The sequence below is a fragment of the Mytilus galloprovincialis genome, chromosome 5 (genome assembly GCF_965363235.1).
Source record: "Mytilus galloprovincialis chromosome 5, xbMytGall1.hap1.1, whole genome shotgun sequence".
NCBI classification, from domain to species: domain Eukaryota; kingdom Metazoa; phylum Mollusca; class Bivalvia; order Mytilida; family Mytilidae; genus Mytilus; species Mytilus galloprovincialis.
Window position 1 is genome coordinate 14,766,064 of NC_134842.1, and position 130,929 is coordinate 14,896,992.

Here is a 130,929-nt window from a genome sequence, read left to right on the forward strand (position 1 = left end):
GTTATAACCCAAAAACTGCATTTTACCCCATGTTCTATTTTTAGCCATGGCGGCCATCTTGGTTGGTTGGCCGGGTCACGCCACACATTTTTGAAACTAGATACCCCAATGATGATTGTGGCCAAGTTTGGTTTAATTTGGCCCAGTAGTTTCAGAGGAGAAGATTTTTGTAAAAGTTAACGACGACGGACGACGACGACGGACGACGACGGACGACGGACGACGGACGCAAAGTGATGGGAAAAGCTCACTTGGCCCTTCGGGCCAGGTGAGCTAATAAAAACATGAAGCACATTTACGACTATATACAATCCGTTAGTGGATTTTCCCGAGGAGGTCAACTATATATAGTTATGGGTTTTACAAGTATCTTGAACCTATTTGATCAGATTTAGACCAGGCTCATTTAACCTGATTGAAAAAGTATGTCTTCATCATATGAAAATCAACCACGATTCCTCCTATTAGGGGTTTAGTATCAGACCATCAATATGGATATGTTTCTTAGATATAGAAAGATGTGGTGTGATTGCCAATGAGACAACTCTCCATCCAAATAACACTTTATAAACGTAAACCATTATAGGTCAATGTACGGCCTTCAACACGCAGCCTTGGCTCACACCGAACAACAAGCTATAAAGGGCCACAAAATTACTTTTGTAAAACCATTCAAACGGAAAAACAACGGTCTATAATCTGATGCTATTTAAAATGGAAAAAGAGATGACAATATAATTCAAAGCTATGCTGGAATGTGATAGTAGAATGATATTAAAAGAAATAGTTATTTTTTATTTTTAAATTTGCTTAAAAATTTATTTGGTACAGGTTTTCTGTCTTCCTCTTCATAATCGTCAGCATCGTCATCATATTCGTCATCTTCCGGTACAACATCATTGTCACGTGTGTAAAAATTACCATTCGTCGTTCTCCTACCTTGGAGTCCAGTAATCATAGAGGTTTGTCTGTTTCTGTCGTTAATGTATGCATTCCATTCTCCAAGTCCTTTCCGAAAGTTAGGCGTTATTTCGTATGTTTTCGTTTTCTTTGTTGCTATAATAGATAATCATTAATGAAATGTACAATTTATATTAATTAAAAGTCATATGAAACCCCAAATTAAAAAAAAAATATGCATATTTTTTTTTTTATAGCTAAATGGATAGTTTTCATTTTACAACTTATGTACAAATACTTTTTTCCTGAGGAAAATTCTTTAATTTGTCCACATGTAGAAGAAGTTTACTTAATTTTAATTGCTTGCTTCCAGGAAGCTATTCGCCGACATATTTTCCGTTAGCGTGACCTTCCGCGTAAAAATCCGGTGATCGCAATACACATGGATCTGTCATTAAAATAAAAAATTATCTGATTGAACATGTTAAACACGTGCTCAATACCCATGGTGTTTGTTGATTGTTTACTAAAAGGTGACAATCGGTAAACTTTGGCTTCAAAACACGGCGTTTAATGAACTGCCATTTTTTTTGTAATAAAATTAACGGTACTAATTTTCTTGCACCAGATGCGCATTTCGAAGTCACTCGTTTTATATGACTTTAAAGAATCGAAACAAACGGCGAAAGCTAAAAAAAATGAAAATAAAAAGCATGTGTAACTACATACAATGACACATAATTCGATACATAAAATCGGTTCATAAAAAGCATAGTGCTCTATACTGGCAGTAAAAGAATGAAAAATAGGACACGCTTACCCTTCCGGACTGCGCACAGCCGCACTCATGACATAAAACCTAGTTTCACTTGAATTCGTATTGCCATAGAAGATTTTTAGAATTATTTTTTGGTAAGTAGTAATTTAGAGGTACTTTATATCGTTTAAATTGCGGTTGTTTTCATCGTCCTGTGAGATTTTAATGTCAGACCAAGAGTATTTGCAAAAGTTCTCTTCGATTTTTTTGCCCACCTACATTCAAACAGAAATGATTTTGTATAAAAGTATTTTGTCACACAGTTATAATATCGAAATATATCCTTATTGTAAATGAGTATATGGTATAACGTAAAACTATTCTAAATTAGGAAAATGTTCATTCCAATTCTGTACCTATTGTTATATAAGGCCAAACCAATTTAATTTCTTGTTCTACGGATTTTTCGACTCCAAAATGTGGGGCGAGCGAGCGATTTGAAAATTTTAATAAAAAAATATTTAATTTGCAAATTTTTGAGGCGAAGCTTGAAAAGTAAAGGCGAGCGATTATAATTTTTTTTGTAAACATCAAATAGTAGGTTTTGACAATATTAAAGCTTGATTTATCACTTGTACTTTGACATTTCTCTAATTTCTGAAGTATTTTTTCCCTGTTCACCAAGAAATAATTAAATCTGGTCTATGTATGTGTGACTGACAATGAGACAATTCTCCATCCAAGTCATAATCAGTTTGGGGACAACCCCTTAATGTTATAAATATCCCTTTTACATGTTTTATGAGGGATAAATATAAGTTATAATATATTTGTTTGTACAAAAGGGCTCATATTTTCTCAAAGAACTATATATCTATCTGGTATTAAATGGTCAAAACATGTCCAAGAATTTTGTAATATTCCTGGACTTTAAACATGTTAACACATTTACTTTAACAGTTTAATATTATTCAAAATAAGTGGACCCCTCTTTTAGAAAAAGTTGTCTAAAATATGATGTAACTCTTCTCTTTTTGAGTACAAAATTCTAAGTTTTCAAAGGTTTTGTATAGAAGAACTATACAAATCCTTGGTATTTCTATTTTCTTTTCTACATTAGTAAAATGACTCCTTGTCTGAGGGAGGGTTGTTCTCAACCTGATAATAACAACACAGGTGGAAGCAGGACAAATCACCCCACTGGCAAAACGCCCCAACACCAAATCGCCCCACTTTTTCACCAACTCGCCCCACTTTAAAAAAAATCGCCCCAATCTGGTTTACCAACTCGCCCCACTTTTTAAAAATCGCCTCACTTGTGAAAAGGGTTAAATCCCGTTAACTTTTCCCCTGTCAACTCGCCCCACTTACTTAAAATCTACTTCAATATATAATTTTCAGTTCTACCAACTAGCCCCACTTAAATGAAAACTAATCTACACATGCAGAACACAGAAAAAAAAAACGAAATTCATTAAACCAATATTTTTTAAATCAAATGATGTTTAACATTTTTAATAGTTATCAAAAGTACCAGGATTATAATTTTATACGCAAGACGCGCGTTTCGTCTACATAAGACTCATCGGTGTCGCTCAGATCAAAATAGTTAAAAAGCCAAACAAATACAAAGTTGAAGAGCATTGAGGACCCAAAATGCCAAAAAGTTGTGCCAAATACGGCTAAGGTAATCTACTCCTGGGGTAAGAAAATCTTTAGTTTTTCGAAAAATTCAAAGTTTTGTAAACAGAAAATTTATAAAAATGACCATATAATTGATATTCATGTCAACACCGAAGTGCTGACTACTGGGCGGGTGATACCCTCGGGGACGAAACGTCCACCAGCAGTGGCATCGGCCCAGTGGTGTAAAATATAATTGAAAATACATTTTCGTATCATTATTGGAGAATAACTTTATACTTGTAAGCTTAGTTATTTGTATAACAATTGAAAAGAAACCTGTTAATTGTATCATAATCATACAATTTAAGATTTCAATTAACATTAATTTGATTTTATAGACCTTCGCTAAGGTTTTCATAGGTATTGAAGTGGGGCAGGGACATAGATATACAACGGGATTGCATCTTTTTTCATAAGTGGGGCAAGTTGGCACTAATAAATTCATCGTGGTTTATCTATTTGTCATGAGTGGGGCGAGTTGGCAGACCTTATTTCAGCAAAATTTTAACACTTTTCATAAGTTGGGCATGTTGTCCAACCTATTTGCAATGTGATTTTACACTTTTTAATAAGTGGGGCGATTTTTTAGAAAGTGGGGCGAGTTTGTGAAAAAGTGGGGCGATTAGGTGTGGGGCGATTTTTCATGGATTCGTGTCAAAGGAATCCATGACAAATCGCCCCACTGGCAAATCGCCTCACACCTAATTCTATAAGTATAGGTCAAAGTATGGCCTTTTACACAGGGCTTTGATACAGCCCAAACAGCAGGCTATAAAGGACCCCAAAATTATTAGCGTACACAATTCGAACAGGAAAACCAACGATCTAATTTATATATCATGTATATCCAAACCGGGAGAATACCAATGAACAACATCAACAAACGATAACTGCTGAACGACAGGCCCCTCAATCAATCAGGACAGGTGCATAAACATGCAGCGGCTATATAGATAGTTGTATTTCGCCAGCATACAATATAATTGCAGTTGAAGGCAAATCCTTCAGAAGTTCTTTGTACTAAAGTTTTTATTCTAATAACGAACATTTTTTGATAGGGAATATAAGTAAGGGGGAAAGTAACCAATTTTTTGTTTTTTACAGGTATTTCCGCTGTTATAAATTTAATTCGGAGCACTCCCGCTTTGGATAAATAGGTTTCATGCTGAAACAAATAGTCTCACAGATATTTACAAAGTGTGGTGGGGTGCTTTTATGTTTAAAATCGTTATATACAGGTTAGACTGTGATTTTTTAAAAACAAATGTTGATATCTGACAGTAGTATTCAACGGAACTCAAAAGTTATATTTAACGAACTTGGTAATAATATTCAACAGAACGACAGTATTATTCAAAAGAATTTACAGTAAAATCATCAGAACTGACAGTAATATATAGCAGGACTAACAGTGATATGCAACGGAACTGTTAGTAATGATCAATGGAGCTGGTAGTAATATTCAACGGAATTTACAATAATATTCAACAGAATTTACAATAATATTCAACGGAACTTACAATGATATTCAACAGAACTGACAGTAAAATTCAACAGTAATATTGAACAGAACTGACAGTTATATTGAACAGGACTAGTACTGACAGTAATATTTACAGTTACATTTAAAGAAACTGTTCGTAATATTCAACATAACTAATAGTAATTTTCAACATAACTGACAGTAATAATCAACCGTACTGGCAGTTATATTCAACATAACTGACAGTAATATTAAATGGGACTGACCATGATAAAATTAACAGAACTGACAGCAATATTTAACAGGACTGATAGTAATATACAAAAGGACTGACATAAATATTTAACAAGACTGACAAATACATTCAACTAAACTTGTAGTCATATTTAACGGAGCTTATAGCAGAATTAAACAGGACTGGCAGTAATATTCAACGGTATTTACAGTAATATTTAACAGAACTGAGAGGAATATTTAACGGAGCTGAAAGTAATATTTAATAGGACTGAAAGTCATATTTCACAGGTCTAAACAGTAATATAGCTTATAGCATTAACCAAGATAACTAAACAAAGACCAATGAACCATGAAAATGAGGTCAAGGTCAGATGAACCATGCCAGGCAGACATGTACAGCTAACAATGCTTCCATACAACAAATATAGTTGACCTATTACTTATAGTTTAAGAAAAATAGACCAAAACACAAAAACTTAACACTGAGCAATGAACCGTGAAAATGAGGTCGAGGTCAAATAAAACCTGCGGGACTGACATATAGATCATAAAATATTTCCATACATCAAATATAGTTGACCTATGGCATATAGTATTAGATAAAAAGACCAAAACTCAAAAACTTAACTTTGACCACTCAACCATGAAAATGAGGTCAAGGTCAGATGTCATCTGCCCGCTAGACAAATACATCTTACAATCATTCCATACAACAAATATAGTAGATCTATTGCATAAAGTATGAGAAAAACAGACCAGACACAAGTTGGTTCCTTTTTCCTTTTTCCTTTTTCGATATTCAAATTTTGAAAAATATTACAAGTCCAAACTAAATTTTTTTTTGCTTCAAAATTTTTTTTCCTCAAAATTTTTTTTCCTCAAAATTTTTTTTTCCTCAAAATTTTTTTCCTCAAATTTTTTTTTTTCTCAAATTTTTTTTTTTCCTCAAATTTTTTTTTTCCTCAAATTTTTTTTCCTCAAAATTTTTTTTTTCTCAAATTTTTTTTCCTCAAAATTTTTTTTCCTCAAATTTTTTTTCTCAAATTTTTTTTTTTCCTCATTTTTTTTCGTTTCCTTATTCAATTTCTTTTTCCTTATTCGATTTTTATTTCCTTTTTCATATTCATTTCCTTTTTCGATTTCTATTTCCTGAATCGGATTCTATTTCCTTATTGGGTTTCTATTTCCTTATTCGGTTTCAATTTCCTTATTCGGTTTCTAGTTCCTTATTCGATTTTCATTTCCTTATTCGGTTTCTTTTTCCTTTTTCAATATTCATTTCCTTTTTCGTTTCTATTTCTTTATTCGGTTTCTGTTTCCTTATTTGATTTCTATTTCCTTATTCAATTTTCATTTCCTTATTCGGTTTCTAGTTCCTTATTCGATTTTCATTTCCTTATTCGGTTTCTTTTTCCTTTTTCAATATTCATTTCCTTTTTCGGTTTCTATTTCCTTATTCAGTTTCTATTTCCTTATTCGGTTTCTATTTCCTTATTCGGTTTCTTTTTCCTCATTCGGTTTCTTTTTCCTTTTTCAATATTCATTTCCTTTTTCGGTTTCTATTTCCTTATTCAGTTTCTATTTCCTTATTGGGTTTCTATTTCCTTATTCGGTTTCGATTTCCTTATTCGGTTTCTAGTTCCTTATTCGATTTTCATTTCCTTATTCGGTTTCTTTTTCCTTTTTCAATATTCATTTCCTTTTTCGGTTTCTATTTCCTTATTCGGTTTCTATTTCCTTATTGGATTTTCATTTCCTTATTCGATTTCCATTTCCTTATTCGGTTTCTTTTTCCTTTTCCAATATTCATTTCCTTTTTCGGTTTCTATTTCCTTATTCGGTTTCTATTTCCTTATTCCATTTTCATTTCCTTATTCGATTGCTGTTTCCTTATTCGGTTTCTATTTCCTTATTCGGTTTCTATTTCTTATTCGGTTTCTATTTCCTTATTCGGTTTCTATTTCCTTATTCGGTTTCTATTTCCTTATTGGATTTTCATTTCCTTATTCGATTTCCATTTCCTTATTCGATTTTCATTTCCTTATTCGGTTTCTTTTTCCTTTTTCAATATTCATTTCCTTTTTCGGTTTCTATTTCCTTATTCAGTTTCTATTTCCTTATTCGGTTTCTATTTCCTTATTCGGTTTCTTTTTCCTTATTCGGTTTCTTTTTCCTTTTTCAATATTCATTTCCTTTTTCGGTTTCTATTTCCTTATTCAGTTTCTATTTCCTTATTCGGTTTCTATTTCCTTATTCGGTTTCTTTTTCCTTATTCGGTTTCTTTTTCCTTTTTCAATATTCATTTCCTTTTTCGGTTTCTATTTCCTTATTTAGTTTCTATTTCCTTATTGGGTTTCTATTTCCTTATTCGGTTTCGATTTCCTTATTCGATTTCTAGTTCCTTATTCGATTTTCATTTCCTTAATCGGTTTCTTTTTCCTTTTTCAATATTCATTTCCTTTTTCGGTTTCTATTTCCTTATTCGGTTTCTTTTTCCTTCTTGGATTTTCATTTCCTTATTCGATTTCCATTTCCTTATTCGATTTCCATTTCCTTATTCGGTTTCTTTTTCCTTTTTCAATATTCATTTCCTTTTTCGGTTTCTATTTCCTTATTCGGTTTCTATTTCCTTATTCGATTTTCATTTCCTTATTCGATTGCTGTTTCCTTATTCGGTTTCTATTTCCTTATTCGGTTTCTATTTCCTTATTCGGTTTCTATTTCCTTATTGGATTTTCATTTCCTTATTCGATTTCCATTTCCTTATTTGATTTCCATTTCCTTATTCGGTTCCTTTTTCCTATTTCGATATTCAATTTTGAAAAATATTACAAGTCCAAACTAAATTTTTTTTTTGCTTCAAATTTTTTTTTTCCTCAAAATTTTTTTTTCCTCAAAATTTTTTTTCCTCAAAATTTTTTTTTCCTCAAAATTTTTTTCCTCAAATTTTTTTTTTTCTCAAATTTTTTTTTTCCTCAAATTTTTTTTTCCTCAAATTTTTTTTCCTCAAAATTTTTTTTTTCTCAAATTTTTTTTCCTAAAATTTTTTTTCTCAAATTTTTTTTCCTAAAATTTTTTTTCTCAAATTTTTTTTTTTCGTTTCCTTATTCAATTTCTTTTTCCTTATTCGATTTTTATTTCCTTTTCATATTCATTTCCTTTTTCGGTTTCTATTCCCTGAATCGGATTCCATTTCCTTATTGGGTTTCTATTTCCTTATTCGGTTTCGATTTCCTTATTCGGTTTCTAGTTCCTTATTTGATTTTCATTTCCTTATTCGGTTTCTTTTTCCTTTTTCAATATTCATTTCCTTTTTCGTTTCTATTTCCTTATTCGGTTTCTGTTTCCTTATTTGATTTCTATTTCCTTATTCAATTTTCATTTCCTTATTCGGTTTCTAGTTCCTTATTCGATTTTCATTTCCTTATTCGGTTTCTTTTTCCTTTTTCAATATTTATTTCCTTTTTCGGTTTCTATTTCCTTATTCAGTTTCTATTTCCTTATTCGGTTTCTATTTCCTTATTCGGTTTTTTTTTCCTTATTCGGTTTCTTTTTCCTTTTTCAATATTCATTTCCTTTTTCGGTTTCTATTTCCTTATTCAGTTTCTATTTCCTTATTCGGTTTCTATTTCCTTATTCGGTTTCTTTTTCCTTATTCGGTTTCTTTTTCCTTTTTCAATATTCATTTCCTTTTTCGGTTTCTATTTCCTTATTTAGTTTCTATTTCCTTATTGGGTTTCTATTTCCTTATTCGGTTTCGATTTCCTTATTCGGTTTCTAGTTCCTTATTCGATTTTTATTTCCTTATTCGGTTTCTTTTTCCTTTTTCAATATTCATTTCCTTTTTCGGTTTCTATTTCCTTATTCGGTTTCTATTTCCTTATTGGATTTTCATTTCCTTATTCGATTACCATTTCCTTATTCGATTTCCATTTCCTTATTCGGTTTCTTTTTCCTTTTTCAATATTCATTTCCTTTTTCGGTTTCTATTTCCTTATTCGGTTTCTATTTCCTTATTCGATTTTCATTTCCTTATTCGATTGCTGTTTCCTTATTCGGTTTCTATTTCCTTATTCGGTTTCTATTTCCTTATTCGGTTTCTATTTCCTTATTCGGTTTTCATTTCCTTATTCGATTGCTATTTCCTTATTCGGTTTCTATTTCCTTATTGGATTTTCATTTCCTTATTCGATTTCCATTTCCTTATTCGATTTCCATTTCCTTATTCGGTTCCTTTTTCCTTTCGATATTCAATTTTGAAAAATATTACAAGTCCAAACAAAATTTTTTTTGCTTCAAAATTTTTTTTCCTCAAAAATTTTTTTTCCTCAAATTTTTTTTTCCTCAAAATTTTTTTTTCCTCAAATTTTTTATCCTCAAAATTTTTTTTCTCAAAAAGTTTTTCAAATTTTTTTTTCGTTTCCTTATTCGTTCTTTTTCATTTCCTTATACAGTTTCTATTTCCTTATTCGATTTCCATTTCCTTATTCGATTTTCATTTCCTTATTCGGTTTCTGTTTCCTTATTCGGTTTCTATTTCCTTATTCAGTTTCTTTTTCCTTATTCGGTTTCTGTTTCCTTATTTGATTTCTTTTTCCTTATTCAATTTTCATTTCCTTATTCGGTTATTATTTCCTTATATTTACAACTATCAAACATCAACACGCACCAAACTGGATGTAATTGAAAGATATCTAGAGGTCAATATACAGGCTCGAACAAAAGACAAAAAAGGAAAAGTATAGCGAGCTTTTTGGGATGAAGTAAAGACCGAACGTCAGTTTTAGTCGGATATACTTTAATGTTAGTCTTACATGTATAGATGTGTACATATATCATTGATTCAGTGGCGATGGCAAATAGACACTGATAAGTCTTAAATAAAATTTTATAGTTTTGAATGTTTCTTCATCAGTTGACTAAAACTAAGTGGAGGTATGTTCTTATTGCCGACAAGAGAGGCACTCAACCTATATTAATTTGTGCATAAAGCGATTGAAAGTTGCTAATTACTGAATGTTTTTGCCACAAATGCGAAAGTTTTAATCTGTGTATATATACTTAAAATACGATGATAAAATTCATTTCTTTTTCAGGATTTCTGTCAGATCCAACCATGTAGTAAGTCATGTTGGTGAGATATGGTTTTAGTCGATGATGTTCCTGAAGAACCTGTAGTACAAAGTATATCACTGGATTGAGCTCTCTGTCTAAGTGTATCATTAAAGTGCTTTGCTTTGAGCTGAGTTCATTGCTGTGCAATTCATTCTTTGTGAAATAAAGAATTGACATACAACTCTCATGTACAAGGATTTGTCAAAGTAGTATTCATTCTATGTACAATGTACTAGTATGTAATAGGGAGATAAAAAAAAAAGCATTTTATTTCGATTTGAACCAAACATTATGTGTCTATTGATCAAATTGAAGAAAAAAAACCGGACAATGCTACTCCCCCTTCACGCAATATTATGCTAGGTTGTTTTAATACATCTGTATTGCCTACTAAAGACTAGGACCTGAGTGTAAATGGTCATTCAATTATGTGAAGAAGAACAAATTTAGGCCTATCTGGCCTAATTGATTTCTAAAACTATTATATTTCATTGTACCTGTTCAACATTTTTTCATTTATTCGTTTATTTCTTAATTTGTGTGAATTAACATATGTTTGGATTGGGAAACAAGTTTTGCAACTTATATTAATCCCTTTCCACTTTGCGGGTGAGAGTGCTGCCTTGTAGCGGCATTAGCCTACTCTTTTTCGAAATCTACAAGGGTGTCTTTAACGTGCAAGAGATATGGCTCTCTCTTATCACGGGTCAGCCATTTATCGTCCCCTTGCGACGGACTATCATCGTTTCCTTAAGACCATACTCGCAAATGGTGTCAAGGGAGAGCAGAAAATTGAGTCCCTGAAATTGTCATCCCGAACGGGAATCGAACCAGGAACCTTTGTGTTAGTAGTTCGATGATCTAACCACTACACCACGGCTCTCACTAACATTGTTACAGTAAATGTTAATTACTACACTTTCATACCACAACAAATACTGTAATGGTATCACTTATATTTGTGTCCATATATTATAACCAAAAAAATAAAAAGAGAATAATTTTGCACTACCATTTTTGTATTGAATATTATAACTTTTTAGATATCTAGACACATTAACTAGATGCTCATAATATCCACCTTACATGCTTGAATTCTACCAGATTACTCTAAGAACAGTTATGAGTCTTTGAAGCATGCTGACAAAGGATCCTTTCACGATATCATTTTCACATTAGTAAAAACTCTTTTTTGCTTTGACAAGCTTTGGAGGAAATATTATCAAAGAATTGAAGAAAAAACCACAACACATAAGTTCTCTTTCTAGCTCATCTAGCCCCAAGCATCATGTCAGGCATTTTCATTACTAAAAAAAACAATTCGACATTTTGACAAAAAGTTTTACTAATGATACTGACGATCCACCATAAAGTAATATACATAGATCCATACAAATAGTAAGCAAATACATATGAAAAAGATGTGGTATGATTGCCAATGAGACCAAAATGACACAGAAATTAAAACAACTACAGTACGACTTTCAACAATGAGCAAAGCCCATACCGCATAGTCAGATATTAAAGGCCCCGAAATGACAATGTAGAACAATTCAAACGAGAAAACTGACGGCCTTATTTATGTACAAAAAATAAACGAAAAACAAATCCACACTCATCTGTGTCCACACTTGTTATCTAATAAAATATCATACAAACACTATATATATATATATATATATTATTAATTCGTATATTTTAACATATTTGATTCGTTTAGAGATAGTCACATGTTAAACTATAGTTTCGAAGGTAGAGAAAAAACGACGGATAGCAAAAAGCATATTGACCGGCAAAAAGCATATCGCACGGTTATTTTTAGAATATCTAAAAACCGATATACTTTGTGACGTCATGTACTGAATTTCATGGGCGGATTCTGGATTTTAGAAAAGGGGCGACATTTTTAAAGATGGCTGAGCGAAGCGAGTCGAAAAAAATTGTGACCTTTTTGGGGGCTAAAAAACATAAAATTTATGTAGAATGCATGTTTAAACGGTTCCTTATTTTGGGCATATATATTTTATAGTTGTTGTAAAGTGTAAGGGTTGAACATTTTTTTATGCTGTATATATAAAATAATAGTATGGATCCAAAGCTATTTCCTGCTTTATTGCATGTAGGACCTCGACATGGACAATTCTTGTTTGTTGTATGTTAAGTTAGAACAACCTCACAGATTTCTTGTTGTAAACCAGATATACGCCGGGCTCTTCAATGAAATTTACAATACGACCGACACGATTGAAGAAAGACAAACAAGCAATTTTTATCCAAATGCTCGGTTGATATGTTTCGCCAAATTTTTTTAATGGAAATGCGGGGTTCCAAATTAACAAAAGGATACGACATAATTCTAAAATGACAGCGAGTTTATGAATGACGGTTGACAAATGGATCACACACAGCAGCCGGTGGCATTTCGGTCTTGAAAAAAGTATTTAATATGCAGTATCAGTTCGCCGAAACAGACATTCCAGTCACACATGCAAACCCCCGCCCCCAAAAAATACGCCCGTTTTTTTGTTCATCATGTTTATATAATTCTAAATAATTTTGTTGGAAACTTTCGTTTCTTATAGCAAAAAAGTGGACAAGATTATTGTTTTCAATCCAGATACGGTCAAAATTTTAGTTTTTAATAGACAAAAACCCAAGTCAGTTTTTTTTCTTTCAAATATCTCAGACCGCCTTCTCTAACAAATGGTTCGTTCCTTACACTTTAAATCTATTTAGACTGGGGACCATCATTCAGCTGTGTTATTTCTAGTAAAAATAGGCTGGGGCGTTTGGGGTTACACAGGTTTCCGTAGGTAAGTAATAATGTTGTGGAACTTTTTTTCAAGAAAGTGTAATAGAGTATAACTTTCTGTCTCGTGGAATTGTGAAATAGAACTTCAAGTCAATACGTTCTTGTTCAATCCTGTTTCGTTTTGAAGATGTCATGATTGTTATCCTCAGTCTATGTGTTACTGAAATTTGATTTTCAAAATGACTGAGTGACGTTTTACGGCGAACTGGTCAACTCCGCCATAGCGAATCACATGAGTTTGTTATAATCAGTAAATACCAGCAAAACATATCATTATAAGTAAATAATTGTCGCATAAAAAATAAATACACCGGAAATGGGAAAGTTCTCGAAGACTTGTCTGATTAATCAGTTTCCCCAAAAACGTCCAAGCAACGCCTTATTTGACCCATCTAGATCCGCCACTGCCAGTCAAACTACGTCTTCCAATGTAAATACAGAAACAAAATCATCAATTGTATATGAAAAATGAAATATATATTATCACTAAGTTTAAAACAATATTTTGGTCGAGAGAAAAATTACAATAAAAAGATTCATTCATACTGCTAGATTTGAACTTGGCACTGTTACATTGTGTACGATGCCAACGACTAGGAGATCACGGCTATGAACAGCCCGCATTTGATGCTGAAAAATTTACATTATTATATATTGTACATCTGTATCAAAAGCAATTCTGCTTGAGATTCACAACACGTACCACAAATCATACTAGTTTATTGATTGATTGACGATGGATGTTAGATGTCATATAAACGTTCAAAACAATCTAAACATAATGTAAATGAAGGATTCAAGGATAGTTTCACTACATACATAGAAAGTATAAACACAATATAATAAAAGTACATAATATAAAAAATTTAGAATGCATGTGTCATTCTTAAAAGAACTATGAGAGACTGTTACATTTTTGTATTTACACAGAACATAAAAGTGCAATGTCACCATGCACATTCAAGGATGATGGATTAATCAGTTTACACAAATATTTATGTATACTTATTCAAATTCAATTAGTTTAATTACCAAATTTTAGAAACTATTTATATTCACATATATTATTTAAATATTTCTTTTACATTATAGTATATATTTTTTAGTTTGAAAAGGATGAAAGTGTCTCATATGTCTTAAAGGCAGGGATCTAATATTGTTTTAAAGAATTTTTTTATATTGTATATGATGATGTATATTGGATCGTGACACTATAATAAACTATTTACTTACTTACTATATACAGTAATTTGCAATCAGCATACAACAAATGGAAGTTTTTAACGACCTTGACTGGCTATCTAGCATACGTGTACAAGGTTGCTAATTACTATATATAAATTACAAATTTACTCCGATATATATACTAATATATAAAAACTGTTGTTTCTAATTTGTGTTTGTAGCTATGTATACTGTATTGTTTAGTACTATATTTGTATTTTTATACTATTAAACGAGAAGACCTCCTTTTGTGTGTCGCTTCTCTTCCTTCCATGATAAATTAATCATCATGCCTCTGGGTTTTAAAGATGACATGCATAGTCGCATTTGTCGTCCATTCTTATGGTTCATTTTTGGAGAAAAACAACAAAAAAAGGAGTCCGAATATCAATTCCGTCATCAGACTGACTTTTAGTCATAGATAAGACTTCCGGTTTGAAACATGCACACAAGTACAACCACTCGTATGATAGATAACAAAAATGAGAAATAAATTAGCCAATCAGAGCGTTGTCCATATTATGGTGTTTAGATCCACAACTATCTTACCACCTTAGAAAAGACAATTATTTTTCGCGTTTATCTGTATATATAAACTACGATTATACTACTTTAATATTTAAAGACTCGCTGTATAATGTCTACTGTTTTCTTTGAAATGACAATTTAAGGGATCATACCAGTTGCATATATATATGTTGTGTACAAGATGTAATGTTGTACAAATTATAATTTTTACAGATATTTTGTACAAGTTGTCATTGTTTTATGAACATCTTATTTTGCATATTTCTGTAATATTTCCATAACTACTTGATACCAGGGTTTTCCCTTGATCAATTATTTCTTCGCCACCTCTTTCGCCAAAACAATATATTTTTCGCCACTTTATTATTTTTTTCGCCAAATAACAAGAAATATATTTTTTCGTTTAAAATTTACCTTTTTTTAACCCCTCCCTCTTCCCTTAAATAAGATGATTTTGCTCCATTGTGTCAATGATTATTCTCTCAAACTTATTTAAGAGTGTACATTTTAATGAATAGACTTTAAAACAACGATTTTTTTTATAACTTAAAAGGGAAATATCTTATTGTATTTTAAACAACTTTCCTAATTAGGGGCCCACTATACTTTAATGATAAAGAAGATATAAGTCCTGGAATATAACAAAATTAATGAACATGTTTTGGTCACATAATACCAGTATAGTTCGTAATGAAAGTTTCTTTAAAAGAAAAATACTAAAACTCAAACGACTTTAAAGTAGTCGTCCTAATCAATTACCTAAATCAAATTTAAAGGATAATTAAAGTTTTAAATCGGAGATTGTTCTTGCTTTTGAACATTTTCCTCACATCAGCATCTTTCTTTTCTAATCTACCTTTAATGGTAGTAGATGGGACGTCAAAAGAGTTTGCTTCAAATACGCGCGTCACAAAGTGGTAGATAAACTCTGTATGTAACATTTAGTAGCAGCCATTTAACAATTATTGTATTCTACTTCTTCTTATAAATATTAAAGGTTTTTAAATTTTGGTAATTAAATTTTTGTTACTTTCCAAATTTTTTTTTAATAATTTCCGTATATTAATTATATGTTTTTTTTAAATCATTTATAAATACCAAAATCTATTTAATTTATAGAATTTGTAATGATTAAACATTAAATAAAACATTCATATACAAATAAAACATCTGCTATCAAAAAGGGGAAATTACAACCCATTTAAGTTAAATTAAACTTTAACATTAGTACTTGTAAAATATTGTATACAAAGGTATCAATTGAACTAGAGGACTTGGAAATTTTGAACCATGCAGGAATCAAATATCTTATTAATCCCTCTAAAATAGTATGTTTCTTTGCTTACACATTTAAATCATTATCTTATTCAATGTATTGACTGCACAAAAAGGACTTGTAAAGATCAAACACATTTTTTTTAATAGTAGCTTGGACAAGAAATGACGTTTTTATTGAAAACGCCCAATTCTAAAGCCGATGGACAAACATGAACCATCAGTAATAATTGAAACAACAGATCATTCATATTATCTTATATTATTTTACCGCTCTATAATAGTATCCCAATACAGATACATATAAATGGGGTGGGGTGGGTGCATATATACGTTACTATCATTTTTAAATCACATTGATAGCGTTTGAAAAATTTTAATAAGAGAGAATTAGTTAAATAATGTATCTTAAAATATTTGAGATAATACTTTCAAATAAAATTATGGGTTAGAACCACAAATTCCTGACTTCTCAGTTACATGTCAGTTGTATTACTATAAAATTTTTTTTACTTTAAACTCATCAATTTTAAATTAGAAGAAGGCAAGGAAAGGAGAATTGTGAATTTAATGCAACAATAAAAAATAAAATAAAAAATGTTTAGCAAAGCAAACGACATGGTCCTGTGCTATTCGTTTGATGCATGGATGAAATCTACAATCAACGACAGTGTAGTAACTTCAAACACGAAATTAGTCAAAGAATCTTTGATGGTACCTATTGAACTTCTTTGAAGTCAAATTTTCCCATGGTTGATACTACAGATCAAAGCCTTTTTTTACCCTTTTATGTTCAACATTCCCATGAAAAAAAGTATTGGTCACGTGACGGGGAATTGGCAGCATCCTTTTTCTGTAGACTTTTGTTCTGTTCGGTAAACCTTTCATTGCACAAGTTACTTTGCAGCACAATGGACGAAGTATCAGCACGAGGGTAGGTAAATTATTTCATTGATTCTTTTTGTCTTATGTAAAGGAGTTTTTAAAGAAATTCATTTTAACAATAAATAAAGGATAAAGCTCATCATAAATTACATGTAAGCATTTGGCAAAGAGTCGAAGTATGAATAAATGAACGAGGAATTGAAAGTAAAAGCAGCTTTACAGTATTTGTTGTCAATGCGAACAGATTTTAACCACAGCTATATGTGTTTTTTTTCAAAATATAAGTCATTCTTGAATATATTGATGTAATAACTGGTACACAGACAATTTGAATTGTGTTGTCATGTATGGGACAATAAAACAAATCAAATGATGTATTCAGGGAGTACGTGGGTCATTATTTCCATCCTGTTTGAGAATTTGTAAACGGTCGAGTCCCCCACACCTTAACCACATATATGGGACAATAAACAAATCAAATGAGATATATGGGGATTCCCTGTGGTCACCCCACCCACTCCTGTTTTAGAACATGTAATTGGTCGAGATCCCAATCCTTAACTATATATATTTATGTATGAGAAAATAAAACAAATCAAATGAAATATAGGGTGAGTCCCTTGGGTCACCCACCCATACCTGTTAGAGAACTTGGAAATGATCGAGATCCCAACCCCAAACCATATATATTCATCCTGCCACATTTTTTATGTATGTGCATGTCCCAAGGCAGGAGCCTGTAATTCAGTGGTTGTCGTTTGTTTATGTGTTACATATTTGTTTTTCGTTCATTTTTTTAAACCAGAAAACATAATGCCCCTCTACTATCGTAGGTGGGGGCATACAAAAATTAATAAATAACACTCATAATGCTTAGAATGGTTGTCCTCGTGCAACACAGTTAATAACACCATATAGGAAAAACAGAACTCATTTTGTCATAAGACACTGTCAAACATCCATACATACTATCCACACTCATCTGTGTCCACACTTGTTTTTTTTACATAAATAAGGCCGTTAGTTTTCTCGTTTGAATTGTTTTACATTGTCTTATCGGGGCCTTTTATAGCTGACTATATGCGGTATGAGATTTGCTCATTGTTGAAGGCCGTACGGTGACCTATAATTTTTAATGTGTGTGTCATTTTGATCTTTTATGGATATTTGTCTCATTGGCAATCATACCACAACTTCTTTTTTATATCATGTATAACAAATATAATAAGGTTTATGGCGAGTCCGTGGAGGTCACCTCACCCTTCCTGTTTGAGAACTTGTAAACGGTCAAGATCCCCACTCCTAAACCGTATTTATTCCTGTTCGTCATTTCAAAAAGATTTGAATGTCATACAAGATCATTCTCCTATGCGTCGCATATGTATATCACTTTACTACTCTTAACCAATGTGTACTGGACTTTGTCCAATGTCAGGCTTCAACGTGAATGACGAATTGTTGGAGCTTTATTTGGGAGACTTCGTAACGGAATCCCGTTACAAATAGTATGTTTATTATAAAATTTTATTGGTGCATAAAATGAGACTAGGTTAATTGAATTTACTTTAATTATTTTAGGAATTATTTCTGGGCCTATCACAATTTTTAACCGGATTTTTGTGACAAAAATGTCGGTTATTGATTTGGGGATGTACGGCGGGCGGCGAAGCGGGCGACCACCAAATGTTGTCCGTGCATTTACTTATGAACCATTCAACCGAAGCTTTTCAAATTTTAATATGTTGTTACAGACAACAAAATGAAGGTCAAGTTCAATAATGACGATTTTGACTTTTACCGTTCAGGAGTTATGGTTCTTGAAAGATAGAAAAATGGCATTTTCAGTCGCGTCCTTGCATTTACGCACTAACTGTTCAACCAAAGCTTCCCAAATTTTAATATGTTGTTACTGATGACAAAATGGAAGTCAAGTTCAATAATGACGATTTTGACTTTTACCGTTCAGGAGTTATGGTTCTTGAAAGATTGAAAAATGGCATTTCCAGTCGTGTCCGTGCATTTATGCATGAACTGTTCAACCAAAGCTTCTCCAATTTCAATATGTTGATACTGATGACAAAATTGAGGTCAAGTTCAATAATGACGATTTTGACTTTAACCGTTCAGAAGTTATGGTTCTTGAAAGATTGAAAATTTGCTTTTTTAAGTCGTGTCCGTGCATTTACTCGTGAACCATTCAACTTAAGCTTTTCAAACTTTAATATGTTGATACTGATGACACAATGGAGGTAAAATTTGATATTGACGATTTTTACTTTCACCTTTCATCAGTTATGGTTCTTGTAATATTGGCAGGACACAAATAAATGTTAATAACTCCGGTTTGCTGTCGTTGTGACAGCCTCTTGTTATTTATGGATCATTGTTAATTAATTTGCCATTAAATAAACATAAATTTACAATAAACGAATGTCTAATGTTTGAAATAAATTGAAGCAACACTGCCACAGTTTCCCTAATTACGTTTGCCTTGCTTTTTGGTTAACTGCCTACATCGCTTATAGTGCTTTGATTACTTTCTTTGGATACTTACACCGATAGTAGAAAGGTTAATTTTGTATAATTCCGTATTTGATTTTGAAATTTAAAAATCAAATGAGGCGTCATTTTGCATTTGCGCCGATTTTTTCTTTCATTTGCGCCGATATTTTCTTTCATTTGCGCCGATTGTTTTACAGGTAAATTACAGGTGAATAATTCAGTTCAGTTCAGTTCAGTTCAGTTTCTTGTATATTCCTCCATTAAATGTGGAGCACTACCCAAAGGGTATAGTTTGAGGAACTATTTACACCTTAAAACATAGGGAAACAATTAATTATATTATATACAGATGACTGAATTTGGTTATAATGATCACTAAATAATAGATATCATAATTAATTCATAGGATTGTCATCATAAAGTTTTGTGTTTTTTTTTGTGTTTTTTTTTAATATATAATAATTTATATGTGCTAGGGTGTAGGAAAATGCCGATTAAAAAAAAAAACTGCATATACATGTATTTACAGGAATTAAAATGGTCAAAAGTTTTAAATTACTTATAATCATTAGCTGAGAGTGCTATACATATAATAATTACATTAGATGTATGTTTCATTGTAATACGTTATTCTAATTGGCTAACAGTACATCACATGTTATTCCGTAAACAATTGCATGAGACAATAACATTTATCATGCATGATGACACAAGGTCCCACAATAAAGTGCACAGGTGAATTAAATAAAACTGGATAACAATCGTGTTTTCATGATCCTAGCTAAAAAATGTAATTATAAGTATTGAATGCTTCTTTTTGTAACTTTATAGTGTTGTAAAAGCGTTGACCGTGCGTACATTTTAAGAATGAAGCGCGGAAGCGCTTCATACAAAATGTACTTCGGTCAACGCTTTTACACCCCAATAAATTTACAAAAAGAAGCATTCAATTCTTTAAAAGATATAAGAAGATGTGATATGAGTGCCAATGAGAGAACTCTCCATCCAAGTCATGTTATTTTTCATTTTACATTATAGACCTCTTCCATTAGCCACTTGTACAAATTTATGAATTGTCAATCATAACATGTATATAACTGTTGTCCCCTGCTCACAGTGGGGAGGTGGAAGAAAGCCTACAAGATACATCTCCAGACATTTTCCATGAACGTAACCGTAGTTCTTCACCCTCTGTCTTTCGGACATCTGCCACATATTTATGCTCGATCTGTGTTTTGACAATAAAATCCGTGGTGACTCTGGCTTTACACAGTTTTATAGTACATTAGTAAGATATGTTGTTATATTTCAGGACACTTATCTTCCGATATGTATGGCCCTTGATGATTAAAGAATTGTCTCCGCGGCTAGTTTCAGTGTGCAATATGTCTATCATGTTACAATGAAGTTGCAGAAACATATGAATCAAAATTATCTTAAAAACATAAATGAAAAACATTTAGAACCAAATTTTACCACTGGTATAGTCGAGGGTATAGTACATGTACAAGTATTAACTTACCTGTAAATCTAATTAGGAGCAAATAAAAAAAATCGGCGCAAATGAAAAAATGAAATCGGCGCAATGAAAGAACGAAAATGTTCAAAATCGGCGCAAATGTCATACGCCCAAATGAGGATGAGAGTCGAGAACTGACATTTGATCTCGAGTGTTCGAATTGATATATCAATCAATCTAACTTTTCTCTTATCATAAAAACATGTTCTTTAGTAGAATAAACAATGCAAAATTTAAAGACAATAATGAATTCAGCGTTGAAAAAACGATTTGATATGTCTACATCGCTCAATATATAACGTCGACTGCTCGTGCCACGCAAGGTCAAGTAATCGACATTTTTAAGCTAGTGTCCGAGATAGCAAGTCGAACACTTCCGATATTTAGTTAGTAACTTGATTGTTTTTATAATTAAGTCGAACGCTACAGGTATTATGTTGGGCGCCCAAGATATTGTAATTGAGGCTCGAGATATAATGTCTAGCGCTTCAGATGATATCAGTGATATTGTTGACTTTTTTCAAAACTCAAATGATGAAATCATAATCTTTCAGTCAGTTTAATTGAAGTCTGGAGCTGGCATGTCAGTTAACTGCTAGTAGTCTGTTGTTATTTATGTATTATTGTCATTTTGTTTATTTTCTTTGGTTACATCTTCTGACATCAGACTCGGACTTCTCTTGAACTGAATTTTAATGTGCGCATTGTTATGCGTTTACTTTTCTACATTGGTTAGAGGTATAGGGGGAGGGTTGAGATCTCACAAACATGTTTAACCCCGCCGCATTTTTGCGCCTGTCCCAAGTCAGGAGCCTCTGGCATTTGTTAGTCTTGTATTATTTTAATTTTAGTTTCTTGTGTACAATTTGGAAATTAGTATGGCGTTCATTATCACTCAACTAGTATAAATTTGTTTAGGGGCCAGCTGAAGTACGCCTCCGGGTGCGGGAATTTCTCGCTACATTGAAGACCTGTTGGTGACCTTCTGCTGTTGTTTTTTTTTTATTTAGTCGGGTTGTTGTCTCTTTGACACATTCCCCATTTCCATTCTCAATTTTACGTATGGTTTGGGTTATAGGTTGAGATCTAGACATTATAAGCATAGTGCTCATTAGTTTAGCCTTGGTATAAAACACATAGTGCTCAGGACGATGAGCCGAGGATGAAGAATCCAAACCCTCCCCTAACCTGGGACAGTAGTAACTGTACAACATAAGAACGAACTATAACAGTCAGTTGGAAAAGGCTTAACTCACCAGAAGGATACAAAAAGATAAAGATATAAACAAAAACAGAGTGACCGTGTCTGGGCACTTATACATCGCAACAACAAAAAGACCATAAGTACAGATCTGATAGCACTCGCAGTTGCTGACAGCTAATTCAAAGCCAATAACAAATAATAAAAAATAATGCACTTAATACTATCAATCATTGCACATCTAACATCCAATGCATTCAGTGTAAAGACGTCATAAACATGACCTTATGTAATGCAAAGATACAGGTATCGACATAATGTAATTCCATGATTGTGCATTATGCATATGTTCCAGACCGTATGAATATTTGGACCGTATGCGTACTTTTTCAAAATACGCATACGGTCGGACCGTACGCGTATGGTCTGACTAAGGTCTGACTATATATATATATAGAAGCTGGTCAAGTTTATTAGATACAAATGTATAGAATAGATCAACATAACTCATATATCAAATAAATAAAATAAGTTCAATAGTTATTGAAATATAAAATTAATATATTAACTATTTAAAACAATCACGCTCATTTGATCTGTAAATCTCCGGTATTTAGCATGTCAGTAATTCAGTAATTGCAGCCCAGTACGCTCATTAAAAATACTGCTCAGACCGTACGCGTACTACGATCAAAATACTCATATGGTCTGGAACATATATAACAATTTTATTTAGTTTGCTTTCAATTTACTGATTACAAACTCAATATTGATAACAATAAAAACAATATTCAATGATGTATATACAGTGTTGAATTTCTTAAAACCTCGGTCACACCTTACCGGATAGCTCGAACGGACGCCTAACGGATAACTTTTATTCAATCCGTTCATGTCCGTTAGACGTCCGTTCTTATCCGTTAGACGTCCGTCCATATCCGTTGCATGTCCGTTAAGGTGGTTTGGGTGTCTTCCTCCATCTTGGATTGTAAAAAACAGTGAACCAAAGGTCCATATTTTCTATCAAGTTAGCAAAATTTGATGCAGGAATGCAGAAATTTAATATGAATTTTCATTTAAAAAAACCAATTTATAAGAATATAACTTATAAATATTGATAATTTTGCAAAAATTGATTATTTTTTTTTGTTTTAAAAAAAAATTAAATTGCCATTTTAAGGGGAGGTAACTCTAAAATAGTTCATTTTCTGAAGGATTCTTCATGGAATTTTCCTATTATGTATTTTAGTCGGAAAAAACTCACGGTGACCCTATCTTTTCTTTCGAAATTCTCAAAGCATTGTCTGGAAGTAATCTTTTCCTTAAGTATTGAACAATTCTATCATTTTGTTTAGTTTCTATCCACAAATTGGTGTTTTTTCCTGTATAATCCTTACAAAATGTGTCATTTTGTCGCGTCCTGTAGTGTGAGAAAATGCACGGTGACCTATCATTTTTATAATATATTTCAACATATATCAATAGATACTACGTTTTGGCAAAGTATGAACAAATTCTATCATTTTTATTTTAGACTCTCATACCACCTTAAGCGTACGTTTTATCCGTCGACGTCCGTTCTGTCCGGTGAAAATTTTTGAGCATGTTCAAAACTTTGAACGGACGTCCAACGGATTAAATGTCCGTTGAACGTCCGTTAGGCGTCCGTTTTGTACGGAACTCCTCCGTTTCGTCTCTGTTTTGTATCCGTTACGTGTCCGTTATACATCTGTTGGAGGTCTGGAAGATAAATTCACCAACGGATGTATAACGGGCGTTAAACGGATAAAACGGATGTTGAACGGATGAGAAACGGACTTCTGCCGGACGTATAACGGATAAAACGGACGATGAACGGATCTGAAACGGATAAATGCCAATTGAAAATTTTGCGTTAGGAATGCAAATTATTGGTATGTCAGATTAAGCTTCATGAATTCTTATTATTCATAATCGATTTTAGAGTATAGGCACGTCTTCATAATAAAGCAGTTCTTATTCAAGCCAGACACTGTCGTTTGGCGGAATTTTGAAGAACACACCAAAACCAGTTATACAGAAACATTTTTAATATTTATGCGATTTACATGTATTATTATTGTCGCCTTTGGTTTTTTCGTATATCTACTTCATCCCTTTTATCCGGTACGCTTCCGTTAGGTATCTGTTTTATGCTTTACTTGTCCGTTGGGTGTACGTTCGACATCCGTTCTGTCCGGTACGTGTCCGTTTTGTCCGGTACGTGTCCGTTTCTCGTACGTTGTTTATCCGGTCTGTGTCCGTTTTGCATCCGCTACACGTCGGTTTAATTCGGTCAGTACATCAACGGACTCCCAACGGATAACAATTTTGTCAACGGACAGCTTTTATTTTTATCCGTTAGTCGTCCGTTCGTGCTATCCGGTTAGGTGCGACCGAGTTAAGGATAGACAAGTTTTCAAGGATCATTTATAAATTTGCGGGTGCGGTAAATTACATCTCCGTGAAAATGAGGATTTGTATATCAATTTTGTTACATCGGTTGTCTGATTATTTGTCAATCGAGCGAACATTCATTTCAATTTTTATTTTTAGGTAAAAAAAAAAATAACAACCAAATAGTGCATACTGATTTCTAAAAAATGGACGACAAACAAAAACGACGAAGAAAAAGAAATAAAAATTTGTCCTCTCAGGAGTTTCAGATTCCGGAAAAAGTGAAAAAAAACTCTTCCTCCTACAGTTAATGTTGAGTTGGAAGTCGAATATATAATGAAAAATATGTTCGGCGCAGAATTGGGGAACATATTGCTTCCTGAGCAAGTAATTGAGGAAGCAGAAAACACTAAAACAGAAGACGAAACTATAAACGAAGACAATGTATATAATTTACAACACAACATGTACAAATCACTTCAAGACTCAAGTGACGAGGAAGATAAAAGTTTTTTTAAGTATAACACACTGCATGAGACCACACACAATTCCCCCAGGAACAGTGAACATGAGAATGATTCACTCGACATAAAACTGACAAAACCAAAAAGACCGATAAACAAGCCAGATGATTTAGGAGAAAGAATTCAGAAGAAGGTTTATCATGAGGATGATGAGTTTGAAAGAGGGGGACCAGTGCTGCCACTAAACAGTGATTCTGAAGAATATAGTCCTGCAGTCTATGGTTTACAGGACATTAACAAAGACTTTTCAGAACAAACACCACGAGAGAAAGATAGAAATAATGCCCCCAGTAATACTGAACATGCCAATGATTCACCCGACATGAATTTGACAAAATCAAAACGACCGATAAACAAGCCAAATGATTTAGGAGAAAGAATTCAGAAGAAGGTTTATCATGAGGATGATGAGTTTAAAAGAGGGGGATCAGTGCTGCCACTAAACAGTGATTCTGAAGAATATAGTAATGAGGATGATGAGTTTGAAAGAGGTGGACCAGTACTGCCACTAAACATGTACAAATCACTTCAAGACTCAAGTGATGAGGAAGATAAAAGTTTTTTTAAGTATAACACACTGCATGAGACCACACACAATTCCCCCAGGAACATTGAACATGAAAATGATTCACTCGACATAAAACTGACAAAACCAAAAAGACCGATAAACAAGCCAGATGATTTAGGAGAAAGAATTCAGAAGAAGGTTTATCACGAGGATGATGAGTTTAAAAAAGGTGGACCAGTACAGCCACTAAACAGTGATTCTGAAGAATATAGTCCTGCAGTCTATGTTTTACAGGACATTAACGAAGACTTTTCAGAACAAACAACACAAGAGAAAGATAGAAATAATGCCCCCAGTAATACTGAACATGACAATGATTCACTTGACATGAATTTGACCAAACCAAAAAGACCGATAAACAGGCCAGATGATTTAGGAGAAAGAATTCAGAAGAAGGTTTATCATGAGGATGATGAGTTTGAAAGAGGGGGACCAGTGCTGCCACTAAACAGTGATTCTGAAGAATATATTCCTGCAGTCTATGGTTTACAGGACATTAACGAAGACTTTTCAGAACAAACAACACAAGAGAAAGATAGGAACACAGAAGCTAAGTACAGGAAAGATGATCACATACCAGCTTTTTCAGATAACAATAATCCGTCAGATTCCAGCGAAGAACATTGTGAAATAGAATGCCCTTCGAAATTTGCTATAAAAATTAGCAAGCAAACATGGGAGACAATAAAGCCTAAAGAAAAACAGTATGCCCTCTCTGGAAAGTGGACCGATGTTTTGAGCAAAGAGTTTTATAAGATTAACTCATCTTGTGTTTTAGCTTTTAAATATAACCGGGTGAAAAAAATGGGATCAAGAAAGAAAACAACACCATATTTTAAGGGAAAGGCGTATTGTGGGCATGCAAAAGGCACAATGTATGAATTTACCATAAGAAAAAAACCTAAAGACAGCAAGGAATTTATCAAGATAAAAGTCCAAACCCACGGAAACTGTGTTCATAAAGAACAAGTGGTAAAAAAAAGAAAGTTAACTGGAAAACAAAGAACTGAAATAGGAAAACGGTTAGAAACAGAAGGTGCCAGTAATGTGCACTATACTCTTATGGCAGATATGCCAAATGAAGCTATTGAACATGGAAATTTTACAGAATGCCTAACTAAAAAAGTCCTTCAAGAAGTGCTGTATGAAATACGACAAAAGGAAAAATTTGCTAAAGAAGATATAGCCGACGTCTTGCTTACAAAAAATGCAATGTCTGATCTTGACGAGACAAGCAAAAAAATAAAAGGGTATATTCAATCTGTTGGAGCAGATCCGTTTAGCATTATTTGCTACACAGAAGAACAAATACGATTGATGAAAAGATTAAAAAAAAATGGAACTTTGGTAATATATTTAGATGCTACTGGGAAAGTTGTTAGAAAAATTCAGAACCAAACAAAAAAACCATTCTATTATGCAGCTTGTGTTAAAAGCCCCGTTAAAGGAGAGCCGTCAATGCCTGTAGCAGAAATGGTGACAAATGACCATACATCTGTATCCATAGCGTCATTTGCCTTGAAGCTAAGGCATGCCACTTCTATTGTATTTGGTAGGCCTATTGTTCCAGATCGTGTGGAAAGCGATTTTTCGTGGCCAATAATTAATGCCTCGCTTGCTGCATTTTGTGGCCAAAATATCAAGCAGTACTTAAATTCAATGTGGGGTTTATTAAGACGAGAAAACACAAACGAAGAAAGGAGAGACACATGTATAATACATTTATGCTGCAGCCATATTATAAAAAAAATTCGAGATAAAATGTCTGATTTAACGAAGGACAAGCAGCTGGGCAAATTTATTCTTTACTGTTTTGCTTTGCTGCAAAACGCAACAAAATTGGAAAAGGCAAAATTAACATTTAAGCATATCAAGAATGTCCTGACAAGTCCTACACTGACAAAAAAAGTAGAAGGAGGAATTTCGTATCTGAATCTAAATATTGAGAGTTCAATTGAAAGTCAAGTTGAAAAGGATACAGAAGGAGAAGGGGGAGATTTTGTCATAGACTTTGACGAAGATGACCAACTGGTTTCATTATCAACCATAAGAAAGTCATCACCTTTTAGTGACTATTTTTTCAAGCAGGAAGGCGAAATTGAACTAGACGAAACAAATGAGCAGCCAAATCCGTATTATCTACCTCCAGCTCTACTTTACATAGAGACATACATGCCAATATTTCCTTTATGGAGTGGAGTTGTCGTCAGTATAACAGAAGGGATAACAAGGGACTCAAATTGCCATGTCGAAAACTGGTTCAAAATAATGAAGAAAGACACTTTACAAGGCAAAAAACGTCTTGCTCCTGGGAATTTTATAAGAAGAATTTATCAGGTGCTGAAAGGTCGAATCAAGGGATTTTCCAAAACCGTTGGCAGCGGTAAGATTAAAACTACGAAGAAGGCAGTTGGACATAATATTGAACTGCAGGAAGAAATATGGAAAAAACGAGAAGAAAGTAATATCCGGTCTTACTACATAAGTCCAAGTAAGGCACCGGAACCAAAAAAGGCAAAACAAGTGTGCAAAAGAAATAATGGTTTAAAGAATGTAAAGAACAACTGCTGGCTAAATTCTTCTCTACAAGCTCTCAAGATGTGTACCAAGATTTCCTCATGTAGTTATGGTAAGAACATGTATACATATGATAGATGTTATAAGATCCTTGATAAAATAACTTGAATTTGTTTGTCCACTCCCAAAAACACTGAAATTGTACAGAATTAGTAATATTGTTTGAAAATTGATATGTATTACCATAGAAAGCATGAGAAACTTTAAACAACTAAAAGTGTTCAGCAAAGAGCAAAGAAAGATCTACAAAACGTTGGCATGACTAAAACCATGAATTGACACCTTATGACATTAAGCGCGTTACTGCCAAACTTAGCTAGATAATTGAATCAAGGGATTTGAAAACGTAATGGACAAATTAGAACTGGCCTGCTGTTGAAAAAATAGAATAATCGATAGAATAATTATTGTTTGGCTTTAATCTCAAAAAGGATGATGACAAATTTAAATTACAAGTATATTTATCAACTCGAGAAACATCTGCCATAGAATATGTTCCCCGTTTATATTTGATTATATACTACTAGTAATTTTGTTGGTCCCCCGTACCAGGTTTTGCGTGGAACGTACAACCAACTGTTAGACCTCTTACGGGAACAATTTATAAAATCGGCGTCGCTCGACTTTTAAATAAAGAGTTACCCTTGGAAATATTAAGTATTTGGAAAATGGCCTCGTCGGCGCTCTTACGTGTCCAATTCTTGCAAGAATGTTATGAAACTTATGTCATAGGTTAATATTTATATCAGTAATGACTCGGACCGGCTTACTTTATATGAATATGCTTTATCAAACTGTGGAGTATATAAACGTATTATGAAAATAATTTTTTTTTCAATTCGTTTATGCACCAGTTTGTCTTCATTTCGTATTTTTTTTAAATACCAAATGCACCATATTTAAAAAAAAATGCTAATTTCGTTTTACATGTTTTATAATCGTCAGCTTCTGACTTTCTAAGAGAACCTAAATTATTTTAATGCTTTGTCATATGGGTGTGTTTTTCTGGATAATTTGATATGGAAACGTGATAGATTGGTACAGTTAAACGAAGACATTCTCAATTTTTATATGTATTTATATCGGTTCGAAGATCGGGGTAATGAACTCTGAAGTTGTGGTAAAATCAATAAGACAAAGACATACTATCATTTATGTTCATAATTTTTATATAGATTAGACCGTTGGTTTTCCCGTTTGAATGACTTTACACTAGGAATTTTGGGTCTCCGAAGTTTATAGCTTGTTGTTCGGTATGAGCCAAGGCTCCGTGTTGAAGGCCGTACATTGGCCTAAAATGGTTTATTTTTTTAAAATTGTTATTTGAAGGGAGAGTTGTCTCATTGTCACTCACACTACATCTTTAGACATATATCTATATAATAATGCGTATTTCCAACAATAAATGCACATTTAAAATCATATTAAATGCTGACACCACTAGATTATATTGTAGATGATAGCAAGGATGTTCTAAGAAATGTGGTTTTGAAGAAGATAGCATTGCTGAATACTAAAACTACACAGCCTACAGTTTATTCTATCACTGATATACTGGTAATGTATAACATTATGACACTTAAGGGGGTAGGACTTGGTAACACTAAAATGTTCCTCTCGTTAATTTTTTCTTTTATTTACATCCTTGAAAATGTAGGGATCCATTCATCATCTGCCACTGAAGTGTTAATGAAATTAAATGGTCGTGATCTTTCATTTTATGTTTAGGGTATATTCAATATGACCAATGTTGGTGTACTCTTAAATTCGGCCGAAAACACCAGTAGGCAAAAATCATTTTGTGTTCTGGCACATGTTGTCATTCGAAATAGACTATTAAAATGCACAGAAGAAATATATTTCTAAGTAAATCTGAAACATCGTGGTAATACAAATAGCCTAAATGTAAAAAAAAGAAGTTTTTAATTATTGATACACTGGCATTCTCAGAACGAAAAAAATAGAGTTCATAGACAACAGTAAAGTCCACCTGACTGTCTTTGCATTCTTTTAATGTGTTATAATCGACGGTGTTCTGTCCCAATAATAATTGTAATGAATTTTATAAGATAAAAACAGTAATATTCAGTATGGGACGAGTATCCTTTGGGTGAGATAACATATTTTTAAACACAACTATATATTGGTTTCTCTCCCAGGCAACAAAATGTCCCTGCCATCAATAGTCAATAGCAAGAAGCCTTCAGAATTTATTGTTTTGATTGACAGTCTGTCACTATCCAACTAAGTACTGTGTAGATTATTTATTAGCATAAGCTTGTACTGGGATTGTGGTAAAGTCCAATACCAAGGTGCTCCGATTAGGAGGAACAATAACTTCCCAATGCGCAAGACCGGAAACCCCACTTCGATGCTAGAGATAACCCAACAAGACGTGCTACGAAGTCAAGTGACTGATTCAGTGACTATTCAGTGACTATAACAGATAGTTAAAGGTTTGTAGCCATGAGTATAAACGCCCATAACAGAAACACAACATTGGTATCAGATGTGAACGCTGTCGTGGCTATAAATTTAGTTTTTGTGTGTCTATTTTGACGCGGTCAAATTCATATTTGGCGGGATTCTGAAAATATATTTTCGTGATTTCGCACGTGGGTCTGTAATAAACCATTGCATACACACCTACATTTATTCCCCTGAATGAACATATAATTATTGTTTATTACTTATGCGTTTTGTAATTACAGGGAGCAGAAATTGTAACTTGTAAAAAGTAATAATATTGAAATAAAGTGTTCATTTCAATTTTGCGCAGTCACACTTGAATTTTTACAAGTCAATATTTGTTTTTTTATAGCATACACTAAGTTTAACTGACAGTACATCAGTATAAATCAATTTTCCAGTTGTTCAGATGATATCTTCAAGAATCATGGGAATAGTGCCTTTCATATTTAAAAAACCCAAACACAATCAGTTAGTACAAACTCTGTATCAATGACTCAGCACTTAAAAACCATTAACTTTATTTTTCAATCCATTTGTTCAAATTGAATTTCCCAAATTTCTTTCTAAATGATTCCACAAACTTTAGTAAACCAGTGATCTGGAAGGATTTTTTCTAAATGGGCCCAGGGCCCCCCGAAAATAAATTCAATGAGCCATTTAAAAAAATAATGGGCCAGGGGTTTATCTGGGTATTTTGGGAAAAAGGACCCTGGCCAGTTTAGGAAATTTTTTAACGCGGTTTTCAATGAAATTGGGAAAAACAACCAATATACCAGATGCTAGTTTTAGTGTGATTAGTTCATAAAATTATTTTTTGTTGGTGAAAATAAAGTAAGGACTACACCTTCTTTGTTTTTTTAAATATAACAACATGGCATTTCAGTTTATTTGAGTATCAAAATAATGAGTTCCAACTTCTTAAAGGATTGTTACATTTTTTTGATTTTGACATGAAAATTTGTGAAATAAAATATTTTAAGTTCTGTATAAAATATATCCTGTTTCTATTTTCTTTTTTATATATCTTTTAGTTTTCAATTTTAGTGTTGCTATGATAGCTGTCACATGTTTGGTTCTTTTCATTTTTTATTTACTGTATTTGATTGACAAACCCGGATTTATATACTTGTCCGTTTCCGGATTTGACCTGGTTTTAGTTTATTCCCACACTTCCTGTTTATTTATTTATGGCAGCCATTGTTTGTCAATGTTGTTTTCATTCAATATGTTTCAACTTGGATTTACACATTACTTGTTGGCGATTTTTTTTACATAAAGCTAGCGGTTGAATAAAATAAACATCTCTGTCATGAATAATAAAGATTAAAATGAATTTTGTGATCATTTGGGAATTTTGCTGCCAAAATTGGGAAAAATGTAGGGTTTTTGCCGTTGGGAATGGGTCCGAATACCGGACCCTGTGGAATGCTAGAAAAATCCATGTGGGCCATGTTGTCCAATGAGTGGGCCATTTGAATTGACTTAAGTAAAACAAAACTAAAAAAGTATATCAGCAAAGAGGTGGTGTTACTTACCTTTATGATTCTTACTAATATCATGGATAGTGTTCCTGTGATTTTATTAATTTCAATTTCAATGAATATACAATACTTCTTCCTAACCAGACAATATTTAAGATAACCTTTATTTACAATTTTAAAACTGGTACTGTTGTCTTGGTCTTGTTCATGTTCATTTTTTATTTTACATTTAATTTGGGTCTTCGTCAATACCATACTTATTCCAGACGTTCCGTATTAGAGGACGTTTCTGGCATTTCCTCTGCACTTCTTGTATTATTATAACTTCATCACGATGACAAGAATAACAGTAGAGAGTATTAATTAATTGAAAGAACAAAACAACAATTCGGTGAAGTCATGATTTCAAAGTGTCAAAACGAGCCAAAGACCAAAACATGACAAGGACAGTTTAGGGCCTTTTATGGAGACATAAACTATATTCATAAAAAGGCTTTGAGATTTTTCAATCGAAATAATAGTAAACTAAGCTAACTTAAAAGATTATATGATATGAGAAAAAATGTCGTCTGTACTAGCCAAATTTTACAAATTTAAAGTTGTTTATAAAAAATTATATCATGAACGATGGTTAACTACGTTTTTTTGGGTAATCAGTTAAACGCATGGTTCTATTATTACCATAGGAAAACACCCGAGACGTCCCAAAAATATATAAGTGCTCCTATCATTGGAAGAATATTACACAGTTGTGTACACACACATGGCGGCACGGAACACGATCGGAAATCCATAGGACGATTTTTAAACGTTTCGAAATGAAGTGAAAAAATCGTGCGCCACATGGGCGCTTATATTTGTCACTCTATGCGCCATTTCTCGTCGATAGGCGCAGGGCGCACGTCCTTCCCGATCACTGAGTAAACGAGTCTTTATCTGTTTAATAGTCATTATATATATATATATCTTTAATGGAATTAATGCTTTGTTGTGTAAAACATGTACAGTTAACTGGATCTGTTTGCTTAATATTTTCCCTGTCAAATGTAAACAACATAATGCTTGATCACTGTTTAATTAACTGCTATGTTTTTAATAAAATGCAGCAGCACAAATGATTTTCAATACATGTGTAAACGTTGTCTCCCATATATCAGGTCTATCCCCTTAAATGAATCCATATACAATTGTTTCTTAGATTCCATATAAACATGATAAATGTTTGTGTTATATTTATTTCATCAATTTAAAAGGTTTTCTAATTTCTGTAATCATGGTACGTAATGGTAATTTATTTTCCTTAATTCATAACATCCTTTTCATGTGGGTCTCTGCTCTCATTGGGGTCTAAGCGTGACACCTGAAAGTCAAATGATTGTGTTGTGAAAACAGGAAATGAAGTCTAGTGGGACACAGGAAATTAAATAAAAAAATGAGAATTGCTTGTAAAAACGTTCTGTTCATACATTTCGTAGTGTATTTAAAGCAGGATACGGGAAACCTGACAAAACAGTAAGCAGTATCTGGGATCAGAAACCCCCAATGAGACCCCTTTCATGGACTATTGCAAAACAGAAGATGAGGTTATATTGTATGTTATCTACAAAATCATAGATCATTTTATATAAAATCACACCAGATGCTTCAACAATGTTCAAATATGTACTTACTACTATAGATTAACATAGAATGCACACAACAGTAAGATGTAACAAAATTAAATCTACATATTACAATGTACCAAGGATTTGTAATTACTGATGAAAGATATTTGTTACACAATTAAATTTATATTTGTTCACGATTTTACTACTCTTTTGGTGGTGCTGTACCCTTTACGGTTCATCATAAGGAATTGAAAAATATGGCCGTGTTTACACCTCAAAAATTACTATGAGTACAGACAAACTGGTACATCCAGGAAAGTTTTAAGGCATGGCAGGAACTAGATATATAAAAGTTATATGAAGTCTACGTTTCAGAAAATTAAAAACTTACCTGCATTTTGATGTGCATTTTTTTCCAGTCTGCAAAAGATAGCAAAATAAACAAACACCCGAGTTTCATTTGATACGGTCCACTCAGCTACACAGTTTAAACCTGTTAAAACACCTATTGTTTACAGGTGACTATTGTCCATCTATTGTCCATTTAAATCAATACTACTCACAACATTGATTATATGAGGGGAGCTTCTCAATCGTTTTCACTACTTAGTTAATTTTTGCACCTTCTGCAGGAACGAAAAAAAAATGGATAGAAAAATCTAGAAAAGTTATAATTTTCTGAAACATAAAATGCATTTAAAATTTATATATCTAGTTCCTGCCATCCCTCAAAACTGTTGCAGGTGTATAGGTTAGTCTGTACTCGGAGTAAAATTTTGAGTGTAAATACGGCCATTTTAGCCAAAAGGTTATGATGAACCTTAAGATTTGCATATAGTGGATTATTTATTGATTTGTAAAGATAAATATAAGTCAACAGAACACTTCCTACATCAACTACATGTATATCAGCAGTCTTTGTATGCTTCAAAATAATATAAATATTTACAAAAGAATAAATTATCGATTTTCAAGTAACATATTTTTTTGTTTTTTGTTTGTTTTCAGAAATCATTTACCTTGAATGTGGAACTGAAAGATCTGGCAAATGGAAGACAACACGATCCATCGATTTTTCTGGCCTATTTCCTCGAGACACTTAAAGAATTTGTTCCATGTGTTCTTAGATATGACCATCACTGTTTGAGATGCAACCGTGTAAGTGTAAATGATTCCTATACTTCATTTAGTATGCTATTTTTCTATAGACTGTCCAATCCTACAAACATGTCCATTTTATGATTTATTTAATTTCTTTATGACCAGAGTTCGCGAAAATGGTCGGTCCTGACCGCCAAAATGAGGCTCAGACCAGTATTTTGAAACCTAGTGCCGGTCCTGATGACCGATGTAAAAACGGCCGTTGTAGTTCCCTTTTTATCGGTAATTAGTTGTATCGCAACTAATTCCAATACGTGTTTACATCGGTCTTCAGATGTACCTGCAGGTTATTTCCGGTACTGGATTCCTGTTATTATAGACAAGCTGCCGATCTACACGTGGCCTGCTAAATTTGTTCTTGGCAAACAATCGGCAATTGAAATCTTAGATGGAGATAACAAATACTGAGAAAATGATTCAGTTGATGAAATTGATAGTTAAGATGACTATAAGAACAATCAGAAGAACAGAACGTGTCCTTCATTTTTAATTTGTCCGTGGCTGTGAAAAATAAAACTAAAAATAACAATAAAGATATTTTTGGATAAAATATGTTATTATTTTATATTAGGATCAAATTGACAGATTTTTAGGACTGGCAAAAATTTTGTAGGACTGACAAATAATTTTGCTCTGTCGGTCCAATGTCCGACGGGTCAAACGAAGTTTTTGCGAACTCTGTATGACTATTTTCCCCTGATTCAAATGTCTATATGACGCTTTTCAATCCATAGCAAAGGTCTTTTTATTTTAATGATTCCAGATAACAATTTTGGTACAAAGTAATCACTTTCAAGGTCAAGATATATGACATGTCATTTGATTGTAAATAGGCCAACGGTCAATATCATTGTTAATTAAAGTATAAATATGTTTGAAAAATGGTTTATGATTCATAACTTCAGTTTCCTTTTATCGGTAAGAATAAGTTTATGCACAAGAAAAAATCATAAAAGGAATGTAAAAAATGCTTAGATAGCTTTTCTTAATCCTAAATTCATGAAACTCGCAGCAAAGCATTTACGTGAAGCATTTTTCGAAAATATAAATGGTGGTTCCTCAAACGGTTGCTATTCTATAAAAGATTGGTCAGTAAATGTCCATAATACATTTAATATCTTGTATATATAAAGCAAAATTTTAAAACTGTCTTCTGAAGATGTATACAGGTACATTGTTTCCAGATTTTATCAATATATTAAGTCTATTGAGTTAATGGCAGAAAAAAGGATATAGAGCAAATGTATATGTGACAAAATACATAGAAAAAATATAAATAATCAAGGATCCTGTTTTTAGCTCACCTGGGGCAAAAGGGCTGAGTGAGCTTTTATCATCACTTGGTGTCCCTCGTCTTTCATCTTCTGTCATCTATCATCAGGTGTTAACTTTTACAAAAATCTTTTCCTTAGACTACTGGGCCAAATTGATACAAACTTGGCCACAATCATTAGGGTATTTAGTATAAAAAAATGTGCCTGATGACCTGGCCAACCAACCAAGATGGCCACCATTGATTAAAATAGAACATAGGGGTAAAATGTAGGTTTTGGCTGAAACATGTATCTCAAACCAAAGCATTTAGAGGAAATCTGACATGGGATAACATTGTTTATCAGGTCAGGTCAAGGTCAAGGTCTATCTGCCCTGAAATTTTCAGATGAATCAGATAACCATTGTTAGGTTGCTGCCCCTGAATCTGTAATTTTAAGGAAATTTTGCTGTTTTTGGTTATTATCTTGAATATTATTATAGATAGAGATAAACTGTAAACAGCAATAATGTTCAGCAAAGTAAGATTTACAAATAAGTCAAGTAACCAAAATGGTCAGTTGACCCCTTTAGGAGTTATTGCCCTTTATTGTCAATTTTTTAAAAAATTTCCTAAAATTTGTAAATTTTTATTAACATTTTCCACTGTAACTACTGGGCCAAGTTCATTATAGGTAGAGATAATTGTAAGCAGCAAGAATGTTAAGTTAATTAAGTAAGATGTACAAACACATCACCATCACAAAAATATAATTTTGTCATGAATCCATCTGCTTCCTTTGTTTAATATTTACAATTACATAGACCAAGGTGAGCAACACAGGCTCTTTAGAGCCTCTAGTTTCTAATACTATATGCAATAGGTCAACTAGTGCAGGTTTTATTTGACCTTGACCTCATTTTCATGGTTCATTGCTAAGTGTTACATATTTGTATTTTGGTCTGTTTTTCTTAATTAATCAGCAATAGGTCAACTATATTTGTTGTATGGAAGAATTGTTAGCTGTATATGTCTGCCTGGCATGGTTCATCTGACCTTGACCTCATTTTTATTGTTCATTGATCAATGTTTAGTTTTCTGGGTTAATGTTGAGTTTATGTGACAGTTGTAATAAAGCTTTATATTTAGGACTATCAACATAAAATCAATGATTAGTAAAGAAGGTGAAACATTTCAGGGTGTGCACTCTTGTCATATTATTTTTGCTGTTTGTTTGTCCTGACTTACTCATTTTACAATGATAATTGTAAGGCCTTTTATACATATAGTTTCTTTATGATGTCAGGGCGAAGGCTTTATCGTGAAGGCTGTACTGTGACCTATGATAATTATATACATTTACTACCTTTACATGTAGGTCTTGGGTGAAAAGATGTCTCATTCATTTTTTGTCATTGGAAATCACACCAATTCAACTTATGTTTATATTGTAATAATTCTTATATGATTTGCATATCTATAAATACTTGAATTGGATTGGTCAATTAGAATTTTTCTCAAAGTTTACACTTCGATAAACCATGTTTCCGAAACTACTTTTGTAATCTATTAATGCGCAATACACAAGCTTGCAGTGATCCCGGGATTTTCAGCAAATTGAGATTTAAAAACAATTACATAACAGTTGTTACTATTCTAGTGCATATATAACAAAAAAAGAAATATATAGAAAGCACTAAAGCTTCGAAAATGTATAAAAATAAAATTTAATAAAATTCCGCGAAATTTCATGAAGGATTTGGCGAATTTACGTCATGGCAACGACGTCATTCGATTGGAAATTTGCAAGAGAAAGATTATTTTGTTACGTGTACGCTTCAAATTCGGATAACATTTAATTAAAATGAAGTTTTTGAGGTAGGTGCTATTTCATTTAAGATTCCGTTGTATTTATCGGACATTTATAGTTTTTAGAAAGTCAAGATGGCGGCGTACTTCTTAGTTACGACTTGCCATTGTGTTTTTGATGGTAAATATATATAGTAGCCATCAACAAAACAAATGTTTATTAACAGTGTTCCAGCTAGGTTTTCAAAAGGGCAGGGTGCCAATCCTGAAAAAGGGCATTTAACGCGCGATATGATAATATGAAAAGGGCATATTTTAATAAAAGATGTTAATCAAACATTTGTGTTTATTCGTTGAATCACAGGTTATACAAGAACAACATCTTTAGCCCATATAGAACTCTATCTTTCTACTTTTAAGGCTGAAAAACTTGTCAAGCAGCTTGTCACACAAGTTTTTTTATCATTGCTTGGCACAGTTGAACTTTATATGCAGTATGTTTTGAAAGGAGATCTGTTTCATACTGTTTCTATGGTCTACCACATTTTACCAGTTTCACCTTTCTACCCCTGCTGTGCTTGATGGCAATACAGCACAAAACAGCTGTGCTCAGTAAATTCACAATTTTAGGATATAAAGCAACAGTGAAAAATAGTATCAAAAATAAAGAATACAGAAAAAGATGACCAAGGTACCCTACCAACACTGCTACTAAGACCCTCTTTAACTTTTCCCATAACTCAAAATAAATACCTAAACATATATATTCTTAAGCAAGAAGTATGGAGACACATTTTAGAATATGTAAATGGGTTACTCAATGCTAGGAAAAAAATCAGATTGAGTTATCTTTCTTTATTCGGGTGTGCTCCTTCTTTGGAGGATTATAAACAGTACGTAAATATGATGTAAATATGATCACAATATGGCGGCCGATTTTGTTATTTTCGTATCACAAATGAAGGCAGTCAATGACAAATACGTCTGAATTTTCTGTTTATTTTACAGAAAACAAGTAAAACAATGTCTTCAAGGAGTTTATAATGGTTTTCCAACTTTCTGTCATTACGCTTCTTCCATGAAATTACGGTAAACATTGCAAATTGTGCCCAAGTTGATGTATGCACATTTCTTCAAAGATAATTGCCGACTGACCGATTCTATTTGAACGAAATAATGTTGATGATCATTAATGACCCATCCGATAAACGGATTACCTATAACAAGAGATTATGACACCAGTTGTAACCATTGATTAGCTTGGGGTGGTAAACAAAGTCATAATCTTTTCCCCAGGTAAAATTTAGTAATTAGCGTATCATATCAATACGCAAATTAATATGCAATCGATCTTCAAAAAAGGCAGGGCGCCCTGGAAACTGTAAAAAGGGCACAGGGCGCCACTCGGAAAAGGGCGGGCGCCGCGCCCTCTGAAAACGGCCTAGCTGGAACACTGATTAAATATCACAAATGTTTGGCTGAAGAATTATAAGGATTAAACACATTTTTTCTAGAGGTTATTGATGTGTAAACCGGGGCTCTTACTCGGACTTTTATTCAGTTTGTGAGTTAATCGCCCCGGTTTACACATCAATTACCTCTAGAAAAAATGTGTTTGATCCTATATTGCATTTTTTTAAGAAAAGATGTTTACATCTTTATTTTACCAAAAAGTAAAAAACAAATTCATCCTATTAAACGTATACCACTCCCACCTCCAATTATTCTCCTGAACCACTGAGTAGTCTTGATGTACGTTATAATTAGTAACTTGAAGGAACAAACATGTATTTTAATTTGTTAACAAAACGCCTCCCCATTTATACAGAATTATTTTTGCAGGAATTTGTTGGAAGAGAGGAAAAAACTTTGATCTTGTCAGTTGAACTAGTTCATCAAGAATTGAAACCTTCTGTTCAGAAAATGGTAAATGAATATCTTAAAACTGAAACATTGACAGATGAAAATATGCTGTAAGTTTGTGATTATTTTTATTCAGTTAAGCTAAGTTAGTGCAAATAGGATTATGTGATTTTGACATATTGGTTAACATGGTGAAACCGTTTTTGGTTCAGGACTCCTTGAGGTTTTAACATATATATCATTTTCATACCCCATGTCTGTTTTATAGCAGAGGAATATAGTGTAGGCGGAATCGCTTTGTTGGTCCATCCACTACAATAAGTACCTTTATATCTGCAACTCCTCTTAAACTACTAATTATAATAATGTTATGAACTTTATCAAATTATTAATCATATTATTCTTACAAAACATGGCCTTAATCCTGGTCTTCTATGGGTAGGGATACAATGCAGAAAATAAATCACTATGTAACATTTGATAAGTGTACTGTTTGGACAAATTAATACTTAATGTTTCTACTTGTCATTTAATATCCCTTTCTCTAAACTATATCTGCAGAAGGGGTCATTTACATACACACAGAGTGACATGTCAATGTACACAAGGCTCATAATATTTTGTCGAAGTTGACTTGCTTAGTCCTGTTGCCCCTTGGTGACGACTAATGATATTTCTCCACCTTGTTATGTTCTTTGCTAGCCTCTCCAGATAGTGACACATGTACCCAGCTATACCCCTTATTAGTTTTACTGAAAATGGCCTTGTTACTGCTCTTGCAGAAACAAGTCTTGCCAGAATTTTATAAAAACTTATACTATTGCTCAAATTCAGTAATATATCAGACAACTTCAAAAATTGGTGCTGATTGACTTTTCTAAAAGAGTAAAGTCTTTGGACTTCAAATGCTTTGACAGATGAAATATGTACATCTGAACTCAATTTTTCAATACATATATTAAACGTTATCATATTTGCTGGACTATTTTTTAAGATTAGCAGGGGTTTTAAATATTTTGCCCCCCCCCCCGTAAGAAAAACACAGGCTTTTCCATTGCCTTCTTTGAGGTACCAGTTTTGTAACCACAACTCCTCCATAAACCACCTATTGTATTTTTTAATGAAACTTTCTCAGATTCTTCACTATACAATTATGTTGTCCACCTCATATTCTTTTAATGCAGTAATAAAATTATGTGGTTTTTCAAAGTAGACATTGCTGCAATTTTGTATTTTATTTGGCTTAGTAAATAGTTTGATTCGAGCGTCAATTACGATTCTTGTTTTTAAAGAAAACTTCCATCTGGCGGAGAATAAATTATAAACATTATGCCTTAGTTACGCATTTACTCTTATTCTTAGGTTTTTTTCCCTTTTTTTTTAAATGAACAAATGATCAAAGCGGAATCTCTTAACATTATAGTTATATCACATAGTTTGATCTAATTTTGATATGATTTTGCTTTTAATTTTCATGAAGACAAATAGTTTCCTTTATATTAATTAATGATCCAAATTTGGTTCTAGTGGTGTAAGTTTTCGCTAATATGTTTTATTACGGCTCTGTTACATAGTTTATAAAAAATCAAATAAGGTAAACTTATTACATCTTAATTTTATTACTTTTTAATTTATGTACTGACATTGCATGCTTTTGTGCTGTTTGTTCATTTTTTTATTGTTTGATTATTAGAATTTGCAGGCATTGCAAAATAAAAACACCATTCGAGCGTATCACTAGAGTCATCCAGACACCGTCAACATTAATCATCCAGTTAAAGAGATTTACAAATGACTTGGAAAAAGTAACAGATACAATCAAAGTAGACAGGTAAGAAAGACCTTTTTACAGCAATAAACTTGGGTTTGTAGATAAAACCAAAATAACTGGTAACCTTGCTTGCTGACAGCATTATAAAATGATTACTGTTCCCTGAACCAGGGGAGGGGGGGGGGGGGGGGGGGGGCATAGAAAATTTATACCATCTATACATGTAGGTTAAAATATCTCTGACAAATTCTCCAATAAACTCAACAAAAAAAAGGGTTATGTCCCTTGGAAATCATTTTTTTTTTTTTTGGAAAATAGACCTGTTTGCGTTTCACAGGACCTATTTTTGTCAGATTTTCTGAAATGTATGTTCGAGTTCAATATCAGCAATATATGGACAAATTTTTTAATTGGTGTCGATTGACTTTTTAAATAATGAGTTATGCCACTTTAAAAATAATGAAAAATGACCTTGTTAGCACTCTCAAAGGAAGAATTCTTGAAATTATTTTATGAAACTTATTGCATACTTGGTTTAAATCAGCATTGTTTTGGACTAGTATGAAAATGTGGGTGATGATAGATTTTTAAAAGAGTGGGATGCTCCTTGGTAGGCAAAATATGTTCATTGGAACTATGTCTTTTTTTAAAGTTCAGATACAGTTACCATTATTAGAGACACCTAGTCTGAAAGATAACCAATAAGAATAGAAAGCTCAGAAAGGAGGACAATTTACCAAAGTCTGATTGGTATAATTGCTTACATCAACTACAACTACATTTGGTCTTAGATCAATATGTGTGTTCTCGCAATCATACCACCTCTATGTTGATATAAATTTTTGCTGTCAGGAATCGAAGTATGATTACTCTATTAGTAAAAGATATCGATCAATTTTAGAGAAGCAAAAGTTGCATGTTCAACTTGTGGATTTGTAAACAAGTCTATCTGCAGACATATTGACTGGTTAACCTTTCGACCTACGACATTCACAACATGTTTTTACATAAATCTGATAAAAAAAATGAAAATTGCTCAATAACTGTACTTTAAAAAAAATAATTTAAAAATGCATATATATATCTATAATATTTCGGTACTACAATCATTGATCATGATTATATTATTGAATAAGAATGGAAACAGTGAATGCGCCAAGAGACAACAACCCAACCAAAATGTGTAAAAACATTGACCGAAGTACATTTTTTCTGAAGCCTGGAAGCGTTCATTCTAAAAATGCACATGGTCAATGCTAGGATTAAATTACTAAAATAACTTTTTTTTTTTATATACTTTTCTAGGATAATTTCTATTGATGAGGCACAGTATACTCTTCGGTCTGTACAGGTAGGTTATCCTAAAAATAAGAATTAAAGAAAATGCCATCTTAATTACATACTATATCAAAGAATAAAAGTTGGTTCTGAACTATTTTATGCAGACATCTGTAGTGGATCCAGGGGCTGTGATGGCGTAAACTCCCTTACCCTGCATCCTTTTTATTATTATTTTAGGTTTTATAGCAAAAAAGTTGAAAAAATGTTTACTTCACTCCCTAGGCAAGAATACTTTACCCTAAGCACTTCCCTCCTTTTTAGAATTCTGGGATTTATCCCTAGAAATTTCTCTTTGAATAGAGGTGTATCGTAAGCATTGATATTGAATATTGAACAGATATATCATGTTATGGAGGGGTATTTGCATAAAATACCAGTCAAGGGACTGTGAAATTTCCCGAGCCGCTAGGCGAGGGAAATTCTGTCCCAAGACTGGTATTTTTCTCAAATACCCCTACATAACATGTATGTGTATGTAACAATGTTTTAGATTTTAACGAAAGAAATTTATGTATTACTGAAAAATTATTACACCAGGATTTTCGATATCACAAACTAGTCAAAACATTTACTAAATTTTATCATCGGCATAAAGACATCATTCGTAAATATAGCTCAACATGCAGACTTCTAATACGTTCAGGTATTTCACATCCAATTTTTTATGGAAATATTCTTTATAAAGCACAAAGGTGTCAGTATTCACCTCAAAAACTTACAAAACCTTTGAATAGACTTATTAAGAAGGGATATCATTACGATACTGTTGTCAGATCATTAAAGATTGCATATTTTTGCGTTAATATTGAGTCACTGATAAGGTCTTTGCATCATTACTAAACCCATTTATTCTAAAAACAGTTGTTGGCATAACACGGGTTATGTTCTTCTCATATATGTTATGATGGTATGATACTAAACCCCTAACGGGAAGAATTGTGCCTGATGTTCATATGATGAAATCATAATCTTTCAGTCAGTTTAATTAAAGTCTGGAGCTGGCATGTCAGCTAACTGCTAGTAGTCTGTTGTTATTTATGTATTATTGTCACTTTGTTTATTTTCTTTGGTTACATCTTCTGACATCAGACTCGGACTTCTCTTGAACTGAATTTTAATGTGTGTATTGTTATGCGTTTACTTTTCTACGTTGGTTAGAGGTATAGGGGGAGGGTTGAGATCTCACAAACATGTTTAACCCTGCCATATTTTTGCGCCTGTCCCAAGTCAGGAGCCTCTGGCCTTTGTTAGTCGTGTATTATTTTAATTTTAGTTTCTTGTGTACAATTTGGAAATTAGTATGGCGTTCATTATCACTGGACTAGTATACTGTAAACCAACTTATTTTCGCGGATACTTTATTTCGCGTTTTACCCTTTGTAAACTATTTCGCGGCTATTTAATTTCGCGATATTCTAATTTCTGGATATAGATTAATAAGGAAAGATCTAAGTTTTACATATTTGCGACGATTTATATTCGCGTTAATTTTCTACTCGCGAAAATAAATTGCTCGCAAAGTTGGTTTACAGTATATTTGTTTAGGGGCCAGCTGAAGGACACCTTCCAGGTGCGGGAATTTCTCGCTACATTGAAGACCTGTTGGTGACCTTCTGCTGTTGTTTTTTATTTGGTCGGGTTGTTGTCTCTTTGACACATTCCCCATTTCCATTCTCAATTTTATGTACTAATACGCGTTAGCTAGCTTTCATTATGAAACGTCTTATCTATAATCTTTTGGCGGGAAGATGCCCGCGAGGGTAAAAAAGGAATATCCAAAAACAGGCAAATTCGTTTTAAATGAGGAAAACATTTTAGAATATGCGAAAAATACACTGGCTATCAACCAATCAAAATCTTGCTTTCTTGTATAAGGTGTTATTATAAATTGAACATTTTTTATGGAATTTGATTCATTACAGGTAGATGCATATTTTTTTAACTATATATACAGTGTTTTCCCTAGGCTATTCATGCATGGCGGTACCGATACGCATAAAATTTCGGCCGCCATGCATTTATCATACCCGCTATGCATCCCGCTATGTGTGAAATTTTTATTATCTTATAATATGAAGTGACAATTGACAAAACTCTACAGGTGTTTCAAACTCACTGGACTGATAATGATCGGAATTGGATGCAACGCTCTGATTTTACAACCACGTTGATTAGATAGAACAACATTCACGACTTCGATTGCATAATAGAAATCGGGAGTTTAAATTGTTTTAATGATAAATATTATAGCCTGATACAGCTTCCAAATATCCTTCCGTGAAAAAATAAAAAGTAAACCTTTTGCAGTATAAATTTTACGTTTTGAAATCATAAGTCTGACATCGAAATATTTATATCAAACGCAGTTGATTAGTTGTAACAGAGAATACACATCATTGGGTTAAAACATGATGTAACTTTGACCTCCGTAGCAGAGTTTAAAATATTTATGGGTCACTGAATATTCACAATTCAGATCGTTTTTGTTTTGATGTTTTTATTGTTGAAACTGATCTTTCAAACTAGTTTTAATCCAGAAGAAAGTTAAAACATTGCTTGACTGTACCTTAAGTTGAATATCTATATCCAAATTAAATTAATTAAAACTGTAATCCATGATCACAAATTGAATGCTTTGTTTACAATTGTTGGAAGCCATGTGCTTTTTGGCGGGAAAATTCGGGAAACCCCTTATTAACAGGAAACAGTTACATTTCGTTGTTATTTATAGACAGTAGAAATTTCATTTTGGAAATCATTTTGATTAAATGCTAAGATTTATTCATGAAAAATTAATAATTTCTTGGGGTGAAACTGATAATACTTTTTTTATTAAAATAATTTACATCTAGGGGTATGGAAAGGGGGGCTGTTTTTTTTTTTGTTTTTTTTTCAATAATATTACAAATATATATAAAGTTCACCAGTCTGAAAATACATGGTTAAATGGATTTTAATTTTGAAAAACACATGTTTATTTAATTCCTTTATTATTTCCATCATAATCAGAAACAAGCTACATGTATAAGGTATCTCTAACATTTATTTTTGGCTTTTATATAAGAACATTCAAGACTATTAATATGTATGTGCCTGTAGTAAAAACAAACCTGGTAGAGCCTAAAAAAATTCTACAGGGCCCTTGAAAAAACTTTTGTATCCAGGCTGGCCTTGAGAGAAAATGTTAAGTATTGTTCCTGACTGTATTGCAGATTTATGTGAAGTTTTTAAACTGACATGCACAATTCATTTCACAAGTGTAATAAAAATAATTCTACAAAACAATGCTGCGCATCGCGTTGCAAATTCATCTTAGACCCACCATGCATCAAGAATTTTCTAGGGAAGACACTGATATATTGAAATGGTTTTACAATATTAACAATCTTTTTATAGATACATAGTGGAAATTTTCTCATGCATGGACATTGTACGTAATTCAGTTTGTGAAGCGTTATGTTTTTGTTTGGTTGTAATTATCTTATATTTTCTAACGAAAACCAAACTCAAGTTGATTTTTTGTCTTCACTTGCATCCGTCTTCTTTTATTGTACCCTTTAATACAATATGTTTTCTCCTTAAACCACCGAAAAAAGGAAACCTATCTAAACTTGATGTTTTTTTTCAAAATCGAAAGTTTTAAGTTGAAGTGAAAACAACTGTCACAGGCAGTCATTATATAAATAACACATAGCTGAGAGGGTGATAGAGCAGATTGGTACCCCGAGAAAACATTGTCAACCGCGGCGAAGCCAATTTTCAAGGGGTTCCAATCTGCTCTATCACCCTCTCAGCTATGTGTTATTTAATTTATTATACTGAATGTCCTAACATTATTGGCTTTTACAGATTAATTTTATTTTAAAGGTATTTTCTATGACGTCACGTTCATAACAACGTTACGGGTATTAGAAAAAAACAACTTCATTGTTCTTTGAATAATCGATTTCTGATTGGTCTAGACGAGAGGGTAACATTAAAAAAAATTGTCACCCGCTCAGCCATGTGATAGAGTAAATTGACACCCTCGTCTCAGCCAATCAAAATATGGCATTTTAACGTGAAGTATAATAAAACAATTTACCATAGCCTGACTTTTAAAAACTGATTATGGTGATGAGGCAAACATTGATAAAATAGTTGAAGCTGATTTGCAGTGCAAAGATACTTGAACAGACTTTATTTTTATGATGATAGTTATTACAAGAAACCCCTCATCTTGAAGTTAAATTTCGAGTTCTGAATAAATTTGTCTTTTATACTCTCAGATACAAAATGATGCATGATTAAAGGAGTTAAAGACCAGCATTCATTTTGAAAGGATAACATTATTTTGATAGTATAGATCATGTTATAAAAATGCACACAAGTATAAAAAAGTTGATACAAAAAGGTACATTTGTATACATGCCTATGTATAAAGGTATGAACAGTTCTATGAAATAAAAGGGTTAATTGAAACAACTGTATTTGTAAAAAAACAACCTTACTTGCAAAATCTCTCTTTGTTTGTTATTTTAGTTTCTTCAACATTATTTTGTTCAGTTTTATTCATACTAATAATTATTTCAGTTGTTGCTAATGAGTATTGTACATGATTTTTATAGATGGTTTTTTTCACTGAACATCACAGAAATATTTAAGAATTAAAAAAAATCTGTTTATGTAAAAAAAAAAAAATATACTAATGGAAAAAAGAACTGCATAAAAAAATATCATGTCATTGGGACCACTTGAATTTACTTTTAACGACCTTGATGACAAATAAAACCAGTGCAATTATGAGATTATGTGATAACTCTACATTTTGTGAGATGGTTTTATCTTTTAGGTCATGAAAGATATTGAAGTGCTTCCAGAGACATACCTTGTCATTTTATTTAAATTAAGTTTGAAAAATTCAGGCTCTTTGATCAATTAATTAAGATGTTTTAATAATGGTGAACGCCACCAGAAGCTCCTAGGCACTTTAAAAAATGTTGGATTACGTCTCTTTGTCATTCAGAAGCAATTTTTGTCTGCCTAGCTTTAGTGACTTAATTCATGATTGAGCATGAATAACTGACTGTTCTGCATTGCTTATCTTTTGCTTCAGAATCTTGTTTGTTTAGGTATTAATAACAAAATGAGCACAGTACCCAAATTTTAACATGAGATTACAAATTCAAGCATGGATAGTCAGTATCAAGATTTTCATCTCTCCCTTTTAAATTTGAATTTTAAGATTCGTTAAATTTTTTTTGTTTTTCATGACTTTGAAACAATAATGTAGAATTGATCAAAAATGGGTGCGCTGAAGGTGATAATTGGATTAGTTCTTTACAAAAAATGTCACATGTATCACCATTTATGTTTTTATAAGAATTTTTTCGATGCTCTGTTTCTTTTTTCCATGAGTATACATTGGGAACACATCTGTAGATTCTGAAGCGAAAACAAAATTAAAGACGAATATCACTTTGTTCTTGAGTGTTTGTTTTTTTACTTACTTAGAAGTTAACATTTCAAAGATAAACTATCAGATGCAGACTTCCAGCAAATGAGCAATGACAAAAACTTTTTCATGTGTTAGTCAATTTTCCTGGAAAAATTGGTAAATATCTAGTGGGCACCATAAAGAAATGCTGTCAAATATTTTGTATTTGGACAATTTTGATTTATTATCTAAAAGAATATTCAATTTGTTATTGAACATTTATATTTTAAACATATATTTGAATTTAATCATTATACATTCCAGTTGGATAAATTAGTTATTGAGACTTTTTACCAGATCTGTGTCACAAATTAAGAATTAATTGATGCAAGCTATACTTTATTGAAGTTTTAACATGGGTAGGCATTATATTCATGATAATTTTTGCCTGAGCAATAGTGAATGAAATTTTATTGTCGGATGTGAATAAGTGTTGGATTGTGTAGGGTCTTCAATGAACCCCCCGTTTTAGCTCATCTGTCCCGAAGGGACAAGTGAGCTTATGCCATCACTTGGGGTCTGTCGTCCGTCGTCTGTCGTCGTAAACTATTTCAAGAATCTTCTCCTCTGAAACTACTGGGCCAAATACTTTCAAACTTTAACTGAATGTTCCTTAGGGTATCTAATTTATAAATTGTATCCGAAGTTTTGATCTATCAACAAACATGGTCGCCATTGCTAAAAATAGAACATAGGGGTCAAATGCAGTTTTTGGCTTATAACTCAAAAACCAAAGCATTTAGAGCAAATCTGACATGGGGTAATATTGTTTATCAGGTCAAGATCTATCTGCCCTGAAATTTTCAGATGAATCAGACAACCCGTTGTTGGGTTGCTGCCCCTGAATTGGTAATTTTATGGAAATTTTGCTGTTTTTTGTTATAATGTTGAATATTATTATAGATAGAGATAAACTGCAAACAGGAATAATGTTCAGCAAAGTAAGATTTACAAACAAGTCAAATGACGGAAATGGTCAGTTGACCCCTTTAGGAGTTATTGCCCTTTATAGTCAATTTTTAACCATTTTTCGTAAATCTTAGTAATATTTTACAAAAATCTTCTCCTGAAACTACTGGGCAAAATACTTCCAAACTTTAACTGAATGTTCCTTAGGGTATCTAGTTTGTAAATTGTATCCGAAGTTATGATCTATCAACAAACATGGTCGCCATTGCTAAAAATAGAACATAGGGGTCAAATGCAGTTTTTGGCTTATAACTCAAAAACCAAAGCATTTAGAGCAAATCTGACCTGGGGCTATTTTGTTAATCAGGTCAAGATCTATCTGCCCTGAAATTTTCAGATGAATCAGACAACCTGTTGTTGGGTTGCTGCCCCTGAATTGATAATTTTAAGGAAATTTTGCTGTTTTTTGTTATAATCTTGAATATTATTATAGATAGAGATAAACTGTAAACAGCCATAATGTTCAGCAAAGTAAGATTTACAAATAAGTCAAATGACGGAAATGGTCAGTTGACCCCTTTATGAGTTATTGCCCTTTATAGTCAATTTTAACCATTTTTCGTAAATCTTAAAAATCTTTTACAAAATTCTTCTCCTCTGAAACTACTGGGCCAAATAATTCCAAACTTTAACTGAATGTTCCTTAGGGTATTTGGTTTGTAAATTGTATCCGAAGTTATGATCTATCAACAAACATGGTCGCCATTGCTAAAAATAGAACATAGGGGTCAAATGCAGTTTTTGGCTTATAACTCAAAAACCAAAACATTTAGAGCAAATCTGACCTGGGGTTATTGTTTATCAGGTCAAGTTCTCCAATGTATCTGCCCTGAAATTTTCAGATGAATCAGACAACCTGTTGTTGGGTTGCTGCCCCTGAATTGATAATTTTAAGGAAATTTTGCTGTTTTTGTTTATTAACTTGAATATAATTATAGATAGAAATAAACTGTAAACAGCAATGATGTTCAGCAAAGTAAGATCTTCAATTAAGTCAATTTGACCAAAATTGTCAATTGACCCCTTAAGGAGTTATTGCCCTTTAAGAATTTTTTTCGCAATTTGTTCATCATGTTGACTTACTTTAAAAAATCTTCTCCTTTGAAACTGCTGTATCAATTTCAGCCAAACTTAGGCTAAATGAGTTTCAGAGTATTTAGTATAAATTTTATATTTTATTTCCTTGTATGTCAAGAAACATACATTAGCTACTATGGCTAAAATAGAACATAGGAGAAAATGATTATTTTTTTTGGCTTTTGAAGAAAATAGGACGATCCAAAAAACATTTAAATAAATTGAAAAGCCAAAATAATCATTGATGAGAGATTTAACCAAAAGAATTAAGGTGAGCGATTCAGGCTCTTGAGAGCCTCTTGTTTGTTTGTAAACAAGCTAACGACTGGCAATGTGATTTTTCAGAGGGAGGAGTTTTCAACAAGCCAGCATGACATTATTAGGTCAAATATGTCAATTTCCAATTGCAACACATTACAATCATAATAAATGAATTATTAACAAAAATTAACAAAAATGTGCATCATTTAAGAGTTTGGAAGTGAAATATATTAAATGCATGCCAATTTGATAAATTAATTATTCTGCAGTAGTCAATATATGCATGTGCAAACAAATTTTATATGATTTAGAGCATGGGTTTATTCATAAAGCGAAAGAAGCACGTAATATTAGAATCGAATATAGACTTATATATAAAAACTAAATTAATTATATTAGGTAACTTACAGACCCATTGTGTGTGTAACATCATTTATTTCGATTATTTGTTTATTAATCCCCTTTTTTAACAGACTATACATTGACACTGGAGGAAGAGAAAATTGTGTGTTATAATGATGAGCTGGTGAATATTGAAGACAAAGGAATCATGACTAATACATCTATTCAGGTAATAACATTCATAAACTTTTGTATACAACAATAACATTATGGTGTATAATACTAAGGCTTTTCTACCTCAGACATAAATTACCATAGCTGTATTTGGCAAAACGTTAAGGAATTTCGGTCCTCAATGCTCTTCAACTTCGTACTTTATTTGGCCTTTTTAAATTTTTGGGATTTGAGTGTCACTGATTAGTCTTTTGTAGACGAAATGCGCCTCTGGCATATATACTAAATTTAGTCCTGGTATCTATGATGAGTTTCGTTACCACTAAATCAATCAAGAGGCGAGAAAACAATCCAATAAGTTTGACAGTTGATAGGTATTTTAAAACAGATATAAAATTGAGATTGGAAATGGGGAATGTGTCAAAAAGACAACAACCCGACCATAGAAAAAACAACAGCACAAGGTCACTAACAGGTCTTCAATGTAGCGAGAAAGTCCCGCACCTGGAGGCGTCCTTCAGCTGGCCCCTAAACAAATATATACTAGTTCAGTGATAATGATGTTTATATTAGTATCACTAAAACAGCTTTTTTTATATTTGATGTATCTGTAAAATATCTGTGCAATATTGGGTTACATCATGATCATGGTTTATGATTGTAACATGAAAATGAAAGTATATAGAAATTGCAATGTGACATCAAGTGAATTTTATGTTATAGTTATTGAACAAGCAAGTCTGTATATATGATTTAATCTGCACAGCTTGTAATACTCTGATAAACCTGAATGACTTGCACAGATATCCATGAAGGAGCCACTTTTTCAAGAGAGTGACCTGAATGTTAAAAAAAATCACACATTTATGTTTGTTGCCTGGATAGTGCCTTCAATTTATGTGGGATTTCCTTCAAACTTATTTGAAGTTTTTGTAAATATAAATGGTTCGATTGAATAGATTTCTGCAAAAATCTGTATAGGGGGCCACTTTTTCAGGAAGAGAACTTGGTAAAAAATCATACGTGTATGCTTGTCGCCTGAATACCACCTTCTGTTATTCTAAGATTTCCAATAAACTTTCATGGCCTTGATAACAAAAATAAAAGCTTGAACGAGATCAATTTCAAAGATGTCCAATAGAGAGTGGGTAACTTTTTCAGGATGTGGACTTAGTAAAAATTCAACAAGTTATGCTTGTCGCCTGGATTATGCCTTCATTTTTCAGGCTAAAAGATGGATTGGTATTTCCACTGGATATTTATCAGTTGGTCTTTTAGGTGTAATTAGCTTTTGAACTTTTGAATCATGCGTGATGTTTTGATATCAATGTTTTACAACTCGATCTTTATATCAATTTTCAAATTGGAATTAAGTTATATCCACAACTGCGAAATTTTAATAGGGCTTGTTGAAGGTTCAATGAAAAATAAAAAAGGTGAAGTTGAGAGTTTTAATTAAAGGAGTGAAGTGAAAAAAGCAGGAAATAGCCTACAAGTAAAAAAACGTGTACCTAAGTTTTAAAAGAGAAATCAAATTACCACTGTTTGAAACCTTACATGGTATGGGAAAATGACATCTCAACTTTAATGTTAAAATGTAATGAACAAAATATTATTTTTTTTTAAGAATAACGCCTATATCCTGTATTACGAACAGACAGATTCGGTAAGTAAAATTAGAGTAAGATGAAGTGGTAAACTTTGAAATTTTAATATAATACTGTTGGTCTAAAATGTTATAATTTTTCGTTTGATTTATTGATTACTTAGCTGGAGGAGATGTCAGGGGACACTGCTTAAGATTTGGTACCAGTTAAAAAACCAAACCAAATGTAGATTTGATGAAGCCTTATGAAGTTCTGATGTGAACTGATGTGGAAAAATCTTTTGAGCCACGTTCTTGCTTTTGAGATAATTGTGTATATAGTCTATATATGCACCAATGTACGCAACCTTTGATAAGCACCGATTTATGCAATCTAAAAGTACATGACCCATATCGGTAATTACTAAAATGTGAAACATTTTTCTGAAACGTTTGAAAAAGGAACAGTGGAATAACTGAAAATGGGGACAATTACGAATTACTAATTATGGAACATAGTTTCTATAACCTGATAACCTTATTATGATCCATTGTTCCGTTGCTCACACATATATATTTATATAAATAGATAAGTAAAAAAAAAACAATGTGACTTCTTGAGCTGTACAATTATATCTTCCAAATGTATCTCTTACATGCCATAGGCAGATGAACACAATTTAACTGATGATGATATTCTGGAACTTACTTTTATGTGACATATAACATTGGCATCGGTGTAGGATTCTACCATAAATGTGTTCATTTTTTTTATTATTAATAATGTGGAAAACAAAAATGCCCGGAATGATGACATTTTTTATTAACCCCATTGTCCTATAATATAAGTTCACTCCATAAAAGTCAAGTGAGCTTTTCTCATAACATGGCTTCCGCCATCCATTAACTTTTTACATTTTGAACTTCCTCTAGAGAACCACTTAATGGCATGAAACCGAATATGGATTGCATATGGCTCATAAGATGATGACCAAGTGTTGTTACTTTGTAGCTGATTCATCCAAGATGGCAGCCATAAAGGGCTTAGTTTAACATGGGACCCTGTGGGAAATACATACAATTATCTTTCTTTAGAGAACTTCTCTATAGAATGCAACTAAGCATGGTATGAATGTTTATAATGTGGTGCCGACCGAGTGTTGGTACCTTGTAGCCGATCCATAATCTGAGATGGTCGCTAGACAGGGATCTAGTTTCATTTAGGACCTGATGGGAAATACTATAATGTCTCTAATTTAGAGAACCACAGAATTGAAGGAACTAAAACAGCGCACATTGAAATGTTCAGTATGAGGTGCTGACCAAGTGTTGTTTCTTTGTAGCCAATCCCTCATTCAAGACGGATGCCAGCGGGGGGCTTTAACTTTAACATAAGAGCCTATGTGAAGTAAATACAATCAGCAAGAAATATCCTTTGATTAGAATTCTTTTTATCCATATTACATAATTATTAAGTTTTTTTTTTTTTATTCATAGCATTGCGTGGAAAATTTGGAGACAGATCCAGTTATTGGCAAAATAGGCTCTCTTCTCCTTTATGAAAGCAATCTTGAATGTCTGGACGATAGACGATGGCTGAATGATCAAGTAAGTCGTACCTGATTACCTAAGTACTTGTAAATACAAACAACACCCAACAACAAAACCTGGTGCTCACAAGAACAAGAACATGCCACTTGAAACTTCCAATACTGAAATTCAAACCTTACCAACAAAGCAACATATAAGATACAAATATGTATCAATCATGAACATTTGACGAGGTCAATAAGTTATATATGGTTCTGTTCAGATTATATTGACCAAGGACAAATTATATTTTGATAAATTAAAAGTCCTTAGTTCTGAAAATATAGTTTAAAAAAAATAAAGAAAATAGCATTATAAATCAAACACTAAGTCAGGAATCTGATGTACAGTAGTTGTCGTTTGTTTATGTTATTTATACTCGTTTCTTGTTTTTAGCTCACCTTGCCTAAAAAAGAACATAGGGGTAAAATGTAGATGTTGGCTTATAACTCTAAAACCGAAGCATTTAGAGCAAATCTGACAAAGTTAAATTGTTTATCAAGTAAAGATCTAGCTACCCTGAAATTTTTAGATAAATTGAACAATAGGTTGTTGGGTTGCTGTCCCTGAATTGGCAATTTTAAGGAAATTTTGCAGTTTTTGGTTATTATCTTGGATATTATTGTAGAAAGAGATAAACTGTAAACAGCAATAATGTTCAGCAAACACATGTTTAACCCCGCCGCATTTTTGCGCCTGTCCCAAGTCAGGAGCCTCTGGCCTTTGTTAGTCTTGTATTATTTTTATATTAGTTTCTTGTGTACAATTTGGAAATTAGTATGGCGTTCATTATCACTGAACTAGTATATATTTTTTTAGGGGCCAGCTGAAGGACGCCTCCGGGTGCGGGAATTTCTCGCTACATTGAAGACCTGTTGGTGACCTTCTGCTGTTGTTTTTTATTTGGTCGGGTTGTTGTCTCTTTGACACATTCCCCATTTCCATTCTCAATTTTATTATAAAGTAAGATCTACAAATAAGTCAACATGACAAAAATGGTCAGTTGACCCCTTAAGGAGTTACAGACCTTTACAGTAAATTTTTAACAATTTTCATAAGTTATGTAAATTTTTGTTTTTTAACAAAATATTTTCCTCACATCTTGCATTCGTGTGGATGGATCTCGTATCTGTTGTTGGTGAACAAGAACTCTTTGACAAATTGAATTGCCAGTCTGTCCAATGTACCATTCCTTGCAAGTGCTGCATACAATACAGTGAATTAGGTTTACCGTTTTGCAATTCATGTTTACCAACGGCAGTGTTGTCAAGTACATTGTTAAAGCGTCGCCTGAAGATTGCCAGAAGGTTACCAACGGCAGTGTCGTCAAGGACATTGTTAAAACATCGCCTAAAGATTTGCCAGAAGGCATGAAAGCGCTAGTGACAATATTTTAACAAACTGTTATTAATTGATGTGAAATGAAAACCATCTATTCTTTACGGGTAGACTTTATATAGATAAATTAAGTGGTATAAGAAAAGCATAATGAGTATAATAAATTTGATGTATGCCTTTTTGTGCTTCTTCGTTACATTTGTTGTTTTTATAGTGATGCAAGTATGTTTGTTTTGTTCATACTTTTAACGACAAAATTATTATTATTATGTCTACCTGTACAAATTTCAAACGCGCATTTTTGTCGAGCCTTTGACTTTAGTCGAAAAAGCGAGACTAAGCGATCCTACATTCCGTCGTCGTCGGCGTCGTCGTCGTCGGCGGCGTCCACAAATATTCACTCTGTGGTTAAAGTTTTTGAAATTTTAATAACTTTCTTAAACTATACTGAATTTCTACCAAACTTGGACAGAAGCTTGTTTATGATCATAAGAAAGTATCCAGAAGTAAATTTTGTAAAAATAAAATTCCATTTTTTCCGTATTTTACTTATAAATGGACTTTGTTTTTCTGCGAGGAAACATTACATTCACTCTGTGGTTAAAGTTTTAAAAGTTTTAATAACTTTCATAAACTATCCTTGATTTGTACCAAACTTGGACAGAAGCTTGTTTATGATCATAAGATAGTATCAAGAAGAATATTTTGTAAAAATAAATTTCCACTTTTCCGTATTTTACTTATAAATGGACTTAGTTTTTCTGCGAGGAAACATTTCATTCACTCTGTGGTTAAAGTTTTTAAAATTTTAATAACTTTCATAAACTATCCTTGATTTGTATCAAACTTGGACAGAAGCTTGTTTATAATCATAAGATAGTATCAAGAAGAAAATTTTGTAAAAATAAATTTCCACTTTTCCGTATTTTACTTATAAATGGACTTAGTTTTTTTGCCAGAAACAAAACATTCACTCTGTGGTTTAAGTTTTTAAAATTTTTATAATGTTCTTAAACTATCCTGGATTTCTACCAAACTTAGACAGAAGCTTGTTTCTGATCATAAGATATTATTCAGAAGTAAATTTTGTAAAAAAAAAATTCACTTTTTCCGTATTTTACTTTTCAATGGACTTAGTTTTTCTTTCAGTTAACATTACATACAGTCTGCAGTTAAAGTTTATACAACATTTATTAGATTCATAAACTATCCTGGATTTTTTACCAAACTTGGAAGCTTCTTTCAATCAAAAGACAGTATCGAGAGGGAAATTTTTATTGATGTTTTTCCTCATTTTGTTGAGTCTGTGATTAACAGCAAAAGTAGGCGAGACACTGGGTTCCGTGGAACCCTTACGAATTTTTACACCAGCAATGAAAACCTTCTTTCCTTTACGGGTAGACTTTTTATATACATAAATTAATTGGTACAAGAAAAGCAAAATGAGTATGTTAAATTTGATGTATGCCTTTTTGTGATTCTTCGTTACATTTGTTGTTTTTATTGTGATATTAAGATGATAACACAATATTGACTGCTGTACCCCTATTTTTGACATTTTTACTCTTTGAGTATGTTTGTTTTGTTCATACATCGTTGACAATGTAATTGAATTTCATGCGACTGTCATACAAGTGAGAGGTTTAGCTAGCTATAAAACCAGGTTCAATCCACCATTTTCTACATTAGAAAATGCCTGCACCAAGTCAGGAATATGACAGTTGTTATCCATTCCTTTGATGTGTTTGGACTTTTGATTTTGGATTTTCCTTTTTGAATTTTCCTCGGAGTTCGGTATTATTGTGTTTTTACTTTTTGCAAATTTAAAATTTTTATTATACACATTCTGTACACCGTGTTTATTTACTTTTGCTATATATATATATATATAAACGAGCCTAAATTGAAAACTACGTTCAAACCTATGACGGCGTTGGATAAAAACCGCAATTTTTATACGTATGCATGTCAAACAAATTTCGTTGTAGAAGGGTCTAAAAACAGCACAAACAACATTTTCCAAAAGACCAAAAGAGTGAAAAAGTATATATATATATATAAGATACTTTCAGTGAAACAAGGTCCATTTATCAGGACTCCCGGTTGATATACTAATTAATGCAGTACATTCAGGAATTTATACACAGGAATTTTAATTGATATAGTGGCACCATTTTATAAAGTATGAAAGTCCATCTAGGAAAAAAAATATTGTAAGAATCTGCTATTCCTTATCCAAATGATACCTCTTAAAATTTTTGGGCTCAATCATTCTTATGCAATTGTTAGATTATTTACAATTAACATGTACAATGTTATCTTATTCAAGTAGAACTTCAAAGGACCTTTTTCCAATGTTTTATTATAACTGTTCTAGTTTGTTAATACACTTTTGATATACATGTACCTTTTAGAAATGATTTTTTTGATTTTAAACATGTTCATAATTGAAATTTTATTTTCAGGTTATTAATGCCTATCTGGCTATTATTCAAAGAGACCACAGAGATTTGGTGCTCTGTCTGGACACTTTCTTTCTGATAGAAAAAAAGCATGATTTAAAAAGTATTAAGTCTATCAATACTGTGGATATGGTGCTTATACCTGTACCATCCAATAACCATTGGTCATTATTGGTAAGTTTTGTTTATGGTAGGGTCAGATTTTGTTTTCATGATGTCAATGTTGCATTACTCCTAAGTTTTTGTTTAAAATGTCCAATCAAAATTACAACATATACTGAGCCAAAAAAGTTTAGCAACATTTTTTTTCAATTTTTATACGACCGCAAATTTTGAAAAAATTTTCGTCGTATATTGCTATCACGTTGGCGTCGTCGTCGTCCGAATACTTTTAGTTTTCGCACTCTAACTTTAGTAAAAGTGAATAGAAATCTATGAAATTTTAACACAAGGTTTATGACCATAAAAGGAAGACTGGTATTGATTTTGGGAGTTTTGGTCCCAACATTTTAGGAATTAGGGGCCAAAAAGGGCCCAAATAAGCATTTTCTTGGTTTTCGCACTATAACTTTAGTTTAAGTTAATAGAAATCTATGAAATTTTGACACAAGGTTTATGACCACAAAAGAAAGGTTGGGATTGATTTTGGGAGTTTTGGTTTCAACAGTTTAGGAATTAGGGGCCAAAAAAGGGCCCAAATAAGCATTATTCTTGGTTTTCGCACAATAACTTTAGTTAAAGTAAATAGAAATCAATGAAATTTAAACACAATGTTTATGACCACAAAAGGAAGGTTGGTATTGATTTTGGGAGTTTCGGTCCCAACAGTTTAGGAATAAGGGGCCAAAAAGGGACCCAAATAAGCATTTTTCTTGGTTTTCGCACCATTGCGTTAGTATAAGTAAATAGAAATCTATGAAATTTAAACACAAGGTTTATGACTATAAAAGGAAGGTTGGTATTGATTTTGGGAGTTTTGGTCCTAACAGTTAAGGAAAAAGGGGCCCAAAGGGTCCAAAATTAAACTTTGTTTGATTTCATCAAAATTGAATAATTGGGGTTCTTTAATATGCCGAATCTAACTGTGTATGTAGATTCTTAATTTTTGGTCCCGTTTTCAAATTGGTCTACATTAAGGCCCAAAGGGTCCAAAATTAAACTTAGTTTGATTTTAACAAAAATTGAAACCTTGGAGTTCTTTGATATGCTGAATCTAAAAATGTACTTAGATTTTTTATTATTGGCCCAGTTTTCAAGTTGGCCCAAATCGAGGTCCAAAATTAAACATTGTTTGATTTCATCAAAAATTGAATAATTGGGGTTCTTTGATATGCCAAATCTAACTGTGTATGTAGATTCTTAATTTTTGGTCCAGTTTTAAAATTGGTCTAAATTAAAGTGCAAAGGGTCCAAAATTAAACTAAGTTTGATTTTAACAAAAATGAAATTCTTGGGCCTCTTTGATATGCTGAATCTGAACATGTACTTAGATTTTTGATTATGGGCCCAGTTTTCAAGTTGGTCCAAATCAGGATCTAAAATTATTATATTAAGTATTGTGCAATAGCAAGTCTTTTCAATTGCACAGTATTGTGCAATGGCAAGAAATATCTAATTTCACAATATTGTGAAATAGCAAATTTTTTTTTAATTAAGAGTTATCTTTCTTTGTCCAGTATAGTAAGCAAGAAATATCTGCAAGAATTTTTTCTTTGTCCAGAATCAACTTAAATCTTTGTTATATACAATATACAATGTATATTCACTTTTTAATACCAACTGATAAATTTAAATAATCTTTACCATTCAGTGATAACAAGCAGTTTTTTTACATCTTAATATTTTATGATGTATTTAAATGAGTAGTAATTGCTGCAAACTCCATTAGAATATTTTAATTGTAATTAGTTTTGGAATAAGGGAAAGGGGGATGTGATTAAAAAATTGGGTTCAATTTTTCTCATTTGAAATTTCATAAATAAAAAGAAAATTTCTTCAAACATTTTTTTGAGAGGATTAATATTCAACAGCATAGTGAATTGCTCTAAGAGAAAACAAAAATTTTAAGTTCATTTGAATACATTCATTCTGTGTCAGAAACCTATGCTGTGTCAACTATTTAATCACAATCCAAATTTAGAGCGGAATCCAGCTTGAATGTTGTGTCCATACTTGCCCCAACCGTTCAGGGTTCAACCTCTGCGGTCGTATAAAGCTACGCCCTGCGAAGCATCTGGTTTATTTTGTTGTCTCTGCCATTTCTTTTTGTTAATATCATTGACATAATACTGAGATCTACCTGTAGTTTTAACAGTCATACTTCATTGGTCAGAAAAAGACATAAACACATAAACAAATATGCTGGCCACAAGAGTAGTGCATAGACTTGGGGCAGCTTCTTGGGTGCTTGCCACTTCTTCATTTATGCATGTGGAGCATGGATGGAAAATTGATTTTGAATAACACTATACTCATTTCTGCGTGCTGATCCTATTGCCCTCCATACAGAGAAATTTTTAGTGAATGTGAGTGATAATCATTCATGTTGCTTCTGATATGTCATATTTCCATTTTGTAATTATTAGAATTATATGTTGTTATCATTTTGTAATAAGATAAAAATTTTACATATTTGGTCTGAGTACACAGTTATCGTCCTTTGATTTTCGTTGTCCACGAATATAGTCCTTAGTGTGGACAGTGTGTTACTTGCCAATGTCTGTTATACCCCTTCCAAATTTATTTCTCCATGTTTTATGCCTCATATTGCAAGTTGGGGGGTAAAATGACACTGTAAAAAAATTTGGGTCATAAATATTAATGTAAAGTAGTGATTAGGTCCAGCTGAAAAAGGTCAAAAATTAGCACTTCAGAAGCTGTCAAAAGATTTCATGACCCCCTCAACATACAATTGTCCATATTTTGAGTTAGAGCTGATGAAGTTTCTATAATTTTGATATAATTTGTCCCAAAAGTATTACAACACACTGTAAAAATATTATTGAGAAAGCGCAGGTGGGATTTGTTTAATTTTCATTTATTGTCTAAAAGAAAGGCACTACGAAATAACTGTACTTGGACCATTTGTTGCCAAATTTTTTTGGCTCAGTTTATGATGGCTAATAACTAATAAAAATGGAAGTTTTCTGTTACATAATTTTTGTAAAAGTAGCGATAATGTGGATATCAAAATTTGAACATAAAACTTAAATTGTAAAGCAGAAACCATTGAAATTCAAATCATTATGGACGTACATGTATGTGATTCAGGGGAATTATGAACATCACAAACATTATATATATCATCACCACACAAACTGTTATATTTATACCCCTGATTTTTAACCTCTTGATCTGTCTATCAGTCAGTCCGTTTTTTTATTCTGTCTTGTTTTTTTCTTCCGGATCTACATATTATAACTGTTTGAAATCTGGATTCAACAACAAGTTCATAACATCAACAACAAGTTCATAACAAGTTATACTATGTGGTGCATTTTTAGATTTATAGTGCAACAACTTCAGTTTAACCAAAGCTGTATATTCTAAAAAGTAAATAAAAAAAAAACCAAGGGGAATTAAAAATGGGAAAGGTTATACAAAGGCTCGAAATCATCAAACATGTCAAATGACTAAATGACTGAAAAATAACAGTCATGTTCTTGACCAGGTACATGTACAGACATTTTCTATGTAGAAAACCTGTGTGGCGCTATATATGCTTCTGTAGTTTATTGTCATTTTTTTTTATGAATTACAATTATATTACTTTAGGTTGTTCAGTCCAAAAATCAAACAGTATTTGTCTTGGATTCATCTGGGGTAATAAACATGAAGGCAGTGGAATTCATACGGTAATATATATTGTCTGAAATAATTGTATATATCATGTATATAACATAGTAAAATTATAGATTATAACTGCTACAGGTAAGGTCTAGAACCAGATTCATTCTATTTGTTTAATCAAAAACTATCAGTAAGTTATTCAAAATTAGAACACAGCCATCAGACTTGAGTGTGAAGGTTAAACAAAACTTTGGTTAGCTTCCTTGTCAGCTGAAGTATGAAGTCATCATTATATAAAAAAAGAATGTTAGATAAACTACTTTCCTTTGAGAATACACTAGTGCGACAGCTACCCAATCTATTAGCCCAGTGAACTTTAAAACTACTCTGTAAGGAGGATGCTATAGTTTACCATACCTGGGAATGACTTTACGATTAAGGAAGCTAATTATTAAAGATTGTGTTTGAACTTACACACTCAATATAAGAAAACAAATGTGGTATGAGTGCCAATGAGACAACTCGACATCCACGTCACAAATGAATATAAAAAGGTAACAATTATAGGTCTAAGTACGGCCTTCAAAACAGAGCTTTAGCTCACACTGAACAGCAAGCCCCAAAAGTACTAGTGATATCTCAGCCTTCGATATTTTAATTAGGCTTCATTCCTATAAGTAAATTTTTGTCCTGTGGATACCTGGTTTATACGATTACAATGCTAGCACTTTATTTTTAAAATGGTTCTGAGACTTTATCGAGTTTACTCTGTAGAGACCAATGAATTTCAGGGACTGTTGGAACACAGGGAAAGTTATTTGGCAAAATAACCAAGTTAAACCGCTTTCTTACATTCCATACTAACAAACTGTTTTCTGTATGAGTTTCAATGTCCCCTTGAAATGTGTTTTTGGACTATATAGTTCTCATGATCTGAATTTTCATCTAGATAATTTTCTTTTTCCATTTTTCAAGAGCGTTATTTTTGACGCCCATTTTAAAATCAAATTAATAGTTGAACAAATCCTTGACCTCATTTTCATGGTTTAGTAGTCAAAGTTAAGTTTTTGAGTTTTGGTCTATTTTTCCAATACTTTATGCATTAGGTCAACTATATTTGGTGTATGAAAATATTTATGATCTAATTGTCTGTTACGCATGTTTTAATTGACCTTGACCTCATTTTTACGGTTCATTGCTGAGTGTGAAGTGTTTGTGTTTTGGTCTGTTTTTTCTTAATTTATAAGCAATAAGTCAATTTCATTTGTTGTATTGAAAAATTGTTAGCTGTACCTGTCTGCCTGGCATGGTTCATCTGACCTTGACCTCATTTTAATGGTTCATTGATCAATGTTTCGTTTTCTTGTTTAATGTTGAGTTTATCATGTTTATGTGACAGTTGTAGTAAAGCTTTATATTTAGGTCTATCAACATAATATCAATGATTAGTAAAGAAGGCGAGACATTTCAGTGTGTGCACTCTTGTTTCATAAGAAAAAAAAATGGGTGATTGATTCAGGATCTTTTAATCTTCATGTTTATATAATAATTATTTAATTTATATTTGTTTCAGATCCCTGTATAAAAAAGAATTCAGCATAGATCTTAGCTACACAAAGAAACTAAAACATGTATGTAATCAACAATAATTAAGTATAAATTTTTTTTGGTATTACTTAATTGTGCCAGGGAGATTTTATTATTTTGTTAATATTAGGTTTTAAGTTACTCAACAAAAAAAAGCTTCAAGTTTTACTTCTGATTGTGTGTGTGTCTGTCTGTTTCTTCCTCCAATAATTTTTTTTTTGCCTGTTTTATGGCGTTAATTGTATTGGAACACTGCTAACAACTCAATTATTATATTAAAAGTTAATTTTACCGTGTTAATAATATGTAGTAACCTTTGAATAGTTTATTTAACGGATACCACTTTTGATATTAATTTTTTTCAACACTATCAATCAGATAATATTTTTCCAAAAGGAGTATGTTCGGTAAGGTCCTAAAATGGCACCCTTTTTTAGCGTAAATTTCAGATTCAGATTTATTGACCAATATCCCAATATTTTATAGCTAGTACAGTGACTAGATAGGAAATAAGCCATTTTGTTGAAAAACTTACGTTTCTGCAGTTCATTATGACGTCACAAGTTGTACTCATATTGATCTTTCACGAAAAAATCAATGAAAAAGGGTAAAATTTCCATAGATTATTGGACAGAAAACATAGAACGCATACGTTGACAACGTAGATCTTTTAAAATAATGTTTTTGAAGACATTTCACATGTATTATTTGAATATTTAGTTAGTCGACGCCTGCCCTCTATGTTTCCTGGTCCTTAATCATGTTAATTTGGTGGAAATCCAGCTGATTTTGTCAAATTTCAACAAAATCCCTTATCTTGACCTTTTTGGGATGTAAAAACCAACGTGTTAGAATTAATCTTTGTCAAAAACAGTTCTGTTTCACTTTCTCACTTGTCTTTAAGGCAACTTAAAACATTTATTGTCTTGTAACTATGAACTTTATAATTGAGGCCAAATATGGCCCTTACCAAACTTACTCCTTAAATACTAAAAGGTGTGGGGAAAATCTGGACTCAATATTTTTTTTTGTCAACTGTTTGAACAAAATATTTTTTTTCATCAAATTGGGAATAAATATTCTTTTAGACAAAATATAGCCCCCACCCATTTAAGTCAAATGGTAGTTTAGATTGTATTGGGGATCATACCTATTTGATTAGTGTTGTTTTTGTTATAACTAGTTTTCAATGAATATTTGATGGTGTCTTTTCATGTTTTAATGTTGTTCTAATGTATGAGGTAAAAATGAAGGTTGACACACCTGCTTAAGCATTTAACTCGCTGCATATATATGCATTTGTTGTTCAGTGGTTGTCCTTTGTTGTGATTAATTTACAATTTTTGGTTTCTCAATTTGTATACAGATTAGATCTTTGGTTTTCCTGTTTTAAATTGTAAACACTGGTAATTTCGTGGCCTTTTATAACTGTGTGAGCCTAGGCTCATCTGTGGCGAAGCCCTACTTTGAACTGTAATTGTTAACTTTAAATACATTGTGAGTTAGATGGACAGTTGTCTGTTTGGAACTCATACCTCATCTTCTTATTTATATTATAAAGATTTGCTTAAGCATTATCCAAGATTAAGGGAAGATCTTGTCATGTCACCAATAAAATTTAACCCCACCATTATTTACATGTGCAAATCCCATCTAATTGGCCTGTAATTCAGTGTATGTTGTATATTGCAGTATTTTATATTTTGTTTTCTGCCCTGTCCCACATATAATAGAAGACTAGCATACTGTTTTCGACCAGTGCATCCATTTTAGTTCTTCCAGATCACCAGGCTAATATTCCCATCAGCTTGAAACATAGTATACATGACCAGGGACGTTGTTTGCGAAAACACTGTATTCACTATGATATTCCATTGTCCTATCTATTCACATTTTTTTTCACAAATAACTTTTTTAATATGATATATCTTTTCACAAGTTTTAAAAAATAATCAATGTTCTGAAATCAGAGGTAATTTGTAAATCTTTTTTTTGTATCTCTAGAAAATAAGTCTCCAAGAAAACGGATATGACTGTGGTGTATTTGTCCTCCTATATTCTGAAGCTTTAGCAGGTGGACAGACTTTGTGTTTCACGAAGGTAAGAACCAATATAATAAATCATCATCTTATTAGGGGGGTCTCAGTGGACAAGTAGTCTAATTTATCTTTACTGTTTTTCTAGCAAGTCAACACTGAGATTGTGAGATTAAACCGGGTGCTGGTGCACTTGATCTGATCATCCTTATTCTAATTTACTAGTATTGTTGGTTTTTTTTTATTCAAGTTAGGTGGTTTTCTCCAAGTACTCAGATTTCCCCTGCCAATTAAAAACTTGAGAATCACAAAAAAGGCCAGACGTGGTACTTCAAATGGTGTTAAAACACCAAAAATGAAAATATAAAAGTTAATTATGCAATGTAATTACATATTTATTGAAATTGTAAATATGATTCCATTTTATATGTACTTCTCTTTACAGTCATTTGACCTTATTTTGACATTAATTTTGTTCAAATGATAATAAATTTAATGCATATAACATAACAACATGAGCTCTATATAGTATTGATTTGCATTTTGGAAAATAATCCAGGACACTTTTTTGGTAAACGAATCTGTTATGTTGAAATTCACCTGGGACATGAACAATTACTTTCATGCTAAATAGTCGCACTTTCAATTGAATTGTCACATTAAGGTAGACATTTTGCTTAGGAAAATGCATGAAAAAACATATTAAGTCAAACGACACTGAAGCGCAAGATCTATAAGAAGAAAGCATAACCCAATTTGAGAACAATGGGACAAAATGCAGCAATTTTCCTGAGAAAACACTAATAGCTTTTTTTCTTGTTAATTCATAATTCAGTATTTTGATGTAAATGACATTGGAGTAAATGAATGAAAATTCTCATTAATATCTCATTACCAACTATGCAAATTTCATTTTCCATTAGTATATATTACCCCTTTAAAAATATTTATGCCATGAGGTATTATAAGCTATATTAATATGTAATGAAAGGTAATTAACCAATAGGGATGAATGTAATGCAAACTGTTGGCACCTTTTTTTCAGAATGAAATAGCTACTGCAAGACAAAGAATAAGACAAAGAATAATGAAAGCAGTCATCAAATAAATATTATATGCCAGTAAAGTGTCCTCCAGATTTACATTGAAAGTGACTTAAACAGTTGTTTTTAACATGTTGTTCTTATCTTTGAATTTGCTTGCATGAATTTACCATTTACTCTAAGGTGGTGTCAAATTTTGTAAATTAAGACCACTATTTTAGTTTTTTTGTACATGCAAGTAGTGATACTAGGTGTATGCAAGTAGTGATACTAGATGTATGCAAGTAGTGATACTAGGTGTATGCTAGCCAGTCTGTACATATTATCAATGCTTATAGTTGGTGTGTTTGGTATCCATACACGGTAGCATATCTATATATTTATACCCCTGCTTTAAAAAAGGGGGGGTATACTGTTTTACCTCTGTCTGTCCGTCCGTCAGTCAGTCTGTCCCATGAATATTTTCGTCGCATTTTTCTCAGGAACTACAATACAAGGATTTCTGATATTTGGTTTCAGGGTTTATCTAAGTCAGCTATACCGTGTGATGCGTTTTCAGATTGATCACTTGACAACTTCCTGTTTACCGAACACTTGTATGATTTTACACATGATAGCCAAGTTGAAAATTTTCGTCACACTTTTCTCAGGAACTGCAATACAAGGATTTCTGAAATTTGGTTTCAGGGTTTATTTAAGTCAGCTATACCGTGTGATGCGTTTTCAGATTCATCACTTGACAACTTCCTGTTTACCGAACACTTGCATATTTTTACACTATTTATTTTTTCGTCGCATTTTTCTCAGGAACTACAATACAAGGATTTCTGAAATTTGGTTTCAGGGTTTATCTAAGTCAGCTATACCGTGTGATGCGTTTTCAGATTGATCACTCGACAACTTCCTGTTTACCGAACACTTGTATGATTTTACACATGATAGCCAAGTTGAAAATTTTTGTCACATTTTTCTCAGGAACTACAATACAAGGATTTCTGAGATTTGGTTTCAGGATTTATATAAGTCAGCTATACTGTGTGATGCGTTTTCAGATTCATCACTCAACAACTTCCTGTTTACCGAACACTTGCATATTTTTACACTATTTATATTATCCACTTGCGGCGGGGGTATCATCAGTGAGCAGTACCTCGCAGTTTCACTTGTTGATTCTTTATTTTGGGGGAAATTGTATAAGCAAAAGTGCAAGGATAGGCGTTTGCTAGCCTTACTCTAATTATTTGTGCCTTTGGTATTGAATGGTTTGTATTATACTAGATTTATATATGATGCCAATTGTTTGAAATTTGCGTACACATGTATGTTATGATAAGTGTGTTATTGAAAGCTTACTTTTATTTTGATTTTCAATTGTTTGTACATTTTTATAGTAAATGTACACTGCATATGTGTACTTTTATATAGTAGTTTACAAAAGAAACAACACAATGTGATGCATTTTCGAATGTAGGGTGCTCTTTTCTAATCAAAAGCATTGATTTTAGTTTAAATAAACAAAAGTTTTTTTGCAATTTTTGAGAATTTAAAAACCGCTTTTTTAACCAAAAATTAGAAACAATATTTATGTAAACTCAAAATGGAAAACATGAGCATATCTTATTTCATTTCTCTTATTTATTATATTTTTGATAAAGGAGTACTTCTGTAAGGACAGATTTTGGCCTCATATTTCAGGTTCATCTGACGAAAGATTTTGACCACTTTTCAAACACTTAAAGTGTCTATTTCATTTGATTCAATTAAATTATGTGAAAGATTTTAACTAATTTAGTCATTAAAAATGATCCAATTCAAGCTCAAATATGAAAAATCGAACAAATATGCTGAAAAATGTCACTTTTCAGATGGTTTTTGTCTAAATTGAAAGTGGCCGCCTCCATGTTCATCCTCAACCTTTATATATGTTATGTATTATAATCAGTGTCTACTTGATGTGATTTTGTATATATATGCAAGTATCATTTCAACTTTATTATAGAATTGAATAGATATTTATTTTATGCAAGTGTATATTAGATTTTAAATTTTTTGTACATTTTGTATTATACAATAACCGTCTCTTGGTGAGGTACATATCTGATTATCAGTTTTTCAACAGTCAATTAATCCACATATTTACCGAAACAAAATTGATGGTTTTATTTCAATTTCCGAGAGAAATCTTTATTATAAAAATTATTTACCCAAATCAATTGTACATCAAACCTATTAACCAAAATTATACATGTAAAAGCATGTGACGTTTAGCGCGGTGAATATACTTTTTTTGGCAAGCAAATATGCATTTTTATTCACAATCCAATTCATATAGAAAAACTACTAAAGTTTTGTCAAAATGGAATAAACAGCTTTATTATAGATTTGTTTGTACATTTTGTATATAAGGAAGTACACCACTAATTAATGGCCCCATTGCTTTCTATGTTAAATTCCTCAATTTCGAGTGGTTAACGCTCTTTTATCTCAAGTTCAAATAAAGTGACAATCATTGCATGTCAAAGCAACACCTTCTGGTGTCATGTACTGAAAAAATCAACATACCTTACATGGCATATAAGAAAGAACTGGTTCCTGGAACTTCGGATGTACCAAAACAGGTACTTCCGATCTGACAAAAAGGCAAAATGTACCCTCCTTTTTAAATTTCATGCCATTTTTTTATTATTCAAATTTATCAGTCCAAAATTGTTCTACAATGATCACCAGTCATGCAGCTTTCATTTGATTCCAAAATTAATAAAATATTTTAAATATTTTGAAAGTTGTGTCCATGCGTAGGAACAATTTTGTGTTAAATATGTACTACTTTCTGGTATGTTCTTTCTGGCCTGGCCCGAATTAGTGGTGTTACACCATGAGTGTTAATAAAAAGGGTTAACAAGCATAGTTTTATAATTATTTAGCAATGGTTTAATGAATACTCTTGATTTTACTGTATCGGGGATAATCCAAAATAAAACTTTGATTTTAACAATTAACGCAATTTGTTATATTTTTGAAGGCGGAGTGTTAATTTTCAATTTCATTACCAAATGCAAATGGCATATAAGAATAACGTACTAGTATGTATTTTATATCACATAATAAATAAATAGGTTCTACATATCTGTATGTCTGGGTTTTTTGTCTGACGTAAAGGTGCATGATATTTTTAAACTTTCTTTGAAACTAATAAAAAGGGAAATATGCTTTATTCATAAACAATGCAACATAGATTCTGTATTTTTCCATGTATATGGTACTGAAGTTATGTTTTATCATTTTTTAACTCTTGTTTTTACTTGACTTTCTAATAAACAACAAGTGTATTTTCCCATAAAGTGAAATATGTATTTTCCAAAATACTAGTTTTGAAATAATGCATGGACAAGCACTGCACAGTTTTAGAACTATATCAGTGTTTAAGAAACTGTTATTGTACATGCAGAATTGCTGCATATAATTTATGACTGGAACCTTACTATGAATACTAAAGTAGTGTTTTAGTACTTATACTTGACTACAGTTTATTTGTTATGGTCTTGGTACTAAATAAATTGATGACATCATACAAAAGGATTTTGTTTTTATTGAATTGTTTGGTAAAATTTGATACCGCGCTAATAATGGGTAAACCAGATGCGTGTTTCATCTACGGCAAGATTACTATTCATCAGGGACGCTAAAATCGAAATCACATAACTAGTACTAAAAAGCAAATAAAATGTTTTTATGCTGAATACACATGCAATATCAAGTAAACAATACAATACAATTTAGGAAGTCTTCAAACTCCTTGTTTAAAACTGTCATTAGAAAGAATCGATAATGAAGTACAAGTTTGTTAGATTTGTTGCAATATAGAAATAAATGTGGTTCCACGCTTCTTGCTAAAATGTGGTTGTTACATGCATTTATTACCCTATACATTTAAAAAATAAAACCAGTTTTCAATTCTAAGCATTTAAGCTCGCCTTCCCAAAGGAAATATAAGCTTTTGCCATTACTTGGTGTCTGTGGTCATCAGTCATTGCGTAAACAATTTGTCAAACATCTTCTCCTCTGAAACCACTGAATGGATTTTGATCAATCTTAGCAGGTCTATTTCCTAGGGTATGCTGCACAAACTGTATGCTTCAAATTGTTATCCGTAAAAAAAAAATGGCAACCATTACTAAAAATAGAACAGAGGGGTCAAATAACAGTTTTCCACCAAAACATTAAAAATCATTAGTTTGGGCAAACTCTGGCAGGTTGGCAGTGTTCAGCATGATGAGAGAAACTAAAAAAGGAAAAGGGAAACCGAATAAGGAAATGAAAATGGAAAAAGGAAATGAAAATCAAGAAAGGAAATAGAAACTAAATAAGGAAAAAGAAACAGAATAAGGAAATAGAAAAAGGAAAATGAAACCAAATAAGGAAAATGAAACCAAATAAGGAAATGGAAATCAAATAAGGTATTGAAAATCAAATAAGGTATTGAAAATCCAATCAGGAAATAGAAACCGAATAAGGAAAATCGAATAAGGAAAAAGAAACCGAATACGGAAATGATAATCAAAAAAGGAAAAAGAAAACGAATAAGAAAACGAAAAAAAATTTGAAAAACTTTTTGAGGAAAAAAAAGTTTCAAGAAAAAATTATTGAGGAAAAAAAATTTGAGGAAAAAAAAATTTTGAGGAAAAAAAATTTTGAGGAAAAAAAAATTTTGAGGAAAAAAAATTTTGAAGCAAAAAAAAAATTTAGTTTGGACTTGTAATATTTTTCAAAATTGAATATCGAAATAGGAAAAAGGAACCGAATAAGGAAATGGAAATCGAATAAGGAAATGAAAATCCAATAAGGAAATAGAAACCGAATAAGGAAATAGAAACCGAATAAGGAAACAGCAATCGAATAAGGAAATGAAAATCGAATAAGGAAGTAGAAACCGAATAAGGAAATAGGAACCGAAAAAGGAAATGAATATTGGAAAAGGAAAAAGAAACCGAAAAAGGAAATGGAAATCGAATAAGGAAATGGAAATCGAATAAGGAAATGAAAATCCAATAAGGAAATAGAAACCAAATAAGCAAATAGAACCGAATAAGGAAATAGAAACCGAATAAGGAAACAGCAATCGAATAAGGAAATGAAAATCGAATAAGGAAATAGAAACCGAATAAGGAAATAGAAACCGAAAAAGGAAATGAATATTGAAAAAGGAAAAAGAAACTGAATAAGGAAATGGAAATCGAATAAGGAAATGAAAATCCAATAAGGAAATAGAAACCGAATAAGGAAATAGAAACCGAAAAAGGAAATGAATATTGAAAAAGGAAAAAGAAACCGAATAAGGAAATGAAAATCGAATAAGGAACTAGAAACCGAATAAGGAAATCGAAACCGAATAAGGAAATAGAAACCCAATAAGAAAATAGAATCCGATTCAGGGAATAGAAACCGAAAAAGGAAATGAATATGAAAAAGGAAATAAAAATCGAATAAGGAAAAAGAAATTGAATAATGAAACGAAAAAAAATGAGGAAAAAAAAATTTGAGAAAAAAAATTTGAGGAAAAAAAAATTTGAGGAAAAAAAATTTGAGAAAAAAAAAAATTTGAGGAAAAAAATTTTGAGGAAAAAAAAATTTTGAGGAAAAAAAATTTTGAGGAAAAAAAATTTTGGGGCAAAAAAAAATTTAGTTTGGACTTGTAATATTTTTCAAAATTGAATATCGAAATAGGAAAAAGGAACCGAATAAGGAAATGGAAATCGAATAAGGAAATGGAAATCGAATAAGGAAATGAAAATCCAATAAGGAAATAGAAACCGAATAAGGAAATAGAAACAGAATAAGGAAATAGAAACCGAATAAGGAAACAGCAATCGAATAAGGAAATAGAAACCGAATAAGGAAATAGAAACTGAAAAAGGAAATGAATATTGAAAAAGGAAAAAGAAACCGAATAAGGAAATGGAAATCGAATAGGGAAATGGAAATCGAATAAGGAAATGAAAATCCAATAAGGAAATAGAAACTGAATAAGGAAATAGAAACCGAAAAAGGAAATGAATATTGAAAAAGGAAAAAGAAACCGAATAAGGAAATGAAAATCGAAAAAGGAACTAGAAACCGAATAAGGAAATCGAAACTGAATAAGGAAATAGAAACCCAATAAGGAAATAGAAACTAAATAAGGAAATAGAAACCGAAAAAGGAAATGAATATTGAAAAAGGAAAAAGAAACCGAATAAGGAAAAAGAAACCGAATAAGGAAATAGAAACCGAATCAGGAAATAGAAACTGAATAAGGAAATAGAAACCGAAAAAGGAAATGAATATTGAAAAAGGAAAAAGAAACCGTATAAGGAAATGGAAATTGAATAAGGAAATGGAAATCCAATAAGGAAATAGAAACCGAATAAGGAAATGAAAATTGAATAAGGAAAAAGAAATCAAATAAGGAAACAGAAACCGAATAAGGAAATAGAAACGAAAAAGGAAATGAATATTGAAAAAGGAAATGAAAATCGACTAAGGAACTAGAAACCGAATAAGGAAATCGAAACCGAATAAGGAAATAGAAACCGAATAAGGAAATCGAAACCGAATAAGGAAATAAAAACCCAATAAGGAAATAGAAACTAAATAAGGAAATAGAAACCGAAAAAGGAAATGAATATTGAAAAAGGAAAAAGAAATTGAATAAGGAAACGAAAAAACAAAATTTGAGAAAAAAAATTTGAGGAAAAAAAATTTTGAGGAAAAAAAAATTTGAGAAAAAAAAAATTTTGAGGAAAAAAAATTTGAGGAAAAAAAAATTTGAGGAAAAAAAAAAATTGAGAAAAATAAAAATTTGAGGAAAAAAATTTTGAGGAAAAAAAAATTTTGAGGAAAAAAAATTTTGAGCAAAAAAAAATTTTGAGGAAAAAAAAATTTGAAGCAAAAAAAAAATTTAGTTTGGACTTGTAATATTTTTCAAAATTGAATATCGAAATAGGAAAAAGGAACCGAATAAGGAAATGGAAATCAAATAAGGAAATGGAAATCGAATAAGGAAATGAAAATCCAATAAGGAAATAGAAACCGAATAAGGAAATAGAAACCAAATAAGGAAATAGAAACCGAATAAGGAAACAGCAATCGAATAAGGAAATGAAAATCGAATAAGGAAATAGAAACCGAATAAGGAAATAGAAACCGAAAAAGGAAATGAATATTGAAAAAGGAAAAAGAAACCAAATAAGGAAATGGAAATCGAATAAGGAAATGGAAATCGAATAAGGAAATGAAAATCCAAGAAGGAAATAGAAACCGAATAAGGAAATAGAAACCGAAAAAGGAAATGAATATTGAAAAAGGAAAAAGAAACCGAATAAGGAAATGAAAATCGAATAAGGAACTAGAAACCGAATAAGGAAATCGAAACCGAATAAGGAAATAGAAACCCAATCAGGAAATAGAAACTAAATAAGGAAATAGAAACCGAAAAAGGAAATGAATATTGAAAAAGGAAAAAGAAACCGAATAAGGAAAAAGAAACCGAATAAGGAAATAGAAACCCAATAAGGAAATAGAAACTGAATAAGGAAATAGAAACCGAAAAAGGAAATGAATATTGAAAAAGGAAAAAGAAACCGAATAAGGAAAAAGAAACCGAATAAGGAAATAGAAACCCAATAAGGAAATGAAAATTGAATAAGGAAATAGAAATCAAATAAGGAAACAGAAACCGAATAAGGAAATAGAAACGAAAAAGGAAATGAATATTGAAAAAGGAAAAAGAAACCGAATAAGGAAATGAAAATCAAATAAGGAACTAGAAACCGAATAAGGAAATCGAAACCGAATAAGGAAATAGAAACCCAATAAGGAAATGGAATCCGATTCAGGGAATAGAAACCGAAAAAGGAAATGAATATGAAAAAGGAAATAAAAATCGAATAAGGAAAAAGAAATTGAATAAGGAAACGAAAAAAAATGAGGAAAAAAAAAATTTGAGAAAAAAAATTTGAGGAAAAAAAATTTTGAGGAAAAAAAATTTGAGGAAAAAAACTTTTGAGGAAAAAAAATTTGAGAAAAAAAAAATTTTGAGGAAAAAAAATTTGAGGAAAAAAAAAATTTGAGAAAAAAAAAAATTTGAGGAAAAAAATTTTGAGGAAAAAAAAATTTTGAGGAAAAAAAAATTTTGAGGAAAAAAAATTTTGAAGCAAAAAAAAATTTAGTTTGGACTTGTAATATTTTTCAAAATTGAATATCGAAATAGGAAAAAGGAACCGAATAAGGAAATGGAAATCGAATAAGGAAATGGAAATCGAATAAGGAAATGGAAATCGAATAAGGAAATAGAAACCGAATAAGGAAATAGAAACCGAAAAAGGAAATGAATATTGAAAAAGGAAAAAGAAACCGAATAAGGAAATGGAAATCGAATAAGGAAATGGAAATCGAATAAGGAAATGAAAATCCAATAAGGAAATAGAAACCAAATAAGGAAATAGAAACCGAAAAAGGAAATGAATATTGAAAAAGGAAAAAGAAACCGAATAAGGAAATGAAAATCGAATAAGGAACTAGAAACCGAATAAGGAAATCGAAACCGAATAAGGAAATAGAAACCCAATAAGGAAATAGAAACTAAATAAGGAAATAGAAACCGAAAAAGGAAATGAATATTGAAAAAGGAAAAAGAAACCGAATAAGGAAATGAATATTGAAAAAGGAAAAAGAAACCGTATAAGGAAATGGAAATTGAATAAGGAAATGAAAATCAAATAAGGAAATAGAAACCGAATAAGGAAATGAAAATTGAATAAGGAAAAAGAAATCAAATAAGGAAACAGAAACTGAATAAGGAAATAGAAACGAAAAAGGAAATGAATATTGAAAAAGGAAAAAGAAACCGAATAAGGAAATGAAAATCGAATAAGGAACTAGAAACCGAATAAGGAAATCGAAACCGAATAAGGAAATAGAAACCCAATAAGGAAATAGAATCCGATTCAGGGAATAGAAACCGAAAAAGGAAATGAATATGAAAAAGGAAATAAAAATCGAATAAGGAAAAAGAAATTGAATAAGGAAACGAAAAAAATGAGGAAAAAAAAAAATTTGAGAAAAAAAATTTGAGGAAAAAAAATTTTGAGGAAAAAAAATTTGAGAAAAAAAAAATTTTGAAGAAAAAAAATTTGAGGAAAAAAAAAATTTGAGAAAAAAAAAAATTTGAGGAAAAAAATTTTGAGGAAAAAAAAATTTTGAGGAAAAAAAATTTTGAGGAAAAAAAATTTTTGAGGAAAAAAAGTTTTGAAGCAAAAAAAAATTTAGTTTGGACTTGTAATATTTTTCAAAATTTGAATATCGAAAAAGGAAAAAGGAAAAAGGAACCAACTTGTGTCTGGTGAAAAACAGACCAAAACACAAAAACTTAACCATAACCACTGAACCATGACAAAGAGGTCAAGGTCAGATGAAACCTGCCAGTTGGACATGTACACCTTACAGTCCTTCCATACACCGAATGTACTAGACCTATTGCTTATAGTATCTGAGATATGGACTTGACCACCAAAACTTAACCTTGTTCACTGATCCATGAAATGAGGTAGAGGTCAAGTGAAAACTGTCTGACGGCCATGAGGACCTTACAAGGTACGCACATACCAAATATAATTATCCTATTACTTATAATAAGAGAGAATTCAACATTACAAAAAATCTGAACTTTTTTTCTCAAGTGATCACTGAGGTAGCAATACACAGTTAGGAAAAAAACTTAAAATTGACATTCATAATTTTTAAACACCCTCTTTCCCCTCCTGTCTAACAAAGAAGGCTTTATATGTGTGTTATGCATGTATATACTTGTAGAAAGAGAATCTTCCATAGATTTGATTTATAATGGTCATAAGGGTGAAATATAATCCCTTTTGGGTGTAACCATGGCAACAATCTGCATTTCTTAGATACAAAATATAGCAAAAAAGGGGGGTGAACATGTCACAAAAGTCTCCAAAATTTAGTCTAAAGGAAAATTTCAATGAATTACAGTGATACCTTTCCTGAATCCATAGGTTTATATCTATCAAGTGGTCCAAAAAAAATCATATGTCTTCCTGCTCGTTTTTCCATAAAATTGATGAATTGAAAAGATCGAGCGCAAAATCACAAAATGATAAACACTACAATAATTTATGGACCTATGTACGGTACGGATAGGAAAATACGGACTGTCAATCATTGAAATGGCCTATAAAACATGTTCAAATCAATCTAAATGTTCATATAAACCCACTAAGAAGGCTATATTATTCTTCAATTATCTAAAAATCAATTTTATTGTACAAAAACTTTCATATTTAAAAAATTCACAGGGGCCATAATGCGAAACTAAACTTCTAACTGTGTATTGCTACCTGAACCATGAAAATGAGGTCAAGGACATTTGACATGTGACTGACGGAAACTTCGTAACATGAGGCATCTATATACAAAGTATGAAGCATCCAGGTCTTCCACCCTCTAAAACATAAAGGTTTTAAAAAGTTAGCTAACGCCGCCGCCGTATCACTATCCCTATGTCGAGCTTTCTGCAACAAAAGTTGCAGGCTCGACAATTATATTCAACATATTAAAGTAACAGTAATATTCAACAGAACTGACAGTAATATTCAATCGGACTGACAGTTATGTTCAACAAGACTGACAAGAACACCAAAAGCTTAACACATATTTTACTCGGATCACCAAACGTAATATAGTTGGCATTTTGCAGGACTTTTTAGGCTGAATAGAGTGTTAATTTAGTTCTCTGTACTCTATTTATTGTAATTAAAGCCATGTTGATAAGTTAGTAAAAACAATATGATGTAATTTTGAAACAAAACATCTAATAAAAGTATATCCAATGATCCTGGTTAAATTAGTTTTTTATACGTCCATTGGGTTATAACGTTCAGAAAAATGTTTTTTGTTTTTGTTTTTGAAGCCAACAAAATAAACCAGATTAAAAAATTAAGTTTAAATAAGTTTAAAAAACAATATTCTAATAAAATACTTATGAACTCACCTGTATCATAATAATGACCTTTAAACCTTCTAGGTGACGAATCATAACCTTTCATCGGTCGTTTATTTCGTCGTATTTGAGTTTCATCATAATTGTAATTATCCTCATCGTATTCGTCACTAGTTTCATCTACTTCTGATGCATTACTTTTATATGTGTGTGTCTTTTTCTGACGACTCAGGAAGGGACTTTCCGGTAACGGTGGTAACGAACGTGCCACAGATCTCGCCGATAGACGCTCACGTGATGGAGGAGGAGGAGGGGAGTATCCTATACGTGGAAGGGTTATAGGCATTCCTTTCGTAACTTGTCTAGATTCTGGTTTCGGGTCTTCCTCACCTTCCATAAAATCTAACAGTCCACCAAAGGGAGTTTCCTTTTCTTGTTTCTCTTTCACAGGCTTAGCTTTTGGCTTTAGGCTCTTTTTAGACAAACTTTCTCGCTTTTCTTTTGAAAATAGATTTGTTTTCCTGTCACTTTGCCGAGTATCTCTATGATCCGGTTCACTGTACTCGTCGTCGTAATCCGTATCAGGATCCAGGTTCACAGGTTTAGGATATCCAAGCACAAAATTGGTTTTTTGAGGCATAATACTTTCTGGATCCGGTCCCTCAAATTCGTTTCTCCAGTCATTTGCAAAATTATAAACCCCAGCGTGAGGTTCACCCTTCAGACCGCTGTGTTTACATTCGAGTCCTTCATATAACATGGACGAAATGTGTTTATTACTGCGTTTTGGAAAACAACTACATGGTTCTAGACCATCGGTAATTTGGACGCGAGGCGCTTTAACACGACCATTTGATCTGTCATTGTTAGAATATGTATCGGAATAAATAGAATCTTCGTCGTCTTCTTCGTAACCTATGTCGCTCGTTCGTGATTTCGATTTTCTTGAATAAGATTTTATAAATTTATTCCTATTTGCCACTGAACTTCGTACATTATCATACACTTTATCTTTATTCTTTATATTTTTATTTTCAAGAGTTAAGGCATCGTCCATCCAGTTTGCCATTTCAGAAAAAGTTTCACACAGTCACCTCTTTAAACATTAGATGTAATAATAAACATAAAATGTTTATTGTTTGGTATTTGGGAGGATTAGGTTTTGTTTTTACATTTCATAACATATAAGATTAAATGATTAAGTGTGAATTTTAAATCAGCTTTGTACAAGGTCAGAACAAATCCCGTCAGCATGATGTTTACTTGTATGACCCCACGCACGAATATAGTCTTTAAAAGGAACACATACAGAATGTTAATCTTGTTGGCCTCCATTGCACATGACATGCAGAACAACACAATTATTTATATTCCGGTCTTTTCTTTGCAGCTTTGTTTGTAATCGTGTAAGATTTGCCATGATGTAACGTCATTTTGATTCGACGATTTGTACAGAAGCAAATAAATGGGATTGTGACATTTTTATGCCCCGTCTTCATAGGGGCATTATATGTTTCGGTCTGTACGTCCGTTCGTCCGTCTGTTCCGCTTCGTTTAAAGTTTTTAGTCAACGTAGTTTCTGATTAAGTTAAAAAGTCCAATCAACTTAAAACGTAATGCACATGTTCCCTATGATACATGATATTTTTAATTGTAATGCCGATTTAGATTTTGATGCAAGTTTCACGGTCCACTGAACAAAGAAAATGATAGTACGGGTGGGGCATCAATGTACTATGAACAAATTCTTGCTTGACATTTATAACACAATCGGGAACACAAAGGTATCTTGTGAACACAACTTTTCCTAAACTAGTTCGCAAAAAAATAAAACCTTTCATATTGTGTAGGATTATTCGTCATCATATATTAGCATCAGTTTGATTTGAAAAGTTTTGCAGGAGTTGGAAGACTGACCATTTTCTGGACTATGACAGTTCTTTTCCATTCGTTTGATGTTTGTAAGCTTTCGATGTTGACATTAAATAAAGGAATATTCGTTTTGAATTTTCTTTGGAGTTCAGTATTTTTTTTATTTTACTTGGTTTAAAAAAATATTCGTAAGGGTTCCGCAGAACCCAGTGTCTCGCCTACTCGCAGGCTCAACAAAAATGAGGGAAAAATCAATAAAATATTCCTCTTAAATCTTTTGATTGTAAGAAGCTTCTTCCAAGTTTGTTAAAAATTCAGGATAGTTTAGTATAATAAATGTTTTAACAAGAATGTGTCACCAGTATACGGATGCCCCACTCGCACTATCAATTTCTATGTTTAGTGGACCGTAACATTGCGGTAAAAACTCTAATTTGGCATTAAAAATTAGAAATATCATATCATAGGGAACCTGTTTACTTAGTCTGTATACGTAGTTGATTGGACTTCAACTTCATCAAAAACTACCTGGACCAAAAACTTTATCCTGAAGCGGAACAGACGGACGGACAAACGAACGGACGAACGAACGGATGCATTGACCAGAAAGCATATAGCCCCTTTACTATCGTAGGCGGGGGCATCAAAACTTCAGACTGTATGTGATGTTACTGGAAGAAAAACTAAGTCCATTTATAAGTAAAATACGGGGAAAATTTAATTTTATTTTTACAAAATTTACTTCTGGATACTATCTTATGATCACAAACAAGCTTTTGTTTAAGTTTGACAGAAATCCAGGATAGTATAAGAAAATTATTACTATTTTATACTGTCATCTTCATTTGGCAGTACTTGCGGAAGGTATAGGTCTTCGGCCTTTTTTATGATCAATATATATATACATTTTATAATTTAATGACACACAACTGATATTAGACCATTTTACGACTGGAATCCATACTTATGGTATGAGTGATTGTCAGTATGTGTAGTTAACCATTAGCTACCGTCGGTTTGATTTAACTTATTCAGCTATGGTCATTTTGTCCAGCCTGCGACTTTTGTCGCAAAAGCGAGACATAGCGATCCTACATTCCGCCGTCGATGTCATCTTCATCGGCGTCATCAAATATTCACTTTGTGGTAAATTTTTATAACTTTCTTAAATTATCCCGGATTTCTACCAAACTTGGACAGAAGCATATTTATGATCATAAGATAGTATCCAGAAGTAAATCTGGTAAAAAAACGTGTTTATTCGTATTTTACTTGTAAATGGACTTACTTTATTCAGCAAGTTAACCTTATATTCACTCTGTGGTAAAAGTTTTAAAAATTCTTATAACTTTCCAGATCATCCTGGATTTGTACCAAACTTGGACAGAAGCTTGTTTATGATCAAAAGATAGTATCTAAAAGAAAATTTTGTGAAAATTTATTTCAATTTTTTCCTTATATTACTTATAAATAAACTTATAAATTTAAGGCAGTGGTAGAATATATTTAGCTTATACACGGATTTAAAAATGTACAATTTATATAGTTTTACAGAAGTACAGTTTATATACAGCTTTACATCTGTACAGTTAATATACAGCTTTACCATGTTTACAGATGTACATTTGATATTCATATTTAGAACTGTACATCAAGATTACTTGTACAAAAGTAGCTGTGTAATTTTGATTATGCAAACATAGCAATACTTTAAACTTACATCCCAGCTCCTTTGTTCTAACAGGGGTGATCTGAGCCGGATCACCCCTACCAGATCACCCCAGTTTGAGTGTCTTTGTTATGCATGCTTTCCTTTGTTCTGAAACATTTTGGCGGGAAGGACACATCCACTGTAAAACTTATAATTAATTATACGGAAAAAGACTATGTATCAAAATTCACGTCGAAAAAATCCAGTGTATATGCTGGGATTCGAACTCAAGACCTTTAGCATATCAAGCCACGACACATACCACTACACCAGGACGACTGGATATGAACGAACAGTAATTTAACATACTTAACGGAAGCAAGATCTTTTGATAAATGGGTCGAGTTGGCAAACCTTTATTCAGTGGGATTTAAACCTTTTTCGTTAATAAGTGAGATATTAGACTGATTGTTCAATTTGATTTTACACTTTTTTAAAAGTAGGGAGAGTCGGTAAACAAGAGTGTGACGATTTTTTTATATAGTGGCGATATAGTGTGGGCCGATTGGCAAGTGGGGCGAGTTGACATTGTTTGATAACTACTCATCGTGTTCGGGGGTCACAAAGGGTATGCATCATATAGTAATATATAAAGTATATTATAATGGTTGTGTGGCGTTCTAAACTAGATTTTATGAATTGTAAATGGTTTTTCGTCTAATCTAAAACAGCTGGGATGTAAAATAGTTATCCCACTCGGACTTGGTGTGTCAGTGTTAGATCACCCTCTGGCCTCCGGCCATCGGGGTGATCTTACACTGACACACCGCGTCATTGTGGGATAACTATTAAATCTTACATAAGTTATGTTAATATTCAAAGTCAATGAACCATGACTGATCATGTACATGGCTAAACAATCTTCATGTAAGTGAGATGTGCCAATGTTAGTACAACTGCATAACAAATACCATCGACCTATAAGTAGTCCCCTTTAAACAAACTTAAACACATAGATTAACTTATATACTATGTATTAAAGTTTCAAAGTCAATGAACCATGAAGAAGGAGTGTTGATATATAATCTCCATGGAAACCATACTTGCAAATGCCAATAAACTTGCATATCAAATATCATTGACTTAACATAAGCAGTTCATCTTAAACTGATCTAATCACAAACTAAAACATGTATACTAAGCAAAAGTTTCAAAGTCAATAGACCATGACTGAGGTGGCAGGCCCAAATATTTTTCCATGGAAATGAGACGTGCTAATGCTTTTACAACTGAATACCAATTAATATTGGCCTATCATTCACTGATAATTCCCATTGAACTTACCTAATCACAAACTAATAAATTTGGGAATTGAAATAGGGAATGTGTTTAAGAGACAACAACCCGACCAATGAGCAGACAACAGCCGAAGGCCACCAATGGGTCTTCAATGCATTGAGAACTACGGCACCTGGAGGTGTCCTTCAGCTAGCCCCTTAAACAAATATGTCAATACATGTTAACTTAGCAAAATTTTCAAAGTGAATAGACAATGACTAAGGGGACGGAGCAAAACTAGTGGTTCTCCATAAACCTACCTAATCACAATCTAATACATTTAAAATAAGCAAAAGTTTCAGTCAATAAACCATGACTGAGGGGGAATGGCCAAATAATCTCCATGGAAATGAGATGTGACAATGCTTGTACAACTGCATACCAAATATGATTAATCTACCACTTGTGGTTCACCATAAACTAGACCTAATCAGTAACTAATACATTGTTGATGATGCTGATGCCACCAACAGAAACAGCATATCTATGTCTTGCTTTCTGACTCTGTCAAAGTGAGACAAATGTTGGTAAAGTTAAGACATTTACAAAGGATGCCAAGAGATTCAATGAGATACTTACATTTGTGAGGCTTGAACATCATACTTTAATGCAAGATGAATAAATGCTGTTTATGTATTACATTATAATTACTACAGATTTTTTTGAAATATTTAAGATTACAAACACTGTGTAATATGTCAAATTCTACATGTTAATCTCATACAGTAGATACAAAATATAGTCACCAGACTACCATCTAATTACCAACACAAAAAGAGGGGTGGGACTATTTACCTCTGTCCATACTCTGTCTGTTGGATCATCTGTTCATTTTGCCATTACACTTATGTGTGGATGTTTTCTTCAACTGGTAACATTTTGTTACATGGTTTTGAGGAACCAAGCTTCATCTTGTTATGATATACTTTGTGACAGAATTTCTGTTCCTATGATCTACATCATGTTTGTTCTAAACTTTATTCAACAGGGGTATAATTATTGGTTGTGAGCAAAACCTCATACTACTGTTAATCAATACAACTAACAAGATTTTGAAAAGATTGACAAGTTTGACCAATTTTGTCATTTCATGGGCCACACAAAATTTAAAGCTCTTTTAAGCTCATTCTTTGTAGTTTTGATCAAGAACAAATTCAAAATTTAAATGGAATACTACCAATCAATTTACTTTACATGTATATTTTATTCAAACAACACTTTCTCTCTGTTTAGTGTGGTATTGATAATAATATTGATTTTATTTGATGATTTTTATTTTTGTATCACTCAGTTTCTCTCTATTCCTGTCCATATTCAGCACTAGAACATGACCATTAACAAATATATTGTACCACGTTTACACGATTCTTAACAAAAACAAGTCCTGCAACAACCAACAATAACATATCCTTCAATTGTTCCTTCCTTACCAGATAAAGTCAGAGGAGAAAACAATTTCAACTGGTTCAGCAACTTGTAAAATAACATGAGCACACAGCATTTTATGACAATTTGCTTTCTCCTTCATTCAACATATCTATTAACTTGGAATCACTAAAGCTGCCTTCTCCAAGCTAACATTGATCATACAACTTCTATTTTGATTGGTCTATTACACACAGATATGTTTGTTTTATAACACTGTAAACTACATAGGGGTACACCAGTCTTAGAACAAGAATATTTCTTTAGATTTGAACATCCTTTTACACCACAACGTGTCTTTGGCTTAGGGGGACTGAAAAATAAAGATGGCAATTATTGATTATCATATACAATGTATAAGAATAACAACTACTATCAGTATAATGTTAAGTCATGTTCACAATTTATATTTTCACTTATACTAAACAATTTCTGTTATGTAGAAAATTTCAAAATAATAGAATGTTCTTTATATGCCAAAATGAAATTCATGGTTTGGTAAGGTAATCCAAACTAGACATGCTAGAGACTCTAAAGAGCCTGTGTCGCTCACCTTGGTATATGTGCATATCATAAACGAATAAAAATGAATAAAATTTACAAAATTTATGAAAATTGTAAAAAATTGACTATAAAGGGCAATAACTCCTTAAGGGGTTAATTGACCATTTTGATCATGTTGACTTATTTGTAGGTCTTACTTTGCTGTGCATTATTGCTGTTTGCAGTTTATCTCTATCTATAATAATATTCAAGATAATAACCAAAAGCTGCAAAATTTTCTGAAAATTACCAATTCTGGGGCAGCAGCCCAACAACAGGTTGCCTGATTGGTCTGAAAATTTCAGAGCAGATAGACTTTGAACTAACGAACAAATTTATCGTCAGATTTGCTTTAAATGCTTTGGTTTCTGAGCTTTTAGCCAAAAACTGCATTTTACCCTATGTACTATTTTTAGACATGTCAGTCATCTTGGTTCGCAGGCAGGGTCATCGGACACATTTTTAAAACTACTTACCCTAATGATGCTTGTGGACAAGTTTGGTTAAATTTGTCTTAGTACTTTCAGAGGAGAAGATTTTTGTAAAAGATAACAAAAATTGACAAAAAATTGACAAAAATTGACTATAAAGGACAATAACTCCTTAAGGGGTCGAGTCAACTGACTATTTTGGTCATGTTGACTTATTTGTAGATCTTACTTTGCTGAACATTATTGCTGTTTACAGTTTACCTCTATCTATAATAATATTCAAGATAATAACCAAAACGGCAAAATTTCCTTAAAATTACCAATTCTGGGGCAGCAACCAAAGGAAAGGATTGTCCGAATAATCTGAAAATTTCAGGGCAGATAGATCTTGACCCGATAAACAATTTTACCCTGTCAGACTTGCTCTAAATGCTTTGGTTTCAGAGATATAAGCCAAAAACTGCATTTTACCCCTATGTTCTATTTTTTAGTCATGGCGGACATCTTGGTTGGTTGGCAGGTCATTTTTTAAACTAGATACCCCAATGATGATTGTGGCCATGTTTGGTAAAATTTGGCCCAGTAGTTTCCGAGGAAAAGTTTTTTGTAAAAGTTAACGACGACGGACGCCAAGTGATGAGAAAAGCTCACTTGGCCCTGTGGGCCAGGTGAGCTAAAAACAATTTCATAAAAATTCAAGTGGCAGGTACCTGCATGTCTAATAAAACAATCTGTAAAAAGAATGGTAGAATTATTGACACATTAATCATTTTTTTATAATGAATTTTATAAATTTACCCAATAAAGCAATCAAAAGATCAATATACTGTTAACCAACTTATTTTAGGAGATACTTTTTAGGCTTAGTTCACAGCAACTTTTGAATTACAATTTTCAAACTTAATTGCAACTTTGCAAATCAGACAAGAACCTGTTTGACATAGTAATCAGTTTTTTTCCTTAGGTCCTTTAGCATCACAATTATGCAATGTTTTATTGCTTGAATGCTATTTGAAACCATTTCTCTAATAATGTCTGTTATAGATGTGGTACTTTTAGGTTTCCCTTAAAAAAAACTGTTATTTCAGAGTTTCCCAGTTTCCGTGACATTGTATGAAATAAACAATGAGAAAAACTGATATATTTCTTATCACTGGAAAATTTGGAAAACAAATCATTTACAAAAAGGTATTGGTTAACTTGGTTTATGATTAGCTTTTTTTATTGTTTTATTGTAGACACCACTTACTTAGCTTTCTCTGTAGTGAAAGGAAACTGTATCCCTGTTGGTACTGATATGGTTATTCCATTCTGATTATTTACATAATGTACTTTGGGAGCAGTACTCTTTTTGGAACTTTTAGTCTGAAAAAAACCATAGTTGCTATATATATAATGACTACCATTTGATTATGTGTAATTTCATGGTAAATTTGTGTTGAAAATAGTATCTAAATTTGTTGAAAATAGTTTTACTCCCACCTTAAAGCACCATCAATTCTGTAAGCCACTTAATCAGACTTTATCACAAAAAATAATAGCATATTCGTACATCGAACTTATTAGATTTCAATATTTCTTAACTTATGTACTAACATGTTTATTCAAAATAAGTGCTGAATGATCTCTTTCCAAGTATTAAAATGAAAGTACGTACAACTTGGTTTAAAGTCACTTACTTTTCAAGATCTCATTCTACCTACATATTTTAATTTAGATGAATTATAATCTTTATCAACAGTAAAGTAAACTTGTAAATGCCAACTGTTCAAAATCTAGGATAACTGAGATTGAATTATTTCCCTTTGTATGTTTGAAAATAAGTGTGAGAAATCAACCTTGATTGATTGGTTGATTGTTACTTACTTTTGAAATCACCAAATCAATTTCATATCTCAACTGCAAAATGTTCATTAGGACTTGTTGTTAACAATTAATTGAATATTCTGACTTTTGTTTAAAGAAAAATAACAAAAGATTCAAATGTGACCTTGAAATTTCAAACCACAACCAAAAAGTTTGGAGTATTGGTAATTTTCTAGGTCAATATACTTCTGTGGTCAGGAGATTATTATTGTTGGACTGATATAGATCAACCAAACAATCACAAGGCTCCAGTTGTGAGTTTGCTGTCTTGGGTTAATTACCTTCATTGATTTATTTTTAGATTCCTGTTTCTTCAGCAGTCTGTCAAGTGTTTGTTTCTGAAATTAGAATATAAAATTACCAGCATGTATTGTAGGTTTCACAAAGAATATTCTAGAAAACTTAAAATGAAACTAAGAAATTTTATAATGAGTTATTTACAATTGATAACCAAAGTTGATATTGCTTTATATTTTGCATAAGGATGTCATTTCTTTTATTATTATTTTCATCTTTTGAAGAATCATGGAAACAAGATGAGCCAGTGATAACACACCTGTAAACCAAATACCATTGATCTACCACTCAATTGAGATAATACCAAACTGATACATTGTTGATGCTGTCCCCACTGAAAGTAACACCATGCCTAAGTCCAAGATTTTTTGACTTTTTAAGGGGCAGACCAAAATTATTATTAACACGCAATTACTCCAATAACAAAAGGTTTATTTCAATAAGTCTATTAAGCCAAAGTGAAACTTTTGACGTTAGGCCTCTTAATAAAAATAAGGTTTTGATTTAGTGAGATTAATATGAAGAATTTCAGTGCCTGTATAATGTTTTGAAAAGAAATTCATAAATATTGAATAAAGATCAACTATGTCTACAGTATCTCACTTAAATTTATTCATATATTTAGATTGTAGCAGATTTAGAACATAACATTTGCTATAAGTATAGCAGAAACTTATTATCCTCTATCTAAAATCAAAAGATTTTTCTGTGGTTTAAGTAGAGGAATCTTCACTGTATTTTTTTGTTGTTTTATTCCTTTATGAGTTTTTTTCTGTTGATTATGGTGTTGTGTCATTTTTCTTCACCATTCAAGAAAGATTTTACAGTGCTCCATTCACATTCACAAACCTTTCTTAAATATCCACTTACTTTATCTTTTTCTCTTTTCTCATGAGCTTGTTGTCTTCTTTTCTTTGCTCTCTGTTGTCGCTTTGCCATTTGTTCTTCTGTTAATTCTACCTGTCTATAACCTGTAAAATAAAACAATACTAATTTTTCAAAACCTACATAATTATAATTCCACTTGTCATATACCTTTTTATTATAATGATTTCATTTATTTCGTAGTTACCATGTTTTGCCAAAAGCTGCATAAGAGCCCTAATAAAATTTGTAATCGTTGAAAAGTTTAAATTTATGGTTCACCTACATCCACGAAACCCACGAAAAGTGGTATCCAACAAATAATAATAAATCCACAGTATTTTTATTCAAACTAAGATTTGGCATGCCAATGAGACTGTTCTACAAAGAGACCAAATAACACAGAAATTAACAACTACAGGTCACAGCACGACCCTCAACAAAAAACAAAGCTCACATCGCTTAGTTAGCTATAAAAGGGCCCGAAATCACAAATATAACCAAGATAATAATAATTTCAACTGTCGTTATATAAATAAGAAGTTGTATGAGTGCTAATGAGGCAACTCTCCATCCAAGTTATAATGTATAAAAAGTTTACAATCAAAGGTGAAAGTACAGCCTTCAACACAGATCCTTGGCTCACAATGAACAGCAAGCCATAAAGTGCCCCAAATATTAATGGTCTAAAACAATTTTATAGCTTACATAAATAGAGTGTTACACTTGTCTATAACTGTCAATTATATTACTTCCATCCATCATTAACCTATATTATAAATTAATTCCACCTGCCTATAACAAAATAACATAATAATATTTCAATGTGGCTGTAACCTCAAGCCCACATTGAGCAAGTGTTAGAAATCATGAAAATTCCGGTCTACTTTCCCCTCTCTTAGACAGTTTTCTGCTTAGTATTTAGTCATTTAATCTTGATAAGATCTACTGCCATATTGTTACATTGCTGACAATTTCTGGTCACCTCTTATATCAATGATACAAGAATTACGGAACTACTGGTCTTATCTTAATTTAGTCATAAATAATTCATACCTGAAGGTAGCTGCATCAATTCTTGTTGATCTCCATGAAATAACGCTCTCTACAATAAAAGGTCAGAAAATAGAACTGTTGCTTCATTTAAGCCAGTAGCTATATTTCATGTGGCAGTACTTTTTTTATATTTCAAATTATAATCATGATATTTGTTGTATGCTACAGATGTTAATATAAGGAGATGTGATATGAGTGCTAATAAGACAACTATCAATCAGAGTACAAATGATGAAGTCAATTGAGAACAAGAAATACTCACTTTCTTTACGTTTTTTAACATACCAGTAACCATGAACAAAAATGTATGTATGCATCAGGCATTTCAGCTTTTGAGGCATCGTATAGTAAATCAAAATTTATTTTATTGACATGAGTTATTGGTTTACACCAGGACAGGGTTGGCAAAGTATTACCCGCCCGGGTTTTACTGGGCGGGAAAACCCGGGTTTTCCCGGGCTGGGCAATACTCCCTGAAACGGGGAATACTGGGCAATACTGGGCAATATGATTTTTTAAGCTTATTTCAACACAAAATAGTAAAGACTTCTTGTAGTTTCATAGCATTATAGCTAAATATATACATTTTATACAGATAACCACTGAGAGTCATCAAAAATTCAATTTCATTCTCTTCTCCACATAAATTTTATGTAGGCAAAATACAATATTTGCACAATTTAGGATTCCTCGTTAATTTCCAAGCATTGTTTCAATAATCTTAACACTTTATTGCAGTGTTTAAGTGAATTGTAAAGTAAATTGCTATATACACAATCATGATTGCTAAAAAAACACCCTACAGGGTCTTGTCATTAACTCTTATAGAAATGAAAAGACTGATTATTGTTATATAAACATATCTGTGTTCTAGTCTGAATAATTACTTATTAATTAGTTTTGTACATTTGTACATATATAAATCATTTCAAAGTAATTTTTCTTACATGTACATGTATTACATAATCCTTAAATTCTTTATACTAGTTATATATTTGAAAAAATATTTTTTTATCAGAGTTGTTAGAAAAATTCTTTCTCAGATGTATACTCTTGTACTTTTGTACATGTATGTATCATAAGACTCTCAAACAAGTAAACTTATTTATAAATAACTAGAGGCTCTAAAGAGCCTGTGTCGCTCACCTTGGTCTATGTGACTATTAAACAAAGGAAGCAGATGGATTCATGACAAAATTGTATTTTGGTGATGGTGATGTGTTTGTACATCTTACTTTACTGAACATCCTTGCAGCCTACAATTATCTCTATCTATAATGAAGTTGGCCCAGTAGTTTCAGTGGAAAATGTTAGTAAAAATTGACAAATTTTATAAAAATTGTTGAAAATTGACTATAAAGGACAATAACTCCTTAGGGGGTCAATTGACCATTTCGGTCATGTTGACTTATTTGTAAATCTTACTTTGCTGAACATTATTGCTGTTTACAGTTTATTTCTATCTATAATAATTTTCAAGATAATAACCAAAAACAGTAAAATTTCCTTAAAATTACCAATTCAAGGGCAGGAACCCAACAACGGGTTGTCCGATTTATCTGAAAATTTCAGGGCAGATAGATCTTGACCTGATAAACAATTTATCCCCCTGTCAGATTTGCTCTAAAGGCTTTGGTTTTTGAGTTATAAGCCAAAAACTGCATTTTACCCCTATCTTCTATTTTTAGCCATGGCGGCCATCTTGGTTGGATGGACGGGTCATCGGACACATTTTTTAAACTAGATACCTAAAAGGTGATTGTGGATAAGTTTGGATTAATTTGGCCCAGTAGTTTCAGAGGAGAAGATTTTTGTAAAAGATTACTAAGATTTACGAAAAATGGTTAAAAATTGACTATAAAGGGCAATAACTCCTATATGGGTCAACTGACCATTTCGGTCATGTTGACTTATTTGTAAATCTTACTTTGCTGAACATTATTGCTGTTTACAGTTTATTTCTATCTTTAATAATTTTCAAGATAATAACAAAAAACAGTAAAATTTCCTTAAAATTACCAATTCAGGGGCAGCAACCCAACAACAGGTTGTCAGATTCATCTGAAAATTTCAGGGTAGATAGATCTTGACCTGATAAACAATTTTCTAATAGTCAGATTTGCTCTTAATGCTTTGGTTTTTAAGTTATAAGCCAAAAACTGCATTTTACCCCTATGTTCTATTTTTAGCCATGGCGGCCATCTTGGTTGGTTGGCCGGGTCCCTGGACACATTTTTTAAACTAGATACCCCAAAGATAATTGTGGCCAAGTTTGGATAAATTTGGCCCAGTGGTTTCAGAGGAGAAAATTTTTGTAAAAGATTACTAAGATTTACGAAAAATTATTAAAAATTGACTATAAAGGGCAATAACTCCTATATGGGTCAACTGACCATTTCGGTCATGTTGACTTATTTGTAGATCTTACTTTGCTGAACATTATTGCTGTTTACAGTTTATCTCTATCTATAATAATATTCAAGATAATAACCATATAACGGCAAAATTTCCTTAAAATTGCCAATTCAGGGGCAGCAACCCAACAACGGGTTGTCCGATTCATCTGAAAATTTCAGGGCAGATAGATCTTGACCTGATGAACAATTTTACCCCATGTCAGATTTGCTCTAAATGCTTTGGTTTTTGAGTTATAAGCCAAAAACTGCATTTTACCCCTATGTTCTATTTTTAGCCATGGCGGCCATCTTGGTTGGTTGACCGGGTCACCAGACACATTTTTTAAACTAGATACCCCAATGATGATTGTGGCCAAGTTTGGTTAAATTTGGCCCAGTAGTTTCAGAGGAGAAGATTTTTGTAAAAGTTAACGACGCCAGACGACGGACGACAGACGACGGACGACGGACGCCGGACGCCAAGTGCTGAGAAAAGCTCACTTGGCCCTTTGGGCCAGGTGAGCTAAAAATAGGTTTACATATATATCTTAAATGTATTGCATTTGTGTTTGATTACTGAATCCTCTTTGAAATTCAGGCCAGAAACGTATATTACCCTGTATTGCCCAGTATTACCCAGTAAAACCCGGGTTTTCCCAGTATTTCCCACTGGGCTGGGCAATACTCATAAAAACCCGGGTTTTTGCCAACCCTGCACCAGGAATAAAATTAATTTAATTTAGTACAATAAAAACTGTACCTGTCTGGCAGTTAACATTTTAGGATCTTTACTCCTCCTAAGCATACCAGAATCATCTAAGTTGCCTTTCTCCAGAGCATCCAACCATTGTTTCTCTTCATCTGATGTATCTACATCTGGCTTCTTCTCTGTTGGTTCCTCCTTGATCTCTAACAAATAACAAAATGGATGTCAATAAAAACTGTACACCATAAAAAGATTTATAGAATGTTTTACGTCAGGTATTGTTTTGTTTAAGTCAGGCATTGTTTTGTTTAAGTCATTGTTTTGTTTAAGTCAGGCATTGTTTTGTTTACATCAGGTATTGTTTTGTTTATGTCAGGTATTGTTTTGTTTGAGTCAGGCATTGTTTTGTTTACGTCAGGTATTGTTTTGTTTAAGTCAGACATTGTTTTGTTTAAGTCAGACATTGTTTTGTTTATGTCAGGTATTGTTTTGTTTACATCAGGTATTGTTTTGTTTAAGTCAGGCATTGTTTTGTTTAAGTCAGGCATTGTTTTGTTTAAGTCAGGTGTGTGAAAAGAATTGTGATTTTCATACATCATTTGACAGTGTGTAAGGCATCTGATACTTGTAGTAGTATGGAGCAACAGCAAAATATACGAACATTATTATTGAAATGATTCGTGTAAGTACCACATAAAAAGCATCTTAAAATTATTAACCACATTAAACAGGTGTCATAGCTTACAGAAATAGGGCACACATGGATTTAAAAAAAAGCTGGTCAGGGGTTTCATTATCTTTCATGTTGACAGGTACTTTCCACATTTCTTGGTGGTACTTTTCAATTTATTCCATGAATATCTTATATACAAATTCCTACATTTAGGCGGTACTTGTCAATAGCATAGGAGGATAAAAGTACCGGGTACCGCCTCCTAATGAATGGCCTGGCTGGTGACTTATAGAAATAATACAGGAATAATACTAGATGCTCTGCTATTTCAGTCTATGACATATTCTTTGTAGTAAAAGAAACCTTCATATCATATTGAAAAATCATTCAGAACATCTTCAATCCGATCTTGGTCACGTGACCCACCTATTGATGCCCAGAATCATTCTTGACATACATTATCTGTTATTGTCATGTGACTAACCTGTTGATGTCCAGAAATCTATGATCTAATAATGTGACCCTTAGTCATGTGACCTACCTGTTGATGCCCAGGAATCATTCATGTCATCTATGATCTGATCGTGTGACCATTGGTCATGTGACCTACCTGTTGATGCCCAGGAATCATTAATGACATCTATAATCTGATCATGTCACCTACTTGTTGATGCCCAGGAATCATTAATGACATCTATAATCTGATCATGTGACCTACCTGTTGATGCCCAGGAATCATTAATGACATCTATAATCTGATCATGTGACCTACCTGTTGATGCCCAGGAATCATTCATGTCATCTATGATCTGATCGTGTGACCATTGGTCATGTGACCTACCTGTTGATGCCCAGGAATCATTAATGACATCTATAATCTGATCATGTACTGTGACCTACTTGTTGATGCTGAGGAATCATTCATGACATCTATAATCTAATCATGTGACCTGCCTGATGATGCCGAGGAATCATTCATGACATCTATAATCTGATCATGTGACCTATCTGTTGATGTCGAGGAATCATTTATGACATCTATAATATGATCATGTGGCCCTTGGTCATGTGACCTACTTGTTGATGCAGAGAAATCATTCATGACATCTATAATCTGATCATGTAACCTACCTGTTGATGCTGAGGAATCATTCATAACATCTATAATATGAACATGTGGCCCTCAGTCATGTGACCTACCTGTTGATGCTGAGGAATCATTCATGACATCTATAATATGAACATGTGGCCCTCGGTCATGTGACCTACCTATTGATGCCGAGGAATCATTCATGACATCTATAATCTGATCTTGTGACTCATCTGATGATTCTTTATTTATTGTTTGTACACTGCATATATGAAAAATAAATAAATTAGTAGGTTAATAAATAGGTAAATATATTTCTTAATGCAATAATATATCAAAGGAAATATTTGTCATTTCAGGACTTCTTATTGCTGACTATGCGGTATGTGTTTTGGTCATTCTTGAAGGCTCTAGGTGACCTATAGTTGTTAATTTATCTGTGTCATTTGGTCTCTTGTGGAGAATTTATTCATTGGCAATCATACCACATCTTCTTATTTTTATATAGAATATTTATTTATATACTAGTAATACAGATTATACAAGATAATATTTTATTCAGCATTGTACAACAGATGTTATAAATCATCTTGTTGAAATACAACATACTTTTTTAAAACAATGTGGCATCCTATTTTGTAAAGTTTTCAAAATTAATCAATAATTAGTCTATTTTGTTCAAAGGCATAGGTCTGATATTAAATTATTTCTTTTGTTAAAGACCATATGTACACATCATGTACATGTTCTTCAAACAATCGTATAAGCTTATATATATGTGACGTTTTTACTACAATACCTAAATATTACATACAGGTACTGGTGATTTTATACCACAAACCTTTTAGTTCCTAAAGTTTCACCACCAATTCTCAATTTCAGTTTTATTGATGGTTTTGGTGATGACAATTCTTCGAGATCACCTTCCTTTTTCTTTTTATGCTTTTTCTTATGTTTTTTGTGTTTCTTGTGTGAGCTTCCTGGAGGAGAATCTGTAAAATATAAAATTTCAATCATTATCTACCATGTCTACAGATGTCAAACTTTTAGAAGTGAATTTATACATGTTATACATCACATCTTAAGTACATTGTATCTTAAACATGCTTAACTTGATCTTTGGTGTTATCAACAAATACATGAAGAGGTCCTGCAAGCAGAGCTCACAAAATGATACCAACTTCTCAACATAAATCAAAGAGGATCTGTAGATACAAATGGACAATACATTGTCCAGATACAATGTATTTTCAGACGCATCAGACAACCAGTTGTTGGGTTGCTGCCCCTGAATTTGTAATTTTAAGAAAATTTTGCAATTTTTGGTTAATATCTTAAACATTAGAATAGATAGAGATAAACTGTAAACAGCAAAATTGTTCAGAAAAGTAAGAGCTACAAATAAGACTTGACCAAAGTTGTCAATTGGTCTCATAAGGAGTTATTGCCCTTTAAAGTTAATTTTTCACAATTTTTTGTAATTTTTGTATCTTTTAGTTTTTCAAAAAATCTTTTCACACACATCAGACACCCTGTTGTTGGGTTTAGCCCCTGAATTGGTAATTTAAAGGAAAATTTTCAGTTTTTTTGTCATTATCTTTACTGTTATATTAGATAAACTGAAAACAGCAAAAATGTTCAGAAAGTAAAATGTAAAAAAGTAAGCTCTACAAATAAGTCAGATGATCAAAATTGTCAATTGACCCTTCCATGAGTTATTGCCCTTCGAAAATGTTAAAGAAATTTTTGACAATTTTTCATAAATTTTTGTAATCTTTAAAAAAAATTCTTCTTTACCGATCATCTAAACTGATTTTGTCATGAATTCTATTCTTGTCTTCAATCAAATGTTGGAGAGTGTCCGTTGTTGAAATTTATATGCACATAGACCAAGGTAAGGGATACAAGTCAAATCGGCACCCATAGAAAAAGTCAAATTGGCACCTGGTTACAGGAGCATCTAGTCAAATTGACAATACTTATATTTAAGTTTGTAAAGGAAACTTAAGGGTTGATATAAATGGCTAAGTTGTTCTATTAAGTTAAGAAATTATTTTTCTATTAAGGTATAAGGAAATTATACTAGGATAATACAAATTTTGTCTCAAATAGGTGATAAAGTAACTATTATGTAAGCTACTGATTTTCTCCCTAACTTAACTTGTTGTGTGTTTTTTTCTTGTGAAGTAGGAGATATAAGGCTACTGGTGCAGTGTAAGGAAACTTGAGTGAAGTACCAATAAAGTTGTGCATATTGGTTTAATTTAGAATGAACAATAGAAAGTTGAGTTATATGCTGAGTAACAAACTGCCACAGTAACATTGATAATTTGGTGGTACACGAAGTAATTTTTAGATTTTAGTATATGCCACAGTACATGAACATGATGAACTTTTAAAGTAATGGACATTGATTAGTGTATAATTGATATAACATGTGTGATTTATATGGAGTTCAAATGTATATAGTATGGTGATGGAACAGTTTCCTGCACGTTTACAAAAGTGATTTGACATTAAGTTATTTTAAAGTTTTATGTTTGAATTGAGCTCCCAGCTGGGATCGCAGCCTTAGCTCAATTTGGATAAGACCAACTGCCGTTGCGTTGTAAATTGGTGGTGGGTACGCCAGGCTGTGTTGATATCCATTATTCCAGTATCTAGAACAATATATTTAGGCGAAATAATACTGGTTTGTGCACCCATCATATACACTGTATAATATTCCTGCACATGCACACAGTTGCTTACAGTTAATCAGTTGCTTATCTGTGCTACACTACAGAAGTAGTGATACTCTAGATAGTGGAGGGAAGAATAGAGAAGAAGAAGAAGAAGAAGAAGGATAGCCTGTTATTTTATGTATTTTGACTTTTTTGTATATTTTTATATTCTTAGTAATTGATATCACTATTAGTACATTAAACACTTCTAACATGACTGCCCATTTGACTATATCAAGTGCTGATTTAACCAGGTGCCAATTTGACTAGGTGTCGATTTGACGGTAAACGGACAGAAAGTCACAGGACAAAAAGTCACAGGACATAAAGTCACAAATTTGGTAGGACAAAAAGTCACAGGACAAAAAGTCACAAATAATTTATTGACAATTGTTTTAATATATAAGAATATATCTTGAAATATTTACTTTTAAATACATATATTCATATTAAAGTTTAGGAAATGTGTCATTATACTTGAAAAATGAAGATTTATTTAATTTTAATCATGCAAAAGATGTTTTTCTTGGCACCATGAAGCCATTTAAGTGCCAAGTCACTTTGACATTTTGTTTTTTTAACAATTATTTGATAATCTTTGATATTTTTTTGATATATTTTGTTTAAAAAGCTGGTTTATATACAATAGTTTAAGAAAAATACAAAAATATTTTTGTAGAAATAAGCGTTATTTATTCAAAGAAAATAATCAGAAAAAATGAATTGTGACTTTTTGTCCTGTGACTTTTTGTCCGTGACTTTTTGTCTGTGACTTTTTGTCCTGTGACTTTCTGTCCTACATTCGATTTGACGATACCGGGTATCGATTTAACCGGGTGCCGATTTGACTAGAATTCCAAGGTAAGCGACACATAGACTAGAGCCTCTTATTGTTTTTGACATCTACAAACGGTCAACAGTTATATAAAGAAACACCTACCGATGATTAGTTCTTCCTCTGTACCAGATTCTTTCCTCTTCCCCATATTATAGAAGGCTAAAAAGCTTAAAAAATATTGTGAAAAGAAGAGACTTGTGTGTTTTTTTGACCGGAAGTAAATACAAAATTTCCGAACAGAAATTACTATGCAGTCAAATATCCTCAACTAGGACCAACTTTCATTAAACCGGATCTTTGTTTTGTGTGTATATTGTATATTCTTCCTCTATAGGAACACCACCATGTAACATGGACAACTGAACCGTGATACTGCTTTTAGAGATATGCTTCTTTGTATTTCTTGCAGGTTTCGTTATTTTCATAGTAATAACATTCTAATTAAAAACAATATTTACACAAATTTTAACCAGATGCTCCTCAGGGCGCAGCTTTATACGACCGCAGAGATCGATCCCTGAACAGTTGGTGCAAGTACGGACACACCATACAGCTCTGAATTTGGATTGTGATTAAATATTTGACAAAGAATAGGTTTCTGACACAGAATGAATGTGGTCTAATCAGAGACATATAATACAATTGTTTTATATGTCTCTGGTCTAATGAACTTTAAAAAAAATTTTGCTTTTGAGCAATACACTCTGTTGAATATTAATCGCCTAAAAAATATTTGAAGAAAATTTTATTTTAATTTCTGCAATCTGAAAAGAGAAAAATTGTACCCCATAAATTTTTATTTACCCCCCCCCCCCCCTTTTCTTCACCTCCCCCTTTCCCTTATTCCAAAAAATAATCTCAATTCAAATTTCTAATGGAGTTTTTAACAATAACTACTTATTTAAATACATCATAAAATATTAGAATATGAAATGACATTCTTTTTTACAGCTAATCATCTCAAGACAATCATCATTTCTTAATACATAATTTTCAAACGGTGTAAGGGAGAAAATTACACATATATTTAACAATATTCTTTAAATTCAAATTGGATTACCTCCCTCTCAATGCTTTTAAATTGTCAAAATTGTCCTTTAACCAGAAAAAACCTTGTTATCCCCCTTTATTTTGCCCCAAATTGCTAAATGATATAAGTCATAACCCCATAACCATCCCTTTGAAGAATGGGAGCTTTAGGTATAATTTCAGAGAGATTTGTAAACTACAACAAGTTATTGTCTGGAAACTAGAAAAATGCTTGTTTTATGGGCCCTTTTATGGTCCCTAATTCCTGCATGAATGAGACAATAACGCCCAAAAACAATTAATCCCAGCCTTCCTTTTGTGATATGGAACTTTTTGCAATGTCGGAGAGCATTGGCGGATCCAGTGGGGGGGGGGGGGGGGGGGGGTCCGGGTGTTTGAATCCCCCTTTTTTTTGGCCGATCAATGCGTTTGAATGGGGACATATAGTTGAAACCCCTCCCCCTTTAAGATGGCTGGATACGCCCCTGGAGAGATCCATACACTAGCACACAAGTTATTGTCCAGAGACTATAAAAAAATGCTTGTTTTTGGCCTCTGTTGGGCCCTTAATTCTTAACTGTTGACACCATAGACCCCAAAATGAATCCAAAACTTTTACTTGTTGTATCAAACATTGTGGTGCAATTTCAGAGCAATTGCAATACTTATACACATGTTTTTATCCTGAAAGTAGAAAAATGTTTGTTCTGAGGCCCTTTTGGGCCCCTAATTCCTAAACCGGTAGAACTATCATCCCAGGCTTTCTTTTGTGGTATTGACGTTGTCATTGTCCTGAAACCAAATATATCTTCGGACGACGCAGACGACGACGACACACTGACAGACGACGTCGACATCATACCATTATACGATCCAAAAAAAAAAGTTTTCCGGTCATATAAAAATGAGCGTAAATGACTTCTAAATGCTAAATGGGTATCTTCATGTTCGCAAATTTTTCATACAATCATTTACAAGGTTTTCGGTTTATCTTTTACATCAAGTGGACTTCAAGCATGGAAAAATGGAAAAGAAGAAAAGTACAAATTATCAGTCACTTAATTTTGAAACTGTATTTCAATTATAAAGATCTGTATCGACTTCCATTCCAAGCCGTATCATCTCAATTCTCACTGATGATACATGTAGGTCTATAAGTATATGAACACTTTATAATTCATTTCAATACAAAAAAAGAATTACAGGATCAGTGTATCGCTTTCACGTGTGTATAAATGTCACCATGTTGCCCGTCATGTATTGAAAATGTTCATCCTGTGTGTATCACTTGGAAAGATTCTAATTGAAATATAATATGAATAATATGAATGCATTCTTTATGTGCCTGTTCCTAGTCAGGAGCATGTTGTTCAGTGTTTGTCGTTTATTCCTGTCTGTCAAATTTGGTTTTTGTAACTGATTGCTTTCTTATACATTAGGCCGTTAGTTTTCTTAATTAAAAATAGCCGACCATATGGTATGTTTTGTTTTTATGATTGTTGAAGGCCGTCGAATGAATCAACATTTATACCAAAATATACCAATCTTAATGATCTAACACTGAACAGTATCGTAACTATATCCCTTCTGAATAAGCCGGTCTATTTAAAGTAAAATTGAGAATGGAAATGGGGAATACGCCAAAGAGACAACAACCCGACCATAGAAAAAAACAACAGCAGAAGGTCACCAACAGGTCTTCAATGTAGCGAGAAATTCCCGCACCCGGAGGCATCCTTCAACTGGCCCCTAAACAAATATATACTAGTTCAGTGATAATGAACGCCATACTAATTTCCAAATTGTACACAAGAAACTAAAATTAAAATAATACAAGACTAACAAAGGCCAGAGGCTCCTGACTTGGGACAGGCGCAAAAATGCAGCGGGGTTAAACATGATTGTGAGATCTCAACCCTCCCCCTTACCTCTAGCCAATGTAGAAAAGTAAGCGCATAACAATACGCACATTAAAATTCAGTTCAAGAGAAGTCCGAGTCTGATGTCAGAAGATGTAACCAAAGAAAATAAACAAAATGACAATAATACATAAATAACAACAGACTACTAGCAGTTAACTGACATGCCAGCTCCAGACTTCAATTAAACTGACTGAAAGATTATGATTTCATCATATGAACATCAGGCACAATCCTTCCCGTTAGGGGTTTAGTATCATACCATCATAACATATATGAGAAGAACATAACCCGTGTCATGCCAACAACTGGTTTTTGAATAAATGTGTTTAGTTCCGATGCAAAGACCCTATAAGTGAATAAATATTAACGCCAAAATATGCAATCTTTAATGACCTGACAACAGTATCGTAACTATATCCCTTCTTAATAAGTCTATTCAAAGGTTTTGTTAGTTTTTGAGGTGAATACTGACACCTTTGTGCTTTATAAAGAATATTTCCATAAAAAATTGGATGTGAAATACCTGAACGTATAAGAAGTCTGCATGTTGAGCTATATTTACGAATGATGTCCTTATACCGATGATAAAATTAAGTAAATGTTTTGACTAGTTTGTGATATCGAAAATCCTGGTGTAATAATTTTTCAGTAATACATAAATTTCTCTCGTTAATATCTAAAACATTGTTACATACACAAGCGAATCGTACAAGTTGAGATATATAAACACCGTAAAGGTTTGGTTAGCTTTTAGAGAGAATGACGACATGCTTGTGCTTTGTAAAGAATATTATCAAAGATTAGATGTGAAATACAGACTGAACGTATTAGAAATCTCCATGTTGATTTATCTTTTACGAATCATCATGTTAAAAAATAGTAAATGTTTTGACTAGTTTGGAAAACCGTCTGGTGTAATATGTTTAAAGGTCATATTATATGGGCACAGTATATCCATGGAAGTAATATTGAGAGGAATAACATCTTCGTCACTTCCATGGTCACATGAACACGGATTCAATGACAATCATACCACTATGACCACATGATCTTCTTTTTTCTCATATCAATGAGGTCGAATTATTCTCTTGCAAGTGAATAATTCTTCAGTGTTGATTTTAATTTATTTAGCTTGTATGGACAAAAATTGAACAAAACTGGCTTCTAAAAGCGAATTATTATTTCACCTTTTCACTTTTATTAATGATTGAAATAAAATCAAATAGAATATACGTTGATCATGCAACATTTCAATCTTATTTCAACGTTTATATTGCCTGCTGGGTAAGCACTCAGCTAGACAAAATTGTGTAAAAATCAATGACATGACCATCTTCTTCTTCCCATAGATATATTTCTTCTCTGATAGCCTGGAGTACACTAACCTTACTATGTACAAAAGTTGGTTTAACCCGGCATATATTAATGACATGAATATGAACAAAAACACATTATATATAGAATTAAATCACTGTAAAATATTTTCTACGTACATTAAAATTAGGAACTTCAAAGATTTTTTTATCAAGTTTAAGTACTTTTTACAGGGCATGCTTTAAAATAAAAAATCTTTACATTAAAAAAAAGTATCGTAGAAACACCCATCACGTGTTTATGGTGTATTAATTCTATAATGACACTGTCTCACCAGTGATACACACATGTGCTACTTTCAAATTTTCACAGCGATGCAGGAAAAGATACAAGGGAATCCGAATGGAACGTTATATAACAGTATTATTTTGGCCTAGTTGTAGATCTATTACGATACATAACATAGACTTGATGCATTTGAGACAAAGTTCATTTAAACGTCTCAGATTAACCTAAAATGACCGATACTGAAATATGGCCAGAGAAATTCGACGGAGCTGTTTATGGTTTGACAGTTGTTATAACATCCAGCTTTTTATTTTATGTATTGGGTAGAATTGCACATGTTCTTACTCCTGCCAGTGCATGTCACTCTCCCTGGAGATGGAAAAACATTTCAGTTTCATTAGTCCATGCTGTTATTGTTGGTACATGGGCTTGCTTAAGGTAAATTGTATTTAATGCCTTCACTTTTTTGTTGTTTCTTGGACTTATTTGCTATGAATGATCATGAATCCCTTATAGGATTCTGTGTCTAAACTCCAAAGTGATTTTCTGACTTGGCCACCCTCTGTCAGAGTCTGGAGCTGTTTTCAAATTGGACAATTGTTGACCTCTTTAGACTCAGAATCTCAAAATGGATTAGAACATTGACAGTCAATGTCTAGATATGATTAAGTTATTTAGGTAACCCTGTCATGCCTGTGTACACTGTATATCAGTTGGTGCTTTGCTTTTGCGCCAATTGGCATTTCATTTGCATCAAAAAATCTTTCATTTGCGCAACAAACCATATTTCATTTGCACCAAAAATAAAACCTTTCATTTGCACCAATAATACAGGTAAATAAAGGTAAATAGTATTAATTTTTTATTTTTTTTCTCAGAAAACACTTTAGAAAATAAATACAGGTTTTTTTTTTAATAATAAAACATATTCCTCAGAATTCAGTCATCTTAAAATCATACACTTATAAAACTTTGTTAAAACACAGTTCTGTTACTTTGAACATATTTAAAAAGTAGCATAATTGCGAGACAGTTGTATGCATGACCACTGCCCTTTTCTCGATCTTGATATCTATATCACTAATGGAAAGCTGAATACTAAAATTTATGATAAAAGGGATGATTTTTCATTTCCTATCGTTAATTATCCGTTTTTAGATGGTGACGTTCCCTTGTCACCATCTTACGGTGTTTATATATCTCAACTTGTACGATTCGCTCGTGTATGTAACAATGTTTTAGATTTTAACGAGAGAAATTTATGTATTACTGAAAAATTATTACACCAGGGTTTTCGATATCACAAACTAGTCAAAACATTTACTAAATTTTATCATCGGTATAAAGACATCATTCGTAAATATAGCTCAACATGCAGACTTCTAATACGTTCAGGTATTTCACATCCAATTTTTTATGGTAATATTCTTTATAAAGCACAAAGGTGTCAGTATTCACCTCAGAAACTTACAAAACCTTTGAATAGACTTATTAAGAAGGGATATAATTACGATACTGTTGTCAAGTCATTAAAGATTGCATATTTTGGCGTTAATATTGAGTCACTGATAAGGTCTTTGCCTCGGAACTAAACACATTTATTCTAAAAACAGTTGTTGGCATGACACGGGTTATGTTCTTCTCATATATGTTATGATGGTATGATACTAAACCCCTAACGGGAAGGATTGTGCCTGATGTTCATATGATGAAATCATAATCTTTCAGTCAGTTTAGTTGAAGTCTGGAGCTGGCATGTCAGTTAACTGCTAGTAGTCTGTTGTTATTTATGTATTATTGTCATTTTGTTTATTTTCTTTGGTTACATCTTCTGACATCAGACTCGGATTTCTCTTGAACTAAATTTTAATGTGCGTATTGTTATGCGTTTGCTTTACTACATTAGTTAGAGGTATAGAGGGAGGGTTGAGATCTCACAAACATGTTTAACCCCGCCGCATTTTTGCGCCTGTCCCAAGTCAGGAGCCTCTGGCCTTTGTTAAGTCTTGTATTATTTTAATTTTAGTTTCTTGTGTACAATTTGGAAATTAGTATGGCGTTCATTATCACTGGACTAGTATATATTTGTTTAGGGGCCAGCTGAAGGACGCCTCCGGGTGCGGGAATGTCTCGCTACATTGAAGACCTGTTGGTGACCCTCTGCTGTTGTTTTTTATTTGGGCGGGTTGTTGTCTCTTTGACACATTCCCCATTTCCATTCTCAATTTTATTATACACTATAGTAAAGTTATAATTCTGTCCATATCAGTTGTTATTCTGGCTTTGCTAGTTTTATGGAACACCCAAACGATTTTTAATATGATGCATATATCATGTATATGATAAGCTACATACCGTATGTGTGATCATAAAAAAATACACTTATTTCCTCTATTGAACAGTCTGAACTGACAATGTCCATCTATACACCTCAAGCATATAAACATTTTATAATTTTAAACCTCAGTTTTGTATTAGAAATTAGTATGAACAAACATCCAGGAGAAATACTGTAAAAACAAATTTTATTCAAGATACAGCAATGAATATCAACTGGTCAGTCATGTCAGTTAAATGGCGCAAATGAAGTTTTTTTATTTGGCGCAAATGAAATATAACATTGTGGCGCAAATGAAAGATTGGATTTTTTTTAAAATTGGCGTAAATGCAATGTGCCCATATCAGGGTTATGATGCCTATCCATTTCTCACAATGGGGAATGCCTCAGGTTATTGCCTATTGGCAGAATTAAATTTTGTGTAAACACATTCAGGTATTAAAACAATTAACATCCATATGTAAAATATATATGATTAATTAAATCTTATTAATGTGACATTGATAATTTCTTTAAACAAACATTAATATATTTTCAATCAAACTGTCAGTGTTTGTGTCATCCATTGAAGAATTTAGATGGATGAAGTTCAAGACCATGAAGACTGTGGTATCTACTCTCACTAAATAGCAAGAGGTCAAATTTAACCAAAAGAATACAATATTAGCAACCAGTCAAGGCAATATACATGGTATATCATGTATATCAATATTATATTTTATTGAAACAAATTCTTAATTTTTATACTGGCAAATGACTGGCATTTAGAACATTTACATCACTATCTAATTATATTTTTTTTAAACTTCTAAATGATAATTAAATCAAAACTGCATGCAAAATGCATTATTCAAATTTATTTGCATTTCATTGTCCAGAAAAAACAGACATATTATATAATAATAAATATACAGTATATATCATGTATATGATAAATGAAATAAAATTAATGAAATTTAACAACAGTTTATGAAACGTGAATAAAAATATATATTTTTAATTTGTGTTTTGCATCATTGAACAATATGTATATATACATAGTTTATTGTTGATTGAAACTTTAAAGTAATTTAAGACATACATTTGTAATGTTCAGTTTTTAATAGATGTTCACTCTTTACAATGATTGTATATTCCTAGGTATAGGAAAATATGGTATGAGTGCCAATGAGACAACTCTCCATCCAAATAACAATTTATAAAAGTAAACCATTATAGGTCAAGGTACGACCTTCAACACAGAGCCTTGGCTCACACCGAACAACAAGCTACAAAGTGCATGTTTACATGTAGGTGTACATATGTCTGGAACCCTTTTTACCAGTTTACCATTGTTTACTATTTTTCCTGTGTGTTACAGATAATTTCATTTACATTTCTTTCTTATTACAGTTCACTTTCCTGTATTTATTGTGGCATGATCTTGCTCATATCAAATAATATATAGTTGAACCAGTTTTGATGTGCTGCCCCTTTACTCTTATTTTCCAGGTCAATGAAAATAAATATGGCAACTGCATCAAATTTTGTTGGAATTCAATTAATTCAGTGAAAATATAGTGTTAGGGGCAGCACTTGCAAACTGCTTTAACTATAAGATTATATTGGTATGAATAGGAATTTGTTCTCTCATTAAGAAGATTAAGCCCAAATAAATTAATAAAGAAATTTGAATGAAAGTAACTCAAACACAATCATGACAGAAGATAATGAAAGGGGGTCTATACTCCAAATGCCTGGGTTTTTCATTGCAACTTTGCTGTTGAATCTACAGTTTTAAACAGGATGCATTTTGTTTGTTATACATATATGTACATGGTATACAAACTTGAATGCTTGCTATACATATCATGAATATGCTTTGTCATGTTTATTTTTGTAATATTATTTTAAAAAAATTATTAGATGTTTGGCCTTACATTTTTACTTTAAATGCGTGCAAGTACAATGAAGTATATCCTGTATATATATACATTTAATATCAAGTAAAATTGCAATGTTATTTTTAAAAAGGCAGGTCTACTGTCTTGCCTGATTTAATTTAACATTCGTAAATTGCTTCTGTATGAAACCATATCATGCATGTTACACTTCTGTTGCCCGGAAAGTTTTCTTAGACATGTACATTTTTCAACTTTTCACCTGCACTATAAATATGATTATTATTTTAATGTATATTTTATGGAAACCCAATATTGCAGTCTGAAGTTACAAGCATGACGTGCATAGAGGATAATTGAGATTACATTCTTATACATGTATTTCTTTACCTGATGATAAGCAATGATAATGGATTTTAAAAACAAGTAAATCAGTTGCCATTATACAACTTGATACACACCATACATGATAATGCTCTTTAATAGTATATGATCCAACAAGATTATGCTTTAAATGGTCAATTGACTAAAAGTAATAAAAAGATCTACCACAAGATAGTACATTATTATTTTTCTGTTGACTCTTAGGCAATGATTAGTGTTAACAAAATATGAAGAGTGATTTCTTCATAAAAAATTTGATTTTCAACATCAACCCAACAATGTTAGATCTGTAAATTTGCTTTCACAAACTTTTTGTTCTTCACTAGCAGCGATTCGAACCCATGCTACTGAGATATCGTGACACAAAATCGCCTGCATTGTAACTGGCGCGCTAGACATACATATATTCATGTTATAGAAATGAGAAAAGGGACGTTTATAAGAAATAAATTTGTTATCAGATCTTGGTGTAATTGTGGGAGCAGTGTGAATTTAACAAGGTGTAAAAACTCTTGATTACACCAGGAAAACTAAACATTGCTCATAGTAAATTCAAAAGAATTCTATTTCAAGCAATAGTACCTAATTTTATATAACAGTTAAGGTCAACTATCTGAGAAATCATTATGACCTTCTCATGTTTATTATCATGATTATCTGGTTTGAAATATCAATTGTTTTTTTTATATTTTTTCAGTTTTTATGAAACTCCTAAAATGGCAGAAGATATGATAAAAACATACAGCAATTCAGCACATACACTGATAAGTTTTTCTTTTGGTAAGTATATAGTTCACTTTTAATTTATACCATAACTCCCCAGTCATGCTGCTATTTTGAAGTTGCACCATCATGAATGACCATGGGATTTGAAATATAAAAAAAATATAAAGCGACGCATAAACATTTTACTACAAAGTGTTCAGAAATAAGTCCGTAAGGAAAGCATTGCAAATGGACTCTAAATGTTTATTGAAAGTTTTCAGAATTGTCATTCAAGAAATAGGTCAGCAGTCAAGGAATCTGCATTAGAGTTGAATTAATTTGGTAAAGAGATATTTTGTGAAAGATATGTCTGTGTGTGTGATACTGATATGATGATGTAATACAGAATATTGTGTATTTTCAGGATATTTTGTGTATGACATGTGGGATATGTTGATATATCAAAGAAACAGACATTCCTTTGAATTAATGGGCCATCATGTTGTGGTAAGTCCTTTTATTTAATGGACCACCATCATGTTGCTTGACCTAAAAAGTTGCATTATGGGCCACCATGTAGTTAGACCATTGTAGTAATGCACCACCGTGTAGTAAGACCTTTGCATTAATTGACCACTATGTGGTAAGACCTTTGCACTTATGGGTCACCATGTGGTAAGACCTTTGCATTAATGGACCCCCATGTAGTAAGACCTTTGCGTTAATGGACCACTATGTGGTAAGATGTTTGAATGAATGGGCCACCAAGTGGTAAGACCTTTGCATTAATGGACTCCCATGTAGTAAGACGTTTGCGTTAATGGACCACTATGTGGTAAGATGTTTGCATGAATGAGCCATCAAGTGGTAAGACCTTTGCATTAATGGGCTACCATGTGGTACAACCTTTGCATGAATGGGCCACTACAAAATGTATGTGGGAAGACCTTTGCATGTATGGGCCACCATGTGGGAAGACCTTTGCATAAATGGGCCACCATGTGGTAAGATATTTGCATGAATGAGCCAATAAGTGGTAAGATATTTGCATGAATGGGCATCCATGTGGTACAACCTTTGCAATAATGGACCACCAAGTTTTAAGATATTTGCATTGATGGGCCACTATGTGGTAAGATATTTGCATAAATGGTCTGCCAAGTTGTGGTAAGTCCTTTGAATTAACCAAATATTATGTTTCAGTAAGAAGGATAAAACTTATTTCAAGATCATTCCTCACTTCTTGAGTCACAAAGATATGTCGTTCCTTCTGTGAAAGGATTGAAACTTCAATATTGTTATCTCTCAGTATCATATACATGTATATTATGTACAATAATATAAAAAAAGGAGATGTGGTAATATTATGATTGCAAATGATACAACTTGTCCAAAAGACATAGATTTATTTATACTTCATAAACAGTTCTGTAACCTATATTTTGTAAATCTCTGGCTCACTGCACGAATATATGTATTAAGGAGGCTTGCGTGAATAAGATTTTCAGAAAAAAACGAAACATTTATTTTTCATTACAAATTTTATTTATTACCTTAAGTAGTTGTTACTTTATCATATGGTACAAAAATCATTCCAAAAAATCAATTTGTGTTGGCCCCAGGTGACTTTTAAAATGTGGATATCATTGAAAATTAAAGCTCCAAACTATCTCCCTTTGATGTAAAAATGCTATTTTTTGGCATTAATATTGAAATATCTTTTTTAACTCATTGGTGACCTATGTTTTTTATTGTTGTTTCGAATAAGCTGTACATAAACTAAATAATTGTAAAATTTAAACGATTTCTGTAATTTAGTTCTTTTTTATTTCGATATTACCGCTATTTCTCCTATTAGATCAACAGAAAAAAAGGACCTTAACCAAAATGTATGCTTCTTTCGAAGGCAGATTGTGAGCGTAAATTAACAATGACCCCATTTTTTTATTTCATTTTTCTATTAAGTATAAGATAAAGCTCATTTATAGAAAAATATAGCGAAATCCTATATTAAATTAAAAGAATTGATTTAGACCCGCAAGCCCCCTTTAGTATAATATATTATGTTTTTTTCTGCAGCTTGACAGCAGTGTAGACTTGTTATTATTTAGCACTGTTTCTGATCTGTTAGACACCTGTTAGCACCTTCTTCTTGTTTGCAAATAAATTACTTAATATTTTAGTAACAAATTTCTTCAGTAGTTGTTTTACGGAAAAGGATGACATCATATTTTAGTAATAAGTTGTAAAGTGTCAAACACACCAACAACTTGTTTTTTTAAAATTCTTTTTGAATCACGAGTATATGTATTCTGAGCACAAAAATGCATGCAACTTCATGTTATAACAGTTATCAATTGTTAGTTAGTTTTACATTTATTCATAAAAAAAAAAGTTGAAAAATTAGTTTGAATGTGAAAGTGTGTCCATTGTTGAAGGTATGCAACACAGGCTATTAAGTGCCTCAAGTTTCCAGTTTCAAAGACTTGGTTTATTTTATATGTCAATTTTTTGAAGGATTTTCACAATTTTAGCATTTGAGTTATATTTTAGACGGTTTTAGTCTTAAATGGAAGTGGCCGCATTCATGTTCATTCTTAATATTTAAATATAAGTTGTATTTGATGATAATACATAACATATATAAAGGTTGAAGGTGAACACGGATATGGCCACTTCTATTTTTGACAAAAACTATCTGAAAAATGACATTTTATGGCATATATTTGATAGATTTTCCATATTCAAGCTTGAACATGAGCATCTGAAATTCAGATCAGTTCAAATCTTTCACACAAACTAATTGAATCGACTGAAGTAGACCCTAAAGTGTTTAAAAAGTGTGCCAAATCTTTCGTCAGATGAACCTGAAATTTGAGGCCGAAATGGGCCCTTACCGGACCTACTCCTTTAAAATCAGCAGTAACAAACAATTATCATGAATCTTTTAAATAGATATAAGAAGATGTGGTATGAGGGCCAATTCGACAACTCTCGATCCAAGTCACAATTTGTAAGAGCAAACCATTATAGTTCAGAAAAGGTCTTCAACAACTTTATTTAAATATGACTATGCTAATTTAAAGACATGGCCAAGTGTTAAACAAATTAGTTAAAAGTAATTCGATTGTAATAAAAGTTTTATGAAAGGAGGTTAAAGAACAGGAAAGAATTCAAACCTTGAACTGAATTTTCAACATTATATTTTTAATGCATCTAAGATATGATTTTTTCGTAAGATTATTAGCCTTTTTGTGATAGCAAAAATAACTCATTGAAAAACAAATATATTTAGATTTTAAAGGGGCACTAGCTGTCAAATTCATGGTCACCAATTTGACCCAAATTGTCATATTTTATTTTTACATACTAAAATAGATATTAAAAATTTATATATTTTCCTATAACCAGATATACACATAACTTTAAGTCTAAATAGCTAATCAGCACTAAATATAAGTTTATACAGATAACTATAGCATGTGCAATTAGACTGCTAATTAATTCTTAATCTTATTTCATTATTTCAAAATTATTGATGTTTAAATTTTAAAAAATCATATTTTTGTTCATCTTCATTTCTTAGCTTATCATGCTAAATTGCTAATGCCCCTTTAAGTTATGGGAGGCAGATGAAAAAAATAGGAAATGCATTCTTTGTGTATTTATAATAAACATCTGGATTTTTTGTAAGATCAATTTTAAGAAAGTTAATAGGAGAAATGATAAGCAATTAAGCAACTGGAGAGATCACAATTTGTTGTTGTCATGCAGGAAACCAGTTTGTCATTTATCTAATTGTCATGCAGGAAACCAGTTTGTCATTTATCTAATTGTCATTGGAATCAATAAGTTAATGAGAAAAAAAAAGAATAAAAGAAATATCTGTCAACTAGATAACAACTTCCCCAGGGTTGTTTTTCGATTTACTTTTATTTTTATACAAACCATATTATTTCTTTTGTTAGATCTTTTTTTCATATCTTTGATATTAAAAATATTTGAATAAAGGTTTCATATAAGGTACTAACGGTATTTGTATTAATATATATGTACATGTAACAAAATTATCATATGTATTTTGATTGACTTTTATTTTTATATAAACCATATTTCTTTTGTTAGGTCATTTTTTCATATCATTAATATTACAAATATTTCAATAAACATGATAAAGGCTTCATATCAGGTACAATTTGTATTTTATATGTACATGTACCTAAATTATCAGATGTAAAGTAGTATGTTGCTGTATTTTGTATTGCCAGGTATTGATTTTCACCTGTTGACTTAACACTAGATGAAAAGACTTTTCATTAACTATACCTTTCATCTAAATCTATTTATTATCTTAATTTAATGAACTTAGCTTTCAGGTCTCATATAACATGTACTAGAAAACCTGCCTACATGTAATTTATGTTCATTAAGGAAACACTAAACAATGTGTAAAAGATGGTGGCTTCTGAATATTGAAAATTAAGAATGGAGGTGTCATTATGTTTCCAATGCAGGGGCGGATCCAGCCATTTAAAAAAGGGGGGTTCCCAACCCAGGATAAAGAGGGGGGGTTCCAACCACATGTCCCCATTCAAATGCATTGATCGTCCAAAAAATAGTGGGGGGGGGGGTCCAACTCCCAGACCTCCCCCTTCTCCTTTAATAATGAGCAAAACATTATAGAAAACTGTAGAGGCTACATGGTTAGATCATATGTTTTCCTATGTTATATGAATTCATACTATGTATGCTTTCAATCATGTAAATGGAAATTTTGACTTCACACTTCATTCTAAATAGTATGAAAACCCTTGAGATGAGGATACTGTAAATTCAGGAATGATTGCGATGTTTTTATTATTGCGAAAAGGCAACAGGGTTATATTTGCATAAATTGTATTTTGAATTTTCATATGAATAAAAGTTTATTAAACAGGATTTTTTTAAATCGCATTTTAGTCTTTAATGACGAAATCGCAATAATAAATGCACGCAATTATTATTGAATTTACATGTAGTTTATTGAAGCTGGTTTTCTAATACATGTATTTTATATACACTCATTAATATCGGTCCAGTACACAATACTATGAATACTATGAATATACATTAGATAAATATTGCTATTACGATTGTTTTTAATTTCCAATTGATGTATGCTGATGAGATAGTTCAGTATATTGAGATATGCTATTAGATAATTTTATTTGTTTAAAAGTTTTCATATCTTTATGGACAATCTATGAACAATGATGAACTCTTGACATTCAGACAAGTTTATGAATGTACCGTTCTGTATATTATGTAAAAAGTACTTTTACTTTTAATGTCAGTCCATACTGATATTATTCAACCACTGTTAGTTAATAAAAATACTCAATTTCTTTTCTAATGTGAAACTTAAATGTTAGACTTTCACAAGTGGATATTTACACACCTTCAACTTCTATCTAAAATTTAGTATAAACTGTAGAATTCTTATACTTCTGAAGTTCAGGGACTATATGTATTTCTGCTCTAAAGTAAGAGAATTCTGTTACAGTGTTACTTTCTAATAAAATAAAATTATAAAAATCAGTTGTGTAGTAAATATTTTGAAGATCTTCCAAGGCTTCAATTTCTTAATATGCATATGAAGGTGGGGTTGTTTTTATTGAATGTAAACATTTAACAGTTGTAAAGATATGAAGCCTTACAATTTAACAATCCACCACTGAAGTTCTCTTAAAATGACTTGAATGCATAATTAACTTTAAATATTCAAATAAATATCCTTTGCAGTGACAAATTTCTACATATTTATGAAGTAAAATTAAAAAAATAAAATTGATGCATAATAAACACTGCAAACATTTTAAACTCTACCAACTGCAAAACTTAATTACTTGCATAACCTTATGGTGTGTTTAATATGAGACTTTAATCTCTGACAGGTGCCAAATAAAAAAAAAAATGCCAACAACCAAAATATCATATTTATGTTTCAACTTTACAAGTTTATTAATAAAAGGAGAAGGGATGTGATATGATAAAAATTGCCATTGACCGATTTTGATATAAGAATTATAATCTACCATCTAACTTGGGCTCCTAAATAAAAAGTCAGGGATAAGAGATATATTTTACTATATAGTCTTAGTATGCTATGTTGGTATTAATTCATACCTATCCTATAGTATATTATAAGGAACTCATTCAGATACTAAACAACTGTCACAACAGCATTAGTTAATGCTTTGTTAATCAAGTCTCTGTGTCTACAAGTTAATAAAGATAAACACAATTAAATTATGTTATAGTAAATTTATATAATAACATTATCATATGTAAGCAACATGAAAATTTTAGTAATATAATTAAATATAGTTCTATATAACAGCAGAGTACAAAATAGACACAATAAAGTAAACAGACAAATCTACAAAGTTTTTATTTTCCAACATTGACTTGCATGCAAAAAAAAAGTCAAATTTTTAATAGGGTATTTTTTTCAATTTTGAAGTAGTTCATTGAGTTTTTTTAATAATCATGATAATTGGCCATACATATTAATAATATTTAGAAATTTATGTCTATACTACGGGAAAAATCATAATAAAAGAAATGCATTCCATTAGCAGTCAGAGCTCAGACATAAATAAGTCTGAATCTGCTTTTGACTCATAGAGGTCTAAATTTGTAAGTTTTAGGATTTGTCTCCCTTTAATGCAAGACAAAATACGACTTTAATAAGTCAAATATTGTTAAGCAAGAAATAATTGACCAGAATCAACAAGTTGCAAATATCGACTCCTACAAGTCGATAAGTGATCAAAATTGGTAAATTTCAAGACCCACGCATATTTATAAGGAGGTCATGCATCTAAATCAAATAATGACAACATTGAAAGACAATGCTTTGTCTTCTAAAGAAAAATATGAATGAGAGTCTAAAAAATCGGAGATAGTCTTAATTAACCTTACAATGCAACCACCTGGAACCACACTTAATGAGGTAAAACATCTGTGTTTAGTAAGGATGTTCAATTAGACAATTAAATATAGATAGCTCAAGTCCTTGTGAACTCTCAGACAGGTTTTTGCTGTCATAGGTGATGTAGTTTGGCCACCAAGTGAAATTAAGTTTTTTCATCAACATAAATAGACATAAACAGGTCTTTCATTTTCTGACTTAGATAAGTCTAAAATTGAAAACACATTTTTATGATAAATACATGTTTTGACTTCTTTAAGTCAAAAACAAAAATCGACTTGTTTTTGTCTGAGCTCTGACTGATTAGCATTGCATAGTACAACATTATCTTTTCTTGTCTTCATTGATATAATGAAGGAAGACCACATTATTATAAAATTAAAATCTTTATAGGATTTTTTATAAGAATAGTATCCAGGGTTTCTTAATTGGGCTATACTATGTGCCAAGTCTTCCTTTTTACATTAATAACAACATTGGTTGTTAAATGGTATGAGATGGTCTGTAGTTCTGGGAATTTTTCAATACCGTGAACTATAGACCACCTTACAATAACCAGACTTGCTCATACCCCTAAAATACCCTGAACTAAAGACCACCTTACAACAACCAGGCTTGCTCATACCCCTAAAATACCCTGAACTATAGACCACCATACAACAACCAGACTGCTCATACCCCTAAAATACCCTGAACTATAGACCACCTTACAACATTTTATTTATTTTTTATACAATATGATATGGTTAATTAGTCAGTCATGTTTGTCTTTGGATGTAAATTTCATTGGCAATCATTCCACATCTCCTTAGTTTTATATTGTTCATCATTTACTTGATTATCCAGTGGCATGTTTGCATGTTACAATTGGAAATCTATTTTGTTATAATTTCTTCACTGATGTTCTTGTGTGAGCATATGACTGATCATTATTAGGGATGAAGGGCATTTGTATTGTTATTAATGCTTCCAATAATTACCATCCCTATTTTATAGAATACTTGTAGATATTAATTGATTATTCATTATTCTCACCAGGCATTAATACATGTTACCATCCCTATTTTATAGAATACTTGTAGATATTAATTGATTATTCATTATTCTCACCAGGCATTAATACATGTACCAAGAACTAACACTGAAAGCTTGTTGATTAACTTGTATGAATTCCATATCAAATTTTGAACAAAGATTGAATATGTTATCATGTTTCTTACTTGGTGTAAGGTATATCTATATTAGTCTGAGGGTTGAATATCAAAATCAATTTCTGTCCCCTGCGTGACATGTTGCAGGGGACATGGAAATACCAGGTGTCTGTCTGTCTGTTGTCTTCCATCAGGTCTTGTTAGAGCTCTCTTGGTACAATTGAATTAAATATAATATAAGTGCAACACGAGGGACACTGGAACTCTGTTCTTTTATATATTTAGTCTTATATATACCGGTAGTTACCCAAATTCTCCTCACCTGACTTCAAGTGCTGGAGTTCTTGGGTTTGATTCCTTTCTGAATCAGGTAAATATTTCATGTCTTTCTATGTAAATTTTAGTAACAATTTCATGAATTATGATCATGAAATTTCATGAAACATTCATGATTTTAACCATGAAATAAGAGAGGCGAAAGATCCCAGAGGGCCATTCACACTCATAATGTCATAAGTCAAAAATAAACTAACAACGCCATGGCTAAAAAAGAAAAAGACCAACAAACAAATAATAGTACACAAAACACATCATAGAAAACCAAAGACTGAGAAACTTGAACCCCAATGTTCCAATGGGCATCATATAAACATGTTCCTGCAGACTGGTACAATGTGGCAGCTTGCATGTTAAATTTTGCATGTTTAACTCTGTGATGTACAGCTGGATATTATATTGTATGGACATTTGTCTTCTGGTGAAGACAGGTACGCGTCCAGGTAAGGGCGTAATGGGCCCATGGGTTTTATCCTTTTCAAAAATAAAAAAAAAATAGAAATATTGTAATCTGCTATTGAATATGGCAATTTGTTATATTCATTAAATATATACATAATCTGATTTCTTTTTATATTAATTCAGATTCACAGAGACATTAAACTCCATTATGATATTAAAATGATTGGCGATTATATGCCATGAAAAATCAGTGTAAAATGGTTCTAATGAATCCAGTCTAGTCTAACCATTCATTGAGTCCGACAGTGACTGTTCTGTGTTCATTTTAAGTTTTGCGTTAATGTACATTTATACTAGTAACATGTTTATTTAGTATAGCATTTTTACTTCCCAATCTGGATAGGCTTTAGTCAGGTATCATATTGTTTCAAAATCCATTAGTGAGTAACTAAGTGACATCATCGAACCTACATTTTGCCATCACGTTCAAGCACCATATTTATTCATGTATCACCTATCGGAACTAGACAGTGACATGATTGCTTTAATTTAGTACTGTTGTACAATGACGTCAATTTTCCATATTCAATCATGTATTCCACATTAAAGCCTACAATATTTAGAACGAATGAGCTTTATACTTCAGTGTTTGTTTGTTTGTTTGTTTTGTATCATCATTCAAGTGTATCGTTCAAAGAAACCAGGCCTTGAAGGCATAAAACTTTACTCAGTGCTCTGAGCACAAAAATCATGCTTGAAACATGAAATCCAGCAATTTGATTGGTTGATTTTCGGGTCTGAGTACAAAAATCATGCTCGAAAGTTTTATGACCGTGAGGCCTGAACCTAATCTAAAATAATAGAGAGATATGTATTAGTCTGGTTTCTTCATAATATAATGCTAAATTGTTGAAACCGAGGAGCTTCTGAGCTTTCCCATGGAACCTCTACCAGGGCAACCGTAATTATGCCTCCCGTTCATAAAATCCTAGCCTAGGACTATTGAAATGTTTAGTAACGCCTTATACAGTAGGATTTGGAATTTTCATTATTGGTCTACTGCTGTAAAGATTCATCCAATCATTTTAATATACCATAGACAAGTAATGGAGATAATTCAGCATAAACAAATGTCAAACCCTGACACATTAACTATAAAATATACTTGCTCCAAGTCAGGAACCGTTACATTAGTGCATTTTATATTTATTTTATGTTTTTTTGCAAAAAATAAGTTCCAAATTTTTTTTCGCATCGCTCCACTTGGCAAAAGATTTAATTCTCCGCCCCCTCTTTCAAATATCCTGGAAACTCCCCTGCTAGATGTCTTTTGGTTTTTTTTGTATCACAGGGTTGTTGTCTCATTGACAAATACATAATGTATATCCTTTATTCATATTTGTTATTTAATATAAAATAATATATTCAATTTTAATTAAATTTCTATCTTTATTTTGCAGATATTTATTTGTTTTGGTATTGCCATAGTAACAAAGTTGTATATTGGATATGCAGTTGTTGCCTTAGTGATAGAAATTAACAGCATCTTCTTACATATTAGACAGTTATTACAAATCTGTAGATATTCCAAAAATAATAGTGCTTATAGACTCAACAGTCTTATTAATTTAGGTAAGTACAAATATCACACTCAATCATTGTAAATGGCAGTGGATCTAGGATTTGCTGAGTGACAACACAAATTATAATAAAATAGGGAACCTGGTTGTCAATAAAAAAAATAAAGAAAAAACACAATTTTTTCAGTCAGGGGCAGGTTTTGGAGTTGTGGCCCTTGATATGTATTTATAAGTTATTATATAGAATAAATGAAAACATGAAAAGTATATGTTATTAATTTCATGCACTCAAAGCAATTTTATGGATTAACCTTTAATTATAACACTCAAAGCTGAATATAAGAATGGTGCAAGGATGTGTAAGAACTGAAACAGATTGAGACCTATATCACCAAAAAGGACCTAAAACATATCCAAATCTGTCAAAGGTCAACTTTACTTGAGGAAGTTGGGTCAATAGTTTCTTTATAATTTCACAATTAACAGTATGTACACAAGAATTTAAAAAAAAACAACTATACCAAACATCATGATTTAAAAAATGACTAGATCAGCAGACAGCACGTTATCATATATGTTAGAGTTTCCAATAGGATCAATTGAACCATAAGCTGACCTCCTCAATAATTCATTTAATTATTGAAAGCTTAACTGTGTTTGTTACAAATATATTTATTGCTTATGTTACAATTACAAGCATAGTCCAGAATGGTTCTAGTATGCATAACTTGCACTGTACAATAAATGTAGAATTAAAGTTAAACTACAATGAATATAATTTAAATATTTATATTGAGGCTAATTCTAAACAAAACATTTATAAAATTGTATTTCCAACAAATTAATCCTTTCTACAAACATTTCAATATAGTTTCTGTATATCATGGTCATCAGAAAAACAATTGAGAGATCATAAGTTTATCATATGTCCAAGTGTTTGTAAGTTTTCACCAATTTATGTGTATTTTCACTTCTATAAAACTGAGAATTTGTTATAAGTGTTAACATACAGTTATACAGTCCGTCATTAAATAGGTCACATGGGTAGAGACCACTCAAGAGTATAACATGAATAAGATAAATAAACATTGTTATTTCCGATTTATGATTAAATATGATGGCATGTCTTCTTAATCAGTTCCTCATAAAAAAATATCAACAATTAAACTTTAATACCTGATGCAGTTATATATATATGTTCCAGTTTAGATGAGATTTAATTTTAGGTCCATTTCACAAATAAACAAAAAAAAATTGTTATATATTTCTTAAATATTTCACTATAATCTGTGTCCTTGTATAGTACAGTACAAGTTCAGCACAAATTGGGTCACAGCCATCTACAATTCAAGTCCGTTGGGTTAACTTTTGAATGTATGAATATTTCTCAGAAACCTTAAGTAAATCAATGTATCAGTGATATCTATACCATATTTTCTTGAATATTACCTATTAACTGTTCAAAAACATTTTGATCATTATGAATAAGATGTCACACCTAAATGCCTATATATCTCTCTATATGCTAGGTAATTAAATATATCATTGGTCTTACGCCTCCTGACCTTACATTTTAAAAGGGTATCCAATCCAATGACATTAAGACAGCTCTGACCTACAATCATGCTTGAATGGCTGGTTACGTTTGTTATTAGCATAAAAAGTATGGAGATCATAATGCCAGATAAAGGTGGGCTTATAGCCAGAAATTTTCAAGGGGGGGTTGATACAATTATACTCAACTTAAACAGTTAAAATGAATTCAAACAGAACGTCAACTAGTGCTTACTTGTTTTAAAGGGGATGATGGGGTATATTACCATTTTATTTGACACTAAAGCCTATTTTCCTCTAAAGCCTGGACCAGTAGAGATGTTGTAAGATTGCAGATGATACAACTATACTTTTTAGTTTTTGGGTCTTCCAAGGTTTATCACTACCTACACACAATATAGTGCATTGATCATAATATTCTACACATCCTATCCATGAACATTTACAGAAATTTATCAATGTAATATATGTTCAGATATTCAGTCGCAAAACAATGTTACACCTGTCAAGAGAATTACATAACTTTTGCAAGGTGCAGGAATCTAATATCTGTTCTAAAATACAAATGATGTCATTATTAAAGAGTTGTCTCCCATTGTCCAGAATTTTAGTAGAATCAACTACAACCAATGCTTTATTGACAATGCAATATTAAATTTTACTTCCAACTGATTAATTATCACAATTTTTATCCTTCAGTGCTTTCAAGCACTTTGATTACAAATTTAATGATCATGCAATATTTTGATATAAATGTCATTATTAAGTCTTTATTATTGCAGGAACATTTGTTGTGTGTCGTATAACTGTGATGGCATGGATGAGTAGATGGTTGCTAATCAACAAAGATCTTGTCCCGTTGATATTTTATTCCATCGGCAGTGTAGGATTAGCCGTTATGACAGTTATGAATATTATTTTATTCTACAGACTTTTACAGAGTGATTTTATAAAGAAAAATGAATCAAAAAAAGAAAATTCCCATTAACAAATTTCAGGCAGCAGACATTTTTTCCATGTTTTATATATACCTCATTTATAAAAGATCCCTTTGTGATCAAAATATTGGGGGATTGTAATGTATAATTATTGTTCAGAATTGTATTGTAATATATGTCTACTGTGATTTATTGTTTTTATATATACTTATGAGGGTCTGGATGGGGGTACATCATTTCTGTAATCTCTAATTTCTTAGGCCATTTTTTAAATTGAAGCAACCCATTATTGTCTATTTTTTTTAATTGCCTTTTTCCTCTATTCAATATTTTTTTCAAGCATTTTTTTCTGTAGTACTGATCCATTATTCTCCATTCTGTTACCCCATCCAGAGCCTCACTAATTGTACAAATAATTTGAAAAAAAGTGGAATGTTATGTAGAATGCTAGCTTTCTTTATTATTTCAAATATCAAAACTATCTTATAGTTTATCTTTTTTTTGTACTAATCTTGATTTAGATATTTCAGTATTATTCAGATTATTTCATATTTTATTGAGCATTTATGTCAGTTTTTAAATAAGGATAGTCTAGGAAGAATCTGTCAATTATTTCAAGCAGCATAGGACGTGTAAGAAAGCCACTATCTCTTTGCAGATACATTTTTTTCAGTTTCATGTTTATTGTGAATTTTTTATTCATTTTATTTTTAAATTTTATTTGAAATTGTAGCTTTTGAATAATTTTTATTTTATGTTGGCATTAGTTATTCCACTAAAAAGTGCAAATCAAAAGTCCGTTTTCATTAAATGTGCTGCAAAAAAAGTATCTTAGAATGAGGATACATTTCATCTTAAAATTCCATTATTTTTTTGTACAGAAAAAATTAAAATCATTCACTTATGGGCAAGAAAAAATGTCAGCCATTAATTGATTATCTTTTACTCTTCAACTCTAAAGCATCTTAGGGGCCTCTGTAGCCGAGTGATCTAAGTGGTTACTACTGTAATCACTAGTCAGACAACACTGAGGTTGTGAGTTTGAACCCTGCTAGTGCGCATGCACTCAGCTCCAATTTTTAATTGACTAGGATTGTCAGTTTTACTATGGAAGGTTGGTGGTTTTCTCCGGGCACATTCATACATTTAACATTGCCACTTTTGGAGTTATAAGATTTTCAAATAGGGCTATTTATAATAATACAATTATGATAAGAAAAGTAGGTATAAGTAGACAAAATTTTATTTGGCAATACATGGATAAAACTAGAGAAATCCGAATATCTGACAAAAAGTCAATAACAATATATCTTTAAGCCTTTTATTGTAATATATTATTATGTAAGAGATCAAAGAAATCCAATATTATAGTTAATTAAATGGTATGATAAATGGCAAATATATCTACCTCATCATTATTGTTAATGTATTACAAATGTTTAATTTTATGATTCTATGTATTTAATTATTATTTAATATTACAAGAGAACTTCTTATTTATAAAGCATATGATTTGACTAATGGCGGGACTTACAATGCTTGCTGGCAATTCTGTTTGTCTTGTAATGTTCTAACAGGTCAAATTATATTTCATTACTTGACTGTAAAATGTAAATATTTCTGTATGTACAACAAATTGGGCAATGCTAGGTGTCTGGCTTTACCAGGTGTTCAACTTTTTGTTTTACATTTTTTAGGAAGAAATTATTTTGCAGTTATTATTTGGTATATTGATAATCAAACTAGATAATCCAGCTTAAATTTTGTGAATTACATTAACCCGTTAATTTCTATCTACTTCTCACCAATGCCCTATACTGCACCAAACAAGAAAAAAATCCTAACAAGGGAGATAATTTGTATTCAATTTTTTATAAACTTAGAATCAGGCTTTCCGAATTGAGTTTTAAGAAGTCGTCTTATTCTTTAGTTCGTGGTGATTGAAAGAACCCACCAACCTACATCCATTCAGTTACACCTCTTGTTCATATTGCTTATAATGCAGAGGTCATGCAGAGGTCAGATGAATGAAATCTTAAAGCCTCTTGTTTTTCTGCTCATATCTCAGTTTCCCTTGTATTCATTTAGTTGACCAGCGCAGAATTGCAGCTTGTTATTTTTGGTGAGTTTTTAAGCACATTTGGTGCATATTGGACCATGAGAACTATTGTATATTCCATTTGATATTTCAATCATTTCATTCAGTAATAACAATATCTATAATTGTATATAGTGACAATTCTATTACATGTGAACTTCCAAAACATTTGTTCTAGAAAGAAACAAATGTCATTAAACATGTTAGTTTAAGGGAAAAATTTTAAAAGATATTTGTAAAACTCTAATATTATATTTTGATTCCTTTATACTCAGGTGGCTAGATGATATTATAGTGCTATTCATATTGAAAAAAATGTTGTTGATTAATAGATTTCATATTATATCTAGAATTTATATATGTTTTCATATAAACCATTAACTGTAGAAACAGGTAGCTAATGAATTTACAATTATATTATTGTAAAAGTGACATAAATGTGTACTCATATATCTAATATCCAAGGATTGTGATATTATCAGTGTTGTTCGGTCACGAGTTGAATATTTTTCGATATTTGAATTCTTTAATTAGTTATTCTTTTTATTACATTGGCAAATGACTTTATTTTAAAAAAAAAATGTAAAACATGCAAGGAACTATATCTTTTTTCTACTCATTCACAATTTGTTTTGATCCGCCGTAATCGACGTCTTGACAACACCTATTGTTGTATGACGTCAGAGAGTGAAATAACTACGTTTATTTCACATGTGAAATTATCGGTTTTTATTTAACTGGGAATTCAATGTAATTCATTGCAACCAATGTAATAAATATATATATCTGTATATTTTTCACACTTTTCATATTGTACATTAAGTTTTGTGCACCCCAAAAAAATCATTTTATTTGTTGCAGCTTCTTTGATGTTCAGCCAACTTTTATAAATACAAATTGATAATTAAGAAATTTTTGTGATTTTTCTTTAAAAAGCCAAAATTGACCATTTCCTGATGTAGAACATGCTAGTTCTTGACTTGAATATTTAAGTTTGTAGAGTATTATAGCTTTAAATGATTGTCTATATGTTGACAATTATAATTGTGAAGTGTCAGTTTTAGATTTGATTTTAAAAACAAAATGAACAAAACTTATGCTTACTGTAACATTACATTATGGTGCTTTTGTAATCTATATATATGTTTATTTATAGTGAGTTTATTATTTTAATCACTTGTTGATTACTTTAAAGTTTAACTTAATAAACAGTAAACGGTTATATATATTTGAATTCTGAAGAGCAGAGAAGTTTTAAAAAATGATTGAAATCAAAAAATATTTTTTTTATTGTCATGTATCTTTTTTTTAATCATTTTCTTTCACCCTCAGTGATTTTTGGGTGCTGTATTTCACTCCTCTAATGTAAACATTTCAATTGACCATTCAATAAAAATAAGTGGAAATATGTAAAAAAGGTGAAAGATTGCATTTTCCTCTTTATCAGCATAAAAAGTAAATGTAAAAAAAGTGTAACTTGTCCAAGAATCTAAATTTAAAAAAATATTCCACTCATGACCAAATAAAGGTATTTATCAAATCATGTGCTACATACTTTCACAGTTTAGTCAAAAGTTGAAAATTTAATATATTTTAAAATTCTTTGATAATTCATTCTATAAATAATATTTGGAGTCGGTTTCACAAAAAAATTACGACTTAGATTGATGATGATCTTAAGTCATGAACAATTCAGTATACTTACGAACAATCTTAGTCCTAAGTTTTTTTTTGAGAACCTGACTCCAGAAGACTTTATAGTTTATATTATAACTTGCCACTAGGTTAGTTAATGTCTCACTAAAATACATTTTTGTTTGGATGCCAATATATTGCCATTTAAGAGGAAGTTGAAAATATAAGATTTAGATATAATATAATTGTACATGTTGTATCTTTCATACCATTTGTAGAAATTTGTCTTGATTAAGATTAGATTTACAATATTTGTATCTTGAAAAAAAAATTAAAGATATATATTTTATAAGATTTAGGAAATGGTAGATGATTACCTGTACAAACTTTGTACCATGGGCATTGACTTTACATTTTGTATGTAACTAGAATACAAAATTTATATTCTGAAACTATATCAGTTGACAAATAGTCCCTTAATGGATCAATCAAAAGCATGTATATAGATCAGCCTGTTGGTTTTCCCATGTGAATGGTTTTACACTAGTAATTTTGGGGGCCCTTTATAGCTTTCTGTTTGGTGTGAGCCAAAACTCTGTGTCGAAGGCAATACCTTGACCTATAATGGTTTACATTTATAAATTGTTACTTGGATGGAGATTTGTTTCATTGTCACTTATACCACATCTTCCTATATCTATATATGAAATGATATTAAAGTACAATGGCTATTAAATCCTTTTGAACAAATTTCCAACAGTCATTTGAAAATTTGTATATTTTACCAATTTGTATAAAGTACTAAATTATTTATTGTTTCAAGTTGTAACATGAGTATGACTACTTAATAATTAAGTTGTTAAGACAGTCAAAATTGTATTGGTAGATATTGTTGTTTTTCTTGCTGAAAATAGATTTTGACATCACATAAATTTGAGGAAATATTTTCATTATTGATAAGTGGGTGCTTAAGGTTCTAATACTAAAATATATTGTTATTTTTATCAGGAAAAAGTAAACATAAGTCCCTATTAAGATTTTATGTTTTAACAGTACTCAGGTTTGACAGTATGGTCAATACTGTCATTTGCATTTAATAAATAAATTTATATATACTTGTCAAACTTGCCTTAAATCTATTGTTTAACTGAGTTTTGTGCCTCAAATAAGTAGAAACTTTATTTCATATAAAAGTTATAGATTTATAAATTCATAAAAAAAAAAATATGTTAATAGTATGCCCTGTTTTCTGAATGCAGAATTGACATTCAATATGTGTAAGGTGCAAGATTAATTTTCCTTGAATGCTAAGGATGAAATTAAAAAAAAATTGAAAAAATTGAAACTTTAAAAGTTACTATCATTATTTCAAAACTTATGTGTTATTTTATCTTAGGGGCATTGGTCTTTAATTGTTTAGTAAAAGGTGCTAGTTTCTCATAGAAATGTATTTTAATTTATATACTATCATTGCTTAAAGTTATATTACAAAAGTACTGGAAGATCTACATTGCAAGTGTTTCTTATGGTATGTTGATATGTCAAAAACTGCTTCACAGGACTTATAACTTAAGAAATAAGAAAAGAAAAAGAAATATACTGTAACTCCATTATAAGATGTAAAGTTCTATTTTAATTTATCAATTAAATCAATTTGAGTTACTATAAATCAACTAATTTTCGCAAACCAATTATGTTTGAGTCTTTGGTGAGTTTTAGAAAAATAATTTGAAAAATTGTTATCAAATTGCTGTGAAATAGGCTAGTATGGGCAACCCGTGAAACAAAATATCTGCAAAAAATTAGTTGTTTTATAGTATTTTTGTCTATTTTACTTAACAATTCGGAACAACATTATAATGGTAGCCACTAACCTGAAGAACTAAATGAAAAATACCCCACATTTTTATTTGTGAATGTTTATGTAATACATATATCATTTTTGAATACTACATAATCATCCTTTTGAAAAATATACTTGTTATACATGATGATTAGTAATTTTAACATTCAATTTTAGATAATCTACTAAAATAATGTTGATTCTAATTTAAATGGTTGTGGCTTTTTTAAACCATACATTCTTAACTAAAAATGGCTATTAAATTTCAAATATTGTGTATGAAAAATGTTATTTTACCCACTGACTAATTCTGCATCAAAATTGATTATTATTTTGTGTGTATATATGCTAAGGTGATGTTAAGAAACAAACAATCAATCAATCAATATTTGTTGTAATTTTGTCAGTGCCTTCAGTTGATATATTCAGTATTGTTACTGCCTTGCATATAAATGTTTAATCTTGTGTAAACTATGTTATATAATAATCATTAAATATTTGTAGAAAAAATATTTGTGTATGTATTTTTGTCATTCAGAAAGAACAAGTAGTAAAGCTTATTGTGTAGGTGATGAGACAATGAATGAAATCTACCCAGTAAATATATTTTGTTTTTTGCTAATTTTTCATCATTAAGTAAAACGGAGTTGTAAGCAATGCATACTCATCTGGAGTGCTATAGGTTGTTCCAATCTAAAGCCTTGCATACTCACTTCAAGTGCTAGGGGTCATTGATTAAATTCCCAGTTATGCATAATCATGTGGTGTATTATAAGTCGGTCTTATCAAAAGCAATGCATACTCACCTGGAGTGCTAGAGGTCACTGGTTCAATACCCAGCAATACATATTCACATAGAGTGCTAGAGGTTATACGTTCAATACCCAGCTATACATATTCACATCGAATGCTAGAGGTCATAGGTTCAATACACATACAAGCATATTCGCCTGGAATGCCAGAGGTTGTTGGTTCATTTCCAGGTCATGCATACTTACCTTGAGTGCAAGAGGTCATTGGTTCAATCCCTAGCAATACATACCTACCTTGAGTGCTAGAGGTTATTGGTTCAATCCCCAGCAATGCATACTCACATTGAGTGCTAGAGGTTGTTGGTTCAATCCCCAGCAATACATACTCACCTTGAGTGCTAGAGGTTTTTTTCAATCCCCAGCAATACATACTCACATTGAGTGCTAGAGGTTGTTGGTTCAATCCCCAGCAATACATACTCACCTTGAGTGCTAGAGGTTTTTTTCAATCCCCAGCAATACATACTCACATTGAGTGCTAGAGGTTGTTGGTTCAATCCCCAGCAATACATACTCACCTTGAGTGCTAGGGGTTATTGGTTCAATCCTCAGCATTACATACTCAACTTGAATGCTAGAGGTTATTGGTTCAATCCCCGGCAATACATACCCACATTGAGTGCTAGAGGTTATTGGTTCAATCCCCAGCAATACATACTCACCTTGAGTGCTAGAGGTTATTGGTTCAAACCCCAGCAATACATACTCGCCTGTAGTTTTAGAGGTCAATGGTTTAATCCAATAGCACACTCATCTTGAGTGCTAGAGGTTATTGGTTCAATCCCCAGCAATACATACTCACCTTGAGTGCTAGAGGTTATTGGTTCAATCCCCAGCTATACATACTCGCCTTGAGTGCTAGAGGTTATTGGTTCAATCCCCAGCAATATACTCACCTTGAGTGCTAGCGGTTATTGGTTCAATCCTCAGCATTACATACTCAACTTGAATGCTAGAGGTTATTGGTTCAATCCCCGGCAATACATACCCACATTGAGTGCTAGAGGTTATTGGTTCAATCTCCAGCAATACATACTCACCTTGAGTGCTAGAGGTTATTGGTTCAAACCCCAGCAATACATACTCGCCTTGAGTGCTAGAGGTTATTGATTCAATCCCCAGCTATACATACTCACATTGAGTGCTAGAGGTTGTTGGTTCAATCCCCAGCAAAACATACTCACCTTGGGCCCTAGAGGTCATTGGTTCAATCCCCAACAACAATACATACTCACCTTGAGTGCTAGAGGTTATTGGTTCAACCCCCAGCAAAACATACTCACCTTGAGTGCTAGAGGTTATTGGTTCAATCCCCAGCAATACATACTCACCTTGAGTGCTAGAGGTCATTGGTTCAATCCCCAACAACAATACATACTCACATTGAGTGCTAAAGGTTATTGGTTCAATCCCCAGCAAACATACTCACCTTGAGTGCTTAAGGTTATTGGTTCAATCCCCAGCTATACATACTCATTTTGAGTGCTAGAGGACGTAGGTTGGACTAGATTGATCTTAAATATGAGTGATTCTTCCAACAATAACTTTGGAGGAAAGCAAACCCGTGAACAACTAACATCCCAACGAACAAAGTTTTATATCCAAACAAATATATATTTAATTATACATGCTTCTTTAAAACCAGTCTTAATAAGCAGAACTTGGAGAGTTATATAAAAGATTATAAGATTGGGACAAAATTCAGAGCTTAATCAAGGTATACAGGTATGTTCAAACCATAGATGTGTACAATGATTTGAACAAAGTCACAGCTTTAATCTTTACCAACTGGTTAGAGGAGTAGATAGCGGACAAACAACTTTGTTGCAGGAAATCAAAAACAAAAGTGTTTGCAGCAAGCGGCAAACTTTACACATACATTGCATCTTTGTGCCATCTAATTTGCATATAATTAAGTTTACTGCAAGATTACCGCAAGCTTCGATCTAATTCTATATCACGGTGACTAAGTTGCGACAAGACTTCTGTTTATTAGTTTGTTGCAAACGTTTACCACAAGGATTTTTTGATTTTTTTCGGCAAGGGAATTTACTCTTAAAAACGAAAATAATAAAACTTCAAACATGAGTTTACCAAAGATGAACCAAAAATCTTATCAACAAAGTTTTCAAAAAAAATAATCTGGAAAGACAGTCTTATAGAAAAGAACTAATAAAACCTACTATATGAGGCATTGTAGTTTGTCTGTTCTTATGTCAAGGATTTGTATAGTGAGATCCTTGCTTATGTGTACTATTCCATTATTTTTCTTGCCAAAAGGTCTATATCTCCTTTAGATCAAAGTACTTTGACACGTTTCGAGTCACAATGTTTTTATGTATTGACTTGTTGCTGTCGTGGCATTTTCTGGTATCGGTATTGTTATGTTTGTATTGATTTGTTACTGTCGTGGCATTTTCTGGTATCGGTATTGTTATGTTTGTATTGACTTGTTGCTGTCGTGGCATTTTCTGGTATCGGTATTGTTATGTTTGTATTGATTTGTTCCTGTCATGAAACTTTCTGGTATCGGTATTATGTGACTTGATGCTGTCTTGCCATATTCTGGTATCTGTATGATTCTTGAATGGCTATTCTTGGATTGCTAAGTTTTACTATAACACACGTGTACATGAACTTTCTCTTCATAAAGAACAACCTCTTAATTATCTTATTAGACTCTTCAGAAATGTACTTCTATTGAAACACAAACTTATTAGATTGATTGGATCATTGTCTCTCGTACACCGATGGCTTTTTCGTATGTAATGACATTAAAACCCATCAAATCTGTTGTCAGTACTTAGGAAAGTACACAGCTCGAGTGCGAGGGAACCTGCATGTGGTGAAAGAAAAGGTTAACTAATGTAAAAGTAAGATAGTGTTAATTGATTCAATTAACAACTTGTATGACAAAGTTTATTAACAAATGAAAACGCAAAGGAAATATAAAAAATAAACTAACCATCGCTCTATATAAAAAAAATGCATATTTGTTATCACGTGCTTCAAGGTTCTGTGTAGATTGATTATTTAGTTCACGATTCGATTCTTAAACCTCGGCAAAAAGGCCCGAAAATAATTTTAACACAAACTGTGTTCAATAAATAAAATATTTGTTGCCGAATAAACATTATGGATTCGTAATAAATGTTTTATAATATCGTACACAAAGCCCTGGTCACAACGAACCCACGACACATATATGCAGCTCCACGACATGAAATTTGGTCAAATCGTGGGTCATCTGTGATCGTCGTACGACAACCGCACGACAGTTGCACGATATTTTGAGCATCGTCGCACTGTCGTGTGTCGTGGAACCAAAATTGGACATGTTCCTTTTTTGCTCTACGATTTTTTGTCGTATCACTGTCTTGTGACTGTCGTGAGAGTGTCTTACCACAGTCGTGCGACTGTTGCGAGATACACACATTGTCGTGGGTCCCAACATAAACCATTTTAATAAAACGATCGTCGCAGGACTGTCGTACAACAATCTCACGACTGTCGCAAGACACTCGTAATACAGTTGAACGATTGTCTCACGAATACCAAATTTCGTACAATGCTCGCACAGCATTGATGGTCTGTCGTACGACAGTGGTACGTTTGTCGTGCAGCACATCATTACGTTTTATTTAGAAGAAAGAATTCGGCGGGAATGAATTTTTGGAAAAACAAACCGTTTATCGTTTCAAGAGGATGGCTTTTCCACCAGAACAATTATGTTCGGCCCTGTTTAATAGGCGCCTTGCCGGACTCCAACAAGAACAAAATATAGTCCTGCTAGCGTTGATTCGAGCCCATGAACAGTTTAGGAACGCCCGACGTTGATGCGTTAAGCCATGGATCGAACGGCGCCTGATTATTGGGCAGTATAGTACACTGATGCAAGAGTCGGAACGGGAATCTGCTGGTGATTTCGTTGGATTCATGCGGATTGAGCCTGGCATGTTTCAAGAGCTTTTGCTGAGGGTCGCCACTCGAATTACATGCATGCAGTTGCACAACAGACGTACAACAGTGGCACGACAGTCACACGCGCATCCCAATTAATACATAAAAAACCTGAAAAATAGACCCAAACAACTCACGATTGTCGTACGATTGTCGCACAACTGTCGCACGACCGACAATTACTTATTCAAGTTTTTCTGTCTTGTACCCATCGTGGAACCATCGTGGGCATGTCGTAGCTGATGTGTACATATGTATAATATATAAAAAAAATCTTTGAGTGCTTGAAATAAACAAAAATCAGCGATTCCTTTTGCTTGGAAAACTA

The 130,929-nt window shown here is 32.0% G+C and overlaps 4 protein-coding genes across 4 annotated transcripts; 2 read left to right on the forward strand and 2 right to left on the reverse strand.

The window, feature by feature from the left end:
* Window positions 1–774: 774 nt before the first annotated feature.
* LOC143075227 (uncharacterized) lies at window positions 775–78,807 on the reverse strand. The gene is made up of 2 exons (XM_076250583.1): window positions 77,742–78,807; window positions 775–1,056 (listed from the first exon to the last, which is right to left on the reverse strand). The coding sequence occupies exons 1-2, from the start codon at window positions 78,757–78,759 to the stop codon at window positions 788–790; spliced, it is 1,287 nt and encodes a 428-aa protein (XP_076106698.1). The 5' UTR covers window positions 78,760–78,807; the 3' UTR covers window positions 775–787.
* On the forward strand, window positions 30,561–68,361 carry LOC143076854 (sentrin-specific protease 1-like). Its single transcript, XM_076252747.1, has 14 exons — window positions 30,561–30,664; window positions 34,777–34,926; window positions 39,833–39,963; window positions 41,547–41,684; window positions 42,930–42,975; window positions 46,362–46,395; window positions 51,222–51,319; window positions 52,892–52,930; window positions 54,347–54,457; window positions 58,243–58,413; window positions 62,014–62,093; window positions 63,602–63,659; window positions 65,620–65,715; window positions 66,697–68,361. The coding sequence occupies exons 3-14, from the start codon at window positions 39,914–39,916 to the stop codon at window positions 66,757–66,759; spliced, it is 984 nt and encodes a 327-aa protein (XP_076108862.1). The 5' UTR covers window positions 30,561–30,664; window positions 34,777–34,926; window positions 39,833–39,913; the 3' UTR covers window positions 66,760–68,361.
* A 4,928-nt stretch (window positions 78,808–83,735) lies between the features above and the next one.
* Window positions 83,736–97,683, reverse strand: LOC143075230 (INO80 complex subunit B-like). The gene is made up of 9 exons (XM_076250585.1): window positions 97,562–97,683; window positions 94,740–94,890; window positions 94,078–94,160; window positions 92,190–92,338; window positions 89,034–89,082; window positions 87,984–88,084; window positions 87,098–87,154; window positions 86,200–86,315; window positions 83,736–84,289 (listed from the first exon to the last, which is right to left on the reverse strand). The coding sequence occupies exons 1-9, from the start codon at window positions 97,605–97,607 to the stop codon at window positions 84,136–84,138; spliced, it is 906 nt and encodes a 301-aa protein (XP_076106700.1). The 5' UTR covers window positions 97,608–97,683; the 3' UTR covers window positions 83,736–84,135.
* A 4,422-nt stretch (window positions 97,684–102,105) lies between these two features.
* On the forward strand, window positions 102,106–121,613 carry LOC143075231 (TLC domain-containing protein 2-like). The gene is made up of 5 exons (XM_076250586.1): window positions 102,106–102,450; window positions 107,312–107,394; window positions 107,744–107,826; window positions 117,642–117,813; window positions 120,098–121,613. Exons 1-5 carry the CDS (start codon window positions 102,242–102,244, stop codon window positions 120,301–120,303), a joined length of 753 nt encoding a protein of 250 aa, XP_076106701.1. The 5' UTR covers window positions 102,106–102,241; the 3' UTR covers window positions 120,304–121,613.
* Window positions 121,614–130,929: the final 9,316 nt, after the last annotated feature.

Coding starts and splice junctions, on each gene's coding strand:
- LOC143076854 (XM_076252747.1), top strand. CDS start 39,914: ATGGTAAATGAATATCTTAAAACTGAAACATTGACAGATGAAAATATG. Junction 52,931..54,346: donor ATTACGAACAGACAGATTCG/GTAAGTAAAATT, acceptor TTTTATTCATAG/CATTGCGTGGAAAATTTGGA. Junction 62,094..63,601: donor AAGGCAGTGGAATTCATACG/GTAATATATATT, acceptor TATTTGTTTCAG/ATCCCTGTATAAAAAAGAAT.
- LOC143075227 (XM_076250583.1), bottom strand. CDS start 78,759: ATGGCAAACTGGATGGACGATGCCTTAACTCTTGAAAATAAAAATATA. Junction 1,057..77,741: donor AGGTCATTATTATGATACAG/GTGAGTTCATAA, acceptor TATCTATTATAG/CAACAAAGAAAACGAAAACA.
- LOC143075230 (XM_076250585.1), bottom strand. CDS start 97,607: ATGGGGAAGAGGAAAGAATCTGGTACAGAGGAAGAACTAATCATCG. Junction 94,161..94,739: donor GAAACTTTAGGAACTAAAAG/GTTTGTGGTATA, acceptor TCATATATGCAG/TGTACAAACAATAAATAAAG. Junction 92,339..94,077: donor TGATTCCTCGGCATCAATAG/GTAGGTCACATG, acceptor GTTATTTGTTAG/AGATCAAGGAGGAACCAACA.
- LOC143075231 (XM_076250586.1), top strand. CDS start 102,242: ATGACCGATACTGAAATATGGCCAGAGAAATTCGACGGAGCTGTTTAT. Junction 107,395..107,743: donor ACTGATAAGTTTTTCTTTTG/GTAAGTATATAG, acceptor GTGTATTTTCAG/GATATTTTGTGTATGACATG. Junction 117,814..120,097: donor CAACAGTCTTATTAATTTAG/GTAAGTACAAAT, acceptor TTATTATTGCAG/GAACATTTGTTGTGTGTCGT.